Source organism: Thalassophryne amazonica, chromosome 3 (assembly GCF_902500255.1).
Source record: "Thalassophryne amazonica chromosome 3, fThaAma1.1, whole genome shotgun sequence".
NCBI lineage: Eukaryota > Metazoa > Chordata > Actinopteri > Batrachoidiformes > Batrachoididae > Thalassophryne > Thalassophryne amazonica.
Window position 1 is genome coordinate 52,657,827 of NC_047105.1, and position 119,013 is coordinate 52,776,839.

The window sequence follows — 119,013 nt, forward strand, 5'->3', positions numbered from 1 at the left end:
ATTTTTCATTAACTGCTCAAAATATTGATGACATTGGAAAAAAGACAAATAAACAAACAACAAAATGTTTACATGTTTGCACAATACTCTTAAATAAATGACAACACCTACAAACTAAGTTTTTGGGGTTTTTTTTGAAGACCTGGAACACTCTACTTTAAATCCCTGTCAGTTATGTTTGAGTAGAGTAACCATGAATTCCATGCTGTGTGCTTTCTTTCTAGTTGTGTGTCGTTCTAGCTACACTGGCTTGTCAATAAAAGCTTGTTGAAAGTGTGACACTGCTGTAATTTCAATAGATATGATTGACTTTAGCGTTAAAGGAAATGTCGCATGTGTTTTAACGTCCCAGTTAGCAACACCTCATCAAAGTACTCATGATTGTAAATCTCCCTGCGCACATGCACTCATAATTAGTGGTTTCTGATGTTTTTTATTTCTCTCCTGAAGCAAGGAAACAGGTGCATTTCCTGAAAATGTCTCAATCTGCAATTCTTGGCATTTCTCTGCGTGTGAAGAGCAAAACAGAAACATCCCAGGGAGAGACAAACAAAGCAAAATGAATGAGGTTATGTCCAATAACGAAGCTTCAGACCTTTTCTTTGAATGCAGTGGCTCGGATTTACAGAAGAGACAACACACTTCACCCCGAAACTCTTAACTTTTTCAGAGTCTGTCGAATTTTGGAACTTAAAGTGTCCTGACGTTCCTGTTTGTGCCACAGGTGTTGGTTTACTGCTGCGGACATGCCTGGGCACACAGATGTACGTATGTCTTGTGTTGGAAAAACTCAGAAGATGCCATTTTTAGGAGCTAATGGACTATCTAATGTGCCACAATCCTGACAGAAGTTCGGTGCTGTGATCGGACATTATGCTCGCATGCACGATCAGAACCTGGGAGCGAGTGGGCCTGGACATTATTCTCTGGCCAAGTGTAACTTGAAAATGATCTTTGGCTGTGGATCAGTGAGGAGTGGAGGATGAGAGGACCATTCCATGGCTGGCGATCGCAATTGTGATTGTGTGCGCGTGACGTGTGTGTGGGCACTTGTTTTTGTTGTGGACTAATCTGAAAATCTTTACACTGGGTGAGTGGAATGCTGTTTTTTTCATCTTTTGCTTTGTGTTCTTTTTAATGAGACTTTCAATGAAAGTACTTTTTTTTACACTGAGAATGTCTGTATGTGTGTGCACGCACAGCAGCTGTTTTATCCCCAAAGACTTCTGGCTGAATTTGAACAATATATAATCAGTATTGAGCTTGTAGACTCTCAAATGTCATAAAACTGTCCATCTCTATAATAATAAATAGTAATGTTGAATAATAATAATAATAGAGAATGTTGAATAATCCCTTAATAATAAAAAAACCTGACGTGCTGGTTAAAAGGACTGTTACGCTGTTTTAACCCGCATGTCAGCTGTTTAATGGATGTGGAATACCTCCATGATGACACAGATATATATATTTATTAGATTTTTCACAGTTATATACAGCACTTATTATCGTTTTGACTAATTGCCGCAGGTGCACAAAACCTCACAGCTGCTCCTTTTACCTCCTTTTACTGCATCAAAATGAACAGTTATCACTTAATAACGAGTCGTCATAACACAACATCACTTGTGTAAACTTTGGAATTAATCTGTGCCTCAGCTCTTTGAAGCGCACGCTGAGCCACTTCTAGTATCTACGTCACCTGTCGGAAACGCTCGAGTACTCACGAGTACTTTGTTTTCGGCAGTCTCCGATGCGAATGGGCAGTGCAAAGTAATCCTGGTGGATCATCGGATGGACACTGATTTCAGTGCGACATGTTCTTTAAACATTTGTCATTCTAAGTTTTACATGATTACAAATAATAATAAAAAAACATAAACACTTCTAAGTGAACTGCATGCTCACCGAGTTGTGCTTTTTGCAGAGAAACAGCGCCCCCTAGATGAAAACATTCCGGATGTCAGCAGTACTCGAAGCAGTGTCATCTCACTCTTGTTTTTAATATTTGCTGCTTCCTCCTACAACACATTTTATGACCTGACGAAACCAAAAGATGGTTAATGAAACGCTGATGTTTTAGTTTTTTTTTTTTCGTTTCTTGTCTTTTCTACAAAGCGGCGTTGGAGCAGCGAGCATGTGATGAGCCGAAGCTGCACACCTCCGTTACTCGGAAAACCTTTGAGATGTCTGCGGAAACTTTTGTCTTTACGATGATACAGCTCTTGATACAGAGAGGTTTTTGCCACGGAACTGTTTTCACTTTTGGCTTGGTAAGTGTTGTTAAAGGCAACGTTACGTTTTCAGAAATATATTAACTGTTGTTGAGAACTAACATCTGAGTGTTCCATCTTTCCGAGTCTTAATGCATCTATAAAGTTATAAAGTGGAAAAAAGTGAAAGTGAAAAAAGTTTGTTTTAATGAACAATATCCGTAGTACATAGAAAGTTCACAGAAGATATTTTCTCTTTTGGTCATTTTCAGACACTTAAACAAGTGATACTTGCTGCATGTGAGCCATTATATATATATAATAAGGGCACTCACTGGAGCGCACACCTTTGCCAATGCACAACAGCCTCTTCAACTAGAGGTGGGCGGATCGATCCTAATCTTGATAATATCGATACCAACGCTGGTATTGATATTGAACGATCCTCGTGTAAAAAGATTGATACTCAAGCTTTTTTTCTCTCCTGCACGCACTGACTGTTAGAGGTGGGCAGATCGATCCTAATATCAATAATATTGATACCAATGCTGGTATTGATATTGAACGATCCTCGTGTAAAAATAACGATACTCAAGCTTTTTTTCTCTCCCACACACACTGACTGCTGTGCATCAAAGTCTACTCTCACTGTAAGAGCAGCGCTACGCTGTGTCAGACAGCACAGAGCAGCGCACCCTTGTATTGTGGTTTGTCAGCCCAGTTGTGTTGAGTGATATTTTTTAAACAAAAATGTTGATTGTGATAATAAAGTATTTTGTTGTCACGTACAATGTTTGGCGAAATTCTATCCTAGGTCTTTTGGATCCTTTGGATCTAGGAAGCTTAAATATGAAAAAGTATCGGTATCAATATCGGCGATACTGGGCCTGTATTTACTTGGTACTGGATCAATACTAAAATTCCCGGTATCGCCCACCTCTACTAACTGCTGCGCACGCAGATTCATCAAAATCTGCTCTCTGTCTGTAAGAGCAGCGCTGCGCTGTGTCACACAACACAGAGCAGTGCACCCTTGTATTGTGGTTTGTCAGCCCTCGCCCTCAGGAGATTTTGTTTTACGTTGTGTTGAGTGATTTTTTTTTTTACAAAAATGTTGATTGTGATAATAAAGTATTTTCTTGTCAAGTACAATGTTTGGCGAAATTCTATCCTAGGTCTTTTGGATCCTTTGGATCTATGAAGCTTAAATTTGAAAAAGCATTGGTATCGATATTGGCGATACTGGGCCTGTATTTACTTGGTATCGGATCAATACCAAAATTCCTAGTATCGCCCACCTCTACCTTCAACCATAGTAGTATCCCGTTCAGTGTTATGTAATTACCCATAATGCAATGTATCCCAATGCATTAGAGTGCCTTAATTGAGAGTGGCGACATGACGAGTAGAAAAAAATTGGTCACGTGACTCATGGTGCCATCTTGGGTTCAAAATAGCGTTCACTGTTAATGTGTCTGCATGGAAATCCAGCTATTTTATTTATTTACTCACTGAAAATGCCAGGTTGCTGTGCATTTGGAGGCACAAATAGACACAGCAAGGGCTTCAAGATGTGTAGATTCCCTTCAGATCCTGAACAGAAGAAACATTTGGGAAAATAAAGTCAGCAGTGTGGAATGGAAGCTGACTTCATTGTCAAAGTTTTGAGGTAAATTTATTGTTCAGTCCCATGTACAGTAAAACTCACCTAAACCGTCATTGTATAAACCGGACATTCGTAGTCACTGGACAAAAAAGTCCTAAAGTTTTTGTACTATTTTCCATGTATTAAACACTGTATATAACGGATTTTACAGAACGGATTTTTCGCTCACATTGGATAAACTGTCTCCTACAATCGCAATGTATTTCCATTAAAAACCCAGAGCAGTCTGGATGTGCACAGTAATAAAGGTACAAATTAAAGTTCAGCGCTCTGACACTCGCCGATTTGAGTAAAGTGGGACTGGAGTCATTTCCCTCATTAAAAGTCTGACCGTTTAATTTTTTCACACCATGCTCAAACTCGGACTCGGACACGTACCTGTTAAATCAGACACAAAAGGGTGTGATTTGACGCTTTCTTGCTTTCACTGCTTCATCTGCCATCATATTATAGTAGTTTTTGCAGTACACACGCTGATTATGAATGGATCAGAAAAGTCAGCACATTTACAGCACAAAGTCGGTAAAAGAGGAAATTGTATGCCCCCTACTATTCTGGCAGTAAACTGCATTATGACACCCACCAACGTGATGGAAAACTTTGAAAGGATCATGGCCACATCAACACCATTGCGTGGCCGCGGAATTACGGAGTTGTAGAAGCATAAATCAGGCTTAACTCAAAACACTGCTTTGAAAGACTTTAAAATCTTTCAAAAACACTCGTGTTTTGAGCGTTGTTTCAGAGTCTGTGTGAAGTAGTAGCCGTCATGTGCTGTACTGGCACCTGGTGAACGCTGGCACCTCCTGGATATTTATTTATTTATTTATTTTTGTGATTTATTAAAACAACACCTGAAGAAGAGATGGTAAGCTACTTCCATTTTTGTAAAAGCTGCATAATAAGCAGACTCCAGCAGGATAAATCAGCATTAAGAGTTACGAGTATTTAAAGTGGTTCAGATCAAGGCTTTCAACTGGTTCATGGAACAAAAACCTGAAACTTTTTGAATTTTGCTAGGAACGAAAATGAAACCATAAACTTGTGGAACAGAACCATTTATTTAAAATAATGGTAACCGATTAATATCATTATTTTTTGTCCTTGAAAAGGTTTCCATTTAGAATGACCTGGTGTAGACGTCAGACTCCATTAATATTCCACATCCAAACATTTGGTGGCAGTAATGCACTGTGTTGGTTTGCAAACTGGCAATAAACTCGACAGAAGAAGAAGACCCAGTGAGGTTTACTTCCACCTGTTGTTTATTTTGGATGTTATTGGCGGGACAAAGTGCTGCTGTCCCTCCCGTGTTTCACGGTGAGAAACACACCCGGAGCAAACAAACGTCATTATTATGCTTTTTTTGTCTTGGTGGATCAAATGGGATTTATTTTCATCTTGAGCAGAACACTGAAGATATGTCAGAGGTGCATAGTCAGCTCACCATTCTACCAACTCACCCACCCCCAAGTCATCTTTTTTATCTTGTCTGAGACCCACTTGTACCTTTTGGCAATTTCTGCTCAAAAACGAATGCAAACATGATATGCATAACCCAGGACAATCAATGAATGACTAAAATGATCTTTACACAATGATGATTTCATGATGTGTCATTTTTGGCGAGTAATCAAAGCGAGTATGCGACTTCACGGTTGGCTGTAGTAACCAGCAAACTCATCTAATCCTACCGTATACAATGCATTTGATTGCTCACATGAATTTCTTTCAATATTAATGATCTAGCTCTGTGGGTGATTGCATGGAAAAATATAGCATAGAAGTATATGGGTATTGGACGAGATAAAAAGAAAGATGACTTGGGAGTGGTCAAGTTGGCGAGTTGACCTGGAACCTATGTAAGATGGCTGAACGCTGGTGGGAATATATTTCAACTTTTAAAATAATACTATTTTCTTGTTGTTGATGGGACAAAGCGCTAGGGTTCTCTGGTTCAGGTTAAGAAATGTACCCGGAGGCGTTGGCTTCCAAAAAAAAAGAAAAAAAAAGAAAAGTATTTTTGTCAGGCTGTGATGATGAATCCAACCAAAACAATGTAACTGGTCAGATTAAGACTTATATTACTCAGTGTGTGAATGGTTTAGAAAGTGGCTATACGTACGTAGCCGTATTAACAACATTCATACGTAGCACAGCCTTGTTATGGTTATGGTCATGTGAGGACTGTAGCTTTTGCTCTGTGAGGCGAAGAGCAACACAGCACCATGTCTTTTAAAAATACAAGAAACACTGATGTCCCATCTAGGCTTCTTGATTGTTGAGATATGCAAAAAAAAGTGTTTTTCAGACAATGTTTTCCTTGACCTTTGATCAAACTGCTCCAAAATCTGTTCTCTAAATTTGAAGGAAATCCATCCAATCCGCACACACACACACACACACACACACACACACACACACACACACACACACACACACACACACACACACACACATGACAGTGAAAACAGTAGCCTGCTTGCTGCTTTGTCGACGTTCAGGGTAAGAACACCATAGCACACTATTCTGTGTCACAGCTGTGTCTATTTGTCTATTCTGGTCACTGCATGTCTCAAATGAGATGCTTCAAATCTCCACATCAATCATCAGAAAGAAACATGACAGAGTCTCATTTTTATTACTTACAACAGAACGTCTCACTTTGTTTTTATTTGTTTGCATTTCAGTGATAATGGATGAAGTCTGAGTGACACAATGTCTTTGGGGGAGTGCATCGAGCTTCGTGACCTTGGGCCTGAACAACAGCAGATTCGACTGACCGGCACACATTCGCCATGTTCGCCTCCACGGCTGGAAAGAACAAACGCCGTGAGAATCAGTCCGGGGAAGGTTCCGGACCTGCTAAGTCGGATGGGCATCATCAGAGTCCTGAGCAGCTCTCAGGACCCACAGCTTGTGGAGGAGAAGGGAGAAGGACACAACTTCCAGCCCTGCAGCAATGCACAGCCCAGCTGGTGCGACCTGTGTGGAGACTTCATCTGGGGTCTCTACAAGCAGAGCCTGCGGTGTGTCAGTGAGTTGCCTTATGCTCGTTACTGGTGCACACATGTGGTTGACATTGTGCATATGCATGAGTAGGATTAAGAGGAAGAAGAAACTGGGTTAAACAGAGAAAGATGTAGCCACAAATGCAGCCACAGGCTGAAATAACTCAGCTGATTACCTCATAGATGTCAGAACAAACAAAAGAGCCGGTTGCCAGAGAGCCTTAATTACAGGATGATAATGTTCAGTGAGCCTGTAATTTGAGGTGTCCTTGAAATCAAATGTTGCCATCCCAACTGGCATGATAATAGTGATCGTGCACGCAGTTAAAGGATTGTGGTAGTCATTATCTCGGCTGCAGGTTCTCGACCAACGCCTCTAGTTTTCTTGTACGAGAGTTGCAATAGTCAGAACTTCCTTTTCTTCAGCTGTAAAGCATTTGTGGTTTGTGTAAAAAAAAAAGAACAGAAGAAGTGAAGTGTTGAAAAACAAAAACAGTGAATGGACATTGACACTGAAATCAAACTTACACATAGAGCAGACTTTGTACTCATTATTAAGCACTACTGCAAAAACTAGGATCACGTTTCCAAATGTCAGTTTAAATTCTAAGGGCCCCTTCACACATAGTGCGAATAAAGTATAACTACAGGCGACTCACGGCGAAACAACTCGTATGATCGAATCATGAAACATCGTGCTGACGGGCAGGCGTGCACGATCCCCGTGCGATAGTTCGTGCACATGCTGCCAAATACGAGGTATCTTATAAAACTAACCGGCAGTTTTATAAAAAAAAAAAAAAACTAGATGGATTTGAATGACATGCGATTACACCAATCATGCTTGAACCCTCGTGCGCATGCGTGAGTTTTTTCACGCGTCGGTGACGTCATTTCCCTGTGGGCAGACTTTGAGTGAGCACTGGTCCAGCCCTCTCGGCTGAATTCCTTTGTTTGAGAAGCTGCTCGAGACAGCGCACGTTGCTTTATCAAACTTTTTTCAGGATCTGTGAGGGATATCCGAGTGGACACTATTCGAGAAATTCAGCTGGTTTTCGGTGAAAAGTTTAACGGCTGATGAGAGATTATGGGGTGTTTCTGTCGCTTTAAGGACTTCCCATGGAGCGGGACGTCGCGCAGCGCTCCCAGGCGACGTCGTTCGGCTGTTTCGAGCTGAAATCATCCTAATTTAAGGCTCTGTTGACCCAGGATGTCGTGAGAGAACAGAGAAGATTCATAAGAGGCCGGCATGAGGAGTTTATGCGGACATTCCACTTTTAAAGGTCATTTTGTAATGAAAGAACGTGCGTGCAAATTCGCCGAATCGTTTCCGTGATGACGCTGCGAATCTGTGTGCGCCGCGACAGGAAAAACACCTCCGTGTTGAAAACCATTTGTAAAATTCAGGCGGCTTTTGATGGCTTTCAACAAGTGAGTAACTGAGAAATTGTTTAACAGTTGGGCATGTTCCAACTTGTCCGTTAAGGTTTCCAACGGAGGTGTTTTTCCTGTCGCGACCCCCCCGCGGTCGGGTGCGGCCCGACATGCGACTCTGCCCGCACGTTCTTTCATTACAAAATGACCTTTAACAGTCGAATGTCCGCATAAACTCCTCATGCCGACTTCTTCTGAAAGTTCTCTGTTCTCTGACGACTTACTGGGTGAACAGAGCCTGAAATGTGGAAGTTTTCAACTTGAAACAGCGAGATGACGCCGCGTCAGAGCGCAGATCGCCATCAGGCGCCGTGGGCCGTCCTTACGACGACACTACCAGACCAAAATCTCTCATCAGCCGTTAAAATTTTCAGCGAAAAGCAGCTGAATTTATCGAATGGTGTCCAGTCAGTTGTGCCTTACAGTTTTGAAAAAATTTTTATCAAACAAAGCAGCAGTCTCTGAGCCATTCCTAAACAATGAAAAAATCGATGAGAGGGTGGGCCACTCCTCACTCAAAGACTGCCCACAGGCGAATGACGTAACCGACAGGCGTGAAAAAACTCTTGCATGCCCACGAGGGTTCAAGCATGTCTGATGTAATCACACGTGATTCAAATCCATATGGTTTTTGAAAAAAAAAACAAGGTCGAATACTTTTCTAATAGACCTCGTACATATTGCGACGGTTTTGTGCGTGCAGGAGCACAGCAGCTGCTGTGAAAATAAAAATTTACATGCCACCCACAGGACTCGAACCCGCGCCTTCCAAAAGCTCTGATTGCCATTCAGAAACTTTACCACTGAGCTGCGATCGCTGTCCTGTGAAAGCCTCAGGAACCTGCCTGATATGAGGAAGGAGATGTGTTGTGTGGGCCGCCAGAAGAGGAGGTACTGCTGGCCCACCACCAGAGGGCGCCCTGCCTGAAGTGCGGGCTTCAGGCACGAGAGGGCGCTGCCGCCACGGACACAGCTGGGGGTGACAGCTGTCACTCATTATCTCATGACAGCTGTCATCCATCTACACTTCATCATTCCACTCCATAAAAACCGGACGTCATCTCCACCTCGTTGCCGAGATATCATCTACCTGTGAAGGTAATATTCTCAGCCTTAACTGTGTCTTAGTCTGAACTCTTTTTGCAGCCGCTTTCCTGTGGTGTACCCTATCTGAGAGATTGGCGTTTGGTGTGATCAGCGACGGCTTTGCTTCACACCCCTACCAGATAAGTGGTTAGACAGGAGCTGCACGAGTGTGTGTTAGAGGTGGAGGTGAAATTCCCACCATTGTTGTTACTGGGTGTGCACGCACCCACATATGACTGTTTTTGCTCCTCGCCAGCAGTACCAGATCCGACACTCGGAGACGGTGGCCACCTGGGGACTCGGAACTTGGCGGCTCCAGTATTCTCCAGGTTCGGTGGCGGAGGAAATCGTGTGGTTCCGGTTCTTCTCAGGACAGACGTCTTCTATCCTCGAGCCTGCCCACACGTCACCTTTGTGGATTGATTGTTTGCTCAAATTCTGTAATCCTCTGTGGTTTTGTTGTGCTCTTTCACAACAGTAAAGTGTTCATATTCGACTCTTTCATTGTCCGATCATTTGCGCCCCCTGTTGTGGGTCCGTGTCACTACACTTTCCCAACAAGGTGGACGTATTTAAAATGAAATAAACCCACACACCATATAAAAACACCACATTTATCAAGTGGGCGATACAAATATGATCCGTCTGTTCCTCTGTGGAGCGTGTCTTGTGGACAGCGCACCGCAGCACAGACACCACGTCATGTGGAACAGAGCTCACGTGGGTGATGTGATAGTCACATTGCCCGCTGCGTGTTATGATCTGACAGTCCATTTCAACCTGGGGACAGCCTGTCAATGGGCTGCAGTGTGCGCGTGCTGCAGCCTGTTGCCTCACCGATATATGTTTTTATTTTTGTCCATTTGATGAAAGCAAGCAGGCGCATGCACGCAACAGTGGGCAGTTGTTAGTCCATGTCCGTCCAAACACAGTACGTGTTGTCCAGCTGGGATGTCCAGAATAACAGATCTCCACAGCCTCTTCTGTCGCCAGCCACACCTCCTGTCAGTTCAGCACACACACCGATCTTTCAGCCGCTGGTGTGCGCAAATAGTAGGAGCAACAGGTGTACGAGGTATTGGAGGCAGTTACGATTTTACACGTTTTTTACACGATTTTACACATGATTCCTGCTTCATGTACATTTTATGCGCAAATTGGAATTGGACAGTTTATCAACATTGACGGCAACTCTGTCATTTTTACAAAGTGAAAATCCATCCATCCATCCATCCATTTTCTTCCGCTTTATCCGGAGTCCGAACCCCAAGGCGTTTTCCGAACCCCAAGGCGTTCCCAAGCCAGCCGAGAGATGTAGTCCCTCCAGCGTGTCCTGGGTCTTCCCCGGGGCCTCCTCCTAATGGGACTTGCCCGGGACACCTCTCCAGCAAGGCGTTCAGGGAGCATCCGGAAAAGATGCCCGAGCCACCTCAACTGACTCCTTTCGACGTGGAGGAACAGCGGCTCGACTCCGAGCTCCTCCCGAGTGACCAAGCTCCTCACCCTATCTCTAAGGGAGCGCCCACCACCCTGCGGAGGAAACTCATCTCGGCCGCTTGTACTCGCGATCTTGTTCTTTCGGTCATGAGCCAAATCTCATGACCATAGGTGAGGATCGGTATGTAGATCGATCGGTAAATCAAGAGCTTTGCCCCCCTACTCAGCTCTCTCTTCACCACGACGGTCCGATACAGCGACCGCATCACTGCAGATGCTGCACCGATCCATCTATCGATCTCACGCTCCATCCGTCCCTCACTCGTGAACAAGACCCCGAGATACTTAAACTCCTCCACTTGAGGCAAGGACACTCCACCGACCTGAAGAGGGCAAAGCACCTTTTTCCGGTCGAGAACCATGGCCTCGGATTTGGAGGTGCTGATATTCATCTCCGACGCTTCACACTCGGCTGCAAACTGCCCCAGTGCACGCTGAAGGTTGTGATTTGATGAAGCCAACAGAACCACATCGTCCGCAAACAGCAGAGACGAGATTCTGTGGTTCCCAAACCAGACCCCCTCTACACCCTGGCTGCGCCTAGAAATTCTGTCCATAAAAATAATGAACAGAACCAGTGACAAAGAGCAGCCCTGGCGGAGGCCAACGTGCACTGGAAACAGGTTTGACTTACTACCGGCAATGCGAACCAAGCTCCTGCTGCGGTCGTACAGGGACCGGATAGCCCTTAGCAAAGGACCCCATACGCCATACTCCCAGAGCACTCCCCACAGGGTGCCCCGAGGGACATGGTCGAACGTCTTCTCCAGATCCACAAAACACATGTGGACTGGTTGGGCGAACTCCCATGAACCTTCGAGCACCCGATGGAGCGTGTAGAGCTGGTCGAGTGTGCCGTGACCAGGACAAAAACCACACTGCTCCTCCTGAATCCGAGGTTCAACCATCGGTCGAAGTCTCCTCTCCAGTACTCTGGAATAGACCTTACCGGGGAGGCTGAGGCGTGTGATCCCCCTATAGTTGGAACACACCCTCCGGTCCCCCTTCTTAAACAGAGGGACTACCACCCCGGTCTGCCAATCCAGAGGCACTGTCCCCGATCGCCACGTGATGTTGCAGAGGCGTGTCAGCCAAGACAGTCCCACAACATCCAGAGAGTTAAGGTACACAGGATGGATTTCATCCACCCCAGGAGCCTTGCCACCGAGGAGCTTTCTAACCACCTCAGTGACTTCGGCCTGGGTAATGGATGAGTCCGCCTCTGATTCCCCAGTCTCTGCTTCCTTTTCGGAAGACGTGATGATGGGATTGAGGAGATCCTCGAAGTACTCCTTCCACCGCCCGACAACATCCCCAGTCAGGGTCAACAGCTCCCCACCCTCACAGTAAACAGTGCTGGTGGAGAGCTGCTTCCACCTCCTGAGGCGTCGGACAGTTTGCCAGAATCTCTTCGAGGCCGACCGATAGTCCTCCTCCATGGCCTCACCTAACTCCTCCCAGACCCGAGTTTTTGCCTCTGCGACTGCACGGGCTGCGGCACGCTTGGCCTGCCGGTACCTGTCAGCCACCTCTGGGGTCCCACCTACCAACAAAGATAAGTAGGACTCCTTCTTCAGCTTGACGGCATCCCTTACTTCCGGTGTCCACCACCGGGTTCTGGGATTGCCGCCGCGACAGGCACCAGAGACCTTGTGACCACAGGTACGAGCGGCCGCATCGACAAAGGAGGTGGAGAACATGGTCCACTCGGACTCCATGTCTCCAACCTCCCCCGGGATCTGGGAGAAGCTCTCCCGGAGGTGTGAGTTGAAGACCTGACTGACAGATGGTTCCGCCAGTCGTTCCCAGCAGACCCTCACGATACGTTTGGGCCTGCCAGGTCTGACCAGCTTCCTCCCCTCCCAGCGGATCCAACTCACCACCAGGTGGTGATCGGTCGACAGCTCTGCCCCTCTCTTCACTCGAGTGTCCGAGACACGTGGCCAAAGGTCAGATGATACAACTACAAAGTCGATCATCAACCTCCGGCTCAGGGTGTCCTGGTGCCACGTGCACTTATGGACACCCTTGTGCTCGACCATGGTGTTCGTGATGGACAAACTGTGACTAGCACAGAAGTCCAACAACTGAACACCACTCGGGTTCAGATCGGGGAGGCCGTGCTTCCCGATCACCCCCTTCCAGGTCTCAGTGTCGCTGCCCACGTGGGCGTTGAAATCCCCCAGGAGAACAATGGTGTCCCCAGTCGGAGCGCTATCTAGTAGCCCTCCCAGGGACTCCAGGAAGGTCGGGTACTCTGCACTGCTGGGGCTGTGAGCATGGACCGGGCCCCCAGGCCACCCGCCCTCGGCCGCCACCCAATCCTCTCTGCACCTGACCCCCATGGCCTCCTCTGCAGGTGGTGAACCCACAGGAGGGCGGGCCCATGTCGCTCTTTCGGGCTGAGCCCGGCCGGGCCCCATGGGCTAAGGCCCGACCACCAGGCGTTTGTGCGCGAGCCCCAACCCCAGGCCTGGCTCCAGGGTGGGGCCCTGGCTCCGCCATACTGGGCGACGTCTCGGTCCTTGATTTTTTACTGGTCATGGAGGTTCTGAACTGCCCTTAGTCTGACCCGTCACCTAGGACCTGTTTGCCTTGGGAGACCCTACAGGGAGCACAAAGCCCCCGACAACATAGCTCCTAGGATCATCTGGGTGTGCAAACTCCCCCACCACGATAAGGTGGCAGCTAGAGGGGGAGCAAAGTGAAAATATCGCACATATCTTTTAAAGTAATGCACTACTTCTGAAGGTTTGAGCGTTAACCAACCCATGCGCCAAAAGGCATTATGGGAAATGATTCTCCTCTCATCACCCCTGTCAAAATGCATAGAACGCTGCCATCTACTGGAAGGGAATGTGAGTTGCGACCAACGTGCGACCGTTGGTCACTATTTGTAATTTTCATTTTTGCAAATGCCTTTTTTTGCAAATTAAAAAAGACACATTTACAAATACACATTTATTTGTAAAAACTAACACACAAGTTGCATATTGGAAATTTGTGTTTGTGGATCGCAAAACGGGTGCAAATCAAGGACTATTTGTAGATCACCCTCTGTGCATTGCAGGTACTAATGAGACAAATTTAACTCCATAAATAAGTGTCTTTTGTTTTGTTTTTTTGTTGTTGTTGTTTAATTAATATCGTAGTACATGTTAATTTAGCAGTGTTTTTGGTGTTATAGGTTTGTTGTATTTTTATAGTTAAAGGAGTGTTGATAGTTTGGTGAAGAGTTATGTTGTGACCATGAGTGAAAACTGATTTGTGTTTGATCTCTTGTACCACTGTCTGTGTTGTTGTATGTTAAAAATAAATGACACCTTTTTGCAGCAGCAACTGCCCCGCCCCCATCTGCTGGGGGAGGGCTGAGCTCACAGCGGCCTGACCGGTGCAGAACATATGACAGGAACTAATGTTTGATTTTAGGGTTTACAGGTGTTTCTGACTGTTAAGCTTTACTCATTATGCCATTTACTCATGATTCCGGCAAAAAGCTAAAGCTAATTAGCTTGGGGGGCCAATCAGTGGGCCACTTAAGTGGTCCACTGATGGTTTTCAAAGTTAGCTGAAAAACTAATCTGCTAATGAAAAAGTTAGCTTCACTAACTAGCGGTTAGTGAAGCTAACATTTAGCGGATGCCCACCACTGCTTCCCACCATTCCTTGCGCAAGCCAGGGGAAGCCTCCACATGATCTATGACATTGCTATGGTCGCTATCATAGACACATAGATTTCTGTGTCACTACAAGGCCATCTGTTCATTTGAATTTTTTTACCTTCAGGGGAACTATTTATTATTTTTTTCCAGACAACATGGATTTTGTTCGTATTGGCAATGTCATATTCCTCCCGTACTGTAGGTATGTGTGCAGGTGTGAATGTGTTTGTCTCTCTGTATGTGGCCCTGAGATAGGCTGGCGTCCTGTCCAGAGTGAACCCTGCCTCATGCCCTATGGCTGCTGGGATAGGCCCCAAAGGCTGTACAGTTTTAATTTGCATGCATCTGTAGAACGTGTAAGGTGTAGGGTGCACTGGCTGAGTTTCTGTCCTAGTTTTAGTTTTTTTTTATTCCACTTCTACATTCAGTTGATTGAATGTTACTGCTTGTGTTAGCAAAATGCATATTTATTTTCTTTATTTTTTAATTTTCTTTTTTCCCTATAAACATTTTATTTCAGAGAATCCATTGCTCCAACACAAATGTTACACAAATGCAGTGCTGTCAGGAGTTAAGCACCTTTGTTATGTGAAAAATATGCAGGATGAAGAGAAATCATATTTGCTTATATTTTCGTTGTTCCAATAAAAAAATTACCTATGGGTAAAACAGTCAGCTAATCTAAGAACACAAAAAATATTGACAGTACATAAAGTAAACTGAGCATAAAGTTACTTGACATGTTTGTTCATTCATTTTCTATACCCGCCTACTTAAGGGTCACAGGTTGACACGGTTGTATCCATTTTTTTTTTCAAAATTTTTTGAAGTGCTTTTTGGAAAAAATATTTATTTTGTTCAAGCATTTCAGAATTGAATGCCATATACTGAAATGCACATTAGTTTCATTGCTGAAATACCATGTAATTTAACAATTTAATTAATTAAATATATTAATAATTTTAGTGTAATATTTGCATACTGGTGACTTCGATGGTCTTCTTTATATGATCTTATAACAAAACAACTCCTGTACATTTCCTGACAGGATTGTCTGTTTTTCTCAGAACATATTTAACTAGATGTTCAAATCAATTATCTCAGTTAATTTCAAAATGTATGAATGAAGATGTAATTTATGAGTGTTAAAATCATTAGCATTAAAATCTGCTGGATATGTTATTCCTATTGCTCTTGATGAATGAATGCTTGACAGTGTTTTCCACAACTAACTGAAACCCAAAAGAACTTTTTAGTCAGATTTATTCTTCATATATATATATATGAAGTTGTAGTCTTACACACCTCTCTGCAGCTTCTCTCCCCCTGCCATCCCCTCATTACCCCATCCCCGTAGAGACGGTGCCTGCTCCCAGACCACCAATAACCAGCAAAAATCTATTTAAGCACAAAATTCAAAAAGAAAAAATAATATAGCACCTTCAACTGCACCACAGACTAAAACAGTTCAATGTGGTCTATTAAACATTAGATCTCTCTCTTCTAAGTCCCTGTTAGTAAATGATAAAATAATTGATCAACATATTGATTTATTCTGCCTTACAGAAACCTGGTTACAGCAGGATGAATATGTTAGTTTAAATGAGTCAACATCCCCGAGTCACACTAACTGCCAGAACGCTCATAGCACGGGGCGAGGTGGAGGATTAGCAGCAATCTTCCACTCCAGCTTATTAGTTAATCAAAAACCCAGACAGAGCTTTAATTCATTTGAAAGCTTGACTCTTAGTCTTGTCCATCCAAATTGGAAGTCCCAAAAACCAGTTTTATTTGTTGTTATCTATCGTCCACCTGGTCGTTACTGTGAGTTTCTCTGTGAATTTTCGGACCTTTTGTCTGACTTAGTACTTAGCTCAGATAAGATAATTATAGTGGGCGATTTTAACATCCACACAGATGCTGAGAATGACAGCCTCAACACTGCATTTAATCTATTGTTAGACTCGATTGGTTTTGCTCAAAATGTAAATGAGTCCACCCACCACTTTAATCATACCTTAGATCTTGTTCTGACTTATGGTATGGAAATTGAAGACTTAACAGTATTCCCTGAAAACCCCCTTCTGTCTGATCATTTCTTAATAACATTTACATTTACTCTGATGGACTACCCAGCAGTGGGGAATAAGTTTCATTACAGTAGAAGTCTTTCAGAAAGCGCTGTAACTAGGTTTAAGGATATGATTCCTTCTTTATGTTCTCCAATGCCATATACCAACACAGGGCAGAGTAGCTACCTAAACTCTGTGAGTGAGATAGATTATCTCGTCAATAGTTTTATATCCTCATTGAGGACAACTTTGGATGCTGTAGCTCCTCTGAAAAAGAGAACCTTAAATCAGAAGTGCCTGACTCCGTGGTATAACTCACAAACTCGCAGCTTAAAGCAGATAACCCGTAAGTTGGAGAGGAAATGGCATCTCACTAATTTAGAAGATCTTCACTTAGCCTGGAAAAAGAGTCTGTTGCTCTATAAAAAAGCCCTCCGTAAAGCTAGGACATCTTACTACTCATCACTAATTGAAGAAAATAAGAACAACCCCAGGTTTCTTTTCAGCACTGTAGCCAGGCTGACAAAGAGTCAGAGCTCTATTGAGCCGAGTATTCCTTTAACTTTAACTAGTAATGACTTCATGACTTTCTTTGCTAATAAAATTTTAACTATTAGAGAAAAAATTACTCATAACCATCCCAAAGACATATCGTTCTCTTTGGCTGCTTTCAGTGATGCCGGTATTTGGTTAGACTTTTTCTCTCCGATTGTTCTGTCTGAGTTATTTTCATTAGTTACTTCCTCCAAACCATCAACATGTCTATTAGACCCCATTCCTACCAGGATGCTCAAGGAAGCCCTACCATTAATTAATGCTTCGATCTTAAATATGATCAATCTATCTATATATACCACAGGCTTTTAAGTTGGCAGTAATTAAACCATTACTTAAAAAGCCATCACTTGACCCTGCTATCTTAGCTAATTATAGGCCAATCTCCAACCTTGCTTTTCTCTCAAAAATTCTTGAAAGGGTAGTTGTAAAACAGCTAACTGATCATCTGCAGAGGAATGGTCTATTTGAAGAGTTTCAGTCAGGTTTTAGAATTCATCATAGTATAGAAACAGCATTAGTGAAGGTTACAAATGATCTTCTTATGGCCTCAGACAGTGGACTCATCTCTGTGCTTGTTCTGTTAGACCTCAGTGCTGCTTTTGATACTCTTGACCATAAAATTTTATTACAGAGATTAGAGCATGTCATAGGTATTAAAGGCACTGCGCTGCGGTGGTTTGAATCATATTTATCTAATAGATTACAATTTGTTCATGTAAATGGGGAATCTTCTTCACAGACTAAGGTTAATTATACTCAACAAAAATATAAACGCAACACTTTTGGTTTTGCTCCCATTTTGTATGAGATTAACTCAACGATCTAAAACTTTTTCCACATACACAATATCACCATTTCCCTCAAATACTGTGCACAAACCAGTCTAAATCTGTGATATTGAGCACTTCTCCTTTGCTGAGATAATCCATCCCACCTCACAGGTGTGCCATACCAAGATGCTGATTAGACACCATGATTAGTGCACAGGTGTGCCTTAGACTGCCCACAATAAAAGGCCACTCTGAAAGGTGCAGTTTTGTTTTATTGGGGGGGGGGGGGGGATACCAGTCAGTATCTGGTGTGACCACCATTTGCCTCATGCAGTGCAACACATCTCCTTCGCATCATCCGTGAAGAGAACACCTCTCCAACGTGCCAAACGGCAGCAAATGTGAGCATTTGCCCACTCAAATCGGTTACAACGACGAACTGGAGTCAGGTCAAGACCCCGATGAGGACGACGAGCATGCAGATGAGCTTCCCTGAGACAGTTTCTGACAGTTTGTGCAGAAATTCTTTGGTTATGCAAACCGATTGTTCCAGCAGCTGTCCGAGTGGCTGGTCTCAGACGATCTTGGAGGTGAACATGCTGGATGTGGAGGTCCTGGGCTGGTGTGGTTACACGTGGTCTGCGGTTGTGAGGCTGGTTGGATGTACTGCCAAATTCTCTGAAACGCCTTTGGAGACGGCTTATGGTAGAGAAATGAACATTCAATACACGAGCAACAGTTCTGGTTGACATTCCTGCTGTCAGCATGCCAATTGCACGCTCCCTCAAATCTTGCGACATCTGTGGCATTGTGCTGTGTGATAGAACTGCACCTTTCAGAGTGGCCTTTTATTGTGGGCAGTCTAAGGCACACCTGTGCACTAATCATGGTGTCTAATCAGCATCTTGATATGGCACACCTGTGAGGTGGGATGGATTATCTCAACAAAGGAGAAGTGCTCACTATCACAGATTCAGACTGGTTTGTGAACAATATTTGAGAGAAATGGTGATATTGTATATGTGGAAAAAGTTTTAGATCTTTGAGTTCATCTCATACAAAATGGGAGCAAAACCAAAAGTGTTGCGTTTATATTTTTGTTGAGTGTATGAAGTTCCACAAGGTTCTGTGCTAGGACCAATTTTATTCACTTTATACATGCTTCCCTTAGGCAGTATTATTATCCAGCATTGCTTAAATTTTCATTGTTACGCAGATGATACCCAGCTTTATCTATCCATGAAGCCAGAGAACACACACCAATTAGCTAAACTGCAGGATTGTCTTACAGAGATAAAGACATGGATGACCTCTAATTTCCTGCTTTTAAACAGATAAAACTGAAGTTATTGTACTTGGCCCCACAAATCTTAGAAACATGGTGTCTAACCAGATCCTTACTCTGGATGGCATTACCCTGACCTCTGGTAATACTGTGAGAAATCTTGGAGTCATTTTTGATCAGGATATGTCATTCAATGCGCATATTAAACAAATATGTAGGACTGCTTTTTTGCATTTGCGCAGTATCTCTAAAATGAGAAAGCTCTTGTCTCAGAGTGATGCTGAAAAACTAATTCATGCATTTATTTCCTCTAGGCTGGACTATTGTAATTCATTATTATCAGGTTGTCCTAAAAGTTCCCTGAAAAGCCTTCAGTTAATTCAAAATGCTGCAGCTAGAGTACTGACGGGGACTAGAAGGAGAGAGCATATCTCACCCATATTGGCCTCTCTTCATTGGCTTCCTGTTAATTCTAGAATAGAATTTAATATTCTTCTTCTTACTTATAAGGTTTTGAATAATCAGGTCCCATCTTATCTTAGAGACCTCATAGTATCATATCACCCCAATAGAGCGCTTCGCTCTCAGACTGCAGGATTACTTGTAGTTCCTAGGGTTTGTAAGAGTAGAATGGGAGGCAGAGCCTTCAGCTTTCAGGCTCCTCTCCTCTGGAACCAGCTCCCAATTCGGATCAGGGAGACAGACACCCTCTCTACTTTTAAGATTAGGCTTAAAACTTTCCTTTTTGCTAAAGATTATAGTTAGGGCTGGATCAGGTGACCCTGAACCATCCCTTAGTTATGCTGCTATAGACTTAGACTGCTGGGGGGTTCCCATGATGCACTGAGTGTTCTTTCTCTTTTTGCTCTGTATGCACCACTCTGCATTTAATCATTAGTGACTGATCTCTGCTCTCTTCCACAGCATGTCTTTTTCCTGGTTGTCTCCCTCAGCCCCAACCAGTCCCAGCAGGAGACTGCCCCTCCCTGAGCCTGGTTCTGCTGGAGGTTTCTTCCTGTTAAAAGGGAGTTTTTCCTTCCCACTGTCACCAAGTGCTTGCTCACTGGGGATCGTTTTGACCGTTGGGGTTTTTTCCGTAATTATTGTATGGCTTTGCCTTACAATATAAAGCGCCTTGGGGCAACTGTTTGTTGTGATTTGGCGCTGTATAAATAAAATTGATTTGATTTGATTTGATATATATATATATATATGTGTGTGTGTGTGTGTGTGTGTGTGTGTGTATATATATATATATATATATATGTATGTATATATATTATAAGGCACAACTGAGTGGACACCATTCGATAAATTCAGCTGCTTTTTGCTGAAAATTTTAACGGCTGATGAGAGATTTTGGAGTTTTACTGTCGCCGTAAGGACGGCCCACAGCGCCTGACGGCGATCTGCGCTCCGAGGCGTCGTCGTCTCACTGTTTCAAGCTGAAAACGTCCTGATTTCAGGCTCTGTGGACCCAAGATGTCGTGAGATACAGAGAACTTTCAGAAGAATTCGGGATCAGGAGTTTATCCAGACATTCCACTGTTAAAGGAGATTTTGTAATGAAAGAACGTGCGGGCAGATTCGCATGTCGGGCCGGACCCGACTGCGGGGGGTCGCCACGGGAAAAACGCCTCCGTGTTGGAAACCTTAACGGACAAGTTGGAACATGCCCAAGCAAACAATTTCTCAGATACTCACTTGTTGAAAGCCATCAAAAGCCGCCTGAATTTTACAAATGGTTTTCAACACGGAGGTGTTTTTCATGTCGTGGCGCAGACGGATTTGCCACGTCGTCACGGATCCGACTCGGCAAATTCGTCCGCACGTTCTTTCATTACAAAATCTCCTTTAAGAGTGGAATGTCCGGGTAAACTCCTGATCCCGGCTTCTTCTGAAACTTCTCTGTTCTCTCATGACGTCCTGGGTGAACAGAGCTTTAAATTAGGATGTTTTCAGCTTGAAACAGCCAGACGGATGCCACCTCCGACCGTGCCGCGCCGATCCGCTTTGTGGGCTGTGCTTAAAGCGAAAGAAACTCCACAATCTCTCATCAGCCGTTAAACTTTACACCGAAAACCAGCTGAATTTCTCGAATAGTGTCCACACGGATATCCCTCACCGGTCCTGAAAAAATTTGATAAAGCAACGCTCACTGTCTCCCTGCAGCTTCTCAGACAAAGAGATTCCGATGGGAGGGGGAGTCCACACCTCACTCAAAGCCTGCCCACAGGCGAATGACGTCACCGACAGGCATGACAAAACTCACGCATGCGCACGAGGGTTCAAGCTTGTCTGACGTAAAAACATATGAATCAAATCCATTTATTTTTTGAAAAAAATAAAAAGGACCGCTTTTTTTTTATAACAGACTTCGTGTATATACGAGGTCTGTTAGAAAAGTATCCGACCTTTTTATTTTTTTCAAAAACCATATGGATTTGAATCACGTGTGATTGCATCAGCCAAGCTTGAACCTTCGTGCGCATGCGTGAGTGTTTTCACGCCTGTCGTTGCGTCATTCGCCTGTGAGCAGGCTTTGAGTGAGGTGTGGTCCACCCCTCTCGTCTATTTTTTATTGCAAATAAATGTCTGAACGATTTGGAGCTTTGCTGCATCAATTTTTTTCCAGAAACTGTGAGAGACCTCCAGGTGGACACCGTTCGGAAAATTAATATGGCTTTCAGGGACGATTTTATGGGGATTACACAGATTAAGGAGTGATCCAGACGGTTTAAAGACCGCCCACAACTGCTGAGAGTGCGGCGCGCTCCCAGCCCCCATCGACAGGCTGAAACCCCGCTAGAACAACCAGATCATTTCCAACGTGAAGGCTTTGTTGATCCGGGACCTAGTCTGACTTTCACAAAAAGGCTGAAGTCGTGGACATCAGCACTTTTTCGGTACATTCCACCATTACAGGAGTTTTTTTTCATGGAAAGAAAAGCGGAGGGACGCGCCACGGAGCCGTTCATTACGCGGGACAAAACCACCTCGGTGTTGGTCTCACAGGACGGCTTAAAGGTGGATTTCAGATGGATTCCGGTTGCTTTTCAGTCGTGTGATTATCCGATTGTGATTGTGCATGAGCTAGACATGCCCCAACATGTCCTGGAAGGCTTCATCACGGCGTTGCTTTGCGCCATGCAGCTCCACAGCGACGCACGGAACTCCTCCGCACGTCTGCCTCAATGTGCCGAAAAATGCTGATGTCCACTCTTTTCACAATTCCTGTGCTAGTCAGACGACACACCGGATCAAGACAGCGTCCAGTTTAGAAATGAACGTCACATTCCACTGTTACAGGAGTTTTTGTCATGGAAAGAAGAGCGGCATGGCGCAAAGCAACGTCGTGATGAAGCCTTCCAGGACATGTTGGGGCATGTCTAGCTCATGCACAATCACAATCGGATAATCACACGACTGAAAAGCAACCGGAATCCATCTGAAATCCACCTTTAAGCCGTCCTGTGAGACCAACACCGAGGTGGTTTTGTCCCGCGTAATGAACGGCTCCGTGGCGCGTCCCTCCGCTTTTCTTTCCATGAAAAAAAACTCCTGCAACGGTGGAATGTACCGAAAAAAGTGCTGATGTCCACATCTTCAGCCTTTTTGTGAAAGTCAGACGAGGTCCAGGATCAACAAAGCATTCACATTGGAAATGATCTGGTTGTTCCAGCGGGGTGTCAGCCTGTCGATGGGGGCTGGGAGCCCGCTCTCAGCAGTTGTGGGCGGTCTTTAAACCGTCTGGATCACTCCTTAATCTGAGTAATCCCCATAAAATCGTCCCTGAAGCCATATTAATTTTCCGACCGGTGTCCACACTGGAGGTCTCTCACAGTTTCTGGAAAGAAATTGATGCAGCAAAGCTCCAAATCGTTCAGACATTTATTCGCAATAAAAAATAGACGAGAGGGGTGGACCACACCTCACTCAAAGCCTGCTCACAGGCGAATGACGCAACCAACAGGCGTGAAAAAACTCACGCATACGCACGAAGGTCAAGCTTGGCTGATGCCAATCACACGTGAGGTCGGATACTTATATATAGATATATATATATATATATATATATTATATATATATATATAATATATATAGTATAAAAAAGATTAGGACTCAAAACGTACCCCTGTGGAGGTTTTATAGTTAATGTTCATACAGTTGACAAGATATTTAATCGTTTAAGTGCTACACCTCTTATACGAGGTACAGTACAGTAAGTTGTACAGTAAGTCTGTTTATAGACTTTTGCTTAAATTTATTTTATTGCAAATGGGTGAAAGAGAATGTGAATTACAGGGGAATGTACAGATCCTGCAGTGACGATGAGCGTACCAGTGGGGGACATCACTCTTTTAAAATTACACTCACATATATTTAACATTGACAAAGTTCTAAACGGTATTATGCAGCGTCTTTATGAATGCTCTGTTCTCCAGAGTCTGATTATTACCTTTAATATTTCTGAACTTTTCCAGATTGTAGGTTCACCTGCCATTATCGCTGTCGGGCCCTAATCCGGCTGAACTGCAGTTGGGACCGAGGCTCAGTGACCGATCACACATGTGTTGTGGAACACACAATAGAAACAGACACAAATGTGGTAAGGTTCAGAATATCAGATGTATTTTTCACCTGAAGTAGCATTCAGTGACACATTTGTTTTATGATGCTATCTAAAAATATGAAATTGTTCCGCTGCTGAACCACTAAAACATCACAAAAAGCAGCAATCAATGAGGAAACTGGTAATTTACACAGGCCTCTGTTTTATATGCAGCATTGTTTGATATGTACCTCCATTTTGTGGTTAATCTGCTGGATTGATAAACGGAACAAATCACACATTTATTGTCAAAAACAGGAACCATTTTCCATTCCAGTAAATATGTTGGCTTTTATCCAGGTTCTGCTATTCTGATAACAAAGTGTCAGCTCCACCTGACAGAAGGTAAATTTGCTTTTGGGCTGTTCTGCAACCATGTGCATTACATCACGTGTGTGATTAGTACATACTGTAGCAATGCTGATGGGAAGTAAGAGTGTGAAGAAGTGTCCTCTTTGAGCAACAAAAAGAGTTACACAAAGCAGTACCTTTTGCAAGTTTATCAGTCTCTGTCTTGTGCAAAGAAAGTGTATTCAAAGAGTTTGTGATTGGCTGATATAGGTCAAATACACATGTATAGTTTACCCACACCTGCAGTCCTGATTTGTTCAGGGTGTGCCTTTGTGGAATGGGCTTTAGTTTTGTTTGTGAACTAAGATTTTTGAATTGCAAAAAAGCTATATATTTAGATACACTATGGTAATAGATTTACAACTTTTGAGAGTGATGAAGTTGTGTGATATGCAACCCTAAGTATGTGCAATGAAATAATGGGAAATATATATTCTCTTATATTATAATGGTCTTTTTCCTTTGTAGTGAGGTAGCATTTAGTTGTTCTTTATAATGTGCATCCCAATATGTAGGTTTTAAAAAATAAAGAAAATATATATTGTACACTAATGCTGCATTCGCATGTTGACTGTAGAAAACTTGTCATGCCAGTTGTTTAATTTCAATTTCAGTTATTAATTTATATAGCGCCAACTCACGACAAAGTCACACCAAGGCGCGTCACACAATTCATAACAACACAAATTAAATTTAAAATCAAAATTCAAAGCAAGAAAAGCACAATAAAAAGATCTGGAGGAAGCAACGCACATTCATATTATCTAAATATTCACCCCATGGCTTTGAAAATAACTGTCTCAGCTTTGTTGGTAAACAACAAAACAAGCCCTGCATCAGAGAGAACATAGAGAGGGTCCGACTCCCACAAAATTAAGTAATCTGGACGTCATTTTGATTATGTGTAACTGGGGAAGCTTATCTGCTGCAGTGGAGTGACGTTTGTAAACAAAACTTCTCTTGAGTGTACTACAAGCTACTGTAATGCATGATTTGACTTTAGAACACAAGGAACTACTATTAAAAACGTTTATTTAAACAACTGTTATGATTGTGGAGTGTATAGAGTGGAAAATAAGGCACTGTAAGTATTATAACCTAGGCAGCCTGATCTCAACACAATGATCTTACTTGATGATGAATAGATCAGCGGAACATAGCCTACCAGGTATAATTACCTGAGACTTCACATGTCACATGGTGACATATACCTAACTATACAGTCTGTGGCCCTGGCAAACCTAGCTGAGTCAGTGTTGGTGCATTTTAAAGGGATAGGCCTGAATAGGGCCAAATAGGCCTATTGATAGAACAAGAAAGCCTATTGGCCTAAGAATTGCCATTTGATATAGCGTTCATTAAAGGTTTTATTCTGATCACACAAACGTGCTGACAGCTGCAACAGCTTAATGCTAACTTTAACATTGAAAATGCAATAGGCATGCTAACATGTTAGCATCTGTCCCTTTTTTTTTATACTTATTTTTATTGGAGTTTTTGCAGTAACAAAACAAACAAACATGTGGGTCACTGTTTACATTTAGTTTACATTTTGTGTGTATTCTAACCATTTTTTCAAGCATTTTAAAAGACATGTCCTTGAAGTCTAAGGGAAAAGGTCAGTTTCTCCATAATGTAGATTTCTTCGATGATGTCCAGCCAGTGATTAAGACTTGGGGGTCGGGTTTAGTCCAGTTCCTTGTGATAGCTTTTTTCGATGCAACTGACAAAACTTTAAAAAGGTACATGTCCTCTTTCTGAAAAGCCTCTTCTGTTAGAAGGCCAAGGAGATAGATTTGGGGATCCCTGGGAATTGCATATGACAAAATAGTTTGTGTTATTTCAAATACATTGTCCCAGAAAGGTTTTAATTTGTACATCCAAAAAATGTGAGAGTGATTGGCATTCGAGTGACCACATTGTCTCCAACACGGCTGAACAAACCCTTGTATTTTAGCTGTAATTTGAGGAGTAATGAAGAATCGCATGAGGCACTTCCACCCAAATTCCCTCCACCTTTTGGAGCTTGTTGTGGTTTGTTGTGTATTGCACATCTTCAGCCAATCACCCTCTAACAGGACAATGCTGAGTTCTTCTTCCCATTTAGATTTTATAAAATGTGTTATTACCTTTTTGTTTTGCAGCCCTTTATAAAGTTTGGATACTGTTTTACCGGGTAAAAGTTTATAAGCGTCTGTTAATACTTTCAAAAAGACATTATTTGTGCTGGGATCATCAGATTTAATTTCAACATTATAAAAATGACGAACCTGCAGATATCTGAATAAGTCTGAATTATCCAAATTAAATTCTACTTTCAATTTTCCGAAAGATTTAAAAGTATTTCCCTCAATAAATGTACACAGAGCTGATAAACCTTTTTCTTTCCAAGTTGAGAATGTGGAGTCCAACTTGCCTGGTTGAAACCGTGAAAAGAAGGAGGGCCAGACCAAAATGCCGACTATCTTCGACAAATTATATTTTCTGATTATTCTATGCCATATAATAAAGTGTTCTTTACAATACAGTTTTTGCTATTTGGCTTGTTCATACTGTCTCCCAATAATGCCATTGGTGGTATAGGCTCTAAATCTATCTCAATTTGTTTCCATCCTGTTTCAAATTCAGGAGAACACCAACATGCTATATTTCTTAATTGGGCTGCAAAATAATATTCTTTCAGATTAGGAACAGCCAAGCCACCACTTTCTTTACATATTTGGAGTGTTTTAAGTTTAACCCTTGGTCTGGCACCTGCCATTAAAACGTGAAATTAATTTGTTCCAAGTATTAAAATGTGAGTCTGGGATTATAATGGGCAGTGCCATAAAAAAATATAAAAATCTTGGTAAAATATTAAACTTCACTATCTCAATTCTTGAACCAAAATCCAATGTAAGTGATGACCATCGACTAATGTCCTTCTATATCGAGTCAATTATTTTATTAAAATTTAAGTAAAAGAGATTATCAAATTCCTGTGTGATGAACACACCTAAATTTTAACTGTTTTGTGTCCCATTTTAGTTTGTATTGTTGTCTTATTAAATTACTTGGTTGATAATCGATGGTCAAGACTTGGGTCTTAGTAATATTTAAGTGATAACCTGACAAACGTCCAAACTCTTTTAAAATTGACATAGTTTTGGAATTGATTCATTAGGATTCTGTAGGTAAGTGATAATATCATCAGCAAACAGGGCTATTACATGTTTAGTGTTGGCTATTGTGATACCTTGAATTTCATCATTTTGTGTATTTCCTGAGCCAGAGGCTCAATAAATAAAGCAAAGAGGAGGGGCTGAGCCCACAACCCTGACGATTTCCCCTATACAATTGAAAACTAGATGTCAGATGGCCATTAATTTTGATTCTAGCTACTGGATTGTTATAAAGCGTCTGGATACAAGTGATAAATTTACTGTTAAATCCAAGTCGTTCCAGTACTTTGTATAAAAATGGCCAGCTGACCCGATCGAAGGCCTTCTCCGCGTCTAGGCTTACTAAGGCCATGTTCAGTTTCTGTTTCTTTGCTTCCTCAATAATATGCAGCGTTCGTCTTATGCTATCATGTGTTTGTCGGCCTTTTATGAATCCTGTCTGGTCTTCGTGTATCACCTCCAGTAAATAGTTCTCTAGTCTTTTGGACATAATATGGGTAAACAATTTGTAGTCTATTCAAAATTGAGATGGGGCAGTATGATTCGCAATATTCTTTGTTTTTGCCTTCTTTGGGTATGACAGATATGATTGCCTCTCTCAGGATGGGGGTATTTCAGCTCTGTCTAATGTCCAATTAAATTATTTTAGCAATAAAGGTGCAAGGTCTTGTTTAAATAATTTATACCACTCATTAGGGTATCCATCACTGCCAGGCATTTTAGAGTTTTTAAGATGACCAATTGCAATATCTAATTCTTTTCTAGTAATGGGGGCAGTTAGGACTTCATTTTGCGTTATTCCTAGTGAAGACAAATCTAGTTGAGATAAGTAATTAGTGATATCACTGTCCATCACTGGAGGGGGGCTTGAGTACAATTTTTCATAATATTTTTCAAAGATAGTATGGATTTGCTTTATGTCATGAGTCAATTTACCTGAGGAGGGGTCCCTGATTGCGAGGACTGCATGTTTTTGTTCTTGTGTCCGAAGACGTCTCGCTAATATTTTTGTTGCTTTGGGGCCTGATTCATAGTTTGTTTACAGAATCTTAACCGTTTTTCTATTTCTTCCTGGACTAAATCATTTATTTGGTGTTTAGTGTGTTTTATTTTATCTAACAATTTTTTGTCACTATTGTGTATTAATTCGAGTTCGAGATTTCTTAATTTTTTTTCCAAATTGTCGTATGTTTCACTTCTCACTGTTGGGAAAGTGTAGTGACACGGACCCACAACAGGGGGCGCAAATGAACGGTCAATAGATGAGCCAAAAGGTAACAATTTAATGTTAACAATCTCAGAATATCATTACAGTCAATCCACACAGGTGACGTGTGGGCAGGCTCGAGGATAGAAGACGTCTGTCCTGAGAAGAGCCGGAACCACACGATTTCCGCCGCCCCAGAACCTGGTGAATACTGGAGCCGCCAAGTCCCGAATTCCCAGGTGATCACCGTCCCCGACTGTCGGATCTGGTACTGCTGGCGAAGAACAAAGACAGTCAAGTGTGGGTGTGTGTACACCCAGTAACAACAACGGTGGGAATGCCACCTCCACCTCTCACTCAATATGGTGCAGAGTACCGCAGTGATTCCTCAGGGGAAAAGAGTGCCGTCCTGCACTCACTCAGCCTCCACAGAAAAAGGAACCGGTACTCCTGCAAACACTCACAATATACAGATATATTGCAAAAAAACACAAACGGCTGAGGATATTACCTCCAATGAGTATGATATCTCGGCAACGAGGTGGAGATGACGTCTGGTCTTTATGGAGTGAGATGATGTTGAGTAGATGGGTGACAGCTGTCAAAAGGTAATGAGTGACAGCTGTCACCCCGGCTGTGTCCATGGCGGCAGCGCCCTCTCGTGCCTGAAGCCCGCACTTCAGGCAGGGCGCCCACTGGTGGTGGGCCAGCAGTACCTCCTCTTCCGGTGGCCCACACACAACAGGACCCCCCCCTCAACGGGCGCCTCCTGGCGCCCGACCCAGCTTGTTGGGGTGTCGACGGTAGAAGTCGGCCAGGAGGGCCGGATCCAGGATGAAGCTCCTCTTCACCCAGGAGCGTTCTTCGGGTCCATACCCCTCCCAGTCCACCAAGTACTGGAACCCCCGGCCCATCCGACGGACGTCCAGGAGCCGGCGCACCGTCCAAGCCGGCTCCCCGTCGATGATCCGAGCAGGAGGCGGCGCCAGTCTGGGAGCACAGAGGGGTGAGGTGTGGTGAGGTTTGATACGTGACACGTGGAAAACCGGATGGATCCGCAGTGAAGCCGGAGTTGGAGCTTCACTGCGGCAGGACTGAGGACTTTGAGGATCTTGAAGGGGCCAATGTATCTGTCCTGAAGTTTCGGGGAGTCCACCTGAAGGGGGATGTCCTTCGTGGAAAGCCACACCTCCTGCCCGGGCTGGTAAGCAGGGGCCGGGGATCGCCGGCGGTCTGCATGGGTCTTCGCCCTCGTCCGGGCCTTCCGATCTTTCAGCCGCTGGTGTGCGCAAATAGTAGGAGCAACAGGTGTACGAGGTATTGGAGGCAGTTACGATTTTACACGTTTTTACACGATTTTACACATGATTCCTGCTTCATGTACATTTTATGCGCAATTGGAATTGGACAGTTTATCAACATTGACGGCAACTCTGTCATTTTTACAAAGTGAAAATCCATCCATCCATCCATCCATTTTCTTCCGCTTTATCCGGAGTCGAACCCCAAGGCGTTTTCCGAACCCCAAGGCGTTCCCAAGCCAGCCGAGAGATGTAGTCCCTCCAGCGTGTCCTGGGTCTTCCCCGGGGCCTCCTCCTAATGGGACTTGCCCGGGACACTCTCCAGCAAGGCGTTCAGGGAGCATCCGGAAAAGATGCCCGAGCCACCTCAACTGACTCCTTTCGACGTGGAGGAACAGCGGCTCGACTCCGAGCTCCTCCCGAGTGACCAAGCTCCTCACCCTATCTCTAAGGGAGCGCCCACCACCCTGCGGAGGAAACTCATCTCGGCCGCTTGTACTCGCGATCTTGTTCTTTCGGTCATGAGCCAAATCTCATGACCATAGGTGAGGATCGGTATGTAGATCGATCGGTAAATCAAGAGCTTTGCCCCCCTACTCAGCTCTCTCTTCACCACGACGGTCCGATACAGCGACCGCATCACTGCAGATGCTGCACCGATCCATCTATCGATCTCACGCTCCATCCGTCCCTCACTCGTGAACAAGACCCCGAGATACTTAAACTCCTCCACTTGAGGCAAGGACACTCCACCGACCTGAAGAGGGCAAAGCACCTTTTTCCGGTCGAGAACCATGGCCTCGGATTTGGAGGTGCTGATATTCATCTCCGACGCTTCACACTCGGCTGCAAACTGCCCCAGTGCACGCTGAAGGTTGTGATTTGATGAAGCCAACAGAACCACATCGTCCGCAAACAGCAGAGACGAGATTCTGTGGTTCCCAAACCAGACCCCCTCTACACCCTGGCTGCGCCTAGAAATTCTGTCCATAAAAATAATGAACAGAACCAGTGACAAAGAGCAGCCCTGGCGGAGGCCAACGTGCACTGGAAACAGGTTTGACTTACTACCGGCAATGCGAACCAAGCTCCTGCTGCGGTCGTACAGGGACCGGATAGCCCTTAGCAAAGGACCCCGTACGCCATACTCCCAGAGCACTCCCCACAGGGTGCCCCGAGGGACATGGTCGAACGTCTTCTCCAGATCCACAAAACACATGTGGACTGGTTGGGCGAACTCCCATGAACCTTCGAGCACCCGATGGAGCGTGTAGAGCTGGTCGAGTGTGCCGTGACCAGGACAAAAACCACACTGCTCCTCCTGAATCCGAGGTTCAACCATCGGTCGAAGTCTCCTCTCCAGTACTCTGGAATAGACCTTACCGGGGAGGCTGAGGCGTGTGATCCCCCTATAGTTGGAACACACCCTCCGGTCCCCCTTCTTAAACAGAGGGACTACCACCCCGGTCTGCCAATCCAGAGGCACTGTCCCCGATCGCCACGTGATGTTGCAGAGGCGTGTCAGCCAAGACAGTCCCACAACATCCAGAGACTTAAGGTACACAGGATGGATTTCATCCACCCCAGGAGCCTTGCCACCGAGGAGCTTTCTAACCACCTCAGTGACTTTGGCCTGGGTAATGGATGAGTCCGCCTCTGATTCCCCAGTCTCTGCTTCCTTTTCGGAAGACGTGATGATGGGATTGAGGAGATCCTCGAAGTACTCCTTCCACCGCCCGACAACATCCCCAGTCAGGGTCAACAGCTCCCCACCCTCACAGTAAACAGTGCTGGTGGAGAGCTGCTTCCACCTCCTGAGGCGTCGGACAGTTTGCCAGAATCTCTTCGAGGCCGACCGATAGTCCTCCTCCATGGCCTCACCTAACTCCTCCCAGACCCGAGTTTTTGCCTCTGCGACTGCACGGGCTGCGGCACGCTTGGCCTGCCGGTACCTGTCAGCCACCTCTGGGTCCCACCTACCAACAAAGATAAGTAGGACTCCTTCTTCAGCTTGACGGCATCCCTTACTTCCGGTGTCCACCACCGGGTTCTGGGATTGCCGCCGCGACAGGCACCAGAGACCTTGTGACCACAGGTACGAGCGGCCGCATCGACAAAGGAGGTGGAGAACATGGTCCACTCGGACTCCATGTCTCCAACCTCCCCCGGGATCTGGGAGAAGCTCTCCCGGAGGTGTGAGTTGAAGACCTGACTGACAGATGGTTCCGCCAGTCGTTCCCAGCAGACCCTCACGATACGTTTGGGCCTGCCAGGTCTGACCAGCTTCCTCCCCTCCCAGCGGATCCAACTCACCACCAGGTGGTGATCGGTCGACAGCTCTGCCCCTCTCTTCACTCGAGTGTCCGAGACACGTGGCCAAAGGTCAGATGATACAACTACAAAGTCGATCATCAACCTCCGGCTCAGGGTGTCCTGGTGCCACGTGCACTTATGGACACCCTTGTGCTCGACCATGGTGTTCGTGATGGACAAACTGTGACTAGCACAGAAGTCCAACAACTGAACACCACTCGGGTTCAGATCGGGGAGGCCGTGCTTCCCGATCACCCCCTTCCAGGTCTCAGTGTCGCTGCCCACGTGGGCGTTGAAATCCCCCAGGAGAACAATGGTGTCCCCAGTCGGAGCGCTATCTAGTAGCCCTCCCAGGGACTCCAGGAAGGTCGGGTACTCTGCACTGCTGGGGCTGTGAGCATGGACCGGGCCCCCAGGCCACCCGCCCTCGGCCGCCACCCAATCCTCTCTGCACCTGACCCCCATGCCTCCTCTGCAGGTGGTGAACCCACAGGAGGGCGGGCCCATGTCGCTCTTTCGGGCTGAGCCCGGCCGGTGCCCCCATGGGCTAAGGTCCGACCACCAGGCGTTTGCGCGCAAGCCCCAACCCCAGGCCTGGCTCCAGGGTGGGGCCCCCGGCTTCCGCCATACTGGGCGACGTCTCGGTCCTTGATTTTTACTGGTCATGGAGGTTCTGAACTGCCCTTAGTCTGACCCGTCACCTAGGACCTGTTTGCCTTGGGAGACCCTACAGGGAGCACAAAGCCCCCGACAACATAGCTCCTAGGATCATCTGGGTGTGCAAACTCCCCCACCACGATAAGGTGGCAGCTAGAGGGGGAGCAAAGTGGAAATATCGCACATATCTTTTAAAGTAATGCACTACTTCTGAAGGTTTGAGCGTTAACCAACCCATGCGCCAAAAGGCATTATGGGAAAGGATTCTCCTCTCATCACCCCTGTCAAAATGCATAGAACGCTGCCATCTACTGGAAGGGAATGTGAGTTGCGACCAACGTGCGACGTTGGTCACTATTTGTAATTTTCATTTTTGCAAATGCCTTTTTTTTGCAAATTAAAAAAGACACATTACAAATACACATTTATTTGTAAAAACTAACACACAAGTTGCATATTGGAAATTTGTGTTTGTGGATCGCAAACGGGTGCAAATCAAGGACTATTTGTAGATCACCCTCTGTGCATTGCAGGTACTAATGAGACAAATTTAACTCCATAAATAAGTGTCTTTTGTTTTGTTTTTTTGTTGTTGTTGTTTAATTAATATCGTAGTACATGTTAATTAGCAGTGTTTTTGGTGTTATAGGTTTGTTGTATTTTTATAGTTAAAGGAGTGTTGATAGTTTGGTGAAGAGTTATGTTGTGACCATGAGTGAAACTGATTTGTGTTTGATCTCTTGTACCACTGTCTGTGTTGTTGTATGTTAAAAATAAATGACACCTTTTGCAGCAGCAACTGCCCCGCCCCCATCTGCTGGGGGAGGGCTGAGCTCACAGCGGCCTGACCGGGTGCAGAACATATGACAGGAACTAATGTTTGATTTTAGGGTTTACAGGTGTTTCTGACTGTTAAGCTTTACTCATTATGCCATTTACTCATGATTCCGGCAAAAAGCTAAAGCTAATTAGCTTGGGGGGCCAATCAGTGGGCCACTTAAGTGGTCCAACTGATGGTTTCAAAGTTAAGCTGAAAAACTAATCTGCTAATGAAAAAGTTAGCTTCACTAACTAGCGTTAGTGAAGCTAAACATTTAGCGGATGCCCACCACTGCTTCCCACCATTCCTTGCGCAAGCCAGGGGAAGCCTCCACATGATCTATGACATTGCTATGGTCGCTATCATAGACACATAGATTTCTGTGTCACTACAAGGCCATCTGTTCATTTGAATTTTTTTACCTTCAGGGGAACTATTTATTATTTTTTTTCCAGACAACATGGATTTTGTTCGTATTGGCAATGTCATATTCCTCCCGTACTGTAGGTATGTGTGCAGGTGTGAATGTGTTTGTCTCTCTGTATGTGGCCCTTGAGATAGGCTGGCGTCCTGTCAGAGTGAACCCTGCCTCATGCCCTATGGCTGCTGGGATAGGCCCCAAAGGCTGTACAGTTTTAATTTGCATGCATCTGTAGAACGTGTAAGGTGTAGGGTGCACTGGCTGAGTTTCTGTCCTAGTTTAGTTTTTTTTTATTCCACTTCTACATTCAGTTGATTGAATGTTACTGCTTGTGTTAGCAAAATGCATATTTATTTTCTTTATTTTTTAATTTTCTTTTTTCCCTATAAACATTTTATTTCAGAGAATCCATTGCTCCAACACAAATGTTACACAAATGCAGTGCTGTCAGGAGTTAAGCACCTTTGTTATGTGAAAAATATGCAGGATGAAGAGAAATCATATTTGCTTATATTTTCGTTGTTCCAATAAAAAAAATTACCTATGGGTAAAACAGTCAGCTAATCTAAGAACACAAAAAATATTGACAGTACATAAAGTAAACTGAGCATAAAGTTACTTGACATGTTTGTTCATTCATTTTCTATACCCGCCTACTTAAGGGTCACAGGTTGACACGGTTGTATCCATTTTTTTTTTCAAAATTTTTGAAGTGCTTTTTGGAAAAAATATTTATTTTGTTCAAGCATTTCAGAATTGAATGCCATATACTGAAATGCACATTAGTTTCATTGCTGAAATACCATGTAATTTAACAATTTAATTAATTAAATATATTAATAATTTTAGTGTAATATTTGCATACTGGTGACTTCGATGGTCTTCTTTATATGATCTTATAACAAAACAACTCCTGTACATTTCCTGACAGGATTGTCTGTTTTTCTCAGAACATATTTAACTAGATGTTCAAATCAATTATCTCAGTTAATTTCAAAATGTATGAATGAAGATGTAATTTATGAGTGTTAAAATCATTAGCATTAAAATCTGCTGGATATGTTATTCCTATTGCTCTTGATGATGAATGCTTGACAGTGTTTTTCCACAACTAACTGAAACCCAAAAGAACTTTTTAGTCAGATTTATTCTTCAATATATATATATGAAGTTGTAGTCTTACACACCTCTCTGCAGCTTCTCTCCCCCTGCCATCCCCTCATTACCCCATCCCCGTAGAGACGGTGCCTGCTCCCAGACCACCAATAACCAGCAAAAATCTATTTAAGCACAAAAATTCAAAAAGAAAAAATAATATAGCACCTTCAACTGCACCACAGACTAAAACAGTTCAATGTGGTCTATTAAACATTAGATCTCTCTCTTCTAAGTCCCTGTTAGTAAATGATAAAATAATTGATCAACATATTGATTTATTCTGCCTTACAGAAACCTGGTTACAGCAGGATGAATATGTTAGTTTAAATGAGTCAACATCCCCGAGTCACACTAACTGCCAGAACGCTCATAGCACGGGGCGAGGCGGAGGATTAGCAGCAATCTTTCCACTCAGCTTATTAGTTAATCAAAAACCCAGACAGAGCTTTAATTCATTTGAAAGCTTGACTCTTAGTCTTGTCCATCCAAATTGGAAGTCCCAAAAACCAGTTTTATTTGTTGTTATCTATCGTCCACCTGGTCGTTACTGTGAGTTTCTCTGTGAATTTTCGGACCTTTTGTCTGACTTAGTACTTAGCTCAGATAGATAATTATAGTGGGCGATTTAACATCCACACAGATGCTGAGAATGACAGCCTCAACACTGCATTTAATCTATTGTTAGACTCGATTGGTTTTGCTCAAAATGTAAATGAGTCCACCCACCACTTTAATCATACCTTAGATCTTGTTCTGACTTATGGTATGGAAATTGAAGACTTAACAGTATTCCCTGAAAACCCCCTTCTGTCTGATCATTTCTTAATAACATTTACATTTACTCTGATGGACTACCCAGCAGTGGGGAATAAGTTTCATTACAGTAGAAGTCTTTCAGAAAGCGCTGTAACTAGGTTTAAGGATATGATTCCTTCTTTATGTTCTCCAATGCCATATACCAACACAGGGCAGAGTAGCTACCTAAACTCTGTGAGTGAGATAGATTATCTCGTCAATAGTTTTATATCCTCATTGAGGACAACTTTGGATGCTGTAGCTCCTCTGAAAAAGAGAACCTTAAATCAGAAGTGCCTGACTCCGTGGTATAACTCACAAACTCGCAGCTTAAAGCAGATAACCCGTAAGTTGGAGAGGAAATGGCATCTCACTAATTTAGAAGATCTTCACTTAGCCTGGAAAAAGAGTCTGTTGCTCTATAAAAAAGCCCTCCGTAAAGCTAGGACATCTTACTACTCATCACTAATTGAAGAAAATAAGAACAACCCCAGGTTTCTTTTCAGCACTGTAGCCAGGCTGACAAAGAGTCAGAGCTCTATTGAGCCGAGTATTCCTTTAACTTTAACTAGTAATGACTTCATGACTTTCTTTGCTAATAAAATTTTAACTATTAGAGAAAAAATTACTCATAACCATCCCAAAGACATATCGTTCTCTTTGGCTGCTTTCAGTGATGCCGGTATTTGGTTAGACTTTTTCTCTCCGATTGTTCTGTCTGAGTTATTTTCATTAGTTACTTCCTCCAAACCATCAACATGTCTATTAGACCCCATTCCTACCAGGATGCTCAAGGAAGCCCTACCATTAATTAATGCTTCGATCTTAAATATGATCAATCTATCTATATATACCACAGGCTTTTAAGTTGGCAGTAATTAAACCATTACTTAAAAGCCATCACTTGACCCAGCTATCTTAGCTAATTATAGGCCAATCTCCAACCTTGCTTTTCTCTCAAAAATTCTTGAAAGGGTAGTTGTAAAACAGCTAACTGATCATCTGCAGAGGAATGGTCTATTTGAAGAGTTTCAGTCAGGTTTTAGAATTCATCATAGTATAGAAACAGCATTAGTGAAGGTTACAAATGATCTTCTTATGGCCTCAGACAGTGGACTCATCTCTGTGCTTGTTCTGTTAGACCTCAGTGCTGCTTTTGATACTCTTGACCATAAAATTTTATTACAGAGATTAGAGCATGTCATAGGTATTAAAGGCACTGCGCTGCGGTGGTTTGAATCATATTTATCTAATAGATTACAATTTGTTCATGTAAATGGGGAATCTTCTTCACAGACTAAGGTTAATTATACTCAACAAAATATAAACGCAACACTTTTGGTTTTGCTCCCATTTGTATGAGATTAACTCAACGATCTAAAACTTTTTCCACATACACAATATCACCATTTCCCTCAAATACTGTGCACAAACCAGTCTAAATCTGTGATATTGAGCACTTCTCCTTTGCTGAGATAATCCATCCCACCTCACAGGTGTGCCATACCAAGATGCTGATTAGACACCATGATTAGTGCACAGGTGTGCCTTAGACTGCCCACAATAAAAGGCCACTCTGAAAGGTGCAGTTTTGTTTTATTGGGGGGGGGGGGGGGGATACCAGTCAGTATCTGGTGTGACCACCATTTGCCTCATGCAGTGCAACACATCTCCTTCGCATCATCCGTGAAGAGAACACCTCTCCAACGTGCCAAACGGCAGCAAATGTGAGCATTTGCCCACTCAAATCGGTTACAACGACGAACTGGAGTCAGGTCAAGACCCCGATGAGGACGACGAGCATGCAGATGAGCTTCCCTGAGACAGTTTCTGACAGTTTGTGCAGAAATTCTTTGGTTATGCAAACCGATTGTTCCAGCAGCTGTCCGAGTGGCTGGTCTCAGACGATCTTGGAGGTGAACATGCTGGATGTGGAGGTCCTGGGCTGGTGTGGTTACACGTGGTCTGCGGTTGTGAGGCTGGTTGGATGTACTGCCAAATTCTCTGAAACGCCTTTGGAGACGGCTTATGGTAGAGAAATGAACATTCAATACACGAGCAACAGTTCTGGTTGACATTCCTGCTGTCAGCATGCCAATTGCACGCTCCCTCAAATCTTGCGACATCTGTGGCATTGTGCTGTGTGATAGAACTGCACCTTTCAGAGTGGCCTTTTATTGTGGGCAGTCTAAGGCACACCTGTGCACTAATCATGGTGTCTAATCAGCATCTTGATATGGCACACCTGTGAGGTGGGATGGATTATCTCAACAAAGGAGAAGTGCTCACTATCACAGATTCAGACTGGTTTGTGAACAATATTTGAGAGAAATGGTGATATTGTATATGTGGAAAAAGTTTTAGATCTTTGAGTTCATCTCATACAAAATGGGAGCAAAACCAAAAGTGTTGCGTTTATATTTTTGTTGAGTGTATGAAGTTCCACAAGGTTCTGTGCTAGGACCAATTTTATTCACTTTATACATGCTTCCCTTAGGCAGTATTATTATCCAGCATTGCTTAAATTTTCATTGTTACGCAGATGATACCCAGCTTTATCTATCCATGAAGCCAGAGAACACACACCAATTAGCTAAACTGCAGGATTGTCTTACAGAGATAAAGACATGGATGACCTCTAATTTCCTGCTTTTAAACAGATAAAACTGAAGTTATTGTACTTGGCCCCACAAATCTTAGAAACATGGTGTCTAACCAGATCCTTACTCTGGATGGCATTACCCTGACCTCTGGTAATACTGTGAGAAATCTTGGAGTCATTTTTGATCAGGATATGTCATTCAATGCGCATATTAAACAAATATGTAGGACTGCTTTTTTGCATTTGCGCAGTATCTCTAAAATGAGAAAGCTCTTGTCTCAGAGTGATGCTGAAAAACTAATTCATGCATTTATTTCCTCTAGGCTGGACTATTGTAATTCATTATTATCAGGTTGTCCTAAAAGTTCCCTGAAAAGCCTTCAGTTAATTCAAAATGCTGCAGCTAGAGTACTGACGGGGACTAGAAGGAGAGAGCATATCTCACCCATATTGGCCTCTCTTCATTGGCTTCCTGTTAATTCTAGAATAGAATTTAATATTCTTCTTCTTACTTATAAGGTTTTGAATAATCAGGTCCCATCTTATCTTAGAGACCTCATAGTATCATATCACCCCAATAGAGCGCTTCGCTCTCAGACTGCAGGATTACTTGTAGTTCCTAGGGTTTGTAAGAGTAGAATGGGAGGCAGAGCCTTCAGCTTTCAGGCTCCTCTCCTCTGGAACCAGCTCCCAATTCGGATCAGGGAGACAGACACCCTCTCTACTTTTAAGATTAGGCTTAAAACTTTCCTTTTTGCTAAAGATTATAGTTAGGGCTGGATCAGGTGACCCTGAACCATCCCTTAGTTATGCTGCTATAGACTTAGACTGCTGGGGGGTTCCCATGATGCACTGAGTGTTTCTTTCTCTTTTTGCTCTGTATGCACCACTCTGCATTTAATCATTAGTGACTGATCTCTGCTCTCTTCCACAGCATGTCTTTTTCCTGGTTGTCTCCCTCAGCCCCAACCAGTCCCAGCAGGAGACTGCCCCTCCCTGAGCCTGGTTCTGCTGGAGGTTTCTTCCTGTTAAAAGGGAGTTTTTCCTTCCCACTGTCACCAAGTGCTTGCTCACTGGGGATCGTTTTGACCGTTGGGGTTTTTCCGTAATTATTGTATGGCTTTGCCTTACAATATAAAGCGCCTTGGGGCAACTGTTTGTTGTGATTTGGCGCTGTATAAATAAAATTGATTTGATTTGATTTGATATATATATATATATATGTGTGTGTGTGTGTGTGTGTGTGTGTGTGTGTATATATATATATATATATATATGTATGTATATATATTATAAGGCACAACTGAGTGGACACCATTCGATAAATTCAGCTGCTTTTTGCTGAAAATTTTAACGGCTGATGAGAGATTTTGGAGTTTTACTGTCGCCGTAAGGACGGCCCACAGCGCCTGACGGCGATCTGCGCTCCGAGGCGTCGTCGTCTCACTGTTTCAAGCTGAAAACGTCCTGATTTCAGGCTCTGTGGACCCAAGATGTCGTGAGATAACAGAGAACTTTCAGAAGAATTCGGGATCAGGAGTTTATCCAGACATTCCACTGTTAAAGGAGATTTTGTAATGAAAGAACGTGCGGGCAGATTCGCATGTCGGGCCGGACCCGACTGCGGGGGGTCGCCACGGGAAAAACGCCTCCGTGTTGGAAACCTTAACGGACAAGTTGGAACATGCCCAAGCAAACAATTTCTCAGATACTCACTTGTTGAAAGCCATCAAAAGCCGCCTGAATTTTACAAATGGTTTTCAACACGGAGGTGTTTTTCATGTCGTGGCGCAGACGGATTTGCCACGTCGTCACGGATCCGACTCGGCAAATTCGTCCGCACGTTCTTTCATTACAAAATCTCCTTTAAGAGTGGAATGTCCGGGTAAACTCCTGATCCCGGCTTCTTCTGAAACTTCTCTGTTCTCTCATGACGTCCTGGGTGAACAGAGCTTTAAATTAGGATGTTTTCAGCTTGAAACAGCCAGACGGATGCCACCTCCGACCGTGCCGCGCCGATCCGCTTTGTGGGCTGTGCTTAAAGCGAAAGAAACTCCACAATCTCTCATCAGCCGTTAAACTTTACACCGAAAACCAGCTGAATTTCTCGAATAGTGTCCACACGGATATCCCTCACCGGTCCTGAAAAAATTTGATAAAGCAACGCTCACTGTCTCCCTGCAGCTTCTCAGACAAAGAGATTCCGATGGGAGGGGGAGTCCACACCTCACTCAAAGCCTGCCCACAGGCGAATGACGTCACCGACAGGCATGACAAAACTCACGCATGCGCACGAGGGTTCAAGCTTGTCTGACGTAAAAACATATGAATCAAATCCATTTATTTTTTGAAAAAAATAAAAAGGACCGCTTTTTTTTATCACAGACCTCGTATATACACGAAGTCTGTTAGAAAAGTATCCGACCTTTTTATTTTTTTCAAAAACCATATGGATTTGAATCACGTGTGATTGCATCAGCCAAGCTTGAACCTTCGTGCGCATGCGTGAGTGTTTTCACGCCTGTCGTTGCGTCATTCGCCTGTGAGCAGGCTTTGAGTGAGGTGTGGTCCACCCCTCTCGTCTATTTTTTATTGCAAATAAATGTCTGAACGATTTGGAGCTTTGCTGCATCAATTTTTTTCCAGAAACTGTGAGAGACCTCCAGGTGGACACCGTTCGGAAAATTAATATGGCTTTCAGGGACGATTTTATGGGGATTACACAGATTAAGGAGTGATCCAGACGGTTTAAAGACCGCCCACAACTGCTGAGAGTGCGGCGCGCTCCCAGCCCCCATCGACAGGCTGAAACCCCGCTAGAACAACCAGATCATTTCCAACGTGAAGGCTTTGTTGATCCGGGACCTAGTCTGACTTTCACAAAAAGGCTGAAGTCGTGGACATCAGCACTTTTTCGGTACATTCCACCATTACAGGAGTTTTTTTCATGGAAAGAAAAGCGGAGGGACGCGCCACGGAGCCGTTCATTACGCGGGACAAAACCACCTCGGTGTTGGTCTCACAGGACGGCTTAAAGGTGGATTTCAGATGGATTCCGGTTGCTTTTCAGTCGTGTGATTATCCGATTGTGATTGTGCATGAGCTAGACATGCCCCAACATGTCCTGGAAGGCTTCATCACGGCGTTGCTTTGCGCCATGCAGCTCCACAGCGACGCACGGAACTCCTCCGCACGTCTGCCTCAATGTGCCGAAAAATGCTGATGTCCACTCTTTTCACAATTCCTGTGCTAGTCAGACGACACACCGGATCAAGACAGCGTCCAGTTTAGAAATGAACGTCACATTCCACTGTTACAGGAGTTTTTGTCATGGAAAGAAGAGCGGCATGGCGCAAAGCAACGTCGTGATGAAGCCTTCCAGGACATGTTGGGGCATGTCTAGCTCATGCACAATCACAATCGGATAATCACACGACTGAAAAGCAACCGGAATCCATCTGAAATCCACCTTTAAGCCGTCCTGTGAGACCAACACCGAGGTGGTTTTGTCCCGCGTAATGAACGGCTCCGTGGCGCGTCCCTCCGCTTTTCTTTCCATGAAAAAAACTCCTGCAACGGTGGAATGTACCGAAAAAAGTGCTGATGTCCACATCTTCAGCCTTTTTGTGAAAGTCAGACGAGGTCCAGGATCAACAAAGCATTCACATTGGAAATGATCTGGTTGTTCCAGCGGGGTGTCAGCCTGTCGATGGGGGCTGGGAGCCCGCTCTCAGCAGTTGTGGGCGGTCTTTAAACCGTCTGGATCACTCCTTAATCTGAGTAATCCCCATAAAATCGTCCCTGAAGCCATATTAATTTTCCGAACGGTGTCCACCTGGAGGTCTCTCACAGTTTCTGGAAAGAAATTGATGCAGCAAAGCTCCAAATCGTTCAGACATTTATTCGCAATAAAAAATAGACGAGAGGGGTGGACCACACCTCACTCAAAGCCTGCTCACAGGCGAATGACGCAACCAACAGGCGTGAAAAAACTCACGCATACGCACGAAGGTTCAAGCTTGGCTGATGCAATCACACGTGAGGTCGGATACTTATATATATATATATATATATATATATATATATATATATATATATATATATATATATATATAGTATAAAAAAGATTAGGACTCAAAACGTACCCCTGTGGAGGTTTTATAGTTAATGTTCATACAGTTGACAAGATATTTAATCGTTTAAGTGCTACACCTCTTATACGAGGTACAGTACAGTAAGTTGTACAGTAAGTCTGTTTATAGACTTTTGCTTAAATTTATTTATTGCAAATGGGTGAAAGAGAATGTGAATTACAGGGGAATGTACAGATCCTGCAGTGACGATGAGCGTACCAGTGGGGGACATCACTCTTTTAAAATTACACTCACATATATTTAACATTGACAAAGTTCTAAACGGTATTATGCAGCGTCTTTATGAATGCTCTGTTCTCCAGAGTCTGATTATTACCTTTAATATTTCTGAACTTTTCCAGATTGTAGGTTCACCTGCCATTATCGCTGTCGGGCCCTAATCCGGCTGAACTGCAGTTGGGACCGAGGCTCAGTGACCGATCACACATGTGTTGTGGAACACACAATAGAAACAGACACAAATGTGGTAAGGTTCAGAATATCAGATGTATTTTTCACCTGAAGTAGCATTCAGTGACACATTTGTTTTATGATGCTATCTAAAAATATGAAATTGTTCCGCTGCTGAACCACTAAAACATCACAAAAAGCAGCAATCAATGAGGAAACTGGTAATTTACACAGGCCTCTGTTTTATATGCAGCATTGTGTGATATGTACTCCATTTTGTGGTTAATCTGCTGGATTGATAAACGGAACAAATCACACATTTTATTGTCAAAAACAGGAACCATTTTCCATTCCAGTAAATATGTTGGCTTTTATCCAGGTTCTGCTATTCTGATAACAAAGTGTCAGCTCCACCTGACAGAAGGTAAATTTGCTTTTTGGGCTGTTCTGCAAACCATGTGCATTACATCACGTGTGTGATTAGTACATACTGTAGCAATGCTGATGGGAAGTAAAGAGTGTGAAGAAGTGTCCTCTTTGAGCAACAAAAAGAGTTACACAAAGCAGTACCTTTTGCAAGTTTATCAGTCTCTGTCTTGTGCAAAGAAAGTGTATTCAAAGAGTTTGTGATTGATGGTCAAATACACATGTATATTTACCCACACCTGGCAGTCCTGATTTGTTCAGGTGTGCCTTTGTGGAATGGGCTTTAGTTTTGTTTGTGAACTAAGATTTTTGAATTGCAAAAAAGCTATATATTTAGATACACTATTGTAATAGATTTACAACTTTTGAGAGTGATGAAGTTGTGTGATATGCAACCCTAAGTATGTGCAATGAAATAATGGGAAATATATATTTCTCTTATATTATAATGGTCTTTTTCCTTTGTAGTGAGGTAGCATTTAGTTGTTCTTTATAATGTGCATCCCAATATTTAGGTTTTAAAAAATAAAGAAAATATATATTGTACACTAATGCTGCATTCGCATGTTGACTGTAGAAAACTTGTCATGCCAGTTGTTTAATTTCAATTTCAGTTTATTAATTTATATAGCGCCAACTCACGACAAAGTCACACCAAGGCGCGTCACACAATTCATAACAACACAAATTAATTTAAAATCAAAATTCAAAGCAAGAAAAGCACAATAAAAAGATCTGGAGGAAGCAACGCACATTCATATTATCTAAATATTCACCCATGGCTTTGAAAATAACTGTCTCAGCTTTGTTGGTAAACAACAAAAACAAGCCCTGCATCAGAGAGAACATAGAGAGGTCCGACTCCCACAAAATTAAGTAATCTGGACGTCATTTTGATTATGTGTAACTGGGGAAGCTTATCTGCTGCAGTGGAGTGACGTTTGTAAACAAAACTTCTCTTGAGTGTACTACAAGCTACTGTAATGCATGATTTGACTTTAGAACACAAGGAACTACTATTAAAAACGTTTATTTAAACAACTGTTATGATTGTGGAGTGTATAGAGTGGAAAATAAGGCACTGTAAGTATATTATAACCTAGGCAGCCTGATCTCAACACAATGATCTTACTTGATGATGAATAGATCAGCGGAACATAGCCTACCAGGTATAATTACCTGAGACTTCACATGTCACATGGTGACATATATACCTAACTATACAGTCTGTGGCCCTGGCAAACCTAGCTGAGTCAGTGTTGGTGCATTTTAAAGGGATAGGCCTGAATAGGGCCAAATAGGCCTATTGATAGAACAAGAAAGCCTATTGGCCTAAGAATTGCCATTTGATATAGCGTTCATTAAAGGTTTTATTCTGATCACACAAACGTGCTGACAGCTGCAACAGCTTAATGCTAACTTTAACATTGAAAATGCAATAGGCATGCTAACATGTTAGCATCTGTCCCTTTTTTTTTATACTTATTTTTTATTGGAGTTTTTGCAGTAACAAAACAAACAAACATGTGGGTCACTGTTTACATTTAGTTTACATTTTGTGTGTATTCTAACCATTTTTTCAAGCATTTTAAAAAGACATGTCCTTGAAGTCTAAGGGAAAAGGTCAGTTTCTCCATAATGTAGATTTCTTCGATGATGTCCAGCCAGTGATTAAGACTTGGAGGGTCGGGTTTAGTCCAGTTCCTTGTGATAGCTTTTTTCGATGCAACTGACAAAACTTTAAAAAGGTACATGTCCTCTTTCTGAAAAGCCTCTTCTGTTAGAAGGCCAAGGAGATAGATTTGGGGATCCCTGGGAATTGCATATGACAAAATAGTTTGTGTTATTTCAAATACATTGTCCCAGAAAGGTTTTAATTTTGTATACATCCAAAAAATGTGAGAGTGATTGGCATTCGAGTGACCACATTGTCTCCAACACGGCTGAACAAACCCTTGTATTTTAGCTGTAATTTGAGGAGTAATGAAGAATCGCATGAGGCACTTCCACCCAAATTCCCTCCACCTTTTGGAGCTTGTTGTGGTTTGTTGTGTATTGCACATCTTCAGCCAATCACCCTCTAACAGGACAATGCTGAGTTCTTCTTCCCATTTAGATTTTATATAAAATGTGTTATTACCTTTTTGGTTTTGCAGCCCTTTATAAAGTTTGGATACTGTTTTACCGGGTAAAAGTTTATAAGCGTCTGTGAATACTTTCAAAAAGACATTATTTGTGCTGGGATCATCAGATTTAATTTCAACATTATAAAAATGACTAACCTGCAGATATCTGAATAAGTCTGAATTATCCAAATGAAATTCTACTTTCAATTTTCCGAAAGATTTAAAAGTATTTCCCTCAATAAATGTACACAGAGCTGATAAACCTTTTTCTTTCCAAGTTGAGAATGTGGAGTCCAACTTGCCTGGTTGAAACCGTGAAAAGAAGGAGGGCCAGACCAAAATGCCGACTATCTTCGACAAATTATATTTTCTGATTATTCAATGCCATATAAATAAAGTGTTCTTTACAATACAGTTTTTGCTATTTGGCTTGTTCATACTGTCTCCCAATAATGCCATTGGTGGTATAGGCTCTAAATCTATCTTAATTTGTTTCCATCCTGTTTCAAATTCAGGAGAACACCAACATGCTATATTTCTTAATTGGGCTGCAAAATAATATTCTTTCAGATTAGGAACAGCTAAGCCACCACTTTCTTTACATATTTGGAGTGTTTTAAGTTTAACCCTTGGTCTGGCACCTGCCTATGTAAAACGTGAAATTAATTTGTTCCAAGTATTAAAATGTGAGTCTGGGATTATAATGGGCAGTGCCATAAAAAAATATAAAAATCTTGGTAAAATATTAAACTTCACTATCTCAATTCTTGAACCAAAATCCAATGTAAGTGATGACCATCGACTAATGTCCTTCTATATGGAGTCAATTATTTTATTAAAATTTAAGTAAAAGAGATTATCAAATTCCTGTGTGATGAACACACCTAAATATTTTAACTGTTTTGTGTCCCATTTTAGTTTGTATTGTTGTCTTATTAAATTACTTGGTTGATAATCGATGGTCAAGACTTGGGTCTTAGTAATATTTAAGTGATAACCTGACAAACGTCCAAACTCTTTTAAAATTGACATACGTTTTGGAATTGATTCATTAGGATTCTGTAGGTAAGTGATAATATCATCAGCAAACAGGGTTATTACATGTTTAGTGTTGGCTATTGTGATACCTTGAATTTCATCATTTTGTTGTATTTCCTGAGCCAGAGGCTCAATAAATAAAGCAAAGAGGGAGGGGCTGAGCCCACAACCCTGACGATTTCCCCTATACAATTGAAAACTAGATGTCAGATGGCCATTAATTTTGATTCTAGCTACTGGATTGTTATAAAGCGTCTGGATACAAGTGATAAATTTACTGTTAAATCCAAGTCGTTCCAGTACTTTGTATAAAAATGGCCAGCTGACCCGATCGAAGGCCTTCTCCGCGTCTAGGCTTACTAAGGCCATGTTCAGTTTCTGTTTCTTTGCTTCCTCAATAATATGCAGCGTTCGTCTTATGCTATCATGTGTTTGTCGGCCTTTTATGAATCCTGTCTGGTCTTCGTGTATCACCTCCAGTAAATAGTTCTCTAGTCTTTTGGACATAATATGGGTAAACAATTTGTAGTCTATATTCAAAATTGAGATGGGGCAGTATGATTCGCAATATTCTTTGTTTTTGCCTTCTTTGGGTATGACAGATATGATTGCCTCTCTCGAGGATGGGGGTATTTCAGCTCTGTCTAATGTCCAATTAAATTATTTTAGCAATAAAGGTGCAAGGTCTTGTTTAAATAATTTATACCACTCATTAGGGTATCCATCATTGCCAGGCATTTTAGAGTTTTTAAGATGACCAATTGCAATATCTAATTCTTTTCTAGTAATGGGGGCAGTTAGGACTTCATTTTGCGTTATTCCTAGTGAAGACAAATCTAGTTGAGATAAGTAATTAGTGATATCACTGTCCATCACTGGAGGGGGGCTTGAGTACAATTTTTCATAATATTTTTCAAAGATAGTATGGATTTGCTTTATGTCATGAGTCAATTTACCTGAGGAGGGGTCCCTGATTGCGAGGACTGCATGTTTTTGTTCTTGTGTCCGAAGACGTCTCGCTAATATTTTTGTTGCTTTGGGGCCTGATTCATAGTAGGTTTGTTTACAGAATCTTAACCGTTTTTCTATTTCTTCCTGGACTAAATCATTTATTTGGTGTTTAGTGTGTTTTATTTTATCTAACAATTTTTTGTCACTATTGTGTATTAATTCGAGTTCGAGATTTCTTAATTTTTTTTCCAAATTGTCGTATGTTTCACTTCTCACTGTTGGGAAAGTGTAGTGACACGGACCCACAACAGGGGGCGCAAATGAACGGTCAATAGATGAGCCAAAAGGTAACAATTTAATGTTAACAATCTCAGAATATCATTACAGTCAATCCACACAGGTGACGTGTGGGCAGGCTCGAGGATAGAAGACGTCTGTCCTGAGAAGAGCCGGAACCACACGATTTCCGCCGCCCCAGAACCTGGTGAATACTGGAGCCGCCAAGTCCCGAATTCCCAGGTGATCACCGTCCCCGACTGTCGGATCTGGTACTGCTGGCGAAGAACAAAGACAGTCAAGTGTGGGTGTGTGTACACCCAGTAACAACAACGGTGGGAATGCCACCTCCACCTCTCACTCAATATGGTGCAGAGTACCGCAGTGATTCCTCAGGGGAAAAGAGTGCCGTCCTGCACTCACTCAGCCTCCACAGAAAAAGGAACCGGTACTCCTGCAAACACTCACAATATACAGATATATTGCAAAAAACACAAACGGCTGAGGATATTACCTCCAATGAAGTATGATATCTCGGCAACGAGGTGGAGATGACGTCTGGTCTTTATGGAGTGAGATGATGTTGAGTAGATGGGTGACAGCTGTCAAAAGGTAATGAGTGACAGCTGTCACCCCCGGCTGTGTCCATGGCGGCAGCGCCCTCTCGTGCCTGAAGCCCGCACTTCAGGCAGGGCGCCCACTGGTGGTGGGCCAGCAGTACCTCCTCTTCCGGTGGCCCACACACAACAGGACCCCCCCCTCAACGGGCGCCTCCTGGCGCCCGACCCAGCTTGTTGGGGTGTCGACGGTAGAAGTCGGCCAGGAGGGCCGGATCCAGGATGAAGCTCCTCTTCACCCAGGAGCGTTCTTCGGGTCCATACCCCTCCCAGTCCACCAAGTACTGGAACCCCCGGCCCATCCGACGGACGTCCAGGAGCCGGCGCACCGTCCAAGCCGGCTCCCCGTCGATGATCCGAGCAGGAGGCGGCGCCAGTCTGGGAGCACAGAGGGGTGAGGTGTGGTGAGGTTTGATACGTGACACGTGGAAAACCGGATGGATCCGCAGTGAAGCCGGAGTTGGAGCTTCACTGCGGCAGGACTGAGGACTTTGAGGATCTTGAAGGGGCCAATGTATCTGTCCTGAAGTTTCGGGGAGTCCACCTGAAGGGGGATGTCCTTCGTGGAAAGCCACACCTCCTGCCCGGGCTGGTAAGCAGGGGCCGGGGATCGCCGGCGGTCTGCATGGGTCTTCGCCCTCGTCCGGGCCTTCAACAAGGCAGAACGGGCGGAGCGCCACACCCGACGCTGGGCTCGACAATAGCACTGGTCCGATGGCCCGGCGGCCTTTTTTACATGTTCCGGGCCACCACGGGCCAGTGAAGTTCATATTTCACTGGTCCGTATGGGCCAGTAAGAATTAAAATCGCTTTGGGCAGATTTATTAGTCTAATGCCGCGTTCACACCGGGCGCGATCAGATGCTACAAATTCGCGGGGGTCGCGTGGCAACGGACGCGCCTCCTTCACCCGGTGTGTCGCTCTGCTTTTGTGGCGCAAATTTCACTTCAACATCGACGCGTCATTTTCGCTTAAGCAAGATCGAGCGCAGTGAATATTATGAATTTCTTGAAACCTCCTGCCCCTGGGCAGAAACCAGGAAAGCAAAGGAAAGAACAGCTATCACCCTCAAAACAAACACAGAAGAGGAAGGCTGCTGATGCTGAATATGAGAAGAAAAGGGTGAGGAAAACGTGGCAAACTTCCTGGAAGAAAAGACGGCCATAGCTGGAGCGTGATGAGGAGAGTGAGGTTGTCTTCTGTGGAACTTGTAGGGCCATGCCAGAATATGCTAACAAGTAAGTATAAATATACCATGTCCTGGTAGACAATGTGGTATGATTTCATACGCCAGTTTAAAGGTCTAATCAGTATGCCCTTGTGGAAACCCCACGGTGACAACATTAGCAAGGGAACTTGGTTTATGAAATTTAACATATTAATTTTGTAAATGATCAAGAAATAAATTTATTTTTGTATTAATGTCTGAGTGTTGAAAAAAATCCTATCAGTTACCTACCGACATTTTTTTCAAAGTTTACTCACTTTAAGGTTTTTATCATGTAGTATAAGAATTTTGTGTTTGTTTTCAAGTGTTTTTACATTAAGGAAACCCAATTCTAATGTCTGAGTGTTGATTTAAAAAATTCTTATCAGTTACCCCCCGGTTCGGCACAGGCGTGAAAGTATGGGCCAGTGATATTTTCATCCGGGCCAGTAACTTTCAGATTCTACTGGCCCTGTGGGCCAGTGCATAAATTGCCTTATTGTCAAGCCCTGCGACGGCACTTCCGCAGGTGGGCCTGGACCGAGGGCACACCGACCTCTCCCTCCACCACGGGAAACAACGGGGGCTGATACCCCAAGCACACCTCAAATGGGGAGAGGCCGGTGGCAGAAGACACCTGGCTGTTATGCGCATACTCGATCCAGGCCAGATGGTTACTCCAGGCCGTCGGGTGCGCGGATGTGACGCAGCGGAGGGTCTGTTCCAGTTCCTGGTTGGCCCGCTCTGCCTGTCCGTTCGTCTGTGGATGGTACCCGGACGAGAGGCTCACGGTGGCCCCCAGTTCCCTGCAGAAGCTCCTCCAGATGTGTGAGGAGAACTGGGGACCACGATCTGAGACGATGTCGGAGGGTATCCCATGCAGACGGACAACGTGGTGGACCAGGAGGTCTGCTGTCTCCTGGGCTGTTGGGAGCTTCGGGAGGGCCACGAAGTGGGCCGCCTTGGAGAAACGGTCCACTATCGTGAAGATGGTGGTGTTGCCCTGGGACGGCGGGAGGCCCGTGACGAAATCCAGGCCGATGTGGGACCAGGGGCGATGAGGCACCGGCAGCGGCTGGAGGAGTCCTTGGGCCTTCTTATGTACTGCCTTGCCCCTGGCACAGGTGGTGCAGGCCTGGATATATTCCCGGACGTCGGCCTCCATAGACGCCCACCAGAAGCGCTGCCAGACAACTGCCACGGTCCTTCGCACCCCTGGATGACAGGAGAGCTTGGAACCATGACACAAGTCCAAGACTGCAGCTCTGGCCTCTGGTGGGACGTACAGACGTTTTTTTTGGAACGGTTCCGGGGTCCGGGCTCTGTGCCAGGGCCTCCCGGACGGTCTTCTCCACGTCCCAGGTGAGGGTGGCCACGATAGTGGACTCCGGAATGATGGGCACCGGTGGATCTGACAGCACCGTTTTGACTTCGTCTTCGTGTACCCGGGACAAGGCATCCGATCTCTGGTTCTTGGTCCTGGGGCGATAGGTGATCTGGAAGTCAAAGCGTCCGAAGAACAGTGACCAGCGGGCTTGCCTGGGGTTCAGCCGCTTGGCGGTCCTGATATACTCCAGGTTCCGATGGTCAGTGAAAACCGTGAATGGCACAGACACTCCCTCCAGCAGGTGTCTCCACTCCTCAAGAGCCTCTTTCACCGCAAGGAGTTCTCGATTGCCGACGTCATAGTTCCGTTCAGCCGGGATCAACCTGCGTGAAAAGTAGGCACACGGGTGAAGAACCTTATCGGTCTCTCCGCTCTGGGATAGCACGACTCCTATCCCTGAGTCAGAGGCGTCCACTTCAACCACGAACTGGCGGCTAGGGTCGGGCTGCACCAAAACTGGCGCAGTAGAGAACCGTCGTTTCAACTCCTTGAACGCGGCTTTGCACCGATCCGACCAGGTGAAGGGGACTTTTGGAGAGGTCAGGGCTGTCAGGGGGCTAACTACCTGACTGTAGCCCTTAATGAACCTCCTATAGAAATTAGCAAAGCCGAGGAACTGTTGCAGCTTCCTACGGCTTGTTGGTTGGGGCCAATCTCTCACCGCCGCAACCTTGGCCGGATCAGGGGCGACGGAGTTAGAGGAGATGATAAACCCCAGGAAGGACAAAGACGTGCGGTGAAACTTGCACTTCTCGCCCTTCACAAACAGTCGGTTCTCTAATAACCGCTGCAAGACCTGATGTACATGCTGGACATGGGTCTCAGGATCCGGAGAAAAGATGAGAATATCGTCCAGATATACGAAGACGAATCGGTGCAGGAAGTCCCGCAAGACGTCGTTAACCAAGGCCTGGAACGTCGCGGGGGCGTTGGTGAGGCCGAACGGCATGACCAGGTACTCAAAGTGACCTAACGGGGTGTTAAATGCCGTCTTCCATTCGTCTCCCTTCCGGATCCGAACCAGGTGATACGCATTTCTAAGATCCAGCTTAGTAAAGATTTTGGCTCCATGCAGGGGGGTGAACACGGAATCCAACAATGGCAACGGGTATCGATTGCGAACCGTAATCTCATTCAGCCCCCTGTAATCAATGCATGGACGGAGTCCGCCATCTTTCTTGCCCACAAAAAAGAAACCTGCCCCCATCGGGGAGGTGGAGTTCCGGATCAGCCCGGCAGCTAATGAGTCCCAGATGTAGGTCTCCATTGATTCGCGCTCAGGTCGTGAGAGGTTGTACAGCCTGCTGGACGGGAACTCAACGCCTGGAACCAAATCAATGGCACAATCGTACGGACACTGCGGGGGAAGGGTGAGTGCCAGATCCTTGCTGAAGACATCAGCAAGATCGTGGTACTCAACCGGCACTGCCGTCAGATTGGGAGGGACTTTGACCTCCTCCTTAGCCTGTAAACCGGGAGGAACCGAGGATCCTAAACACACCCGATGGCAGGTTTCGCTCCACTGAACCACCACCCCAGACGGCCAATCAATCCGGGGATTGTGCTTCAACATCCATGGGAAGCCCAAAATCACGCGGGAGGTAGAGGGAGTTACAAAAAACTCAATCTCCTCCCAATGGTTTCCAGACACCACCAGAGTTACTGGTTGTGTCTTGTGTGTGATTAAAGGGAGGATGGTGCCATCTAGTGCCCGAACCTGCAATGGCGAAGGAAGCACCACCAGAGGGAGCCCTACCTCCCTTGCCCATCTGCTGTCTAGCAGATTCCCTTCTGACCCCGTGTCCACCAGTGCTGGGGCTTGAAGGGTTAAATCCCCGCTCAGGATTGTGACTGGGAGTCGTGTGGCAATCTGTGTGTGTCTCACTTGAATATTTTGACCCCCCCCTTAGCCCAATCTCTAAGGGCGAGTGTTGTTGTTTTGGCCGTATGGGGCAGTTTCTCTGTGTGTGCTCCTTAGAGCTGCAGAGAAAACACTCTCCACGGATCAGCCTCCTCATTTTGGCCCTGTGCGTTTCCCTAACAACGTCAGCAGGGGGAGCTGTTGCCCCACAGAGTGCTGCGGCTGTGGAGCGTGGGGAGGGCGGCCCCTTTTCGAACCCGGAAGGGAGAGGGGCGGCGCGTATCCGGTCACGTCCTTTGCCTCGCTCCCGACGGCGTTCCTCCAACCGATTGTCTAACCGTATAATGAGATCGATAAGCCCATCTAAATCCCGCGGTTCCTCCTTAGCTACCAGCTGCTCCTTCAGAACCCACGACAGTCCGTTTATGAAGGCGGCGCGGAGCGCAACGTTATTCCAGCCGGACCTCGCAGCCGCGATGCGGAAGTTGACTGCATAAGCGGCTGCGCTCTCGCGTCCCTGTCTCATTGACAGCAGCACAGTTGAAGCGGTCTCTCCTCTGTTAGGGTGATCAAACACTGTTCTGAACTCCCCCACAAACCCAGTGTATGCTGATAACAACCGTGAGTTCTGTTCCCAGAGCGCCGTAGCCCAGGCGCGTGCTTTACCCCGAAGCAGAGCAATCATATAAGCTATTTTACTAGCATCTGACGCGTACATGACGGGACGTTGTGCGAAGACGAGCGAACACTGCATAAGAAAGTCCGCGCACGTCTCCACACAACCTCCGTACGGCTCAGGAGGGCTTATGTATGCTTCAGGGGATGGTGGGAGGGGTTGTTGAACCACCACTGGAACGTTCATATCCTGCACAGGGTCGACAGGAGGACGAGCTGCAACAGCGCCCTGAGCGCTCGCTGCCATCTGTGCGGAGAGAGCCTCCACCCTGCGGTTCAGGAGGATGTTTTGCTCGGTCATTTGATCCCACCGAGCCGTAAAGGCGGTGAGAATGTGCTGCAGCTCACCAATCACGCCTCCTGCAGACGCCTGCGCTCCCTGCTCTCCCATTGGTCGTTCAACAGCCGGGTGACGCCCCTCGGAGTCCATGACGCTGGCCGAGATATCCTGTTGGGAAAGTGTAGTGACACGGACCCACAACAGGGGGCGCAAATGAACGGTCAATAGATGAGCCAAAAGGTAACAATTTAATGTTGTGAATGTGCACAACGAATATACAGACAATCTCAGAATATCATTACAGTCAATCCACAAAGGTGACGTGTGGGCAGGCTCGAGGATAGAAGACGTCTGTCCTGAGAAGAGCCGGAACCACACGATTTCCGCCGCCCCAGAACCTGGTGAATACTGGAGCCGCCAAGTCCCGAATTCCCAGGTGATCACCGTCCCCGACTGTCGGATCTGGTACTGCTGGCGAAGAACAAAGACAGTCAAGTGTGGGTGTGTGTACACCCAGTAACAACAACGGTGGGAATGCCACCTCCACCTCTCACTCAATATGGTGCAGAGTACCGCAGTGATTCCTCAGGGGAAAAGAGTGCCGTCCTGCACTCACTCAGCCTCCACAGAAAAAGGAACCGGTACTCCTGCAAACACTCACAATATACAGATATATTGCAAAAAACACAAACGGCTGAGGATATTACCTCCAATGAAGTATGATATCTCGGCAACGAGGTGGAGATGACGTCTGGTCTTTATGGAGTGAGATGATGTTGAGTAGATGGGTGACAGCTGTCAAGAGGTAATGAGTGACAGCTGTCACCCCCGGCTGTGTCCATGGCGGCAGCGCCCTCTCGTGCCTGAAGCCCGCACTTCAGGCAGGGCGCCCACTGGTGGTGGGCCAGCAGTACCTCCTCTTCCGGCGGCCCACACACAACACTCACCTTCTGTAAATAGGATGTCCTCGAAATGAGTTTCCCCCTCAACACTGCTTTAACTGTATCCCACACCATAGTTGGGCTCACTTGACCATTGTCATTAACCTCTATACATTCTGCTATTTCCTTTTTTATTTCTTTTACTATGGCTTCTTTATTGAGTATCCCAATATTTAATCTCCACAGAGTAACCTTTGGTATGTTAGACAGTTGCAATGACAGGTAGACATTGTGGTGGTCTGATATATCAGATGTGCCAATTGAGCACTCCTTCACTCTGTGGATATCAACATTATTTAACAAAAAGAAATCAAGTCTTGAGTGCAATTTATGTGTGTGGGAGTAATGAGTAAAAACCTTTTCTTTAGGATTCAGGTCTCTCCAGATGTCGCATAGCCCGGATTGTTTAATTAAAGCCCTCAGATCTTTGGATCTATATGTTTTCTGTCTTTTATAACTTGTGTCTAGAGAAAATTTTTGAATTGTATTCCAATCTCCACCACAGATCAGTATTTCATCACTGTTGGTGATAGTTATATCAAAGAGCGATTTGAGAAATTTTCTATCACTTTCAGGTGGGACACAGACGTTAGCAAATGTGACCACCACATTATCCACCCTCCCCTTTACTATTATATACCTGCCCTCCTTGTCTGCAACTTTAGTGTCAGCTTCAAAATTTACAGAATTAGAGATAAGAGGTATCACCCCCCCCCCCCCCTTTGTCTAGTATTTTTACAAGAACTATAAAATGCATTGGTATACCCAAAGCCTTTAAATTTTTCATGCTCAGTCATCGACATGTGTGTTTCCTGTAAGAAAGCAACCTGTATTCTGTCTTTTTTAAATTTTTGTGAGAATCCTTTTCCGTTTTACTGGACCACTTATACCATTTACATTCAGAGATGCTATTTTTGTCATTTAACATTCAGAAACTGTAAAACTTTGTAATGCACATTTAAAACAGTGATCCCAAGTAACAAATAAACAATATCACAATATGGAACCAGAAAAAAACATAACAAAAACTTGACTTCCAAAAAGAAGAGTCACCTCCTCTGTTCTGACCCTGATGGGGGGTCCAGGGGAAAACCTCTCAGATAGAGAGGGCCCAAAAAGGATAGCTGATGTGTCTATCTGAGTAAACACTTCTATCCTATGTGTCCAACTAAAAATAAGTAGTAAGGGTTGCCTTCTCTCCCACGTTTGTGGTTTAGCTGAAAAAAGAAAACAAAGCCGATGATTCGCTGCCCTTTAATCAAGAGGACGCTCCGTGTCATCCTACTCATCTGTTTCTCTCTGGAAGCTCCGCAGTTTGGTCTTAGCTCTTCGTGTCACTGCAGATCCGCCGCTGTCCACTAGCTGCCACCCCAGAAGCTCCTGGAGCAGGGTCACCGCGCTGGTCACATTGTCCTCCGGGACAGGCACCTTCACATCAAAGCCACGGCGCCGCAGCTCCTCGTAAACGGGCTGTGCGCTGCTGTAAGTGCGCGCGCCCGACTCCCAGTGTATCCTCATATTGGTGAACGGGGTTTGGAAGCGCACTCCTTTTTCTTTGAGTATTTTCTTGATCACGCTGTATTCCTTGCGCTTGGCCATGATCTCTGGAGGGTAGTCGTGATCGAAGTAAATAGAGTTGGAGCCCACCTGAACTTTTTTCTTTTTCCACACTTCTCTCAAGACCAGCTCCTTCGTTGAATATTCCAGGAAATTTACGACAGCTCTTGGAGCGGCGCCGGGCGGTGGTTTGCTCCCCAGGGAGCGGTGGGCGCGCTGGATTCTCAGGTCACGAGGTATTTGCAGGTTTTCTTTGAGAAAGCTCTCAATAAACTGCGGGATGGGCTTATTTTCCTCCATGCCCTCTGGCAAGTTAAAAATACAGACATTATTCCTGCGTGACCTTGATTCAATATCAGTAGCTTTAAGCTGACGTTTTCTCTGCTGCTCCAGACATGTGCACAGCAGTTTGGTGGCTTCTTCTGCCCAGCTCTCCACTTGCGTTGTTCGTGATTCTGCTTCATCCATTCTGCGCGCCAGGCTTTTGACTTCGCTCACGGCACTGTCCAGCTTTCCGTTAAAGTCGTTCCCAAATCTGTCCAGCTTTTCATGTATTTCTTGACTTAGTTTGTCCAGGTTAAGCGCAGTGCTGCCTTGAAGTTCCTCTCTCAGTTCTTTTATTGCTCTCAGTATCTCAGAGTCCGCGTCTGGCGTGGCGTTGTTGCTAGCTTTAGCTTGGTCCGAGAGGGAGCTAGCTTTAGCAGATGAAGTGTTCTTTTCTGGTTGAGATTTAGGCAATTTGGATTTGTTTTCTAATGAATATAATCCCTAGTAACAATCTTTCCCAGTTAAAGGATTAAAAAAAGTTCAATTTTGGGATGTTCAAGCTTAAAGCGGGAGAGAGGTTCCCGACACGTCTATCTACTCCATTCGCTCCACCGGAAGTCAGCATCTGTCCCATTTTTAAGTTATAAAATACATCTATCAACTGTTTCAGAAGTTACGTTCTAAAAATAACCCGCGATAGGCGAAATCCGCAAAGTAGTCAGTTATTTTTTACAATTATTATAGAAGTTTTAATGCTGTAAAACCCCTCACAACACACTTTATAAACTTTTCTCAAACCGACATGAACATTTTCTCACTTTTCTCTCCTGTGTAAACACTCAAAGTTCAAACCGTAGTAGAAAAAAACATAGAACGTTTTCCTATAAATAATTATGATGGCTTTTAGAACTAACAAATTTAATTTTAACGATCAACCTACGAGGTTGGACACGTAAGAAATTATTAAAAGTGACTCACTGGTATTTCACAGTTCCTCTGACCACGCCTCTTCGTCGTGGCACCGCTCCGCTGTCCGGATTGACTGATTACTCGGGTGGTATGAAAAATATTACCTGTCCACGAAAAGGGTGTATTGCTATTTATTCTTTAGTGTTTTATCCAATCATATTGGCGTATCATTTATAGGTATATGATAATATTAGTAATAACACAATGAAATAATATCTAAAACAATATAATTATATTATGATAACCCTAACCCTAACTCATTGAACAGCCTTCCAGAACACATGGAGTCAACTACCAGCATCTCTTCTTTTGAGCAATATGTTGACAAGTATTGGCCTGATTTGGATATAAAATATAACAATGACGGTCCTTTCATCCTTAAGCTGGACAAAAACAACCAACCAAACCACAAACTAGTTCTGGATATACAGGACCAGCAGGACCTTCATTAACTAACTGCCAGTGTATACTATACTATGTAAATGGACTGCATTTGTATAGCAATAGATATATTGCATCAGATAGATATATATAGCATCAGATGCTGAAAGCACTTTACACATCAGTGCCTCACATTCACCTCGATGTCAGGCTGCTGCCATGCAAGGTGCCCACTACACACCGGGAGCAACTAGGGGATTAAGGACCTTGCCCAAGGGCCCTTAGTGATTTTCCGGTCAGGCAGAGATTTGAACCGAGGATCCTCTGGTCTCAAGCCAAACACTTAACCACGAGACCATCATCTCCCCTATGTACATATGTGTACATGTTCTGATACATGTTTGGGACAAGCCCAGCTCTCCACAATTTCTCTTATACTCACTCGACTGGTAAGCACTGAAAGCCGAGATAGACATGTCCCAACTTGTCCTCTGGCACAGAGGTGTTCCTTTGTCTCGCTTCATCAGCGAATCGGTCATGACGCGCGAAGCCTCCGCACGGCTTTCCATGACAAAATCTCTTATTAAAAGTGAAATCTGCCGGAAAATGGCTGATGTCCAGCTCTTGTGATAACCAGAGAAATTGCACACAACGGTCCCAGCTCCACACAGCCATCCGTTTAGAAATGATGTGGTGGTTTCTGCCTCTCGATGGCGGCTCGGAGCGCGGCGCGCTGTGCGCCATTGTGGGGCGTCCTTAAAGCGGTAGTAACACTCCTTATTCTCTGTGAAGCCCGTAAAATTTTCACCGAAAGCCAGATACATTTTTCGAATGGTTTCCAGCTGCCTGTCTCTAACAGTTTCTGAAAAAATTCTGATGGAAAAAAAGCCCAAATCATTCCACCATTTCCTCGCAATGAAACGATGACGAGAGGGGTGGACCAGTGCTCACTCAAAGCCTGTCCACAGACGAATGACGCAACCGACAGGTGTGGAAAAACTCCTGCATGCGCATGAAGGTTCAAGCTTGGCTGATGTAAAAACATATGAATCAAATCCATATAGTTTTTGAAAAAAATAAAAAGGTCCGTTACTTTTCTCACAGACCTCGTATGTCATTCATTATATAATACTACTACTACTAATAATATTAATAATATAGTGATGTAATTGTCTAGAGGTTAAAGTGTTGGGCTTGAGGCCAGAAGATACTCGATTTGATTCCCCATCAAATACTAAAATCCAATTGCCAAAGTCCTTACTCTCCAAATGTGTGTGTGTGTGTAAATGGGTGAATGTGAGGCGTTATTGTAAAGTGATTTTGAGTATCTGCATTGAATCTGAAAAGCACTATAGAAATGCAGCACACTTATCATATATATTTTATAGTATATTGATATGTCTTGATCAACAAAAAAAATCAGAAAAGCCCCCAGTCTGAAACTTAATGTCCCTCTTTGTAAATATAGCCTCGTCAAGCCCCCTTGATTTGCATGTTTTATTTTTGTTTTATTTGACTTTGTGTCTTTTTCTATAATGCGATATATCATTTAAAATATCTTACTAATTTTCCTATGTACGTTAGATTTTTCAGCTAAAAAAAAACAAATAATATTCAGAAGAAAACAGAAGTGTCCAATCAGCCCCTTCCAAAGTCCAACGGACGTGGGCGGGGCCGCAGAAAGCGCGAGGGCAGGGCGGGGTGTGAGCGCTTCCTGCTTCGAAACACTGGAAACGTGGCCGGTAGACTACATCCGGAAAGTTCGGCAGCGGCGACATTGTAGTAACGCGCATTAGCTACGTTTTGAGTTAGGTGCCGAAACGCTTTTAGCGGTTTGCTTTATTGTTAATTAAAAAAAAAAAATTGGCGATGACGGACGCGACTAACGGCTCGGACAAAACTCCTTCGTTTGAGATGACGTGGGGCAGCTCCACCAGCAGCGGTTACTGTAGCGACGAACAGTCGGAATCGGACTCGGACTCTGAGTTTGAGCAGTACTTCACTGCCAGGACCTCGTTCTTCCCCAAATCTCGGGAAGTTCCCGTTAAAGAGGTGAGAGGAAAGGAAACAGTGTTAAAAAAAAAAAAAGAAACTTAACACTGTAGGATGAATTGTGTGTTGCTTTTAGGGAACAGAGTTTTGATTCCCACAGTTGAGTGCGGATGGGTGGAGTTCTGGTTCTCCTTTTGGGTAAACAGACTTGTGTCAATATCCTGAAGGGGATGACATTTTATTTATTTGCACTGAACTTTGCAATGCATAAAAAAAGGTTTAGAGTATTTATTTTGATTTTGATGTGTGTTTTCAGTGTAGGCACACAGCCAGACAAAAGTCATGTTTACTGACAACACCGTGTCAAATTTCCCAACACACCCACCATTTATTCACTAGTCTCATCTTTTCACTGTTTCTCAATCACAAATGAGTCATGGAATGTTTGCATGTTGCGTTTTTTAATTCCTCCCACACTGCTTTGAAAAAAAAAACCTCAAAATAGCTGGTATTTACTGTAAAAATCCTTGATACGTCTTTTTGTCTGAATTCTTTTGCGCTGACCCTCTTTGTGGGTGCTGCTGTAAAGCACAGCTAAACTCTGTTTTCATTTATTGATTAACAGTAAGTAGACATTGCATTCATCCAATCTCAGGATTGCTACTATTGATCTCAAACAACTTCACATTGATTTATATCCTTTTTACAGTCACGATTTCACCACAGCCTGGTTTAGTCCACGGCATTTGAAATGATGATGCTGTGTGTAATTTTTTAAAGCCTCAACAAAATTTTTTTTTTTTAATTATCCTTTTCTCTGAACTGGAAAAGTGATATATGGCAAACCTACATCTATGTAGAAATCATAAGAAACCTTCTCAGCCAATGACCGCTGGGATAGGTGCCTGCAACCAACCCCCCCCCCCCCCCCCCCCCCCCCCCCCCACACACCACACACACACACTCATAACTGGAGGGTTTAGAAAATTGATGAATGAAAGGATTGTAGGCTGATTTTTATTTTGCTGCATTGAACTATATTTAGAGAGCAGTGTTGGTGCACACCTCTTTGCCTTTGTCCATCTTTGTTACAAACTCTATGAACTCACTCATGTGTGGACCATGGTTGATCTGCACATACTCCCTCCATGGCTTGGTATTGTGTATGAACTCTGGATAAATTGCAAAGTTGAAGTAATGATGTAAAATACAGATTTATTATTGGGGTGACTTTGATTTTAAAGACTTAATTGCATGAAGCTTGACAGAAACTTGCAGTGAAATCAAAGCAGATGCCATCACGTGAGCGAGAATAAAGCAGTTGTGCGTTCACAGCACGTTTAAAAGTAGACAGGCTTTCCCACCTTGCAAACAAGTTGATTTAAGTTAGGCTTGATGAACATCAGGGTTCAAGCACTGAAGGAGTGATCCTAAATGTCCATATTTGTGCACTGAGTATGCCACACGTTTTTACCCATCAATCTGAGTTCACTGCGTGAGGCTGGAGCCAAAGTGAATGGGCTTGGGGTGGGGAGGGGATGAAGACAACTCTTTGCTGAATGTTGCAAAGTGGTGTGCTACTTATTATTTTCATGAAGGAGAACAACTCACTGATCTCTCTGGCTGTATTGAACGAGGGTTTCCTCCCATTGATGGAAGACGGCACGGTAATGAGCTCGGCCTCAGGTGGACTAGTTCCGTCATCCAGCTTTACTTCCTCTATGACACTCGCACACAATACTCCACATAGGCCTGTCACGATAAATTTTGATGGATGATATATTGCCTCCGAGAATATCACAATAAATGGTAATATCAAAATATTATCATTGATGCCATAAGACTGTTATGCCACTGATATAATGATAAGGCATTAGGGGTTAGAGGGTAAATACAAACTTTCATTTTACATTAAATGCTTTTGAACTGGATTACATGTACATGTGGACTACATGTCTTGTCATTCGTGCTGGATGAATTTACTTTGTATTAAGTGAATTTTTTTTGGGGGGGGGGGGCTGTCCCATGTTACACCCTACTTCTAAGCATATTTTATGAAAACCCTAAACCAAAACACTTTTACTGATTTGAGAGTCAACACACCTGTCAGCAGTTCCACATGTTCAATACAATTCATCATAAGCACATTTCAATCATTAATCAAACCGTATAATATTGTATCATTTCAAAACCACCATAAATCAATTGAACACCCATCAAAGCATAGACACACACATTTTCTTTCATTTGACATCATGATAAAACCCTTAAACACATTATGGCACAAGTATACACTTTATTCAACTTTATTCATTCCATACAATACCTAGTTCATTTAAACCTGCATGGTGTACATACTTCTAAACATTTGTTACTTTTTGAAAATAATGAACGAAAAACCGTTCAGTTTGGTAACTTTTAGCATTGTTAGCATGCAAAGCTAATCATGAGTAAAATAGTATATATTTACATTATTTACACCCGCAACATGTCATGCTAGACCTCTTTCAGTAGTTTGTCAGTTTTTAAAGTAATTAGATGTTACCCAAATGATGACACCATAAGACATCACCTTGTGCAGATTTAAAATCATTGTAGGCATTATCATCGATGGTCATCCTATCCGTAAAATCTTACACTAATTCATATAAAATGTCAGCTTTTGTAATTAGTTTGCTACGTTGATTGCCAAAACTTGCGTGCAGCAAACTGATCTCACGGGTTGAAATTCATTCAACACAAATTTGGATCAGTATGCTTTGGCTTTGTGGTTCATATTTCATAAGAAAAAAAAACTAAGTTAACCAATTTGGTGTATTCTTCCAGATTTTCTGGGCGGAATAATGCGGTCACTTTGCTTCAGCTGCATGCTGGCTGTTGCAGTGCCTACCCCACAGAGAGCAGGCCTGACTCCATCTCCTGCAGGAGACAGGAGGACTGAACGGCACAAATCATTGAAATGTTGGTGACTCAATGGAAACAAACACAGATGACATGCATGGACAGGCAGTTATCGAGGCCAGCAAATTGATCATTCATTTTTATATATTGAACTTGATATACCTCCCACATCGTGGTACAGCCATGTTCCCTTCCCTGTTGGTCCATAATATTAACCCTGTAGGAGTTAGGTTTTTTATACATTCCCTCCGTTTGCCAGAGGCCATAAGTAATTGAACAGACAAAATATAAGGATTATTGTTAATACAAGTCATCACTTTTATAGTCTGTTTTCTTTGGACAAGTTAGGGGTCAGTTGATACTTTAACACTTCCAACTGACTGAATATGTCTTTGACTTAATTTACATCAATCATTAAGAACTATAAATCTGTCTGGAGTAGGCAGTTTTTGAAACCTTAGTGACCACGCAAGAAGGAGACAAATGAGGGAAGCCACCAACACACCAATTCTGAAGTGGTTTGTCCTTCTGTGTTTGTTAAGCCTGGTTCACATGGCAAGATAATTAGGCCGATATCAGACCCGATCTTCCCCTTCAGACAATCTTAAAGACGCCCCGACAATTGTGATGATGCTAAAGATAATCTTATCAGATATTCCTGCCTTGTGTAGTGTGTTAAGAGCACTCTGATCTGCTCGGAAGGATGTCAGGAACGCTCCGATCGCAAATCGGGGATGTTCAACATGTTGGATTATCTTGGCCCGATATCGCAGTGTGTGTGGTGTCCCCCGACCCCAAACGAGCATACAGCCTGCTGAATGTGACGTGCAGCCAATCAGAAGCAAGGTGATGGATGTACGGAGCGGAAAATAAAATCAAAACAGCTGTTCTGACTTACCAGAAAGTCCGTCTGGCTGTGCTGTCTCCACTCCTTTAAAAAACGCCTTTTCCTTTTGTATTGTGTTTCCTCCCTCTGTTTTAAATAGTCCACAAACTGCCTCCATCTGTTTACTCTGAAGTGCGTTTACCCTCAGTAGGACTTTGCGAGATTTCCTGTCTGACCTGGGAATGTTCAGTGTGAAATCTGTTTGTGTGTGTGTGTTGACTTCACTGTGTGGCTGAACACCACACACGTATGACCAAACCTGTTAGATTTATGATTTTTTTTTTTTTCCTCCGACGTGCTTGTGGGTCCTCAGGTTTTGTAAGCCTACAGATAATTTCCTTCTGTGTGAATCAGGCATTATTGGTGAAACTATGCATGGTTCAGCTTTTGTCTATTGCATCACCGCTCACAGCTTCATGGTCGAGTGTCACAGAGAAGGATTGTCAAATCAGAAAATTAATCAAATCTACGACAAATACTCCCATGTGCTGCCTGGCAAACTACAATTTCAGTTATTTTTTTTAAAAAAATCCTTGATTCTGTTTTGAACCAGTTCTGAACTGTTATTTTCATATGGCTAAATTAATGGATGATTTGAATGTGTTTTACACAGTTCTGGATCATGCACCGAATAGCTAAACCCACTTTTAAACCATTTTAAAATGGTTTAAAGCCAGGTATGGTAATAGCTATTTGTGAACAGCTATCAAATTGTTTTTAAACCAATGGTAGGCAGATGCAAGTTGAATTTAAATGCTTTTAAGTTGAGATAAATTACTCCTTGTTAAAATTAACTGAACATCTTTAAATTTTGTACCGTTGGTTGAGGAAAACAAATAGTTTGAAAATGATCTTGTCTTTTGGGGGGGGGAGACAAACTTCTGTGCACTTGCTGCAGTTTTCTGCTACATATGGTTTTTCCAAGTTTCTCTACACCCCTGGGAGAAAAGCTGGCATATTGTATGAGATTTGTACTGGAGGTGCCTTGGATTTTCTTTTTATACAGGAAATTCCAGTCGACCAGTAAACACAGAAAGAACCCTAATTGAGGTAACGGCCTTGCAGATGCTCAAAGCCAAATGTGCATGAGCAAAGCATGACTAGGAGAGTGGGGGTGATGAGGCATCTGACTTCACAGGATATGTCTTCAAAACAAGAGAGGCCATTGTCTGTCGCTTGTGAGCTAGTCGAGTGGAGGCTATTTTTATATGAATACCAAGTTAAGGAATGCAGCAAGAACCGTTGGTCTCAGCAAACAGCTGCCTCTCCCCCTCCTTTAACTCCACCTCCACAGTAGGATAAGAGGAACAAATGGGATTGGCCAGAGCAGACATCATCGTTTTTGGCCTTCACTACGTTGAGAAGGAGTTCAGAAACTGATGCAACTAGTGCTTCCTGTACAGAAAGAAAATGTAACATGTTAGTCTCTCTTGAACAAAGTATACAGTAGTGGGTAACAACTTCTGTATAAAAGATGTGAGTCTCACCACTATTACCATCACATACACACTTCAAATATCTTATAATTTAGTGTTTGAATTGGATGCTTTTCCCTATTGCATTTTGTAGCCACATGTCCATGCAATAGTAGTGTGTATGTAAGGATATCGTATTTATTTTATTCTGTTTGCATAACATGCTTTAAAAAATTAGTTTGTTAAAAAAATTAATTGCTTGTATAGCTGTTTTTCCTTGTATTGCTGACTCGTTTATGGTTGAGACTGGAGGTCAGCGCTGACCCCTGGTGGTTTAATGCTGCAACTCTTTCACGTATTTTGCAGGATGAACAAACTGTACTGAATAAACAGGAGTTGACGACTGCAGATATTCAGCAGAAGGTGAAGGAATATAATGCTCAAATCAACAGCAATCTGTTCATGAACATAGTGAGTATTGCTTCACATCACACCCATGCTGTTAAATGTGAGTGCTCGTTATTCAGTGTATTTCTCTTGCATTTCTCAACAGAACAAAGATGGTTCCTACACTGGCTTTATAAAAGTGCAGTTCAAGCTGGTGCGCCCCGTGTCCGTCCCACCACCAAAGAAAGGGAGCGTAAGACGTGACACGGGAGGGAGGAAGGCTGGTGGTGTAAAGCGCCGCACCTCTTTCTACCTGCCCAAAGATGCATCCAAGCATCTGCACATCAGCTCACGCACTTCTGCACGAGAGGTCATTGAGGCATTGCTGAAGAAGTTCACTGTGGTCGACAATCCCGGGAAATTTGCTCTGTTTGAGCGCAGCGAACGCCACGATCAAGGTATGATGTTATCATTTAGCTAATAAGGAATAGGTTCACTTTTTAAACAATCTTAGTTCATTTAAAATGTGTTAACAAGCTTGCGTGATATCCCTTTTTGAAAATTTACTTCAGGACATTAATCTATGAGTGACCTTGGCAGCCAGTCTAGGAGTTTATTTAAAACAAACGCCCCCACAACCTTCTTGCTGTGAGGCACCAGTGCTAATCACTAATCGAATGTGCCGCCCACAGTTAATATACTGGTTAATATCTATGTTTCACAACCACAGAGTAAGACAGCAAACATCACGAATCAAAAGACCTGAACCTTTGGTCTCCTGCAAAGATATCAACAATCTTCAACCACTTCTGTCCAGCAACCTCTTGACTCCATAAGCTCTTCCAGGGCATCTCTTGATCTCAAAAGCTGAAGACCCAGAGGGATTGTCACAGCAGAGAAACATGAATCTCTAAACATTCAACACTTTTGCTGCATACAAATGCACTTCTGATGGCCGAGTACAGGAAGGCCTTGAAACCTTGGGTGTTGGTTTTGATCCAGGATTATTACAAAGCCAGACACTCCCAATTTCTCACTCAGCTTCTCAAGTGTTGGAATCAAGGAGTCATTGATTCCTCAACGATCACAGCGTTGTCTGCAATGCCAGTGTTGGTAAACCTTTCCTTGTCAACCAAGGCAGCTAAGCCAGTGGTTTCTACAGCGCTATCCAGCACCCAGTCCATGTTATTGAGGGTTGCTCTGAGTTAACGCTTATAATGTTTGAATATGAATGAGGTTGTATACAACCCCTGGCAAAAATTATGGAATCACCGGCCTCAGAGGATGTTCATTCAGTTGTTTAATTATGTAGAAAAAAAGCAGATCACAGACATGACACAAAACTAAAGTAATTTCAAATGGCAACTTTCTGGCTTTAAGAAACACTATAAGAAATCAAGAAAAAAAATTGTGGCAGTCAGTAACGGTTACTTTTTTAGACCAAGCAGAGGGAAAAAAATATGGACTCGCTCAATTCTGAGGAAAAAATACGGAATCAATCTGGCTCCAACCTGCAAAGCTGATCTGGCAACAGCAATCAGAGAAAGTTGGAGCCAGATTGATGAAGAGTACTGTTTGTCACTCATTAAGTCCATGCCTCAGAGACTGCAAGCTGTTATAAAAGCCAGAGGTGGTGCAACAAAATACTAGTGATGTGTTGGAGCGTTCTTTTGTTTTTTCATGATTCCATAATTTTTTCCTCAGAATTGAGTGAGTCCATATTTTTTTTTCCCCTCTGCTTGGTCTAAAAAAGTAACCGTTACTGACTGCCACTTTTTTTTTCTACAAAATTAAACAACTGAATGAACATCCTCCGAGGCCGGTGATTCCATAATTTTTGCCAGGGGTTGTAAAAGTGAAGTTTTCCTTTCACTTCTTTGTCCTTGGTCATTTAAAAAAAAAAAAAAATCTGTTTTCACACTATAAACTGAGTCCTTTTTCCTTTAATTTCACCAGTTTATCTACGTAAGCTGCCGGATGATGACCGTCCTCTCCATCTGCGCCTGTGTGCTGGACCCAGTGAGAAAGTCCTCAGTTTTGTGCTGAAAGAGAATGAAACTGGAGAGGTCAATGTGAGTGCATCTTGTGTGCTGCAATACAGAATCTAAAATGTCTCAAGATTAATTTATGTTTTATGTACATTAATGCACTTTCCTCTCTGCAGTGGCACGCCTTTTCCACGCCAGAGTTAAATAACTTCCTGCGCATCCTGCAGCGTGAAGAAGATGAGCATATCAAGCAGATAGTGCAGCGCTACGCTCTGGCCCGCACCAAGATGCAGGAGGCATTGGCCGGCTCCACCCCAGGCTGAGAGAACTCTTGGTTTGGGGTTAAACATGCACCTCTTGACTGGATCATAACCTCAAGATGACTGCATCCAAAAAAAAAACCCCCAGAGAACACGAATCAAAACGCCTCTTGGGTGTACGCGAGAGTGGAAGGGCGCAAGACAATGAGGAGAACGCTGGCTGCGAATGTGCGTGTGACATGATGCGAGAGTTGAGAAGTGCCTTACACCTGGAGAGTCTGATGTGCCTGAGAGAATGAGTTGAAGACTGGCAGATTAGACACGGTTTTTGTCCAGTAATGTCTTTAATTGCTGGACACAGTCTAGATATCCAATACACCTCAGCTGTGTTACTTTAACTTGACAGAGAATATTAGTGAAGATGAGAAAAAAAAAAAAAAATCTCATCGGGATAAGTCATCATCATTAAAATGAAGTGTGTATCTTTTCTGCTTTATTTTTCTACCTGATGTGCAGAAAGGAAAGTTAAAAACACATTTGTTGCTGAAAGGTATTTGGGTTGTTTGACTCAGTCTGCCATGTACTCTACACTACTAATGGGTGCAGGTTTTATTTTTTTTTATTATTATTTTTAATGAGTATGACTGACGTGTGGACATTTGTATGATTTTATGACTCAGAAAGTGGTGTCACTCTGACTGAAATCTTTCATTTTATATGACTGCAACCTGTTTTTCATTCCTTATGTTTGTTCAGTAGCTGTTTGTCTCTTATAAAATGTCACTTTTTTCTTTGTTCACTCTTTTCAGTCTATGCATAAAAATGGAACATGTTGACAAACTTGAAGTGTTAAAATGTGCACTGCCTTTATTAAAACCGTCCTTTGTGTTTCATCGTTTGAGTTGCGTGATTTGAATGTGCGTTGCGGGGAAACAGCGCCCCCTGCTGTCTGAAAGATTACCTGGTCACCTGTGTTAAAATCTGAATGGCTTATGCTCGCAATAAAAGTCAATATTAGCGGGTGCCTGACGAGTTATCTGCTTAGGATAAGGTACGATATTGATGTTGATCACGTCTTTCATTGAATTAAGTTTTATAGTTTTGGGACGAGACGTTTGACTTGATGTAGACAAAGATGTTTGCGGTAGCGAGTTGCCTTTTAGTAGCCGTAGCTAACATCCGTCAGTGTGCGAAGCTAACATGTTAGCTTAAAAAAAAAAATTACGTAAATATTCGCCACAATAACCCGTCGCGTGGCTTATAAAAACGTAGCAGTGTTTGTGTTATTTAGCAAAATGAATGATATTGATGTCATGTTAATTCATTCCGATTTGATGCATGTAACGTTTTGTTTTGGTTGGCTTCCCGTAAAGCTAGCATATCACCTTCCAACTCGTAGCTAGCTTGGTCAGCTCAGCGCTATGATCAAGTCTCGAGTTGGTAGATGATACGAGTAGACTAGGACAGTTAAAATACACAACGACCTGGATGTACTTCAAACGTTTAGTTTATGTGGTTCATTTAACAAAGGCAGTGGTTATCCGTTCGTAGCCGTATTCGTACGGGATAACGAGGTTACGTACTTGTATGTATTTGCTTTTAATAAGTATATTCCTAAAGTACATTAAGCACAACCACTAATCTTAACCATAACCTCTAACCCGAACAAAGCTGCGCTACGTACGAATAGAATTTGGACATATTGATTGACAGCAGTGTTAAGTCTGTTTTTGTCAAGTTAAACAAACTGCTACCTTTCCAATCAAAACTTTTCATTGATGAGGCTTATTTACATTAAATTCAGCGCTACTGTTCCCCATGTGCTTCTGATCTTTTTTAATTTTGGCGTGTTTTCACATAATTTTGACTTTTACCCACTTGCATATAAATGTCAGTTATGTTATAATCCAGTTTCATATGTCAGCTGTCATATGTATACAACCCTTGGCAAAAATTATGGAATCACCGGCCTCGGGGGATGTTCATTCAGTTGTTTAATTTTGTAGAAAAAAAAAAGCAGATCACAGACATGACACAAAACTAACGTCATTTCAAATGGCAACTTTCTGGCTTTAAGAAACACTATAAGAAATCAGGAAAAAAAAATTGTGGCAGTAACAGTTACTTTTTTAGACCAAGCAGAGGGAAAAAAAATATGGAATCACTCAATTATGAGGAATAAATTATGGAATCACCCTGTAAATTTTCATCCCCAAAACTAACACCTGCATCAAATCAGATCTGCTCGTTAGTCTGCATCTAAAAAGGAGTGATCACACTTTGGAGAGCTGTTCACCAAGTGGACTGACATGAATCATGGCTCCAACGAGAGATGTCAATTGAAACAAAGGATTATCAAACTCTTAAAAGAGGGTAAATCATCACGCAATGGTGCAGAAGATGTTGGTTGTTCACAGTCAGCTATGTCTAAACTCTGGACCAAATACAAACAACATGGGAAGGTTGTTAAAGGCAAACATACTGGTAGAGTAAGGAAGACATCAAAGCGTCAAGACAGAAAACTTAAAGCAATATGTCTCAAAAATCGAAAATGCACAACAAAACAAATGAACGAATGGGAGGAAACTGGAGTCAACGTCTGTGACCGAACTGTAAGAAACCGCCTAAAGGAAATGGGATTTACATACAGAAAAGCTAAACGAAAGCCATTAACACCTAAACAGAAAAAAAACAAGGTTACAATGGGCTAAAGAAAAGCAATCGTGGACTGTGGATGACTGGATGAAAGTCATATTCAATGATGAATCTCGAATCTGCATTGGGCAAGGTGATGATGCTGAAACTTTTGTTTGGTGCCGTTCCAATGAGATTTATAAAGATGACTGCCTGAAGAGAACATGTAAATTTCCACAGTCATTGATGATATGGGGCTGCATGTCAGGTAAAGGCACTGGGGAGATGGCTGTCATTACATCATCAATAAATGCACAAGTTTATGTTGATATTTTGGACACTTTTCTTATCCCATCAGTTGAAAGGATGTTTGGGGATGATGAAATCATTTTTCAAGATGATAGTGCATCTTGCCATAGAGCAAAAACTGTGAAAACATTCCTTGCAAAAAGACACATGGGGTCAATGTCATGGCCTGCAAATAGTCCGGATCTTAATCCAATTGAAAATCTTTGGTGGAAGTTGAAGAAAATGGTCCATGACAAGGCTCCAACCTGCAAAGCTGATCTGGCAACAGCAATCAGAGAAAGTTGGAGCCAAATTGATGAAGAGTACTGTTTGTCACTCATTAAGTCCATGCCTCAGAGACTGCAAGCTGTTATAAAAGCCAGAGGTGGTGTAACAAAATACTAGTGATGTGTTGGAGCGTTCTTTTGTTTTTCATGATTCCATAATTTTTTCCTCAGAATTGAGTGATTCCATATTTTTTTTCCCTCTGCTTGGTCTAAAAAAGTAACCTTTACTGACTGCCACAATTTTTTTTGTGATTTCTTATAGTGTTTCTTAAAGCCAGAAAGTTGCCATTTGAAATGACTTTAGTTTTGTGTCATGTCTGTGATCTGCTTTTTTTCTACAAAATTAAACAACTGAATGAACATCCTCCGAGGCCGGTGATTCCATAATTTTTGCCAGGGGTTGTATTTTACTGCTATGTGATTCTGTGCCATTGTAAGTATGTACAACATAATGATTAGTTCAGTTTTATTTGCATTTGTCAAAATCATTGTCTCAGTGGGGTTTTGAATTCATTAATTTGCAGGTTTTTTTACGGTGTATCCGGAAGTATTTACAGCACTTGTTCCACATTTTATGTTACAGCCTTATTCTAAAATGGATGTAATTCATTTTTTCCTCAGAATTCTACACACAATACCCCATAATGACAATGTGATTTTTTTTTTTTTAGGTTTTTGCAAATTTATAAAAAAACAAACAAACGAAGAACTCATGCCTAAAGTATTCACAGCCTTTGCCATAAAGCTTAAAATTGAGCTAGGGTGCGTCCTGTTTCCACTGATCATCCTTGAGATGTTTGTACAGCTTAATTGGAGTCCACCTGGGGTAAATTCAGTTGATTGGACATGGTTTGGAAAGGCGCACACCGGTCTACATATACGGCCCCACAGTTGACAGTGCATGTCAGTACAAACGAAGCATGAAATCAAAGGAAATGTCTGTAGACCTCTGAGACAGGATTGTCTTGAGGCACAAATCTGGCGAAGGGTAAAGAAACATTTCTGCTGCTTTGAAGGTCCCAGTGAGCACAGTGGCTTCCATCATCCGTAAATAGAAGAAGTTTGGATCCACCAGGACTCTTCCTAGAGCTGGCTGCCCATCTAAACTGAGCGATCAGCGGAGAAGGGCCCTCGTCAGGGAGATGACCAGGAACTTGATGGTCACTCTGAATCCAGTGGAACATCTCTGGAGAGATTTGAAAATAGCTGTGCACCGACACTCCCCATCCAACCTGATGGAGCTTGAGAGGTGCTGCAAAGAGGAATGGACAAAACTACTTGAAGATAGGTGCACCAAGCTTGTGGCATGATATTCAAGACTTGTGGCTGTAATTGTTGCTAAAGCTGCAACAAAGTACAGAGTCAACAAAGTACTGCAAAAAGGGTGTGAATACTTACATGTGATTTGTCAGTTTGCTTTTTTAAATTGCAAAAAAAAAAAAAAAAAAAACCTTTTTCATGTTGTCATTATGGGGTGATGTGAGTAGAATTTTTAAGGAAAGTAATTCATTTATGCCATTTCAGAACATGCAGAACCATCTCTGATCCATTATGGGATTGCTGAGAAAAAGGGAGAAGCCAAAAAAAACTTACGTGGTCTGTCCATAAATTAACGGTCCATTTATTTTTTTAAAAAACTATATGGATTTCATTCATATGTTTTTACGTCAGACATGCTTGAACCCTCGTGTGCATGCGTGAGTTTTTACACGCCTGTCGGTGACGTCATTCGCCTGTGAGCACTCCTTGTGGAAGGAGTGGTCCCGCCCCCTCGTCGGATTTTCATTGTCTGGAAATGGCGGAATGAAAAGGACTTTTTGTCCATCAGAATTTTTTCAGAAGCTGTTAGAGACTGGCACCTAGAAACCATTCAAAAAATGTATCTATCTTTCAGTGAAAATTTTACGGGCTTCACAGAGAATAAGGACTTTAACTACAGGTTTAAGGACCCCTTTAAGGACGGTCGGTGTGCCGCGCTGCGAGCTGCGACGATGCGGCACAAACCACTGGATCATTTCTAAGCTGATGGCTCTGTGGATACGAGACCGTTGTGTGCTCTTTCTCTGGTTATCACAAGACCTGGACATCAGCGATTTTCCGGCAGATTTCACTTTTAACAAGAGATTTTGTCATGGAATGCCGCGCGGAGGCTTCGCGCGTCACGACCGATTCGCTGATGAAGCGAGATAAAGGAACACCTCGGTTTCGGAGTGTTAGAGGACAAGTTGGGACATGTCTATCTCGGCTTTCAGTGCTTACCAGTCGAGTGACTGGTAAGCACACGGAGGTGTTCCCTTGTCTCGCTTCATCAGCGAATCGGTCGTGACGCGCAAAGCCTCCGCGCGGCTTTCCATGACAAAATCTCTTGTTAAAAGTGAAATCTGCCGGAAAATGGCTGTTGTCCAGCTCTTGTGATAACCAGAGAACGAACACACGGCGGTCTCGTATCCACAGAGCCATCAGCTTAGAAATGATCCAGTGGTTTGTGCCGCATCGTCGCAGCGCGGCGCACCGACCGTCCTTAAAGGGGTCCTTAAACCTGTAGTTAAAGTCCTTATTTTCTGTGAAGCCCGTAAAATTTTCACTGAAAGCCAGATAAATTTTTCGAATGGTTTTTAGGTGCCAGTCTCTAACAGCTTCTGAAAAAATTCTGATGGAAAAAAAGTCCTTTTCATTCCGCCATTTCCAGACAATGAAAATCCGACTAGGGGGCGGGACCACTTCTTCCACAAGGCGTGCTCACAGGCGAATGACGTCACCGACAGGCGTGGAAAAACTCACGCATGCGCACGAGGGTTCAAGCATGTCTGACGTAAAAACACATGACTGAAATCCATATAGTTTTTGAAAAAAATAAAAAGGTACGATACTTTATGGACAGACCTCGTACTTTACACATTTTCTATTTTGTCAAACAGTGTGTGAAGTCGGCTAGAATTATTTCCATAAGGGGCGAAGGATATCAATATGTATGTACATTCTTAGTTTTTTGTTCTTAATAAACTTTGGGAGTAGAATTTTGAGGGGAAAATGAATTTATTCGATTTCGGAATAAGGCTGCAACATAAATTGTGGAAAAAGTGAAGTGCTGTGAATACTTTCCGGATGCACTGTACAGAGAAACTGAATTAGGCATACAAGATAAATATGTAAAAACTGCAGACATTTATAATAATAAATCTGGTCAGTGTCCACATGTCAAGTAGCGATTGAACCTTGTGCTCAGAATGAACTGGTTCTGTATCCACTTTTCCCAAAAGTAGAGTTGATAATGTCAGTACATTACCAAATCATTTGGTTGTATGTTGCTGGTTCTAAGTATATGTATCCTAACTTCACATATACACACAGAAACAAAGTTTTACATCTTGAAGTGGACTTGTTTCATGTCAGAAGGTCCAGTAAGTGTTAACACCATTTTCAATATGAACTGATGTCTTTTATCTTCGGGAAACGTTTTATGGACATAGTGGAAGATAGACCCTTTAGAACAGCTTGTGTTTCAGGTATTGGTTGGTGACTATGTTGGCTATCATTAACTTTGTGTTAATTTTTGAAAGGCCCTTTTTCTACATTTTCACTATTTTCATAAGGTGCTGTTCATTTTTGGAATTATTTTACGGATATCATGCTAGATAGGCCATCAGTCAGTCGACTTGTGAATTTGTTGTCTAAATCTATCATTAATGCAGCTATTTTAATTTTTGAAAAGTTTTGTTTCTACAGGGTCAACACTGCTTTAAGAATGGCACTTTTGTCTCCATATGTTGAAACTAAGATCTCATTGAATGCTAGATTAAAATCACAATACTAATACACTGTTGACTTTTCATGCAGCACAATCATTCCATCCAAAACATACATCTCAGCTTTCTTCATGTTGGACATCTGACCAGCCAAAATTCCAAATTCCCTTTTCTTAAAGCACTAAAAAGTGGAACTAGAACAATCTGGTTGTCAGTGAATGATGTGTCACCTGGAAAAGGAGGGCCAGAGTTGAGTCTCCGCAACAAGGATAAATGACCTGCTGAACAGAGATGATGAAGTTTCTTAAAAATATCTAGAAGAAGGGTCAGAATGCTTGTATAAATTATAAGGTACATACTATTTAAATATATAATAGTCCCTTTGGTTGTGTTAAAACTCCCCAGCTCTTATTGTAATACTGTCCCTTACAAAGAACAAAATTGATATATTCCTCAATTTGAGTTTATTGAAAGTCACATTGAAAAACAGGCCAGAGACACAGCTTCTGAGAGACCCCGAACATGGCCCACAAGTAGCTTTTGTAAGAGACAGTGTAGGCAGTACAGTGAGTGGGTTTTAGTCTCAAAAACCTAATCTTACTGGCTCCCCACAGACAGAGGGAAGCCCTCCCTATATCTGAAGCCTGCACATGCGTAATGGCAGTGAAACTTTTTTATAGGAAAAAAAAGACAGTCTGACAACAGTGATGATATTGGCAAGAGCTCAGAGCTCAGAACACAGAATGGTGATTCTAAAAAAAAGAGAGAATGAAATAAATAATGCAGGAAGGGTGGAGGTGGTACTTTTTTTGACAGGTCTTTCGTCTAATCAGCTGCTAAAAAAAGTTTTACTATCTGTGACATCAGAAAAAAGTGATGATGTGTGGATTTTTTATTAGTGATTTTTTTTTTTTTTCTGAGAAACGTACATACATTTCAAATCTGAAAAACCTCACGAGGGACTGAAAATATCAGCTATTTTTAAAATAAATGTTTCCTTCTTGAATACAGTTAGTGTACTGTACGTTAGTAATGTAACACATTATTATTAAATATCCAGTGAGATCATCTTCAGTCTGATGAAAACGTCTGAAAATAATTTAATTTGTTGTTCTGGCTGAAGAAAAGTCCATGATGGGTCAAGTCTCAGCTGTACTGATCCGCGGCTGGCACGGTCAACTACAGGTGTAGTCAGTTCATTGTGGATCAAGTCTCTCCTGTGAATGGATCTTTTTCCACCGCGAGCCACTTTGTGCTGCAAGTTAAATGAATTGTAGTTCCTAGTTGTGCCTAGATAGAGAGAGTGGCGACATGAGTAAAAAAAAAAATCGGTCACGTGATTCCTGTGTTCGCTGTTAATGTGTCTGCATGTAAATCCAACAATTTTATTTATTTATTTGCTGAAAATGCCAGGTTGTGCATTTGGATGCACAAATAGACACAACAAGGGCTTCAAGATGTACAGATTCCCTTCAGATCTGAACAGAAGAAACATTTGGGAAAATAAAGTCAGCTGTGTGGGATGGAAGCCGACTTCATCGTCAAAGGTTTGAGAGGTAAATTTATTGTTCAGTCCCATGTACAGTAAAATTCACCTAAACTGCCATCGTATAAACCAGATATTTGCAGTCACCGGACAAAAAAAGTCCCAAAGTTTTTGTATTATTTTCCATGTAATAAACACCGTATATAACGGATTTTGCAGAACAGATTTTTTGCTCACGTCGGCTAAATTGTCCTGTCCAATCGCAGTGTATTGCCATTAAAAACCCTGAGCAGTCTGGACGTGCACAGTAATAGAGGTAGTTCAGCGCTCTGACACTTGCTGATTTGAGTAAAGCTGGACCGGAGTAATTTCCCTGATTTAAAGTCCGACCGTTTATTTTTTTCACATTGTGCTAAGACTGACTCGCAGCCTGGACGTGCACCTGTTAAATCAGACACAAAAGGATGTGATTTGACACTTACTTGCTTTCACTGCTTCATCTGCTATCATAGTAGTTTTTGCAGTGCACACGCTGATTACAAATGGATCAGAAATGGCCGCACATTTACAGCACAAAGTTGCTAAAAGAGGAAATTTTACAGCTTCCTGCCTTGTTCTTCATGCCATGCCCCCTACTAATCTGGCAGTAAACTGCATTATGACACCCACCAGTGTGATGGAGAACTTTGAAAGGGTCATGCCCACATCAACACTGCGTGGCTGCGGAGTTACGGAGTCATCGTATAAATCAGATATTTGCACTTTGCAGTCACCAGACAAAAAAGTCCCAAAGTTTTTGTATTATTTTCCAAGTAATAAACATTGTATATAATGGATTACATCTCTCAGCTGGCTTGGGAACGCCTTGGGGTTCCCCCGGAGGAGCTGGGGGAGGTGTGTGTGGATCGGGAGGTCTGGGCGGCTTTGCTTGAGCTGCTGCCCCCGTGACTCGACTCCAGATAAAGCTGAAGAAAATGGATGGATGGATGGATTTTGTAAAACAGATCCCATCCGATCTCAATGTATTTCCATTAAAACCTTTGCATGTGGGACCGGAGTCATTTCCATGATTAAAAGTCCAATCATTTATTTTTTTCACACTGTGCTCAAGACTCGGAGAGGCTGACGTGCGCGGTAGGCTGTGCAGTGAAAGTAGCAAAGTGTCAAATCACAGCCGGCTGTGATTTGACACTTTGCTGTTTTCATTCCTCCGTCTGCCATCATATTATAATAGTTTTTGCAGTGCGTGCACTGATTGCAAATGGATCAGAAAAGTTCCCATCTTTACAGCACAAAGTCGATAAAAGAGGAAATTGTGCAGCTTACCTTTGATTTGGAGGTGATGATTGTAGAAAGAAAAGCTTGTTGAGGGTCAAATTAGTTCAGAACAAAGCGTAATCCAGAGACGGAGAACTTTAAACTGTCACGCACATCATTGTATGACACGGAGTTACAGAGCTGCAGCTGCATAAATCAGGCTTTAAATTAATTAAATAAATCATCATAAATCGTAAATTTATGTAAATTTGATAGCTTAACTATTTTTATATTTATTTTGATAGCGACCTGTACATGGATGTGTTGCTGTATGTGGTTCAATGTTTTTAAAAAATGTTGAAAACAAAGTTTCATTCAGTAGTTCAGTGCAGTTGGGCCCACAATGGCGCCATGTTCTGAGTTGACGCTACTCTCTCTGTCTAGGCACACTAGTAGTTCCTCTTCTGCTCCTAACGTCTCAATCTACACGCGACAAAATTTCCATGATCCACAAAACAATAAAATAATGTGAAAATAGTCTGCTTTGCCTCCGTGTCAAGTGGAGAAGCCACTGACACTGTGTGCGTGCTCAGAAGTGTTCCACCTGTCAATCAAACGGATTCTGTCAGCGAAAATTAACTGTTCTGACAAAGAAAATACGGTACAGCTATGACCCGAACCACTCGGTGGAAACGGGGCTGTCAGTAGCCTGTAAAAATCCATAAAATAATGGGACTGTTAAAATAATGGTTCCGGCGCTGATATCACTTCCTACTCATCTAATGTCGGGACTCGCTGGCGCATTCCTGGTTTCATGTTGTCATTATAGGGTGTTGTGAGTAGAACTTTGAAGGGACAAATTTCCAAATACTCCATTTTCGAACATGCAGGATCATGTCTGATCCACTGTGGGGATGCTGAGAAAAAGGGAGAAGCCTGGGTCACCAGAGGCGCAGCTTCTGATGATGCTGAATGCGCAGTTCAAAATCTGAATATTTATCTCTTCAGTAACTGCGCACTAGGAAAGGATACATTTTAAACTGTTGTTTCATTTTAGTCTTAAATACTGTACTAAAAAACAAAAACAAAAAAAACATTACATATCATGTCACCTACACTTTAACTGTCTGTTGAGACTTTGAACCAGTTAAAACCAGGTTCCAGGCACTTCTAATCAGATAACAAAAGCAAATACTTAACTAACATAAAATAAGGAACGGACACAGATATTATAAAACAGTTGGAAAGCCTTGTGCTTTCCTACAACAAAGTGTTTTGAGAGGAAATCAAAACTCCTGAAAAGCAAGGATGACAGTGCACAAAGACATTACTATAGCCACCTTTAAATGTTTAAGGATCATGCAAATCATTATTATTTTGTTTGACTAATTTTTATTAAAAATATATTTCACATTTTGTGTTGTTAGCTTCAATTAATTTGTTCATATACATCCATACCTGCATTTAAGGCCTGCGGCACATTCTAATAAAGTTGGGATGGTGGGGGGGGGGGCAGTTTATTTTAAATATAAGGATTAAGTAATCACTTTTACAGCCAGGTTTCTTCAGACAAGTCAGGAGATGGATACATGAACATTTTCAAGTCACTGAATATGTCCTGGATATCATTTTCTTCAGTCATTAAGAAATACAAACACTATGGTACTGTATGGTAAAACTGTGTCACGTAGGCAGTTCTCAAAAATTGAGTGACCATGCTGGAAAGAGACTTGTGAGGGAAGCCACCCAGACAATTCTGAAGGTGTTATAGGCTTCCGTGGTTATGATTGGAGAAACTGCATAGTGCAACTTTTGTCTGTTGCATCACCAGTTATACACCTTCACAAGGAAGTGGTATAGAATGAGGATTTAAAAACAAAAAACATGCAAAATTTCTGCTGCTGTTTGTCAGAAGGTGCATGGGAACCCCTAGCCTAGATTTGAACTGTTTTCCTGTTTAACAATCCTCTCATCCCCTCCAGCATGAAGCTGCACCATTTCCAGTTTCTCCTCTCACAACCACAAAAATCTATAATTCTTTCATTGTTCTCTGCCTGTCTGTGTCTTTGGACAAGGCTGTTAATTTGCATTGTTCCAGTCCACCGTACTGTAAATGGGTATTGGTCTTGGCTGGGGAAGTAACCTGCGTGGAACTGGTGTCCCTTCCAGTCAGCAGGAGAAGTTGTATACTCTGCTTCACTCAAGGGAATCTGGAGATAATCACTGAGCACAGTATCAGAATGGCACACAAGTAAGACACAAACATGCTAATTGACATGGTCTCAGCTGGAGCATAATGGGAAATGGTATATATGGTCTCAACAGTAACACGGTCAATCCAGCTCCCTAAATTAGATGGCGCTACATTTGAATCTTAAATGTTTCCATGATTGGATCTATGATGAAACACTGTAGAACTGCACATTATCCCTTGTTATTTATGAATCTGCAAAATAGAATCAATGAAAAATTTGCTCTCCACACTTCTTTGCTTGCACTTAGTACTGAATGTCTAACTCTGGACGTGTCCTTTGTGCACTGTTTTATAAGGACTTGACTTTTCTTCAGGAATTAAGTGTGTCTGGCTTCAAACTGGAGTGGAAGCTTTAAGGAGAGACTATGCCTTATTTCTGAGAATGGGTGGAAGTGGATCCAAGTCCAGAGGTGTCTGGCCTTTCTCAGGCAGTGGAGCTGGGGGCGATTCTGCCAGCGAGGGGAACGAACAATCCCTGGCACGTCTTAAAGGCTGTAGGAATGCAACACCGTTTGTTTTCACCAGGAGGAGGTAGAGTACAAACTAGGAAATGTAAACCCAGTTAATCTAGTTATGGTACAGATTCGCTCTTGTGACATGTACTTCCAAACTGTACTGGCTTGTAGTTCTATGTATTATGATGAGGATGGCGACCTTGCCCACGAATTCTATGAAGAGACGGTGGTGACAAAAAATGGCAGGAAAAAGTCCAAACTGAAAAGGATCCAGAAAAATCTTATTCCACAGGTGAGCTCAGGCTTTATAGGCTAGTTTTTGGCCATTTTATGATTAGAGTAAGGAATGAATAAAAGGAATCACACGAACTGAGATAGAATATTGTTTTGTTTTTCAGGGAATCATCAAGCTCGACCATCCCTGTATTCATGTAGATTTTCCCATTGTTCTCTGTGAGGTGTGAAACATTTCACAGGATCAGCCTACGATGGAGCACCGCCACAGGTACACGTGTCAGAAAACAGTGGGGAGTGAGTCTTGTTTCAATCACAACATCACAGCTGCTACTGGAACTGTGACCTGGAGACATTAAGGACAAGTCAGACTGGCATTTTAAAAGGATGTTTTGAGTGAAATGAGCCACACCAGTGAAGGCGACTGCTTATGCAATGAGCGTCAGAGGTTGATCTGTTGAAGCAGGTACAGGTGTCATTCCCACTACCCAGCAGTTTTGGTATGTAAGCAGCCAGAGAATACATCAAATGAAGCTATATTTCTCCTGAACTTTGCAAGTAATAATGTTCATGTGAAAAAGCTTTAATGGTTTCTGCCTTCTGTGAAATGTGCACATGTGGAATTGTGAATTTGTGCTAGATAAAGCTACAGAGAAAGACAATGAAGGACTGAGAAATTTGTTGCATGGTACAAACACACATATATAGGTGTGTGTATGTGTCATGTTTCAGTGTTGTCATCTTTGAGTGTAACTGGAGCTCAGACCTGCACTAGTGATCATATTGTAAATATTTTGTTTTTTAGTTGGAAAAACTTGAATAAATGGTTTACTGAGCAAAGTATGCTGAGCCATGAAATAGTATATTTGCAAACACCTGGGCCATCGAGTCACACTGTGTTTTATATTTGGGATCAAGCAGTATTTGCATCAATAGTAAGCGAGCAGTGAGGCGTCTTAGATTGAAGGAAACTGATGTCATGTAGAACATGAAAGCACCAGCTCTACTGAAGGGGGGAAAAAAAGCATCTTCAGAGTGAAAACCTTTAATTATAGTTTTTCAAAATCTGTCGGAAGGGCTGAGGTTACATTTAATCCACTTTTTCATATGTAGCCAACAATCTTTGCATTTCCATGACAGCTGTATGACCCTGACATCAACAGAGGCTTATTTTTAGCTTCTTTTTTTCATCAGTTGCATTTTCTTTTTTTCTCTCTCTGTCCTTGCAGCGGTATGAGTCTCCAGACTTTCTCCACTACATATAATATTTCCTAGGCTTCACGCATGTTGGAGCAAAGAAATGACTTCTCCACAATACTGGAGGTACAACACCTCTAGATGGCAGCAGAAGGCTATGCTTTGAAACTCATTGGTTCATATTTTTGATTATGAAGAAGAAGATGGGTCTTTATTGACATTGTGCATTCAGACTGCAAAATTTGTCACCTGCATTTAAACCATCCTAACTACAGTTAGACACAATCCAGCTATTAGGAGCAATGGACAGCCACAGTCCAACACCCGGGGCCAACTCCAGATGGAGGGACACTGCTTTGGTCAGGGATAGAGAAGGAGAAGACCCTAAAGAAGCATGTTTGCTAGTGGGAGGAAACCCACAGGGAGAATATGCAAACTCCACACAGGCAAGACCAGGTGGGAACAATCCCACGACCTTGCTGTGAGGCAGCACTGCTAACCACTAAGCCACCATGCTGCCCACCTGTCCGGTGTGCATCCAGACTTGTCTCTTACCCGGTGTTCACTGAAATATATTCCAAACCCCAAGAGATGGTGAACGGACATAAAGCTGATTATGCAGGATGTTTTTGTGTGTGTGATCACTGATATTTATTGTGGGCAATTAGATTGTATTAAAGTCTTTTGAAGCCAGTTGATGTGGTAACAACAAAGTTTGTTCTGCCAAAATAAACTTGTTACTGGTGATACAGTTGACAAAAAGCCCACAATAAACGGGCAGGACTTCCTTCAGAGGCATTCTCTATGTCTGTAATTGTGTGGAATGTGGTTGGGTGTGTTTTTGGACCAGAGGTCAGTCACTTTGATTTATTTCCTCTCCGCTGGTCTTTGATGTTATTCTGAAGGTCTGAGCTGTATTAAAAGAACAAATCCTTTCTCGTAGAATCTTCACAAATTTATAGATTTGATGAACACAAGACTACTTTTAAGTGACAGTTCAGAACCATGTAGCTGTGGTTGAAAAGAGTCATGCATTAGCAGCGATATGGAAATATAATTAAAAACACATTAACTAGAAGGGTACTTAGAACTACTTGCACTTTGTGTTTATCTAGATTATCATTATAAAGTTTTATGATGTCATAAGAGATCACAAGACATTCAATGTTACAATGAGAAACAAAGATGTAAAATCAAAGTTGCAAAAAAAAGGTCACAAAAATCTACATCACAAAGGAAAGACAAAAATAAAAAAAATGATGCCATGAAGAGATACAAAGAAAATTTATTGCAATGAACAAATATTTACAAGTACATTTTTGATGAGGTCATAAGGAAAAAATGTTAGAAAAGAGATCAAAGGAAACATTTGACAGTCACTCATCTTTGACCACTTAGGGCCCCATCACACTTCGTATGAATGAGCACTAGGCACCAGAAATCAGGCGTAATGTCAAAAAGGAACCACAATTGGTGCCACTTCTGGGAGGGAATAAGAAATAGAATATAATACAGCAGCACTCAATGTGCACTCGTGGTGCATTCAAGCACCTTCGGGACATTCGGCCACTGTTCGACATGGTGGAAACATGCCAAATGCCCCCCCCCCCCCCCCCCCCGAACACCATCAGAATGTCACGAATGCCGTTTTCACGTCATCTGATTGTTTAGACTACAGTCAGACTGTGGTCAGATGGCACTTCGTTCCATCTCAACTGCACTATGACTGTTTTAAACATGAGCAAAACAGAGGCAGCCACATGACTGTCTTCTACTATTTAGACTGCTCTGAGAATGCCTTCCAACGTTTTCAAATGCACCTCGACACTCCTCAGATGTGGGTTGAATTTTCATTTGGCTGCAATTCGGGCTCTAGTTTGATAGCGTTATAATCCAGCAGCACTCGAGACGCGCTCATGGTGCGTTCAGTCACAGTCAGGACATTCAGCTACGATTCAAAATGGTGGATCATTTCGAACTGCCCCTTGAACGCGATCAGAATGCTTCGAATGCCATTTCCATGTCATACAAATATTTAGATTGCAGTCAGACTGCACTGCTACGGCCACTCAATATTTTTCCCCCTCGACTGCACCTCATCTGATTTGCACGTGTAAAACATTCAGGGCAGCCACAGGAATTTTCCCAAATATTTAGACTGCTTTCAGAATGCTGTCCGACGTCCTCAAATGCATCTCAACACTCCTGGAATGTGGGCCGAGCTTTCATTCGGATGGCATTCGGCCTCTAGTGTGACAGGGTATTATCCGGGATTGGGTCACGGGGCCAACAGCTCCAGTAGGGACCACAATCTTCCCTTTCCAGGACACCTTAATCACCTCTGACTGGTGTATACTGAGGCATTCCCAGGCCAGTGTGGCGATATAATCTCATCCCAGCCGCTTCACACTCGACTGCGAAACGATCCAGTGAGTGTTGGAGGTCACCGGCCGATGAAGCCAACAGGACCACATCATCTGCAAAAAGCAGAGATGCAATTTTTCATTTAACAATAAAAAATGAAATGTTGAAAGTACAGCACCAAATTTAAATAAACTGGAAACACAAGAATGGTACAGTAATAAATGCAGTAATAAGGATCAAATACCTGAATTAAGACTTAAAGTAGACCTGCATTGAAATAAATGCAGTCAGATCTTTGGACCAAAAAATGAGTTATATTTACACATAAGATCCTTCTGAATGTAGTAAAGTAAATCTGCAAGCCCAGATCTGTCATTCAATGGAGAAATCTTCATTTAAAAATGACAAATTTACAGCTAAAATTTAGCCATCCGCAAAACTGTCATCACATCCGGGACGCTGCCGAGACGTCAGGGAAAAGAGACTATCCCAGCATGCATTCTGTAATTTGTGGATTTACGTCAGTTTGCATCTGCACCTTTTTCTTGTCTTATACGGAAGGATTTTTTCATATGCCCGTTTGATGAGTGGTGTCGCATTGAAAATCTACTGTCTTTCGCCTCCGGTGTTACCGTCGCGGGGTACGGAGGTGCGACCCGCAAAGAATCCAAGTCATTAAAAAGATATAAACCTCTGTCAGCGGCCACGGAGCTCTGCGGCTCCGATTACCGAGACGTGCGGCGCTGCGGAAAGTCTGTCCTTGCAGCAACAGGTGTCACCGGCCGCTCCGCATCAAAACAGCGAGCGTAGTCTCTGGACTTTTGCCAAGTTGGCTGCACCTCCATTCAGTAGACAGGGATGTGGTGCGGGCTGCACAGCAGACACGGGGGCGATGTGAGTGGCCCGTTTCGGCGTTTACTGAGCACGCAGACTCAGTAAACGCAGCGGAGGCAGAGAGCGAGGCGTCGGGGAAGAACGTCGCCCGCTGTCGATGTCGCCGCTGATCTGAGCATGCAGACCTGTATCTCACATTCATTGCAGCTTACTTTTGGATGCTGAAACCAGGACATGTATAACAGTAACATTACTAACAGATAAAATCAATTTCAATGTGGGATCGGACTGAAGGCGGGAGCGCTCCGTCTTCTGCCGGATGTCACTGCAATGACCCAGATGTACAAACAGTTTTCGCTGAGGGCCAAATTTTAGCTGCAAATTTGTCATTTTTAAATGAAGATTTCTCTGCTGAATTACAAATTTTGGCTTGCAGATTTACTTTACTGCATTCATAAGTGTCTTACAAATACATATCAGCTATTTCTTTCTGAGATCTGACCACATTTATTTCAATGCAGGTCTACTTTAACTATGTTATCATAGGATGTTCTTTTTAACTAACATATTAATTTATACATTATTTAATCATTTATATTAAGAAATACTGAATCCCTTTAATAACTTGTAAACACAGCTAACTCTTAATTCACATTGTTCATGCTTATTATGGCACTATCTGACACAAACCATTGTTCATGTTAGTTAATACAGTAATAAGCATTAACGAACATGAACACATTAATTCATTACTGGACACATTAACTCTTAATTATCTGTTACTTAATGCTTATTACGGCATTAACTAATGTCACTTAATGTACCCTTATTGTAAAGTGTCACTGAAGAACTCTTCTTGACTCAAGGGTAATCTCCACAAAACTAACGACAAAATAAACAAGGTCTGTGAGAAAAGTATATGACCTTATTATTTTTTTTAAAAACATGGATTTGAATCACGTGTGATTACATCAGCCAAGCTTGAACCCTCGTGGGCATGCAAGAGTTTTTTCACGCCTGTCGGTGACGTCATTCGCCTGTGAGCACGCCTTGTGGAAGGAGTGGTCCAGCCCCCTCGTTGGAATTCCTTTGTCTGACAAGTTGCTGAGAGACTGGCGCTGTGCTTGATCAAAATTTTTTCAAAAACTGAGGCACATCCGAGTGGACACCATTCGAGAAATTCAGCTGGTTTTCGGTGTAAATTTTAACGGCTGATGAGAGATTTTGGATTGTTTCTATCGCTGTAAGGACTTCCCACGGAGCAGGATGTCGCGCAGCGCTCCGAGGCGACGTCGTCATCCTGTTTCAAGCTGAAAACCTCCAAAATTAAGCCTCTGTTGACCCAGGACGTCGTGAGAGAACAGACAACTTTCAGAAGAGGTCGGAATCAGCAGTTTATCCGGACATTCCACTGTTTAAGGAGATTTTTTTAATGAAAGACGTGCAGATGGATTGGCGCGTCGCGCGGCGCACCCGCCACAGGAAAAACACCTCCGTTGGAAGCCTTAAGGACAAGTTGGAACATGCCCTGCTGTTAAACAATTTCTCAGATACTCACTCAACTGAAAGCCACCAAAAGCCGCCTGGATTTTACAAATGGTTATCCTGGACCACTCCTTCCATATGGCGTGCTCACAGGCGAATGACGTCACCGACAGGCGTGAAAAAACTCACGCATGCACACGAGGGTTCAAGCTTGGCTGATGTAATCACACGTGATTCAAATCCATATAGTTTTTTTTTTAAATAAAACTGTCGGTTTCTTTTCTAATAGACCTCGTATACTTTTTGAGTTAACTTGTGTAAACTCAAACTGTCATAAAGTTGATTGGTAGAGGGAAAATAAATAAATATAAAATAAACCAGCATTCTCCATGCTTTACTTGCAGATGTGCTTCTTTTAGGTGTCCTAATCAGAACAGCCAATGGGCCTTCATCAATTTCAATGTCATCTAATGTAGTCATGGGTATTAAGTTTGCAAAGCATATCCCTCTATGATGACAAATATAACTCATTTGCACATCTGATTCTCCGCTCTGCCCATGATGCTATGCATTGCCAAGATCAGAAGAATAAAAATCAGCCGTATTACTTTGTCACTGTACAGTAGTGTTCAGAGTTTCTGTGTAGGCTGTCAGTTGTCCAGGTGGTTTCCATAGTAGAGAAGCTTGAATCTTCGACTGGACTGGATTGCTTGACGCGAGGATGTTTCGCTTCAAATCGCAGAAGCTTCCTCAGCTAAAATTCTTGCTCTGGTGGTCTGACTTCTGTCTTGACTCTTGTAGAGAAGAATAATCAAGAAGTCACAAAAGCTGGAGTTTTAAACCTAACCAGACCCCTCCTACCGAGAGGCAGACTGCTATAGGCTAGTGACTAAACAATAGCTCTAATTAGCACCTATTGTGCTCTAGTTAGCACCCTCCTAATGACAGGGCAGCTGTCCCTCTCCTGATGGCTCCCTTGACGACTCTGCTGATGACGTGAATGACTCATTACCATGAACAAAAGACTGAAACTGCTTTGACCTGAGTATCCCATTGTAAACAGGGGATAAAGCGTGTCTCAGACCCCCTCCCCGGTTAAAGCTGGGTTTCAAACGTTTCACAAAGAATGCCTCCTTGACCCCTCTCTCAAATCATTTCTTCTCTCTGGCTAATATTTTAACTTCCTTGTCCTCAGACGTGTGGTTCGTGTCTTTAAGGTGGAGATGAACTGCAGACTGAGGTCCACTGGCGCCCTCTCTGCGGTACTGGTATAGCCTTTTGTGTAAAGGTTGCTTAGTCTCACCTATGTAGTGTTCGTTACAGTTTTCCTGACATCTGATAGAATACACTACATTGCTCTGTTTGTAACTAGGGATCCTGTCCTTAGGGTGAACTAATTTCTGTCTCAAGGTGTTAACCGGTTTAAAGTAAACTGGGATTTTGTGCTGTCTGAAGATCCTCTGTAGTTTTTTCCCTACTCCTGCTAAATAAGGGAGAGACACTCCTCTTCTTCTTGTCTCCGTCTCCTGTCTATCTGGTCTCTTTGTTCTCTGGGACTTCTGCACTTTTTCCAGGGACCATCGTGGGTACCCACATACTGTGAGGGCTTTCCGGACAAGTTGTTGTTCTTTAGCCCTTCCCTCTGCAGTTGTGGGCACCTGTAGGGCTCTGTGTTGAAGTGTCCTGATTACCCCGAGCTTGTGTTCAAGGGTGGTGTGAGCCAAAGAGCAGATATTGGTCAGTGTGAGTTGGTTTTCTGTAAACCCCTGTCTGGAGCTGCGTGTTCTCTCCAATCATAACATCACAGTCCAAGAAGGCTAAATGGTTGTTTCTGGCATCCTCACGTGTGAACTTGATATTGGTGTCCACCGAGTTGATGTGTTCTGTAAAGTCCTCAACTTCCTGTTGCTTGATTTTAACCCATGTGTCATCAACATATCTGAATCAGTGACTGGGAGAGATGCCCGTGAAAGACGTCAAGGCTGTCTTCTCCACTCGCTCCATGTACAGATTGGCCACAATGGGGGATACCGGAGACCCCATCGCACAACCATGAATCTGCCTGTAGTAATTCCCCTAAACAGGAAAAACGTGGTGTTAAGACAGATCTCCAAGAGTTGGCAGATGTGGTCTGGTGTGAGTTTGGTCCTTTCAAGTAGAGACACATCCTCCAGCAGTCTCTGCCTCACAGCTGAGACCTCAGCGGTGGGGATGCAGGTGAACAACGAAGTCACATCAAATGACACGATTGTTTCATCTGCCTCCAACTGCAGGTCCTTGATCTTGTTCCCAAAATCTTGTGTGTTCTCCACATGGTGTTCTGAGTTACCCACTAGAGGAGCCAAAATCCACTTGAGGTGCTTGGCCAAATTGTACGTGATGGAATCTGTGCTACATACAATAGGCCTGAGTGGCACGCCCTGTTTTTGGATTTTGGGCAGTCCATAGATGCACGGAGTGGCGTCCCCAGGGTACAGTCTGTAGTATGTCTGCCTGTCGATGAGTCCCTCTTTCTCCAGGTTTTGGAGGTAGCTAATGATTTTCTTCTTATAGCCGCTCGTGGGGTCTCTCTTCAGACGTTCGTATGTATTGGAGTCACTGAGCAAGTTGTTGATCTTGGCCTCGTAGTCCGATGTGTTCAGTAGTGTTCAGAATAATAGTAGTGCTGTGTGACTAGAAAGATTAATCCAGGTTTTGAGTATATTTCTTATTGTTACATGGGAAACAAGGTACCAGTAGATTCAGTAGATTCTCACAAATCCAACAAGACCAAGCATTCATGATATGCACACTCTTAAGGCTATGACATTGGGCTATTAGTAAAAAAAAGTAGAAAAGGGGGTGTTCACAATAATAGTAGTGTGGCATTCAGTCAATGAGTTCGTCAATTTTGTGGAACAAACAGGTCTGAATCAGGTGTCCCCTATTTAGGGCCCTGTCTCACTGGCGTTTAGGAGGATTTGCCTATGGATTGCGCACAAAATTGGCCCATATTTGCCAAACATCCACAATATCCGTGTAACATGCCTGTATGAGTCGGCCATCATCTGAACACGCCCGTGATCATCCGCAGAGGCACGCGTGTCTCGAGCCAGGATTTTTGAGCTGTTCAAAAATCTGGATGCGGATAACATCCGCCTTACATACTCCATATATACTCAGTTCATACACAATACATACTCCCTCTATGCATTGTATATCAATCAATCAATCAATTTTTTTATATAGCGCCAAATCACAACAAACAGTTGCCCCAAGGCGCTTTATATTGTAAGGCAAGGCCATACAATAATTATGTAAAACCCCAACGGTCAAAACGACCCCCTGTGAGCAAGCACTTGGCTACAGTGGGAAGGAAAAACTCCCTTTTAACAGGAAGAAACCTCCAGCAGAACCAGGCTCAGGGAGGGGCAGTCTTCTGCTGGGACTGGTTGGGGCTGAGGGAGAGAACCAGGAAAAAGACATGCTGTGGAGGGGAGCAGAGATCGATCACTAATGATTAAATGCAGAGTGGTGCATACAGAGCAAAAAGAGAAAAAAACAGTGCATCATGGGAACCCCCCAGCAGTCTATGTCTATAGCAGCATAACTAAGGGATGGTTCAGGGTCACCTGATCCAGCCCTAACTATAAGCTTTAGCAAAAAGGAAAGTTTTAAGCCTAATCTTAAAAGTAGAGAGGGTGTCTGTCTCCCTGATCTGAATTGGGAGCTGGTTCCACAGGAGAGGAGCCTGAAAGCTGAAGGCTCTGCCTCCCATTCTACTCTTACAAACCCTAGGAACTACAAGTAAGCCTGCAGTCTGAGAGCGAAGCGCTCTATTGGGGTGATATGGTACTACGAGGTCCCTAAGATAAGATGGGACCTGATTATTCAAAACCTTATAAGTAAGAAGAAGAATTTTAAATTCTATTCTAGAATTAACAGGAAGCCAATGAAGAGAGGCCAATATGGGTGAGATATGCTCTCTCCTTCTAGTCCCCGTCAGTACTCTAGCTGCAGCATTTTGAATTAACTGAAGGCTTTTTAGGGAACTTTTAGGACAACCTGATAATAATGAATTACAATAGTCCAGCCTAGAGGAAATAAATGCATGAATTAGTTTTTCAGCATCACTCTGAGACAAGACCTTTCTGATTTTAGAGATATTGCGTAAATGCAAAAAAGCAGTCCTACATATTTGTTTAATATGCGCTTTGAATGACATATCCTGATCAAAAATGACTCCAAGATTTCTCACAGTATTACTAGAGGTCAGGGTAATGCCATCCAGAGTAAGGATCTGGTTAGACACCATGTTTCTAAGATTTGTGGGGCCAAGTACAATAACGTCAGTTTTATCTGAGTTTAAAAGCAGGAAATTAGAGGTCATCCATGTCTTTATGTCTGTAAGACAATCCTGCAGTTTAGCTAATTGGTGTGTGTCCTCTGGCTTCATGGATAGATAAAGCTGGGTGTCATCTGCGTAACAATGAAAATTTAAGCAATACCGTCTAATAATACTGCCTAAGGGAAGCATGTACAAAGTGAACAAAATTGGTCCTAGCACAGAACCCTGTGGAACTCCACAATTAACTTTAGTCTATGAAGAAGATTCCCCATTTACATGAACAAATTGTAATCTATTAGACAAATATGATTCAAACCACCGCAGCGCAGTGCCTTTAATACCTATGGCATGCTCTAATCTCTGTAATAAAATTTTATGGTCAACAGTATCAAAAGCAGCACTGAGGTCTAACAGAACAAGCACAGAGATGAGTCCACTGTCCGAGGCCATAAGAAGATCATTTGTAACCTTCACTAATGCTGTTTCTGTACTATGATGAATTCTAAAACATGACTGAAACTCTTCAAATAGACCATTCCTCTGCAGATGATCAGTTAGCTGTTTTACAACTACCCGTTCAAGAATTTTCGAGAGAAAAGGAAGGTTGGAGATTGGCCTATAATTAGCTAAGATAGCTGGGTCAAGTGATGGCTTTTTAAGTAATGGTTTAATTACTGCCACCTTAAAAGCCTGTGGTACATAGCCAACTAACAAAGATAGATTGATCATATTTAAGATCGAAGCATTAAATAATGGTAGGGCTTCCTTGAGCAGCCTGGTAGGAATGGGGTCTAATAAACATGTTGATGGTTTGGATGAAGTAACTAATGAAAATAACTCAGAACAATCGGAGAGAAAGAGTCTAACCAAATACCGGCATCACTGAAAGCAGCCAAAGATAACGATACGTCTTTGGGATGGTTATGAGTAATTTTTTCTCTAATAGTTAAAATTTTGTTAGCAAAGAAAGTCATGAAGTCATTACTAGTTAAAGTTAATGGAATACTCAGCTCAATAGAGCTCTGACTCTTTGTCAGCCTGGCTACAGTGCTGAAAAGAAACCTGGGGTTCTTATTTTCTTCAATTAGTGATGAGTAGAAAGATGTCCTAGCTTTACGGAGGGCTTTTTTATAGAGCAACAGACTCTTTTTCCAGGCTAAGTGAAGATCTTCTAAATTAGTGAGACGCCATTTCCTCTCCAACTTACGGGTTATCTGCTTTAAGCTACGAGTTTGTGAGTTATACCACGGAGTCAGACACTTCTGATTTAAAGCTCTCTTTTTCAGAGGAGCTACAGCATCCAAAGTTGTCTTCAATGAGGATGTAAAACTATTGACGAGATACTCTATCTCCCTTACAGAGTTTAGGTAGCTACTCCGCACTGTGTTGGTATATGGCATTAGAGAACATAAAGAAGGAATCATATCCTTAAACCTAGTTACAGCGCTTTCTGAAAGACTTCTAGTGTAATGAAACTTATTCCCCACTGCTGGGTAGTCCATCAGAGTAAATGTAAATGTTATTAAGAAATGATCAGACAGAAGGGAGTTTTCAGGGAATACTGTTAAGTCTTCTATTTCCATACCATAAGTCAGAACAAGATCTAAGATATGATTAAAGTGGTGGGTGGACTCATTTACTTTCATTTATATCTGCCGTTAACCGCAACTGACGGGGATTTGCAGCTTGGCAGTGGACCGGGACAGTGTGTAAAACAGATATATATCGTGCCCATCATGTCCACATCACAAACTAAAATATGTTGTAGCGAATGCATACAAATTGGCCATGAATAAAGCGTTTTTATTACATCTGCTTTGCAGCTGATTTGCGGACAATCTGTGAATGCATAACAAACGCGTCACGTAAACCCAAAGTACTATATGTGGCAGAAAGCGACATACCTGCCAGTCAGTGCCGGTCCGGCTGTGTAGATCCACAAAGACGTAGCTGCTGCAATCGTGTCTCCTCCAGGACTTTTATTTAACTCCAACAAAAGGAAGCGTTGCTGTTCAGCCACAACTCACACTGAAGTCTGTTTTCTGAGACTCTCTCTCAAAAAAAAAAAAAAAAAGTCTCACAACCCCAGTGGCTTCCCCAGTCCCGCTCCCCAAACTCATGAACAGTTAACCCTCGCATGACAAAATGAACATTAACTCTGTGATCAACTTGTCCAAGTCCAGCAAATGCTCCAGAGCCTGTATTGTTGGTGTGAATAGTGATGCCGAAAGGCCCGAGTGAGCTTATTTTATGACTGCAATGCAGATGCCGTGCACATGCAACACGTGTGCGATGCATTCATAATACACCCGTAATACTGCCGTGATAATCTCAATGTGTCGGATCAGTTTCCTCACTACATGCGTTATATAACCGTGATTGTTCATCATATATTGGCTATATATTATTAATACAGTGGTCCCTCATTTATCGCGGGAGTTACGTTCTAAACTTTTCTCAAATAGGCATTAACATTTTCTCACTTTTCTCTCGTGTGTAAACACTCTCAAAGTTCAAACCTTAGTAGAAAAATAAGACCAACCTGTTTTCAGGCCCAAACATTTGTTTGAGAAATAAAAATAGAACGTTTTCCTGTAAATAATTATGATGGCTTTTAGAACTAACAAATTTAATTTTAACAATCAACCTACGAGGTTGGACACATAAGAAATTATTCATAGTGACTGACCAGTATTTCACAATTCCTCTGATCGCGCCTCTTTGTCGTGGCGCCGCGCCACTGTCGCGCCTTTTTCCACTGAGTCACACCTCGGTGCAGGTGTCTTGTTCTGAATGAAGAATACTGTTATGGGTAGTTGTTGGCGCTCTTTTTTCTTCTGGGTGAGAAGATTCTTATAAACAGACACGCAGAACACAATGCGCGTACTCTCCCTTCGCGGTGCTGTGACCGGCCTGCTTGATGAGGACGCAGAACACAATGCGCTGTAAAAAAAATACGTGGACTAAAAAAATACGTGAAACTGCGAGGCTGCGAAAGGTGAACCGCGTTATAGCGAGGGACCACTGTATATCCGTAATTCATACTGGGACATTTGTCATTTTTGGCCATTTTTGTTGCGGACGACAACGAACGCCTGTAATTTGTGTACTCAATTCATGCGCAATTGATCCTCTCCCCAGTGGGACAGGGCCCTTAAGGATGAAGCCAGCACCTGTTGAACATGCTTTTCTCTTTGAAAGCCTGAGAACAATGGGACGTTCAAGACATTGTTCAGAAGAACAGCGTAGTTTGATTAAAAAGTTGATTGGAGAGGGGAAACTTATACGCAGGTGCAAAAAATTATAGGCTGTTCATCTACAAGGATCTCCAATGCTTTAAAATGGACAAAAAAAAGCAGAGACGCATGGAAGAAAATGCAAAACAACCATCAAAATGGATAGAGGAATAACCAGAATGGCAAAGGCTCACCCAATGATCAGCTCCAGGATGATCAAAGACAGTCTGGAGTTACCTGTAAGTGCTGTGACAGTTACAAGACGCCTGTGTGAAGCTAATTTATTTGCAAGAATCCCATGCAAAGTCCCTGTTAAATAAAAGACGTGCAGAAGAGGTTACAATTTGCCAAACACATCAACTGGCCTAAAGAGAAATGGAGGAATATTTTGTGGACTGATGAGAGTAAAATTGTTCTTTTTGGGTCCAAGGGCCGCAGACAATTTATGAGACGACCCCCAGACTCTGAATTCAAGCCACAGTTCACAGTGAAGACAGTGAAGCATGGTGGTGCAAGCATCATGATATGGGCATGTTTCTCCTACTATGGTGTTGGGCCTATATATCGCATACCAGGTATCATGGATCAGTTTGGATATGTCAAAATACTTGAAGAGGACATGCCCTTGAAATGGGTGTTTCAACAAGACAATGACCCCAAGCACACTAGTAAATGAGCAAAATCTTGGTTCCAAACCAACAAAATTAATGTCTCACAGATGTGAAGAAATCATGAAAAACTGTGGTTATACAACTAAATACTAGTTTAGTGATTCACAGGATTGCTAAAAAAAAGCAGTTTGAACATAATAGTTTTGAGTTTGTAGCATCAACAACAGATGCTACTATTATTGTGAACACCCCCTTTTCTACTGTTTTTTTTTTTTTTTTTTTAACTAATAGCCTAATTTCCTGGCCTTAAGAGTGTGCATATCATGAATGCTTGGTCTTGTTGGATTAGTGAGAATCTACTGAATCTACTGGTACCTTGTTTCCCATGTAACAATAAGAAATATACTCAAAACCTGGATTAATCTTTTTAGTCACATAGCACTACTATTATTCTGAACACTACTGCATATAGGCCCCTGGCCCATTCTCTTAATTCTTAGATGAATTTGGTGCGTTCATCTCTAACTTGTCAACTAGTGCAGATAGCATTCTGATTACTGGTGACTTTAACATTCATATAAATAAGCCTTCTGCTCCCCTCTCCAAATCATTTATGGAAATTGTGGATGCATTAGGATTTCAGCAATCCATTCAGTACTCGACACACGTTAGTGGAAATACCCTGAATTTGGTTCTTGCACGTGGTATTGCTGTCATGAATATCGACATCATGCCTTTTGCATTGGTGGTCTCTGATCACACACTTAATAGGTTTACTGTTTTGCTACCGTGTTTAGTGGAACAACAACCTTATTTATCACTGCGGTGATGCATCAACTCCTCATCTACGACTGAACTCGAAACATGACTGCCTGGTATCTTAGGTTCACGTTTGGAAAATGCCCAGTCAGTCGACAGTCTTGTGGATAGTTTAAACTCAGCGCTCAAAACTATACTCGGCATGATTGTGCAACCTTTATTAAAACCACAACCCCCCAAAACAAACAAAGTCACCTTGGTTCAATGATTACTTGCATGACCTCAACCATAAAGCTAGAGGTCTAGAACAGAAATGGTGTAGTTTAAAATCAGAAGTATTCCACCTTGCGTGGCATGATGCTATCTTAGACTATAAGCATGCACTACTGGCTAAAAAGCGGACATATTACTCCGATTTGATCAACAAAAACAAGCATAACTCAAAGTTCTTGTTCGACACAGTGGCAACACTTATTCATAGACAACCACCTGTAGTTCGCTCTCCTTTTACAGCAAGATTTCCTGGATTACTTTGAGAAGAAAATAGAAGATATTAGGTTAAACATATCCCAGCATGCCTTAACCCAGCCACTACACCCTGCTATTGAGGTGGGTGCCGTTACTGAGGTATTACCTAGATTTACAGAATTTGATAGTATCTTACTAGTCATGTTGACTAAACTCGTAACATCTACAAAAAGCACAACCTGCTTATTTGATCCTATACCAACAGAACTGTTTAAGGACATGTGGCCCATTCTTGGGCCGACTATGCTGGAAATTACTAATCTCTCATTGACTTCTAGATCTGTTCCTAAATGTTTCAAATCTGCGGTGATTAAACCATTATAGAAATCTAATCTTGACCGTAGTGTATTGAAAACATATAGGCCGATATCAAATCTATCATTTTGCTCTAAAATTCTGGAAAAGGTGGTTTCACGGCAGCTCGTCGATCACCTCACTGAGAATAATCTTTTTGAGAAAATATCATTCCACAGAGACGGCTCTCACTAAAGTGGTGAATGATGATCTTCTGCTTGCAATAGATTTGGACACCACTACAGTTCTGGTGCTGTTAGATCTTAGTGCTGTGTTTGATTCTACTTGATAGGCTGGAGAATCATTTTGGGATTACTGGGAGAGCCCTTCCATGGTTGACGTCATAACTGACCAGTCGTTCTCACTGTGTTTTGTACAATAACACTACCTCTACCCTTAGTGACATGAAATTTGGGGTTCCACAGGCCCCCTGCTTTTCTTCCATAAAATTCTTAGAAGATTGCCTTGCATCAGTGAGAAGCTGGAAGTCTAGCAACTTCTTACTTTTAAACTGTAAGACTGAAATGATGATTCTTGGTCCAGAGAGACATCACCATCAATTTGACCATAACGCTTAGCCTAGGCTCGTGTGTCATACATCACACTAACAAAATGAGGAATCTTGTGGTATTTTTTGATCCTACGTTGTCCTTTGACCTCCACATTAGAAATATTACGAGGACTGCTTTCTTCCACCTGTGAAATATAGAGAAGATTTGTCCAAACCTGTCTATGGCTGATGCTGAGACCCTGATTCATGCGTTTGTCTCTTCTAGATTGGACTACTGCAATGTTCTACTTTCTGGTTTACCACAGTTCAGCATTCAGTGGTCAAATCAAATCAACTTTATGTATAAAGCACTTTAAAAAACTGCTACAGCTGAAACAAAGTGCTTTACACGAGGGGACATAAAAAGCAACAAACCACAAAGTACAAATAACACAAAACAAGCCCAAAAAATTAAAACTGAAACAAGTAAAATCAATTAAAACAACCAAAACAGATCAAGATCTCATTCCGGGTTAAAAGCCAGTGCATAAAAGTGGGTTTTAAGATTGGTTTTAAAAACAGAAAGTGAAGAGGCCTGCCTGATGTGGAGCAGTTGATCGTTCCACATCTTTGGAGCCACAACAGAAAAACCTCGGTCCTCTCTGAGCATATGCTTGCACCTCGGCACCTCCAGGAGGAGCTGATCTGCTGACCGAAGGTGGCAAGCAGGGGGCATAAAGATGAAACAGCTCAGAGAGGTAGATCGGGGCAAGGCCATTCAAAGATTTAAAAACAAATAAAAGAATCTTAAAATGAATTCTAAAATGCACAGGTAGCTGGTGGAGGGAGGCCAGGACAGGTGTAATGTGCTCCCTCTTACGTGCACCAGTTAGCAGACGGGCAGCAGCATTCTGAACTAACTGGAGACGTACAAGGGAGGACTGGCTAATTCCGTAATAAAGTGCATTACAGTAATCCAGCTGAGAGGTAATAAAAGCATGGATTGCTGTTTCAAAGTGCTGCTGTGCAAGAAATGGCTTAACTTTAGCATGATGCCTTAAGTGTAAGAAACGGCTAATAAAACAGAGCTGGGGCAGACGGTGAGTAAAAGAAGGAGGAAAAATGAGGATTGAAGCCCAGAGCCGGCCAAAATCGTGACAGTTGTCCATCTTAAAACCAGTGGTGGGCACACTTCCGATAATCCGATAACAGATAATTATCGAAGATAATTTTTTCTTTATCGGTTTATCTTTTTAGATAACTTTAAAAACCATTATCGGACCAATTATCTTCCGATTAATCTTTGTCTGATAACTTTTAAACCGATAAACAAAATAAACAAAGCTGAACAGCGACAAGCATTTTTAAAATTAGTTTAGCACTCACCTGTTAAAAATTTTGTTAACAGACGCACAGCTATAACCTTTGCTAACAGAAGAGATCCGCTTGTATAAAAAGCATCTCAGTCCTCTGCAAACAAAAGAGAATCAGCCCCAAAAGAAAAAAAAAAACATTCCTTTTAACACCATACCAATAGGCTGCCGATATCACCTAAGTCATCCAGAGGCATACGTTTTTAACTTATGGTTCAAATTTTAACCAAGCAAATTTTGGACAAGTTATTTAAAATTACTGTCATGTCTGAAGTTTTATTAAGTGAAAATATCAGATATATGTTTTAGTTTTAAAGTAATGTGCTAATTTTTAAGGTTTTGTGAGCACATCCTGTGACCCGCAATGCATTTTGGGTAGGATGATGTAATCTCAGTACATCACGACAGGACAAATGCATTTCAGACACTCTCTTCAGGCTCCACAGACAACAGCATTAAACTCTCTTGAATATATTCTCTGCGTTTATAGATGTTGGTTTTATTTGCGTTTGTTAAATTCCACACATTTTAAAAGTAGCAGACAGGGATTACCGTATCTGGAATTTTGTTTCCAAGGCCTCTACTGCCATCTACTGGTCAGTAGTGTTCACTAAGCGTGTGGGAACCAGTAGATAGCAGTGTTCTATTTATTTTGACCCCGGTTATGTCAGATGATTGTTAAATCAACTTTTTGGCTTTGCAAATGGCTTTTTTTGTGTGCAATGAATGTATACATTATACAAGTTTCACTTTTTTAATGAAATTACAACCTTATTTCTTTTTCAAATTCTCCCATGTTTTGCATCCAGCCTTATTTCCTTTAGAAATTTCCTTGACAAATAATATCAGTCTATTAGGACGTCAGGTTATGTGTTACACATATACATGTGTGTGTATATATTTTCCAACTTATTCCCATTGATGAAACTTTTCATTTTCTGCCTGAAAGCTTATTAGATGAGTGTGTTCAGGGCTCCGTTTGTTTACAAAATACACACGTGTTACAGACCTTGAAATCCAACAGCAGGGATTGATATTATCCAAAGATTTATGAACATACAAATTAACGTGCTTACACGTTATCATGATTTTCTCCGTTGTGAGATATAAAAGTGTGTTATCGTAGCATTCGTGTTTATATGCAATATAACGCAGCGCACGAGCGACGTTACGATATTCTTCAGAACGACAACATATGCAACACACATCCAGCAGCAGACACGCTGCTGTCATAGACAACTGCCTGTAAAGTTTTTTGGCAAGTTATAACTGTTATGTTTCGGACGCGGTCGGAGCACCGACCCAGCGTTTGAAAGGACCCAGCATAAAATAAGCAGAGCACGGTTCAAAAGATAACAGAATTTAATAAACATAACAGTGGGTGACATGCTAAACAACTAAAACGTCCGCGGTCTGGTGAGGTGGAAACACGGCGCGCTCTCAACAGCGCAAACGGTCCGGAGCCAAAGCAGTTCGGACCCAGGGACCCCACCGACACCCCCCAGGTGGCCGCGACAAACCAAGTCTGTGAAGAAAGAAAACATGAGGTGAGTCCAACTCCACACAGAGAGACACAACTCAAAGGTGCACGCAATCAGCAAACACTTCCTGGCTTAAATCTATACATCAGCTTCTCACCCTGCAGGCACGGAACAACTCAGTTCAAATCTCCACTGCAGCAGAAGCTGATTAGACAATTAGCATAACATGACAGCTCAATAACACAAGGTGTGAGGGACACCAAATCCACTGTCATTACTTCATAAAAGTCACCAAAACCAAATTACCTCAGGAAGTGTGCTGAAGAGCCTGAGACCTCACCCAATCCTCCTTCACAGACTGTGGCGTCAAACCTGGAGCAGTCTCTCCGTCCGTGATGGTGAGATTGTTCTCCTGACGTCGATCTCACACGTCTGCTCACAAGGTCGAGTCTCTGGCAATCACACACTGTGCATTCAAGGTTTAAATGCAGCAATCTCTGATCAAGACAAAATACACCACAGCTGTGAGTCCTGATGACCTGCACGTGAAAACAAGCCTCAGGTGTTCAGGGTGAGGTCCTAATGCTCAGCCACTCAGTCCTGAATGCATGGGAGAAACAGAAAACAAAAACCAAGCCAGCCAAACACCCCAGCCCACAACAGTACCCCACCCTCATGGGAAGCCTCGGCGACCACACGGACCTGGGCCAGAAAAAACAAAGCCCCCCCTCCAGGGACCATGGCTGGAATGTTGGCTGGGAACAAAAAACACCTCCTGCAGCTTCAGTTTCGGCTCCTTGTGCTGACGATCCAGCTGGGAAAGGCCCGTCTCCAGGAGCTGTGCGTTACTGTACTCTGACGACAGCTCCATCATCAGCTGCTCCACCTGCAATGTTAATTTCTTCATGCAGTCATTGATCATCTCAATGTTGAGCCTCTCCAGCTCTTCCCTCAGCTGGATAACGCATGCTTCCAGCCACCTCTTCTCTGTCAACAGGGAACTCCGTGCCGAGACCATCACTCTCATCCTGGAGCTCATCCTTTCCCACCCTGAGCCTGTCTGCAGCAGACTGCTCCGCAGCTGACACTCCAGTGCAGAGACATCCTTTGTTGACTATAATGGTCTTGCCCTCTGTTTCATTTAGCAAACCTGTTAGAGTCTCCACCTTTGCGTTCATTCCTGTCGACTCTTGCTTTAGTTGTTCACTTTGCATAGTTTTGGCCAGGAGTTCTTGAACCTGTGCACTCAGCCTTCTTCTGACTGTGTGTTAAAGTCTGCTTAGTCATAAAACAAAAAAAAGACAACCATACCAACCCCCCCCCCCCCCCTCCCCAGAGGACCGTCCCATCAAACCCCGGGAAGAGGAGAAAAGAAAAAACACAACCCAAACTTAAGCTTGCAAACAAAAAAAAACGCTAACACCCCCCGGACGACATGTAGGGACCAACACCCCCCAGAGGACATCCCGCCAGCTCCAGGAGTAATAACCACAGCCGAGGTCCCTCTGGGATCCAAAGTCACCCACGGGGACTCCCAGCACCTCCCAGAGGACCGTTCCATCAAACCCCAGGAGACGCCCCCCCTCATGACTAACAGACCCAACCCCGGCCGTCTACGGCTAGATGGACCCACCGCCCTTTCCCCCCCCAGAGGACACCACGGTCACACCCTGAGGGCGGAAACGGGGGGGGGGAAAAAACCATACAAACAAAACAACCCCAACCCCACCCCCTCAGCGCAGTGGAAACTGGAAGTACGTCCAGTGTCACCAACCACGACTATACCCCAAAAGTCAACCGGGAGGAGTGGAACAGCTGTAATGGCGTACGGCACAAGACGGCGCCACCCCTCCGACTTTTAAACCAGCCACCAGCTGCGGGTATATTCCACTGCCCCTAACCTCAGCTACGCCGATGGCATACGGCGCAAAGGCGCGCTGAAGCCGGAGGTGGAACAGGGAATCAACAAAAAAAACAACACCCCGAACCCCCCCCCCTCCCGGATGCAGAGGTTACCTGGGAAACGCCCAGCATAACCAAACTGCACCACTCCAGCAACGCCGACAACGTACGGCTCACACGGCTGGAGCCAGAGGAGAAGAGAGGGAACAACAAAAACAAAAAAAAAGAAAAAAGAAAAAACAACCCAATTACCCCCGCATCACCCCCCAGAGGACCGTCCCATCAAACCCTGGGAGGTGAAACCAAAAGAAATAAAAAGACCAACAGACAAACATAAAGTCACCTGGTCAAACTATGCTCCAGACAGCCTGCATTTTCAACTCCACCAGACCACAGACAGTGCTTTAAAACCCACAAAAACAACAAATTAACCCCTGATAAAAACACCTCATACTAAAACAAGAAACAGATAATAGACCAATAAAAAAAACTAACATTGGCCTACATCGTCAAGTGCAAAGAATGGAAAAACATTGTGTTTTACATCCTTTGAACCTGGACGGTAATGTGACTCTGTCACCAACAGAGGGAGCCAAAGTGCCAAATAAAATCCCTGTGGTAACAGAGTAAAAACCAATACACACTGCTGCCAACGACAGCAGGTTATAACAAACAGCTTAAAGTGCAAACTAAATACCACCGGGGCTGCTACAACAGGCGTCGGAGCCAGCTGCACAGGAGGAGACGGGGCTACAGCTGTAACAGCGGGGTGCGACACGACCCAAGCTGTAAACTCCGCCATGCGCGCACCAACGCGCACAACCCGGGCGGAGAGCACCCGCAACTGATTCCGGATCAACTCCAACATCTGCTGCAGCCTTCCCGGCAAAAATACCGTCTCTGCTTTCGCTGGTCCATTGTTAAATGGCCAGAGACTACTGTTATGTTTCGGACGCGGTCGGAGCACCGACCCAGCGTTTGAAAGGACCCAGCATAAAATAAGCAGAGCACGGTTCAAAAGATAACAGAATTTAATAAACATAACAGTGGGTGACGTGCTAAACAACTAAAACGTCCGCGGTCTGGTGAGGTGGAAACACGGCGCGCTCTCAACAGCGCAAACGGTCCGGAGCCACAGCAGTTCGGACCCAGGGACCCCGCCGACACCCCCCAGGTGGCCGCGACAAACCAAGTCTGTGAAGAAAGAAAACATGAGGTGAGTCCAACTCCACACAGAGAGACACAACTCAAAGGTGCACGCAATCAGCAAACACTTCCTGGCTTAAATCTATACATCAGCTTCTCACCCTGCAGGCACGGAACAACTCATTTCAAATCTCCACTGCAGCAGAAGCTGATTAGACAATTAGCATAACGTGACAGCTCAATAACACAAGGTGTGAGGGACACCAAATCCACTGTCATTACTTCATAAAAGTCACCAAAACCAAATTACCTCAGGAAGTGTGCTGAAGAGCGTGAGACCTCACCCAATCCTCCTTCACAGACTGTGGCGTCAAACCTGGAGCGGTCTCTGTGTCCGTGATAGTGAGATTGTTCTCCTGACGTCGATCTCACACGTCTGCTCACAAGGTCGAGTCTCTGGCAATCACACACTGTGCATTCAAGGTTTAAATGCAGCAATCTCTGATCAAGACAAAATACACCACAGCTGTGAGTCCTGATGACCTGCACGTGAAAACAAGCCTCAGGTGTTCAGGGTGAGGTCCTAATGCTCAGCCACTCAGTCTTGAATGCATACCACCTGGTGGGAGAAACAGAAAACAAAAACCAAGCCAGCCAAACACCCCAGCCCACAACAATAACTTTCTAAACAGCGTAATTTGTAATGAAAGCCGCTTCATTTGTGCAGCTCTTTCGGTGCCATGTTTGTTTTTTCAGAGACAGCAGTAAGCTCCTCCTACCCCTCCAAATGGAGGGATTTGTAGCCCTTCGCCTTCCCCTCCGCCTCGCTCCAAAAAGAGGCACGTTTACCCAGAATCCTTTGCGATCTGTCTGTTTGTTACAAAACCTCAGAATTAGTGCATTATTCAACATTAAAAGATATATGTTATATTTTAACTTTGTACAAATGACATAATTGACATTAATGGAGTTATTCTATCGGTATTAATGTTATTTAGTATTAATGTATTAATGTTAGCATGACTTTATTTTTCAAGACCTGCGCCTGACCGGAGTATCGTAATTGATAGAGAGTTGGCTTTATGGCTGCTCTCGGAGTGTCTCTGTGCTGGGAGCTCTGTAGTAAACAAGAGCTTCCAGCAGGGGCAGAATGTTGAAAGAAAAGTGTGGTCTCATTGTTGTGGTCTGTTTTTATTTTTATTATTATAAGCTATTAAATTTGTTCTACTACTAGTTGTATTATCTGTTATCGGTTATCTGTAACTTCCTCTTTATCGAAGATAACTTTTCAGTTATCTGATTATCTGTTATCAAAGTTAATTTTTTGGTTATCTGTGCCCACCACTGCTTAAAACCCAAGTTTGTGACAGTAGATTTCGAAAAGGCTGACAAAGGCCCCAGATCGACAGGTGAGGAAGAACAGGAGCTGCTAGGGCCAAAAACAATCACCTCCGTTTTCTTTTCATTAAAATGAAGAAAATTCAATGCCATCCAGGCTTTAACATCCTCAAGACAGGACAAAAAGGGGCTGAAGAGAAGAGGCATCATTTTTCTTTAGGGGGACATATAGCTGTCATCAGCATAACAATGGAAGCTGATGCCATGCTTTCTGAGAATGGACCCCAGGGGAAGCAAATACAGGGAGAAAAGTAGGGGTCCAAGAATTGATCCCTGTGGGACCCCGTATAAAAGTGGAGTGGAGGAGGACTCACAAACCCCGAGGGCAACACACATAGTCCTACGAGTTAAGTAGGACCTGAACCAATCCAGGGCACCACCACCAATGCCCACAAACTGCTGCAAATGATTTATCAGTGTGTAGTGGTCAATTGTATCAAAAGCAGCAGTCAGGTCAAGCTGGACAAGAATGACATGGTTACCGCTATCATTTGCCATTAAAATGTCATTAAAAACCTTTAAAAGGGCAGTTTCTGTGCTATGCAACATTTAAAAAACAGACTGAAAAACCTCTGAAATGTTATGTTCATCAAGGTAAGTTAAAAGTTGTGCATAGACAATTTTCTCTGGGATTTTGGAGGCAAATGGCAACTTGGAGATAGGCCTAAAGTTTGATAGTTCAGTGTTGTCAAGGCCAGGATTCTTCAGCAAAGGTTGAACCACTGCATGTTTAAAACTAACAGGGACAACACCGGAGGATAGGCTGCTGCTTATAATGGTCAGAACAAACTCCCCTAAGGTAGGAAAAAGTTCTTTAAAAAAGCAGGGGGATCACATCACGAGGAGAACCCGGTGGTTTCAAATGAGTCACCACATCCTCTAACTGCGACAGAGTCACAGATTCAAATCTGTTAAAAACAGCTGGGCAGGGAACAGAGACAGATGGGTCAAAGGTGGGTGGAGAAATGAAAGCTTTTGCAGAAACAACCTTGTCAATGAAAAAATGTACAAAACTGTTACATAAGTCAGTGGATGTTTCCAGACATACAGACTGTGATACATTCAGGACAGAGTCAATTGTTCTGAACAATACACGAGGGTTCTTGTAGTTTTCCGTTATAATGTGTGACAAATACTCTCTTTTGGACTCTGACAGTGCTTTGATAGTAGCCCCAACGGTTCTTTAAAATTAGAAATGAAACCTGCAGCCTGTCCTTCCAGCTGCATTCGGCTCTGTAACATTCCCGGCTGGCAGCACGGGTTCTCTCATTAAGCCAGGATGCAGATCTAGACTAAGACCGCCTGGGTTTTAGAGGAGCCACAGAGTCCATTATAGAAAGGCAGGAGGAGTTAAACCGACAGCACGGCTCCTCCGTATCAGCCACGGGTGAAACAGGGAGCACACAGGCAGCAGAGAAGGCAGCAGAAAAACGTTCAGCAGTGAGGGGGTTAAAAGCCCAATGGAGTCTGACAGATGCGCAGCATTTCTCAGGTACACAAGAGAGTTCAACACTAAAAAAGACTGGTGCATGATCAGAAAAAACGAAGTCACCAATTTCTACGTTTGACACAAGCAAACCATGGGAAAAAAACGAGTCTAATGTATGGCCATGTTGGTGTGTGGGGCCAGACACCCACTGCTTCAAATTAAAAGAGTCCACTATGTCTAAAAAAATCCTCCACCATGGGCTTCTCAGGACAGCAGACATGGAGTTAAAATCGCCAACAACAAGAAGACGATCATAGTTGGGCAACAATCCTGCAAGGAAGTTTGAAAACTCATTTAAAAACTCCTTGTTGTATTTTGGAGGCCGGTAGATGACAGCGCAGAGCCCCAGGTCTTTGCGACCAACCTCAAAAACAGTCAGTTTTTGACTGACTGTTTCTGTGTCTTCCTGGAGAAGGAAGCAGGACACTGTTTGCAGGTAAAAGAATTTTTAAAAACAGTCAACGTTCCTCCACCCCTGCCCAGTGTCCATGGAGAGTTAAAAAAGGAGCAATCGGCCGATAAAAGTTCTACAACAGGGCTGCACTCACTGGCTTTCATCCACGTCTCCGTAACGCAAAGGAAATCCAGATCACGGGTATAAAATAAGTCCCTGAGGATAAAAGTTTTGTTTGCCAGCGATCTGGCGTTCACAAGGCAAATTTTGGTAGGACCTGGAGCTTGTGGCCCGGCGGATCGCTGAACACGGAGCAGCGTCCTCAGGTTATGGAGATTTCTTCCACGCCGGCAGAGCCGCAGGGACACCGAATTGCGTAACAAGAGATTGATGTCATCCACGCCGGTGACAGCTACCAGACAGCTGTCAATAGGGTCGAGGAAACACCAGGGCACCATGAGGGAACGCGACAAACCCTGTGCAGGATGTAATCCACGAGATGAGTGTGCCAGAAGAATCCTGAGCTTTACCATCCGGCCGCTGCGTTTACCATGGGGCCGATGACACCTCTGCCGGGAAGATGGAGCTTGGGCCCGGAGCAGGTGAGATGTTATTTCCGATAGGAGCGGGGGTAGAGGTTTCGATCCATAATGGTTAAAAACACTTAAAACTCCAACATTTTGTTGTAGATCCAAGAGGGACCGGTGATCATATACCAGCAGACTCGATTTGTGAAGTGTTAAAACTAAGAAACACCAAAAACACACAAAAAAGCAAGAGAAACAGATGGCATGCCGTGTACACTGGCGCCATCTTTTCCATCTGAATGACCAGAACAATCTCCAGTTGGTTCAAAATGCCACTGCCAGACTTTTTACACGAAGCATAAAGTTTGATCACATTACACATTTTGGCATCTCTTCACTGGCTTCCTGTCCCTGTGAGATCAAATGTTAAGGTTCCGCTACTAGCCTATAAAATTGTTCACGGACTGGCACCTCCCTACGGAGCTGACCTAATTAAACCATACGTACTAGCCCAGGCTTTGCGTCCTCAGGGTGGAGGACTACTTTGTGTCCCTGGGGTGAATAAAAAGTCTGCGGGTCACAGAGCTTTCTGTTATCGCATCCCTGTTCTGTGGAATGATCTCCATGCGTCAACAAAACAGTCAGATTCTGTAGAAACCTTCAAGTCTAGACTTAAGACGCGCTTATGTTCCCTTTCATATGGCTAGCATACTGGCATAGCATGTTACTATGCTTTTTACTCTTTTAAATTCATTTTATTAGTAAACAGAGCTTCAACTTTATCTAAATTCTGGGTCTTTTTGTGAAGCTTAGGGCTTGTGGCCGGCGAGGACCTTAGTATTTCTTCTGTTTTTCTTGTTGCTTAATGGTGACAAATTATACTGTATTTGTTATCTTTCTGATGCCTGATTCTGTTTTTTTTCTCTCTCTCTCTGTTTCAGGTGCAGCTCCATCCAGAGATGTGTGTGGTGTCTGTTTCTGTAACCCTCTTGTCCTGTGCACTGTTTTGTGAATTGTTTTGTAATTTGTTTTGTAATTTGTGCGGTTGCATGGCCCAAGCAGAGGTTCACCCCTCTGAGTCTGGTCTGCTTGAGGTTTCTTTCTCAAATCATCAGAGGGAGTTTTTCCTTACCACTGTCGCCTGTGTTCTTGCTCTGGGGGTTGGTAAGGTTAGACCTTACTTGTGTGAAGCACCTTGAGGCAATTTTGTTGTGATTTGGCGCTATATAAATGAAAATAAATTGAAACTAGTGGATTAGCGGAACTGTGCCCACCAGTGTCCTCTTGTCTTCCCTTCTCCACTGCGAACCGAAAATAAACTCCACTTTTTTTGACTGCTTTGACTGCTTCTGTGATTGCAGCCAAAAACAAAACAGTACACTATCTTTCCGTGTAAAGTAATGCTATGTTTGTGTTGCGCACTGGCAGGCTGTCCTCGGAAGTGATCAGATCAAATCGATATAATGCAGGGGTTCACACTAGACTGCGCTGGGGTTCCACAGGGGTCTGTCTTAGGCCCCCTGCTTTTCTCCCTTTATATAGCAGAAAATAAAGTCAGGTCCGAAAATAATAAATGTTCCTTGAGAAGACTAACAAAAAGGTAACGTCAGTCACATATCCGATATTGTTAAACTAGACATGATAATCTTTACTGCTTCCATTAACAAATGGGTGCTTCACTGCTGGATGACAGTTTTTCTTAAATAAAAGCTTACACATCACATAGAGGTTCTGTCCATCCCAGTTACATTAACTAAATGTGCAGCATTTACTGGAGTAGCTGGGTGCAAACTGAAGAGTGCAGGGTGTGTTTCCACTTTTCCCTGCCATTGTTTTCGCTTCCTGAAGGGCCCTGACTTCTGCTGATGTAATGCTCAGGAAGCAGAGGTCAAAGAGAAGCTGAGACAAGAGGGAAACTGCCATTCCTTTGTTCCTGTCCCTCCCTCTCATTCACATGGATAGTTAGTTCATTTTCCTTGAACGCAGAAGGAGAGAGAAACTGATGACACAGTGAGGTGACTCAGCAGAGCTCGGTAAACAAACAATGGAACAGATTCTGATACAGGAAAACATTTTCCAGACCACCTTCTAACCCATATCATGTGCTCAGGATTCCGTCCGCTCACGTGTATCTGAAGCCCTTCTAATTTGGGACTGTAATGCTGTTCTTTCCTTTAAAATCTCACACACAAGCCATTTTACTGTTGATCAAACAGAAAAAAAGTGTTACTCTTTGATAAAATTGCTTAAATTACATGTAACAGCCTCCTTTCCCATCAACTTTATTCCACATACCTTCACCCGGCTGGCTCTGGGCTACTCTGTGTGGTACTTGGCATGTGGTACTTGGCTTTTTCACAGAGTCATTGCCAGTAGCTGTCATCACATGCCCCAAGCAGTAGTGACATCTGCATGCCAGATGCATTATACCCACCGTCTGGAATCTGCTAAGAGTATTAGTGGTATAAAACATTCAAATCCTTAAGAAGAAATGCCGTAATGTAAAAGTACTTCATCAAAGTAAAAACTCTTCTGTGAGAACATTTACTTCAGTTACTAAGGACGGTTTCCTTCTACACTTGGTGTGTTGACGCTATAAGTAGTTTGTCAATGTTAGAATGAACTTATATTACTCTAGCATATACTACTCAAAATATCAGCAGTAGTATAACTAGTAAAATGTTGCAAGACAGTGTGTGTATATAGTTATACTTTCCACTGAGGGACAGTTTAAAGCTGGGGTGTGGTAACTGCACCTGCTCCTTCAATCAGGGATAACACCTGTTTTATGCCAGCTGAGTTGTGTGTTTGGTAGCTGAGCTGCTCAACTTCCGCAGCTCACGCGCCTGAATGTATTTTAATACCGGTGAGCATTTCAGCTGCCTTTCTGTTACAATGCTGCAGTCAGCTCAATCTCTATCTTTCCACATCATTTGTCTTTAATAATGGCTTTCCCCTACGCTATCTTCTGTGAAGTCACTATTTATTAGCATTGATTTACAGAGCACTAATTTGGCTTTTTAGTTTATTTTTTATTGATATATGCAAGTGATCTTACTAGTGGGCAGCTGACAGAATGGTAACCGGAGACCTCTGAACCACACGACCTCGGTACCAGCGGTACCGATATGATCACAGAACCAGTACGATCTCTGTAGCGCCCCATTTTTGTACCCCCTAGGACAAACCCATAGATTAATTTACTTTTGTAGCCTAGTTGTTGGGAAGGTGTCGTAGCACGGACCCACAACAGGGGGCGCAAATGAACGGACAATGAGTAAGCCAAAAGGTAACAATTTACTGTTGTGACAATACACAACTAAATGTACAGAAATTGCAAAGTCAATGAACACCAGGTGACGTGTGGGCAGGCTCGAAGATAGAAGACCCCGAGAGAGAGAGACCGCGTCCCACACGGCCTCCACCACCAACGGTCTGAAGAACACCGGAGCCGCCAAGTCCCGAATCCCCAGGTGACCTCTGTCTTCGGCTGTCGACCCTGGTACTGCTGGCAGAATGCAGAAAAAAGATGAATGAGTGTAAATCCTTACACTCAGTGGTCTACAGTCTGTGCACAGTTAGGAGGAGAACCTCCACCTCCGAATCACACACTCGTGCAGCTCCTAGTGTGACCACTTATCTGTAGCGCGGTTGTCGTCGTCACGCTCCACACCACTTCCCAGATAAGGGTGAACACCACAGGATACCGGCTGCAACAGAAGTTCAGAATCCTACACAACGTGTTAATCAGCAGAGAAAGTACCTCACGGTAGTCGATTTCTCGGCGAGGAGGTGGAGTCCCGATCCGGCTTTTAAGATGGTGATGATGATGATGAACGAGTGACAGCTGGTGCAGGGGATGAATGACAGCTGTCACTTCTTCAGGGTCCGGCGCCCTCTCGTGCTTGGAGCCCGCACTCCAAGCAGGGCGCCCTCTGGTGGTGGTGGGCCAGCAGTACCTCCTCTTCAGCGGCCCACATAACAGGACCCCCCCCTCAACGGGCGCCTCCCGGCGCCCGACCGGGCTTGTCCGGGTGTCGGCTGTAGAACTCGGCCAGGAGGGCCGGGTCCAGGATGAAGCTCCTCTTCACCCAGGAGCGTTCCTCAGGTCCATACCCCTCCCAGTCCACCAGATATTGGAACCCCCGGCCCTTACGACGGACGTCCAGGAGCCTGCGGACCGTCCAAGCAGGTTCCCCGTCGATGAGCCGGGCAGGAGGCGGCGTAGGTCCAGGTGCACAGAGGGGCGAGGTGTGGTGAGGCTTTATATGGGACACGTGGAATACTGGGTGGATCCGCAGTGAAGCTGGGAGTTGGAGCTTCACTGCGGCCGGGTTGATGATCTTGAGGATTGGGAAGGGTCCGATGTATCTGTCTTTCAGTTTGGGGGAGTCCACACAGAGGGGAATGTCCTTGGTCGAGAGCCACACCTCCTGCCCGGGCTGGAACGTGGGGGCCGGGGACCGTCGGCGGTCTGCATGGGACTTGGCCCTCGTCCGGGCCTTTAACAGGGCAGAGCAGGCGGTCCGCCACACCCGGCGACATCTCCGAAGGTGGGCCTGGACCGAGGGCACACCGACCTCTCCCTCCACCAGCGGGAATAATGGGGGCTGGTACCCCAAACACACCTCAAAAGGGGAGAGGCCGGTAGCAGACGAAACTTGGCTGTTGTGGGCATACTCGATCCAGGCCAGATGGTGACTCCAGGCCGCCGGATGTGCGGAGGTGACACACCGAAGGGCCTGCTCCAACTCCTGGTTGGCCCGCTCTGCCTGGCCGTTGGTCTGGGGGTGGTACCCGGACGAGAGACTCACGGTGGCCCCCAGCTCCTTGCAGAAACTCTTCCACACCTGTGAAGAGAACTGGGGACCACGATCCGAGACGATGTCCGACGGTATCCCATGCAGCCGCATGACGTGGTGGACCAGGAGGTCTGCCGTCTCCTGGGCCGTCGGGAGCTTTGGGAGGGCCACGAAGTGGGCCGCCTTGGAGAACCGGTCCACTATCGTGAGGATTACGTTGTTGCCCTGGGACGGCGGGAGGCCCGTGATGAAATCCAGGCCGATGTGAGACCAGGGGCGATGAGGCACCGGCAGGGGTTGGAGGAGGCCCGTCGTCCTCCGATGGTCTGCCTTGCCCCTGGCGCAGATGGTACAGGCCTGGATGTAGTCCCGGACGTCGGTTTCCAGGGACGCCCACCAGAAGCGCTGCTGGACTACTGCCACGGTCCTACGCACCCCGGGATGACAGGAGAGCTTGGACCCGTGACAGAAGTCCAATACGGCAGCTCTTGCCTCTGGTGGGACATACAGTCTGTCCTTGGGGCCAGTCCCCGGGTCCGGGCTCCTGGTCAGGGCCTCCCGGACGGTCTTCTCCACGTCCCAGGTAAGGGCGGCCACGACAGTGGACTCGGGGATGATGGTCTCGGTGGGGTTCGACAGCCCCGCTTTGGCTTCTTCTTCATGCACCCGGGACAAGGCGACTGATTTTTGGTTCTTGGTCCCGGGGCGGTATGTAATCCAGAAGTCAAAGCGCCCGAAGAACAGAGACCAGCGGGCTTGCCTGGGGTTCAGCCGCTTGGCGGTCCGGATGTACTCCAGGTTCCGATGGTCAGTGAAAACCGTGAAGGGCAACGAAGCCCCCTCCAGCAGGTGTCTCCACTCTTCAAGAGCCTCCTTCACCGCAAGAAGTTCCCGATTGCCAACGTCATAGTTCCGTTCAGCTGGGGTCAACCTGCGGGAATAAAAGGCACAAGGATGGAGAACCTTATCAGCCTCCACGCTCTGGGACAGCACGGCTCCTATCCCTGAGTCAGAGGCGTCCACTTCTACTACGTACCGGCAATCAGGATCAGGCTGCACCAGAACTGGCGCAGTCGAGAACCGGCGTTTCAACTCCTGGAACGCGGCTTCGCACCGATCCGACCAGGCAAAGGGGACCTTGGTGGAGGTCAGGGCAGTCAGGGGGCTAACTACCTGACTGTAACCTTTGATGAACCTCCTGTAAAAATCTGCAAAACCGAGGAACTGCTGTAGTTTCCTGCGGCTTGTTGGTTGGGGCCAATCTCTCACCGCCGCAACCTTAGCCGGATCAGGGGCGACGGAGTTGGAGGAGATGATGAACCCCAGGAAGGACAAAGAAGTGCGGTGGAACTCGCACTTCTCGCCCTTCACAAACAGCCGGTTCTCCAACAACCGCTGTAGGACCTGACGTACATGCTGGACATGGGTCTCAGGGTCCGGAGAAAAGATGAGTATATCGTCCAGATATACGAAGACGAACCGATGCAGGAAGTCCCGCAAGACGTCGTTTACCAAAGCTTGGAACGTCGCGGGGGCGTTAGTGAGGCCGAACGGCATGACCAGGTACTCGAAGTGACCTAACGGGGTGTTGAATGCCGTCTTCCATTCGTCTCCCTTCCGGATCCGAACCAGGTGGTACGCATTTCTAAGATCCAATTTCGTAAAGATTTGGGCTCCATGCAGGGGCGTGAACACTGAATCCAACAGAGGTAACGGGTATCGGTTGCGAACCGTGATCTTGTTCAGCCCTCTGTAATCAATGCATGGACGGAGTCCGCCGTCTTTCTTGCCCACAAAAAAGAAACCAGCACCCATCGGGGAGGTGGAGTTCCGGATCAGCCCGGCAGCTAAGGAGTCCCGGATGTAGGTCTCCATTGATTCGCGTTCCGGACGTGAGAGGTTGTACAACCTACTGGACGGGTACTCAACGCCCGGGACTAAATCGATGGCACAATCGTACGGCCGGTGCGGAGGAAGAGTGAGCGCCAGATCTTTGCTGAAAACGTCAGCAAGATCGTGGTACTCCTCTGGCACCGCCGATAGATTGGGGGGGGACTTTGACCTCCTCATTAGCTGTAGTGCCGGGGGGAACCGAGGATCCTAAACACTCCCGGTGGCAGGCTTCGCTCCACTGCGTCACAACCCCGGACGGCCAATCAACCCGGGGATTGTGCTTCACCATCCATGGAAAGCCCAAAATCACTCGGGAGGTAGATGGTGTTACATGGAACACTATCTCCTCCCTGTGATTCCCAGACACAACCAATGTCACTGGTTGTGTCTGATGTGTGATCAATGGAAGCAGGGTGCCATCTAGTGCTCGCACCTGCAATGGTGCCGGCAGAGCCACCAGAGGGAGCCCTACTTCCCTTGCCCATCTGCTGTCCAGCAGATTCCCCTCTGACCCCGTGTCTATCAGTGCTGGGGCGTGAAGGGTTAACTCCTCACAAAGGATTGTTACTGGGATTCGTGCCGATCTGCGGGGTCTTTCCGCGTGTGTGTTATGGCCCACCCTTAGCCCAGATTCTAAGGACGGTGTTGGGAAAGTGTAGGAACACGGACCCACAACAGGGGGCGCAAATGAACGGACAATGGAGTAAGTCAAAATAACAACGCTTTACTGTTGTGAATGTGCACAACGAATACAACCAATTACAGAAATGGACAACAGTCAATACACAAAAGTGTCGTGTGGGCAGGCTCGAAGATAGGAGACGCCTCTCCAAGGTAAGACCGGAACCACACGGCTTCCTCCGCCACAGGACCCCGGGAATACTGGAGCCGCCAAGTCCCGAACTCCCAGGTGGCCACTGCCTCCGCGCGTCGGACCTGGTACTGCTGGCGAGGGAAAAAGAACAGTTAGATGGGGGCACGTTTGCACCCAGAACTCCGAACGGCAGGAAAGGTACCTCCACCTCTCGTTGGAACAGTAATCCAATAAACTAGCTCAGTCAAGAATATGTACTCTGTATGCTTCGATAAGTTACCTCTCCGGTAGAAACGATATCTCGGCGATGAGGTGGAGATGCCGTCCTGCTGATATACCCCAGTGATAATTGCCGTCAGCTGTCTCAGGTGATGGGTGACAGCTGTTACCGAGGCTGCTCCTGTGGGGCGGCGGCGCCCTCTGGTGCCTGGAGCCCGCACTCCAGGCAGGGCGCCCTCTGGTGGTGGTGGGCCAGCAGTACCTCCTCTTCAGCGGCCCACACAACAGGACCCCCCCCTCAACGGGCGCCTCCTGGCGCCCGACCGGGCTTGTCCGGGTGGCGACGGTAGAAGTCGGCCAGGAGGGCCGGGTCCAGGATGAAGCTCTTCTTCACCCAGGAGCGTTCTTCGGGACCATACCCCTCCCAGTCCACCAGATATTGAAAGCCCCGGCCCATCCGACGGACGTCCAACAACCGGCGCACTGTCCAAGCCGGCTCGCCATCGATGATCCGGGCAGGAGGTGGTGCCGGACCGGGTGTACAGAGGGGCGAGGTGTGACGGGGCTTGAGCTTCGACACATGAAATACAGGATGGATCCGCAGTGAGGCTGGAAGCTGAAGCCTCACCGCGGCGGGATTGATGACCTTGAGGATTTTAAACGGTCCTATGTACCTGTCCTGTAGTTTAGGGGAGGCCACTTGTAGTGGGATGTCCTTTGTGGACAACCACACTTCCTGCCCGGGGCAATACGTAGGGGCCGGGGTCCGCCGCCGGTCTGCATGGGTCTTCGCCCTCATCCGGGCCTTCAACAAAGCAGAACGGGCGGCGCGCCACACCCGACGGCACTTCCGCAGGTGGGCCTGGACCGAGGGCACACCGACCTCCCCCTCAACCACCGGGAACAACGGGGGCTGATACCCCAAACACACCTCAAAGGGGGAGAGGCCGGTGGCTGATGACACTTGACTGTTGTGGGCGTACTCGATCCAGGCCAGATGAGTACTCCAGGCCGCCGGGTGCGCGGCTGTCACACAACGCAGTGTTTGCTCCATTTCTTGATTGGCCCGCTCTGCTTGCCCGTTGGTCTGGGGGTGATACCCGGACGAGAGACTGACCGTGGCCCCCAGTTCCCGGCAAAAGCTCCTCCAGACATGCGAGGAGAACTGGGGACCGCGATCGGAGACGATGTCTGATGGTATCCCATGCAGGCGGACGACGTGGTGGACCAGGAGGTCCGCTGTCTCCTGGGCCGTAGGGAGCTTCGGGAGGGCCACGAAGTGGGCCGCCTTGGAGAATCGGTCCACTATCGTGAGGATCACGGTGTTTCCCTGGGACGGCGGGAGGCCCGTGACAAAATCCAGGCCGATGTGGGACCAGGGGCGATGAGGCACGGGCAGCGGCTGTAGCAGTCCCGGAGCCTTGCGATGGTCGGCCTTGCCCCTGGCACAGGTGGTACAGGCCTGGATATAGTCCCGGACGTCGGCCTCCAGGGACGCCCACCAGAAGCGCTGCCGGACAACTGCCACGGTTCTTCGCACCCCTGGGTGACAGGAGAGCTTAGAGCCGTGACAGAAGTCCAGGACTGCAGCCCTTGCCTCTGGTGGGACGTAAAGTCTGTTCTTTGGTCCAGTCCCGGGGTCCGGGCTTCGTGCCAGGGCCTCCCGGACGGTTCTCTCTACGTCCCAGGTGAGGGTGGCCACGATAGTGGACTCCGGGATGATGGGTTCCGGTGGATCCGACAACTCCGCTTTGACCTCGTCTTCGTGTACCCGGGACAAGGCATCCGACTTCTGGTTCTTGGTCCCGGGCCGGTAGGTGATGCGGAAGTCAAAACGGCCGAAGAACAGTGACCAGCGGGCTTGCCTGGGATTCAGCCGCTTGGCGGTCCTGATATATTCCAGGTTCCGGTGGTCAGTGAAAACCGTGAATGGCACGGACGTTCCCTCCAACAGGTGTCTCCACTCTTCAAGAGCCTCTTTCACCGCAAGGAGTTCTCGGTTGCTGATGTCATAGTTCCGTTCAGCCGGGGTCAACCTGCGGGAAAAATAGGCACACGGATGAAGGACCTTATCGGTCTTCCCACTCTGGGACAGCACAGCTCCTATCCCTGAGTCCGAGGCGTCCACTTCAACCACTAACTGGCGACTAGGATCGGGCTGCACCAGAACGGGTGCAGACGAGAAGCGCCGTTTCAACTCCTTGAACGCGGCATCGCAACGATCCGACCAGGTGAAGGGGACTTTTGGTGAGGTCAGGGCTGTCAGGGGGCTAGCAACCTGGCTGTAGCCCTTAATGAACCTCCTGTAGAAATTCGCAAAGCCGAGGAACTGTTGCAGCTTCCTACGGCTTGTGGGTTGGGGCCAGTCTCTCACCGCTGCAACCTTGGCCGGATCAGGAGCGACGGAGTTGGGGGAGATGATGAACCCCAGGAAGGACAAAGAGATGCGGTGAAACTCACACTTCTCGCCCTTAACAAACAGCCGGTTCTCCAATAACCGCTGCAGGACCTGACGTACATGTCGGACATGGGTCTCAGGATCCGGAGAAAAGATGAGTATGTCGTCTAAATATACGAAGACGAATCGGTGCAGGAAGTCCCGCAAGACATCATTAACCAATGCTTGGAACGTCGCGGGAGCATTTGTAAGACCGAACGGCATGACCAGGTACTCAAAATGACCTAACGGGGTGTTAAATGCCGTCTTCCACTCGTCTCCCTTCCGGATCCGAACCAGGTGATACGCATTCCTAAGATCAAGCTTGGTGAATATCTTGGCTCCATGCAGGGGCGTGAACACCGAATCCAACAAGGGTAAGGGATATCGGTTACGAACCGTGATTTCGTTCAGCCCCCTGTAATCAATGCATGGACGTAATCCGCCATCCTTTTTCCCCACAAAAAAGAAACCCGCACCCATCGGGGAGGTGGAATTCCGGATCAACCCGGCAGCCAAAGAGTCCCGGATGTAGGTCTCCATTGATTCGCGTTCAGGTCGTGAGAGGTTGTACAGCCTGCTGGACGGGAACTCAACGCCTGGAACCAAATCAATGGCACAATCATACGGGCGGTGCGGGGGAAGGGTGAGTGCCAGATCCTTGCTGAACACCTCCGCAAGGTCATGGTACTGCACCGGCACCGTCCCTAGATTGGGCGGGGCTCTGACCTCCTCCCTGGCCTGGGAACCGGGAGGAACCGAGGAACCTAAACATACCCGATGGCAGGTCTCGCTCCACTGGACCACTACCCCGGACGGCCAATCGATCCGGGGATTGTGTTTCAACATCCAGGGAAAACCTAAAATCACACGGGAGGTGGCCGGAGTTACAAAAAACTCGATCTCCTCCCGGTGATTCCCCGACACCACCAGAGTTACTGGTGGTGTCTTGTGAGTGATTGGAGGGAGTAGGGAGCCATCTAGTGCCCGTACCTGCACAGGCGAGGTAAGCGCCACCAGAGGGAACCCTATCTCCCTGGCCCATTTGCTATCAAGCAAATTCCCTTCTGAGCCCGTGTCCACCAGTGCTGGGGCCTTCAGGGTTAAATCCTCATAAAGGATTGTAACTGGGAGTCGTGTGGCGATGTGGGTGTGTCCCACGTGAACGTCTCGGCCCCCCCCTAGCCCAGTGTCTAGGGGCGGGCGTTGGTGTTTAACCGCTCGGGGCAGTCTCTTACCTGATGCTCAATCGAGCCACAAACAAAACACGCTCCGCGGGCCAGCCTCCTTTGTGTGACCGGTGCCCTAAATGTTGCCCTACTCGTGTCCATAGCTTCGTCAGCAGGGGGAGCTGTGATCGCACGGAGCACAGGGGCCGTGGAGCGTGGGGAGGGCGGAACGCGGTTGGAGCCGGAAGGGAGAGGGACGACGCGTGCCTGGCCACGCCCTTCGTCTCGTTCCCGACGGCGCTCATTTAACCGATTGTCTAATCGTATGACAAGATCGATAAGCCCATCCAAATCCCGCGGTTCGTCCTTAGCCACCAGGTGCTCCTTGAGGACCAATGACAGTCCGTTTACGAAGGCGGCGCGGAGGGCAGTGCTATTCCAGCCGGACCTCGCAGCCGCGATGCGGAAGTCGACTGCATAGGCAGCTGCGCTCCGGCGCCCCTGTCTCATTGACAGCAGCATGGCTGAAGCGGTCTCTCCTCTATTAGGGTGATCGAACACTGTTCTGAGCTCCCTCACAAACCCATCATATGTCAGAAGGAGCCGTGAACTTTGCTCCCAGAGCGCTGTAGCCCAAGCGCGTGCCTCACCACGAAGCAGATTTATCACATAAGCTACTTTGCTAGCGTCGGTCGCGTACATGACGGGACGCTGTGCGAAGACGAGCGAACACTGCATAAGGAAATCCGCGCACATCTCCACACAGCCTCCGTACGGCTCTGGGGGGCTTATGTATGCTTCAGGGGATGGTGGGGGGGGTCGTTGGACAACCAGTGGAACGTCGCTGTCACGCACAGGGTCTACGGGAGGGAGAGCCGCAGCGGCGCCCGGAGGGCGCGCTTCCACCTGCGTGGCGAGAGCCTCCACCCTGCGGTTCAGGAGGGCGTTCTGCTCGGCCATCAAGTCTAACCGAGTCGTGAAAGCGGTGAGGATCCGCTGCAACTCACCGATTACCCCTCCTGCGGACGCCTGTGCGCCTTGTTCTTCCATTGGCCGTTCAACAGCCGGTTGACGCCCCTCGGGATCCATGACGCTGGCCGAGATATCCTGTTGGGAAAGTGTAGGAACACGGACCCACAACAGGGGGCGCAAATGAACGGACAATGGAGTAAGTCAAAATAACAACGCTTTACTGTTGTGAATGTGCACAACGAATACA

General features: G+C 44.3%; 2 protein-coding genes and 1 long non-coding RNA gene across 6 annotated transcripts; 2 read left to right on the forward strand and 1 right to left on the reverse strand.

Moving 5' to 3' along the window:
- Positions 1 to 1,895: 1,895 nt before the first annotated feature.
- LOC117506718 (ras association domain-containing protein 1-like) lies at positions 1,896 to 68,879 on the forward strand. Of its 3 annotated transcripts, XM_034166287.1 has the most exons (7): positions 1,896 to 2,273; positions 6,570 to 6,916; positions 23,739 to 23,863; positions 65,716 to 65,820; positions 65,903 to 66,194; positions 67,693 to 67,808; positions 67,901 to 68,879. In XM_034166287.1, exons 2-7 carry the CDS (start codon positions 6,598 to 6,600, stop codon positions 68,045 to 68,047), a joined length of 1,104 nt encoding a protein of 367 aa, XP_034022178.1. In that variant the 5' UTR covers positions 1,896 to 2,273; positions 6,570 to 6,597; the 3' UTR covers positions 68,048 to 68,879. The 3 variants fall into 3 exon arrangements, with proteins under 3 accessions (XP_034022178.1, XP_034022177.1, XP_034022176.1); XM_034166286.1 differs by lacking the exons at positions 1,896 to 2,273; positions 6,570 to 6,916; positions 23,739 to 23,863 and adding an exon at positions 43,041 to 43,272; XM_034166285.1 differs by lacking the exons at positions 1,896 to 2,273; positions 6,570 to 6,916; positions 23,739 to 23,863 and adding an exon at positions 59,879 to 60,207.
- On the reverse strand, positions 61,092 to 82,419 carry LOC117506720. Its single transcript, XR_004559536.1, has 3 exons — positions 81,324 to 82,419; positions 63,471 to 63,477; positions 61,092 to 61,110 (listed from the first exon to the last, which is right to left on the reverse strand). It is a non-coding gene; the product is annotated as an uncharacterized LOC117506720 (long non-coding RNA).
- Positions 68,919 to 81,201, forward strand: tusc2a (tumor suppressor 2, mitochondrial calcium regulator a). Of its 2 annotated transcripts, none has more exons than XM_034166289.1 (4): positions 68,919 to 69,035; positions 80,259 to 80,467; positions 80,563 to 80,683; positions 80,790 to 81,201. In XM_034166289.1, exons 2-4 carry the CDS (start codon positions 80,319 to 80,321, stop codon positions 80,853 to 80,855), a joined length of 336 nt encoding a protein of 111 aa, XP_034022180.1. In that variant the 5' UTR covers positions 68,919 to 69,035; positions 80,259 to 80,318; the 3' UTR covers positions 80,856 to 81,201. The 2 variants fall into 2 exon arrangements, with proteins under 2 accessions (XP_034022180.1, XP_034022179.1); XM_034166288.1 differs by lacking the exon at positions 68,919 to 69,035 and adding an exon at positions 76,458 to 76,495 and having other exon boundaries at positions 80,251 to 80,467.
- Positions 82,420 to 119,013: the final 36,594 nt, after the last annotated feature.

Excerpts from the sequence above, each read along its gene's own strand:
- LOC117506718 (XM_034166287.1), top strand. The coding sequence starts at position 6,598 with ATGTCTTTGGGGGAGTGCATCGAGCTTCGTGACCTTGGGCCTGAACAA. Across the intron at positions 65,821-65,902 it reads GCAATCTGTTCATGAACATA|AACAAAGATGGTTCCTACAC; the intron begins GTGAGTATTGCT and ends ATTTCTCAACAG. Across the intron at positions 66,195-67,692 it reads CAGCGAACGCCACGATCAAG|TTTATCTACGTAAGCTGCCG; the intron begins GTATGATGTTAT and ends TAATTTCACCAG.
- tusc2a (XM_034166288.1), top strand. The coding sequence starts at position 76,462 with ATGGAAGCCGACTTCATCGTCAAAGGTTTGAGAG. Across the intron at positions 76,496-80,250 it reads CATCGTCAAAGGTTTGAGAG|GAATTAAGTGTGTCTGGCTT; the intron begins GTAAATTTATTG and ends ACTTTTCTTCAG. Across the intron at positions 80,684-80,789 it reads AGAAAAATCTTATTCCACAG|GGAATCATCAAGCTCGACCA; the intron begins GTGAGCTCAGGC and ends TTTGTTTTTCAG.